The sequence below is a fragment of the Pipistrellus kuhlii genome, unplaced genomic scaffold, assembly GCF_014108245.1.
Source record: "Pipistrellus kuhlii isolate mPipKuh1 unplaced genomic scaffold, mPipKuh1.p scaffold_m20_p_2, whole genome shotgun sequence".
NCBI lineage: Eukaryota > Metazoa > Chordata > Mammalia > Chiroptera > Vespertilionidae > Pipistrellus > Pipistrellus kuhlii.
The window spans coordinates 123569062-123713240 of NW_023425515.1; the positions used below are offsets into that span (position 1 = coordinate 123569062).

Sequence of the window (144179 nt, forward strand, 5' to 3'; positions counted from 1 at the left end):
TTTTTTTTCTTTCTTTCTTTTTTTAAAAATATATTTTATGCCGAAACCGGTTTGGCTTAGTGGTAGAGCGTCGGTCTGCGGACTGAAAGGTCCCGGGTTCGATTCCGGTCAAGGGCATGTACGTTGGCTGTGGGCACATCCCCAGTAGGGGTTGTGCAGGAGGCGGCTGGTCGATGTTCCTCTCTCATCGACGTTTCTGGCTCTCTATCTCTCTCCCTTCCTCTCTGTAAAAAAATCAATAAAATATATTTTAAAATATAGAGAGCCAGAAAAATGGATGAGAGAGAATCATCAATCAGCCGCCTCTTGCACACTCCCTACTGGGGATGTGCCCGCAACCAAGGTACATGTCCTTGACCGGAATCGAACCCGGGACCTTTCAGTCTGCAGGCCGACACTCTATCCACTGAGCCAAACCGATTTCAACAATGTGCTACTTCTTAACCGCCGCTGTTCCACACAGGAACTGGCGTTCAGGTGCCGGTCCTCTCCCCACACCAGGGCTGGAGAAGCTCTTCAGGGACAAGCACCTTGCTTCACACTTCCCTGTCTTAGGAGAACTACCAGCCCAACACCCACCCCAGGTGACCGCTTTCCTAGGACGGCCGTGGCCCTGCTCCCAGCTCTACCGCTAACTCTGTGAGCCTGGAGGGAGCCAGCACACACCTCCCTGATTCTGCTTCCTCACCTGTCAGTCACCAGGGCATGCATGGCCTGCAAAGTCGGCAAACGAAGGTGGGAAATCACACCGAAAATCAAAACCACCCGAGTGCCTGGCAGAGAGGACACAGTGAACATGTGATGATCTCACGTTTTCAGTGAGTAAAACCTTACGTTTGCTGTGCACATGTGTTAAAACTTCAGAATATCCAGTCTCTACTGATATAAAGAAAAAGCCATTCTCTCTTCAGAAACATTACCTTAATATAACAGTCTTTATTCAGCCACAAACTAATTTTTAGCCATCTGATTTGAACAAATTCTTTCCTCCCACGGCATTTGATTGAGGGCACAGCATTGTAGCGAATAATTTATTATCATCATCATTATTTTCCACAACATTTAATACCCTGTTTCTTTCTCCGTGTAGAATATTTTACCCAACAGAAATTCCCAGGAGGAGCCACAGCACATTCCTAACAAAGGTAGAACACTGTCTCCGTTTTTGCTTTCCTACAGGAAAGTTGAACTAATACAAAGTCCGATCCAATCTGCTCTGAAAGCACACGGGACAGTCAGCCCCTGGCGGCCATGACTATTAACACCTCCGTGAAACGAGCGGAGAACAAAACATCAGCCTCTCACCAAACTTCTATGTACCTTTAAATTACTCTTTTAAGCCACTATTTCTTTCGAAGACATTCTTCTGCCTCGGAGGCTGTGAACTCCGGGCTGGTCCCGCAGGACTGTCCCCAGGCAAGCAGAGGCGCCTGTGAAACCGGTGGAGATCTGGGGACAGCAGCCCCTCCGAGACTCCTGGTGGACGAGTCCAGGCGGCTTTCTGATTCACAATCTTGGCTCAACTCAGAAGAGAAGAGGGAAGAGAGACATCCCTGGGGATAGGTGCAGCCTACTTCAGGGCAAGGCTGGCTTTGGGTCCATTCAAGTAGCCCTCCTAACTAGTACAGTTTTCAATACCTTAAATACAGCCTCCGAGACCTTGCTCCTCCGTGATCTTCGAGTGTGGTTGTGTTCCAAACAGTCATGCCACACGTCAAAGGAGTTGGGGCTTCCCAAGGAACAACTCTATGTGGTGTGCTCTGGTTTGATAACCCCATGACAAGAATCTGCAGGAACCTGCTGGCGTCTGGAGCAGATGTCCAGGTTGCAGCGTCCGCATGTCAGGGGCTGGAAATCACACCAGAAAAGCAAAGACCCAGCAGCCTCGACGGACTATTGCTGCAACTGTGGCCCATTCACCACTCAAACGTCCTATATAATATTAAAATGGATTAATGGATGTGGCGGATTTAGCGGTACAAAAACGCTTTATAAAAATACTCCCTGAACTTTTATTTAAAAAAACAAGATGCATGTAAACATCACCTGCAAGTCACAGAAGAACCCTGGAACCTTGCCATCTCATTTCCCAGTGTTTTGCAGTTTTCCGTGGCCGGCTTTCCTTGGAGATATCAGTCTGTTTTCTTCCTGTTAACAGAGTTCCACGGCTGCCTCTGAGTATGAGCCTGTGGTCTGACTGGCAGGAACAATATTATCAGGAGACTTACGATGTGTAAATAGAAGTACATGGACCTAGGAATAAACACACACAAAAGTTATATTTCAAACAAGGACACAAATGGGAGACGTCACACGAACGGGACTGCATCATCTGCAGGGTGAAGAGGAGGCCCTGCTCTCTGAGGGAAGGGGGGAGGCGTGTTTTAACTCAGGCTCATTGTGGTCCACCCCACGATACTGCCTTTGGTGGGGAGAGGGATGGGGATGGACTGAAACTACAAAAGCAGGCAGAGCAGAGCAAGCAGCCCATCCGTGAACAGGCCTGCAACAAAATCTACCCCACCTAGGATGTGATGGCACACCCGTCTGCCCAGTGTCTCCCCACCTGTAATAGCCCCTCAGTTATCAGGTCAAGTGTTGAGGTATCTCAGTACTTAGGTTCAAGTGACCCTTATTATACTTAGTGATGGCCCCAAAGCACAAGAGTAGTGATTCTGGCAATGCAGCTATGCGCAAGGAAAGATGTAAAAATTTACGTGTGCAAAGGGGGAGAAACAGAATATACAGGGTTCGGTGCTCTCCGCAGTTTCAGGCATCCGCTTTGGGTCTTGGAACATAACCCTGTAGATAAAGCACTGTACGTACAAGCATTCACTTGGCTGTAATTTACAAGTTAAAGAAAAAAATTAGACTAAGGGATTTAAAGCTGAGATTTGAAGTCACTATAGAATGAAAACTGACTAGACAGGAAAATGAAACACTTCTGAAATGTAACGTTAAGCAGTGAATGACATACTCAGACAAGGATATGCATACAACTGCGCCTCACTGCTGGAATTAGCCCCGAGGGAGGAAAAGACCTGGGCTGCAACCAGCCCCACCTCCGCGGAAAGACCACGCAGGTTTAATTTCTTTTACAAAGTTTAGTGATTCTCTTAAGAGATCCTGAAAACGCTTTTTGGAGAGACAATCTATAATAGCTGTTGGCAATATGTGGCTGCTTCAATTCAAATTAATTAAAATGAGGTAAAATTGACATTTCATTTTCTCCATCACGCTAGCCAGGTTTTCAAACGCTCAGTGGCCCCATGTGCTGGTGGTCAATGTATTGGACAGTATTTCTGTCACTGTAGAAACGTCTACTAAACAGAGCTGCTGTGGGTAAGGATTTTAAGTTATACATACAGGCATACCTTGGAGACACTGTGGGGTCAGTTTGGACCACAGTGAATTATTTCAATAAGGTAGTCACACAATATTTTTATTCCCCACTGCATTTAAAAGTTATATTTACAACTGTAGTCTATTAAGTATGTACCTTAATTTAAATACACTTTATTGATTTAAAAAAAAATGCTAACCATCCTCTGAGCCTTCAGCACGTCATAGTTTTTTTGCTGGTGGAGGGTCTTTGCTTCAATTTATACAATAGGCAATGTCTGAGCAGCACAATAAAATGAGGCTTGCTTGTGTAAGTGGCTTTGAGAACAAGATAAAACATTAGGTTGAAGCGTCTGAAATTGACAATATTAACAGAAATGTCAACTTTACCCTAAAGAAAGGAGTTTTTGTTTTAATCGTCCAGATTGGCTTCAGAAAGAAGTGGGAATCTACTTAGGGGTCATCTGGATTGATGACTATTTGACTCTTACCCTAGAGCCCTGCCTGGGTGTAGGAATTAGCAGACTTTCATTGCTTACGTGCATGCCATCCCAAATAAGTCACCACTTAGTGTGATCCCCACACAGTAATTTTCTTCCAAAATAACGTGTCCTAAAGAAATGTTCAGTAACTGCACTATTGATCTTGCTGTTAAAGGAACTCAGGTCTAGCACTTACTTGCTGTGTGAGTTTGTTAAGTTACTCACCCTCTCTGAGCCTCCACTTCCTGTAATGACAAATAGGGATACTGACAACTACCTTTCTCTTCTCAGCCCAACAGCCTCTGCCTGGGATTGATTCTGTGTTCTGCACACCCTCAGGTTTCTCAAGTCTTCGGTGCACAGAGCTTCCTCGTATCACCAGGGGCTTGTCTCTGCTGCTGCCTACATTTAGAGCAACACAGTGTTCTACCTCACCCACCACCCTCACCTACGCTGTGCCTGCTTCATTCCTACAATGCAGCTTTCAGGACTTAGCTGAAATGCCACTTCCTCCTAAAAGCCACCCTTGAGGCCCAGTCTGAGTCAGATTCCTGTAACTGTTCTCTTAGATCTTTGTACCATTCACTCATTGTGATATTAGTTTATATTTATAAGTTTGTCAATTACCACCTGACTCTTCTAACAAGCTATGCCCTCCATGAGAGCAGAAATGTGTTCTACAATTTGCTCACTATTTTAGCCCCACCTTCTAGAACAGTGTCCAGCACACTGTAGGTATTAAATAGCATTGAATACAGGCATCTATCTATAATAATAAAAGCATAATATGCTAATTAGACTGAACAGCTGAATGACCTTCCGATATCATTCTGGACATTTTTCCGGATGAAACCATGGCAGCAGGGGCCAAGCAAAGGCAGTTAGGGGCAATCGGGCAGGAAGGTGAGCAGTTAGGGACAATCAGGCAGACAGGCAGGTGAATAATTAGGGGTGATCAGGCAGGCAGGCAGAATGGTTAGGGGTGATCAGGCAGGCGAGCGGTTAGGAGCCAGCAGTCCTGGATTGCAAGAGGGATGTCTGACTGCCGGTTTAGATCCCAGATTGCGAGAGTGTGCAGGCCAGGCTAAGAGAACCTACCCCTAGCCCTCCCCTCTTAACCCCCCCCCCCCCCCGCACGAATTTCATGCACTAAACCTCTAGTTTATAACATAATACATAGATTCCTGGAAAATATCACATTCAGCAGATTCTGTGCTTAAAACACCTGTGCTTATGGAGGGGCACCATATGAAAACAGACATCTCAAAACTTATGAGACTTTGCAACCAGAACAATTAGCACCTAAGCCAACAAGTTGGACAGCCCAGGCAGATGCTCAGTGGAGCTGCAGGCTGCTCAGGGGATGATAAAACACAGGAGGGAAATGGAGCTGTGAGCCGTGGGCTGCCCCAGGTGGAACACGGGGGAGGGAAAGCCAGCTGAGAGCCAGGATGGTGGGGGTGCCTCCTGGAGAGGGAGCCCAGGGAAGGGGTGCTCAATTTCAGATGTCTTAAATAAAGCTGAGTGCCCCCTACTTCTGTAGTGGCTGAAATAAGGGCTCTCTCCTACCCCAGAAATTATCATTCTTTTTCTACTATACTGGAAAAATGTGAATATTAGTAAAACTGAACTGAACTTCCAGGTTATACTGACATAACTCCCATGACCTAATGAGTACTTAGAAACAGTTTTATTGATGAGTGTTGTATAGTTTCCCCTATCTGAAAAAAATCATCCTGTGGCACCCATACTGGGTAGTATCTTTGATCATTTCTGATCAGTGAATCAACTACAGAAAATACCCAACTTACAAATAAGGCATGTTTGCACTGCTTATTTCTAAGTCACTTTTCTGACCATAGCTGTGCTCCAAAGCTACTCTACAAAAGCCTGTGCAAACCATTACATAAATGCAAGCTACCATTTATTGAAAACAAACTGTGTGCCAGGCACCCACGAGTCCTTCCCACATCTGCCTAGTTCAGACCTAACAAAGGTGCTCTGAGGTGGATTCTATTCTTAGCCTCATTTTACAGTTGAGAAAATAAACAGTGAAAGAGGTTAGTAACTGGCCAGAGGTCACACAACCATGTTTTGGGAAGTAGTGGAGAAACACAACTAATTCAACATAAGAATGAAACAAGGAGAGCAAGCAAGAAGAAGTTTGAACAAAGGGCCTGACACCTTTGCCTGAAGGCCTCTTGTCTCTGGTGTGACCCTTCCCCTCCACCCTAAATTCCACCCACTCCCCTCCACAGGTACCATGGGCGACATCAATCCCATGCGCATCCACAGAATTGTCACCTCCCAGACACAGCCTTCTGCAGACCGCTCAGATCAGCCGCCCCAGCCTGGGCAGCACTCCAGCACCTGCCCACTTGTCCTTCTCCTGCGCTCAGAATGGCCCATGGTCCCCAACACAGCCTAGCCCCGGGGGGAAAAGAGGCTAAAGCAGCAGCTTCACCCTCTGAGGAACTCAGATCTGCCCCTTCAAAATCCACTGCCATAAGTGGCCCTCAGTTACGTCACGAATGGCTGAAGAACCTCCCGTCAGCTTTGCTAACGTACTGTTGTTTGTGAGTTGGGATTTTAAAGACGACCATGTCCACTTGATTCTTTCTCTTTTAGAAATCGAAGCCGTATTTAGAAATTGTTGGTACGGGTTGATTCAATTTACCGAGTCCTGTGTCAAACACAGAGAACACACACATTTGCTGGACAGCAGCTGAGAACGCGGGGACTTACTTGTATAAATTGATGGTGGGTTCAACTGCCAGCATGACAAAGGGTGCCACTGTGTAGGAGACGGCCAGCTGAGTGGCAGCCCAGGTGGCCACGTCGTAAGCAACCTTGAGGGCTTTTGAAGAAAGGAAGTAATGTCTACAGTTGTTCCTCACCTGCCGGGCAAAGGGAAGGGTAAAACACACAACTTTTACTCGGTGCAAGCAGGTACACCTTAGGAATGTGAGGTCTCGAAAACACCAACCATCTGAGTCCTATTTTCAACTAAAAATACTATCGTGGCATTTAAAAGTATTTAAAGAACTAAGGAAAAACAATTTTTTCTTCTTTAACATCTCCCAGAGAAGATCACTATTTAAAAAGTTGGCACATATCCTTACAAGACTTTCTACTCCTATATACCCACTTCGTATTTTCAATAGCATCAATATAATATTTTGCCCTAACTGGTTTGGCTCAATGGATAGAGCATCGGCCTGAGGACTGAAGAGTCCCAGGCTCAATCCCAGTCAAGGGCACATGCCTGGATTTCAGTCTCGATCTCCAGGGTGGGGCATGCAGGAGGCAGCCAATCAATGATTCTCACTGATGTTTCTATCTCTCTATCCCTCTCTCCCCCTCTCTGAAATCAATAAAAATATATATTTTTTAAAATAACCTTTTGTCTGCTTTTCTTATAAAGATTTTTAAATTGATTGTTATAGAGGAAGGAAGAGGGAGAATCATCAGTAGGTTTCCTCCTGCACACTCCCGACCAAGGATCAAGCCTGCAACCAGGGCACGTGCCCTGACCAGGAGTCAAACTGCTCGTCTTTTGGTGACTGAGTCGATGTTCAACCAATGGAGCCACACTGGCCAGTGGTTAATAGGTCATGAGGTGGTTGTTGTTGTTTTTCTTTCACATCAGTAAGTATTAATCCCCATTACAATTATAAGTTAATGATAGAAAGTTAGCTTGGGTACCCCCTCCCTGCTATAGTGAACAATTCTGTGATGCTACCCTCGAATACAAATCTCTGCAGTGTTCCTAATTATTTCCTTTGAATAACAGTAATAAATATTAACATTAATAATAAGAGCAGCTCCCATTTACTGAGTGCTTACTGCATGGCAAGCTTGTGCTATTGCTTACCTGTGATTCTCCCGACAAGCCTATTATGTGAGCATCATCATACTCCTTTGACAGACAGACACAGAAATTCTTTGAAATGGAAAATGCTGGTTCAAAAGATATACTCATGTGGAGGTCTTTTGACATGTGATTAGATTTGCTCCAGAAAGATACCTAATCTCCAGATCCGAGAAGCAAAAGGGAGCTGAAACCAAGGCTGATTTATCGGTAGGTCAGCCCCAAAGCAGGGCGGCAGGTGAGTGGACTCCTCTCCTCTTTCTGGGTTCCTCTGGAAAGAAGCCAGAGGTCCATCCATGGTGGGGCAGCATGGGAAAGCATGTAGGAGATTATGTTCCCGAGTCTAAGATACTTCATGCCTCTTTGATTATATTCTCAGTTTGGGGTAAAAAACAAAAAAGGGAATACTCTATGAGCCCTCTCTGCTCCAACCCACCTTACCAATTTGTAAAAGAATGTTTCCAGGCTACCCCACCTCTTCCCAAAACAGCGAGTTTTACATAAATCAATGCTTTTATGCCAGTTGAAATCAATTAAACCAAATACACTTAAAGAAATAATACTCTCAATAAATTAACAAACAAAACTCTAGCCTTTGATTCTTAGTTTGTCCTGCCCTCTGCTTTTCAATGCTCTTTTATAATCCAAGTAGGTATATATATTGGCGAAAAGAAAATGCCTTCCCTGGTGTCTATGCACAAATATGTACGATATATATTTAATTTTTAAAGTGTGCTAATCAGCATGACTGGTAATCAGTTATCCATACTGTTTACAAATATATCCCAATGAACTTTCACCGAACTAAGAATCCCATGGGAAGGGGGAACCTCTTGTTTTTGCTCACTAAGTAGCTTAGCACCTAGAACACTAAAATATTCATAGAACAGATACATTAAAGAATAAGTGAATAGCTTATACAGCTCAACAAATGTCATTTAAAGCTGTCGGCACATGAATAAGAAAGGCCACAATCATTATCATAGGCTGAAATAAAATGAAATATAAAACTTGGCATCTGATAATTATAGCATATTGAATTGTAGTTACTTATATTCATATTCATCTTATTTTTTTTAGGGAAGGCATATTTTTATTCCTTTATTATCCTGCTCTACTGCCAGCAAAAAGTAGGAACAGTCTAGGACAAACTTCCCAAAAAACCTAAAGAACCAAATTTATAAAATCCAAAGGATTTTACACAAACTAATTCAATTGGATCAGCCCTGAGAGTTTGGAGCAATCTCCAACAGCACACAGTTCCTGCAGCTGTGATTTTACTGGCTGCTCACAGACTGAATTATTTCTGGGCTTAGGATAGTGAAATGGAAATGAAGTATAAGTAAAATGAAGTCTTATAAAGACTACATTAATTAACAATCATTGTCACCTGTGATTAGTAGAATGTATAGGTTCACAGTCTTTAATGATTAAAGATGTTTTCATCTCTTAAGTTACTCAATGGTGCTCCTAAAATTCCTTTTCTTTTGCAAACACACTCTGTAAATAATGTGAAAATAAAATGATAAACCATTTGATGACAACAAGCTCCTAGATATGGAAGTATTTCTCTAATGGGAAGACTTCTGTTTGATTTTTTTTCCCAAAAGTTCACTTCTACCCTCTCATCCCATCAACTCCTAAAAGGACTAAGTGACAACAAACATAGGCATTACATTACTAAGGAAAAGACCCCACAACCAAAGCAAGCTTACCGTCCTGGCTGCTACGGTGACGAGGATTCCAGTTAAGAAGGTGAAATAGTACCCAGGGTAGACACCATGCCACAGGGCAGACAGGATGAAGGTGAACACTGTGGGATACCATGGCACACGCTCATAGCACACTCTGTGGAAAGAGGCAGGCACAACCAGCCACAGGTCAAACAAACCAGAAACCTCCAGATACACTGGCATCCTTTCGAATCAGACCCACAGAAATCATTTGCTCCATTCCTGATGACCTGCCTGCCTAACCCTATTCAAGGACTCACAATGCAGTTCAAGCAGCCTGAACTCGAGTTTTCTTGGACACTATCTGTAGGCAGTTCACATGAACTTTTAACCTCCACAGAAGTAAATGATCTGACCCAATTACTCTATCCTATATAATAAAAGGTTAATATGCAAATAGACCAAACGGCAGAACAACTAATCAAAACGTAATATGCTAATGATATGCTAAGGTTGCTCAACTGCTTGCTATGACATGCACTGACCACCAGGAGGCAGATGCTCCCACCAGTAGGTTAGCTGTTGGAATCCAGCTGATTGGTTCTGAGTGAGATGGGCCAGACATGCCCTGGAGCCCTCCTGCAGTTCCTCCCTGGCCTGATCATGCACTGGTGGAGTCCCTCAACCTGGCCTGTGCCCTCTTGCAATCTGAGACCCCAACGAGAGCTGGTTTCAGCCCAACCCCGCAGGTCACTCCCCTTGGGAGAGCGCCCAATGCAGGGCTCATGGCTGGCAAGTGCTGTTGGAGCAGCCTGAGCCTCTCCCAATTGAGACTGATTGGGCGTGAGCCTGTGGCAGGCACAGTGGGGCTGGGATGTGCGGAAGCTGCAGGTAGGAGCTGCAGGCAGCACTGGACTGCTGGTTTTGACCTGATCCCTGCAGGCCACCCAGAGGGACCCCACCCATGCACGATTTCATTACCTGGGCCTCTAGTATCTAATAAAAGCCCAAGTGGTCAGGCTCTGGCCAGCCCCTGCCACCAATGGTCTAATCCACCAGGAATAATTATGGATAAATAAGTGCCATTGGCACTAAAAACCTTTGAATCAGGATAAGGTTCTTTAGAAGCAGATAGTCTCATTTAGTGTAAATTAATTTACCTTTTCAGCCTATCCCCTGTGCCATAACCAGCTCTGAAACCCTTTTCACCTCATTTGGGAATGACTCCTGCCCAAAATCAAAGTGTTGGTTATAGGACCTTTCAGTTCTCACTGTGCCCATTGGATTTCAATCCATGAAGTTGCCTTAAAAAAGTGATATTGTGTGGATTAAGGCACTGTCAGAAAAACACCCTAGAGAACTTTGGTGTCTTTGTTAATTATTAACACCAAGTGGCAGGGGACTTTCTCCCAAGCTCAGTCTGAGAACTGCCAATGCACTGAAAGGCGGCCACTACAAAGTTTACTAAATGAGAGGACCCAAATGGAACATAAAATAGAAACTCAAACAGCTAACACCAACCCTGCACCGTATGGGTTGTCAAAAGTAAATTATTTAAACCCACACTAAGGATTATGGCTCTCTCTTTATGGAAAGACAATGCATTTGGGGAGAAAAACAGGACTGGGACCCCATTTGTATAATGTTGGGGGGTTTTTTTGTTTGTTTTTGTGTGTGTTTTTTTAATGAGAAATTAAATTTGCATAGGTACTTGTTTCTTACCCTCTTTATCTTTTTTATAAGTCAAATCATTTTATATATTTTTTCATTTTTTATGTGCATGCATATATGTTCAGTCATCTTAAAACAAACTCCTAATGGAGACTAAAACTCTTGGTACATTGCGATTACTCAATATTCAAAAATTATTTGCAAAATTAATATCAATATTAAGGATAAATTTTCAAAATTTGCATGTTCAGATAAATTTTCAGACAAGACTGTAGGAGCTTACTTTGCGGGAATTATTATACATTGTCTCTTCTTTTACTCAGTTTTCATCTAAGAAAAATGCTACTTACCAACAGCAGAATCTACAGCTTAGCATTTTTATAATCTCCCTGCATTTATATGATAGGAATATTCACTCGCTAGAGTTTCAAGGATAGTATATTATTCCAGGATACCATATTATCAGTTCCATAATAAGTAATGTTTTTAATTCTGGAATGTGTAGGGAAACAGAAATATCAATAAAAATACAAAGTTTAAAAGCACAGATATCTGGGGTAGCATAAAGCTTTCAATGCTAGGGATAAATGCCAGGATTTCAGGGTTGGATGCTGACAATGTCCGTCTTTGACATCTGATCAACAGGCTCTCCTCTAGGTTAGAGGTGGCGCAGCACAGAGGTGAGAGCCTGGCTCTGCGGATGGTCTGCTTGGGCTCTTATCTTTAATCATTCACTGGGTGAGTTTGGACAAGTTACAGAACCCTTTTTTGCCTCAGTTTGCTCATCTGCAAAATGGGGGTAGTAACTACCAATATCTCATAGGAGTAAATGAGTGCCTGGTACATAGGAATGGCAGGATTAAATGTTTGATATTTTAAAATAAACATGCTCTATTATTTGATCTTCTCAAATCACTATATTTCTACTTTTTTTTACTTAAAGGACATAGATGTTCATGCAAAACAAAAGTGTCAGATGACATTACTACTATTGCTGTTCATCTAACAACTCCCATCTAAACATATCCAGTGCCGTGAGGAATGAGGTCACTTCTGTTTTTCTTACCGCTTTAGCCAAGTAGCTGTCTGAATATTCCAGTTTCCTAGGTACATTTTGAAACTTGTAGCAGTCTAAAAAGAAGAAAGTAACACCTATCATTAGCTTTAAAAATACCCCCAAGTAATGGAAAGTCCTCCACAGAATTTCCCTGGCAGCAGACCACATGTGCTGTTTCACTAGTGACTCCTCGGTCAAGAGTGCATCAGCTGCTCCACTGCAGGCAGGAGCATCCTGATGTTTATGAGACTGACGAACACTTGGCTCGCAAAGTCTCAATTTTTCTCAATTTATTTTCAAATTATAGGAAAACTTGAAGGACTGTTTTGTGGCTTTTCCATCCTCTCTGGCTTAAAAAAAAAAAAAAGTCTTTTTAAGTCATCTGAATTTTAAAACTAAATACCTTAAAAGGGGATGTGCCATAGGAAAAGTTTAATCGTGTGAATTGAGAGCCTTTATGGAGACAGCTGCAATGTTACTGTCATCTTTTCACTGTGATGCCATCTATAAATAAGGTCAGTCCTGTGAAATTATTCTACAAACAGCTGCACAGGTTCAAATGCTTCCCGTTGTAATTAGAATAGTGAGAGATTTTACACATGAAGGAGTCACAATACAGAAAAGAAAGAAATATCACCAAACTGGCAATGACACAAAGAAATCAACCTCTGAGGAAGACACGTTCCAAAATAAGCCATGAACAAGGTTTCCTCGTTTAAAAAAAAAAAAAAAAAAAGGCTGGTTGGTGGTGGAAAGCATGAAACGAACATTCATGAACCAGATGCCTAGTGAAGGTAGAAAGTACAAGTGCCACTTTTTTCCTGTTTCAACCCTAAGGCAATTTTAGATAGGTCACACACTGGCCTAATGTAATATGTTTAGATAGAAAGAAGGAGAGAAGATCATCGGTAGATGTAAATAGACAGATTTTGTATTGTGAGTTCCTAAGGATTTCTATGTATCCACATCTTCTATGGCTAATAAAGTGTCATACACACAGCTTGTAGGAACCTTAACTAAATCAGACTGCCTTGGCTTTCTTTAGCTCCTTCCTCTATAGCAACTCAATGGAAAATGCAAAGTTCCTCCTTTTGGTTTTTCTTTATAACAAACACATAACTTAATAAGTTGGCCCTTCACCCTGAACATATGCCCAATAAAATGACTGTCTGTGTATGCACAGCGGAGGAGACTGGGGGGCAGCCGGAGGTCAGAGGGAACCCGCATGAAGGACATTCACCCACAGCAGCCAGCAGTGGTCCAAGAGTTTTGAGGGAGAGAAGAATTTTGGTAGAAATAGGGAGGCAAGCCAGAACACCTTTGGACTCCCTCTGACATCATCTGTATAGCAGCAAGAAGCATGGGGATTACCTACGTTGTTTTTCTGAAAATGAGAAAGGTTGTTCTGGAGGCTGGAGCTTGTCCATTTAAGATGAAGAGAAGACTCGGGCATCAAGAAGGTGGAAGGCATCCTCCCCACCAAGACTTCTTGTGGCCTAGTGCCCACCTAACGTGGGTGGCAGGTGGAAAGTCTCCACGGCCCTGGCTTCTTGCTCTGCCTGCATATCCCCTTCCAGCCACGAACCCGAGGCACCTGGCAGGAGAACCAACACTGCCTGCTGAGAACCATGCCCTACTCCATCCCGCTGCCAGGGGAAGAGGGTCTGCGACATGGTCTTCCTATCGGCTCTCATTGCTGACAAGGCCAAGGAAGCAAAGTGACATGGTCCCAAAGAGACTACCTGCGGTGATGAAGACATAGGAGAGCAAAGCCAGCAAAGAGAAGCTGGAAGCTCTGTGCATGGCAATTCTTCTAAAACGCAATTGGATTATCACTGCTTCCAAAGGAACCACACAGAGCGCTTGCAAAATTGAAATCTAAATGCAGAAGCTCCCAGTCTGTGTTCTTCTTTTTTATTGTTGTTGTTGCTGTTAATCCTCACCTGAGAATACTTTTCCATTAATTTTTTAGAGAGGGAAAGACAGAGAGAAACATCGATGTGAGAGAAACACATTGATTGGTTGCCTCCTACAGGATCCCTGACTAGGGTCCGGAGGAGCCTGCAACTAAGGTACGTGCCCTTGACCGGAAGGGAACCAGGACCCTTTGGTCCACAGACCAGTGCTAGGGCCAGTCTGTATTCTTGACTAAAGGAACTAAAATGTGAACAAAAGAAAATGGGTTCTGTACCTTCATGCTGAAGGCACAGGGAATGGAAACAACAAAAGAGATTTTCCAAGCTCTTTTTTAGATTTTTCTTGTGTCATTATTCCTTGAACCATTAAAACTATCAAGAAAGTATCTTTTAAAAAGGAAATAAGACAAAGAGGAAAAATATTCCAAGATGCACCAAGTCCCGGAGACTGCTGGCATTCCCTATGGCAGACATCGATGAAGAAGATCCCTGGACACTGCACTCAACGTAAACCTCTGCTTTATATGCGATCACAGCTGGGTTCAAAAGCACCACACACTCACCTCAATTTTCCAGATGTTTAGGTTAGAAAGCAGATCCCAACAGAAATTTCCATTCTGATCCACTCCGCTGAACCCAAAGCCAGCTGCGTTATTCACGGCATCAGCTATGGTTTTCAAAACAACACGTTAGGATACGGAACAAAAGTCACATTGTCGCTTTAAAAGGTGCCAATGTCTGTCTCGCTTTAAGGCTGAGAGAGATAGGTGGTGGTTTCCTCGGAAAGGACACCGAAAAGATTTAAAGGGCCTGGTGCCATGGTGAAGCAGAGAAACGTGTGTGGCTTTTTGGTGATCTCAATTTTTATTCATTTTTATTCATTCACTGGCATTTAGTGAGCACCTGATAGGTAAGAAGAAGGGCACTTGATGCTCATAGAATACAACACGGGAATGAGAGGAAGGAAGAACCAAAACGAAGCAAGACATGGGAGGGTTTAGTAACCCGTTGGATATAGGAGGAGAAAGGGAAAAAGGGGAAAATACACTTAAGCTCAGAAGCAGAGACGGGAAGAAGAAACGAGGGTTCGTGGAGGTCCAAGAGCTGTCATCAAAGACGGCAGGACATCATCTGGTAAGACAGCACTGAGTCGGGAGACCCAGCCTTGGAAAGGAAAGCGCAGTTCATTCTGAACATATGAAGGGCGACAGGGCGGAAGGGTGTCAGTTGGGGCTGCTGAGATGCAGTTAGAAACGTTCAGATTACAAGAAGAAGAAGAGAGCTAGAGATGTGGAATGGGGACCAGCTGCCACGGAGGCCACACGTGGACACAATACCGAAGCCGTCTGCCCTAACGTCCGCCTGAAAACTCCTGCCAACACTGTCAGGTGACTTCACAGAACCCCGAGAAAGGGCCCCTGCAGGGAGTGTGCACTTCTCATCCATCCCTTTAATGAAATGCTTTTTGTAAACAAAGACCTGATGAAACCAACTACTTTACTACAGTGACCAGAGGGCCATCCTCTCACTTCGGTGGTCTTACTTCAAGTTCACTGGTTCTTTTTTAAAAGAAAATCCTGTAATGAAACTGATGGAAGCACGGCACGGCAGGTGCAGCATGAGATCGGGAGGAGACCGGAGAGGGCCTTCCTCTCCTGCAGCTCTGTGCCTCTGGGTCTAGAACTCAGGCCCGACTCCAGAGGGACTTCTGACGGCTGCTCTACAGGAGAACACCTGTTCTGGTTGTCTCCTTCAGAGTTAATGATTTAACGTCACTTATCTGTTAAATCATCCCTGTAAAACGGTCTGGTTTCTTTTAGAAGAGAGGAGAAAAGTGCTGAGACCTGATACGTCAGTTTCCCAGGGGATGGGAGCTCAGTGGAAACGCAAAGCAAGAGTGGGCCAGTTAGGCAACTAACAGTTTTAACTGTGTGGGCACAAATGTGTGAAGGATAGAGATAAACTAATCTGGGGAAAGAGCCCCTGAGGTCTGTGTTGACAACTGAAAACGGGTCGGACTGGCCATGCTGGGACTGCTGAATGCCTTGTCCCACCTCCAGCCTCAGCTCTGGCTGAGCAGGCCTGATCTAAAAAAAATCAGGATAATAACTATCCTGTGTTTGTGTGTTCATGCACGAGCACACTTGCTATCTTTTAGGATTCTGTAAATCACTCTATTTCTCATGGAATACAGCTCCCAGTGGCATGAACACAGTGGTGAGGGTGGGCTCTGGGGTCCATCTTGGGCTCCTCTCTCCTCTCGCCATGCATCAGAGAGAATGCATGGCGAGTTCTTGAACTTGTAGAAATCTATTCTTTTGAATATAAAGTGGCTATAATAATGTTACCTATTTTAAAGGGATATTGAAATATTGGCTTTCTATTGTACATGGCTCTAGTATGTCATTACAGACAAATTAATTCAGACACCCATATTTTACAGTTTGTTTTCTTTAGAACACAGCCTGGGCTAAAGTTGAGTCTCACTAATTAGTGGGGGAGGGGAGAGGGGGGGACAGAACTGTACACTAAATCAAAAGAAAATAGCTGTATTGTTTCAATATAAACAGTAACTAGAACTAGGCTAATGCAGTGTAGCTCAGCTGAGATTCATCAAGAGGCCAGCTTTACGGATTAAATTTATAATCATGTATAATTAGTACATCAATTATATGTAAATGGTGTTTTAAGCAGCTGGGTAAAACAATTACTCAGTTAAGCAGTTTAAATATTCCCTGTCATACTATTCACTGCTACTTTATTTATAAATAACACACAGGTTAATTGCAGACCAGCCCACACAACCTAAACTGTAACGAACTTCAGATTGAGGCCATACCCATTAGTGAAGTGTTGTATGGAAGCTACCAAAAAAGATAAGGGGGGGGGGGGGAGTGGAGAAAAGAAAAAGAGCCAAGAAAAAGAGAAAAGAAAAAGCTACCCACAAAGCTGTTCTATACCCCTAATAGCTTGGAAACTCCCCAAAATGCAGAACAGTGCCAGTCTCCCCCGTTCCCTGGGTCCCCCTCCCCACCTAGACCCGTGGGCACAACCCACCTCATGTTAGACTTTCCCTATGAGGTCATGGAATGGCCTTTCTTCCCTCCTTAAAGCAGGAGCCGATTTAGTCCAGAAGCCAGCCCGTTAACTGAGATACAGAATGTGGGAGTGGAAGAGGAGACAGGGGAGGAGGATAAGTGAGGAAGTAGAAGGTAGTAAAGGGAGTGAGCAGTTCTCTCTCAATCTTACACACACACATACACACACACACACACACACACACACACACACGCTGAGGTTAGAACAAAGTGAAAATACAATGTCACACAGAAAAATAGCCTGGTGTTCCAAGTAAGATTCCAGCCATAGAAGGGATAATGCCTACCTCCTAAGGAAATGACTTTTAGATAATAAAGCAACTGCAGAAAAAGGAATGAGATACAAGGAGACTTTTGAAGGCTTCCTGATGATCACATTTGTCCTCTCCTCTCTGCCCACCCCTTGGGCAGCCCCTGATGTGAACTGCCTTGTTGGTGCCCACATCTGTGGTGCCACGGAGCATGACAATCTTGAGGATGGAAAACATGTCTTATTTTTTAATTCCTCGTAACACAGAACATCGTACTCAACAAAACTCCATGAACTAAACTGAATATGACAGGAAACAAACTTTTAAGAAACTCTAAGTGAGATTTCTCTGGCCAAATGTTACATACACACTATTTGGACCAAACTTCTCCCTGAGCAACGCCCCTTAGGAACAATGTGGACCAGGAGCTGGGAGGTAACTCTGGATAGAGTAACTGATGGATAGAGTTTCTGGTTGGGGTGATGGGAACAGCTCTCGAGGTGGAGGTCGAGACGGTTGCACAACCACCTCAATGAACTCAGTGTCACTAACCTGCACCAACAGATGGTAAAAAATGGTAAATTTCTATTGTGTATACTTTTACCACAATGAAAATAATAAATTTAAAAAAAAAATTAGTAGCTACGCCTTGGGGCTAAGATCTTGGAACATAAAATGAGAAAAGAGGAACTCAGTAATGCCACACCCTCACTCATGAAATATGGGCTACGCACTGGGATCTGAGTTTAGTAACCTATTCGGCTTTGTAAACAGTCACTGCTCTGGGGCATCAAACCCGTCCCTTCAGCTACGAGGTTGAACTCCCATTCCTGAAAGGGTCCCGATGTAAAATACACCCAGCGGCTGTGCCTTATCCAAGTCCTTTACCATTCCTGTAAGTAAATGGAAGGGGGTACTGCTCACTCAGCTAAGCTGCAAACGTTTCCAGTCCAAAATTGTTTGAAAAGAAAATCGAGAAACTTAGTACTGACTAATGTACATCATAGGGAAAGAAAAAAGTGTGTTAAAACCAAATTAAGTTGAACTTTCTACCTTAAAAAAATCAGTTGAAGTCAGCTTCTCTCCAAGGCATAAAGCTTAACCAACTATTTCTTTAAAAGTGTAACTTAGATTGGCATGGGTGTGGGTAAAATGAATGTGTATCCAACATTGTATACTGCCCAGGAAAATTACAAGAAAGCCAGGTCATTCTGGAATTCTCCCCTGACCGCCCACCGCACTAACTGGCCATTTGATTGGTGGAAGAAGCAGCCTTGTAGGCGGGCCATCTGTTAAGAACATTGGGTTTAAACCAGGACTGCTTTTTCCTTATCATGCACAATTGGGTTTATGATGGCGGCAAACAGGAGAGCTTCCCTGGGGAGCAGAAAGTATCGCTGACTCCACTGCTTCCCATTGCGCAGTGGGCTTGTTTTGGTTAGGTGGTCCGAAATGTTGTTCTGGTGAAGCCATCCAACGAGTGTCATTTCCCCTCCTTCATTCGGGGCCACTCCATCAAATGTACCTAACGTCATTATGCTGAGTGAAATAAGCCAGTCAGTGAAAAATAAACACCACATGATCTCACTCATTTTCGGATAAAGAGCATTATAAACTGATGAACAAAAAGATAGATACAGAGGCAGTAAAGCATCAAACAGACTGTCAAATTACAGCGGGAAGGTTAGGGAGGGGTGGGGGAGATAAGAGTTCAACCAAAGGACTTGTATGCATGCATATAAGCAAAACCAATGGTCGCAAGAAGCTGAGGTATGTATGGGAGTGGCGGGGTGGGGGAGGGCAATGGGAGGATGTGTACACATGGAATACCTTAATAAAAAAATGGGAAGCGGAAACTTACCTAACGTCCAGGCCACGTAGTACTTGGGCTTCGAGGCTTGCATGACAACATATAAGTAGCCCAGCCGCGTCAGAAAGTTTGCCTTATGGACAAACCAGTCATCAGCCAGGCAGGCGACCGGGAAGGTCTTCGTGAGCGTCAGGAACAGCAGGAGAGACACCCCGGTCACACACAGCTTGTGGATCACCGCTCCCTGGAATGAGGGGGGAAAGTCAGGGGGACCGCTCAGGAGATTCTGTTGGAGGAGGACAGTTTGGCGAGGGCCCGGGGAGAGCAAAGCTGTTTGGACAGCTGCTCTGGCCACGTTCCCTGACGGAGCGGCGACAGGCGTCCTTCCTCGAGGCACAAATGGCACAGAGGCACGGTGCTCTATTTAGATGCAAAGCATACTTCACACTGGAGGGCTGACTGCGTCTAACATGGAACAAAACTTTTACCAGCAAATTCTACCAACGAAGGGTAGATGGTTTCATTACCCCAAACATGAGAGAAACAGAGAGTACTGGGTGGCAGGATTCCATCCGAAAGAAATGGCCACTTGCCTCCCCCTTCTGTAGCCAGCAGCCAAGGAAATGGGTTTGAATGGCCAGCAAGGCGGCGAGAGCTTAGTTCAGAAGATTCCGTGCGTGTGATGAATGCCGGTGCCAGGACACGGCAAGTAATGGAAAGCTTTAGAAACCCTCCAGGAAGGATGAATGTAGCCTGCTCTGGAGTTAAGATATACTGACATTTTATTTTATTTTGCTAATCCTCACCAGAGGTTATATTCCCCCTGTGATTTTTACAGAGTAAAAGAGAGGAAGGAAGGGTGAGACAGAGAGAGAGAAACATCGATGTGAGAGTGACACAAGGACTGTTTCCTCCCGCACACCACCCCAACCAGGGCCAGGGTCCAAAGCTGCAACGTGGGGTACGTGCCCTTGACCTAGAATCAAACCTGAGACCCTTCAGTGTGTGGGCCAACACTCTAACCACTGGGCCACACCGGTCAGGGAATGTACTGACATTTACTTTTATTTTTTTCATACTAACATTTTAAATTCCTCTGGATGGAGTGATTTTGCCCAGTTTCCTTGGCATTCCAGAGAATGTCACTTAACATCAACACAATTATAATTCCCAAGTTTATAAAAAGCAGACACCTTAACTGTAATAAAGGGATAGTAACAGCACCTCCCTCAGAGGGTGGGCTGGGTTTTAAGTGAATGAACATCAGGTACCGAGAGCAGGGCCTGGCTCCCCCTTACACACTCACCACACTTAGTCACTGATGGGGCCCCTGTCCCCCGACTTAGCTCATGGGTGCCAGCCCCTCTCATCGATATGTCCTTAGCCAAAACACAGCCTCCCCACTTCACTTTCTCTGTGCACAAAAATGCAAGAGTTTCCTACAGAGTGATGCTCATTAAGACTCAATAATTATAATGTTTTCTAAGCAGAAGCATGTGAAACACAGAAGCACTACTGTGACAGACATGTGGAAACACCTGTGGTTACTCTGATGTCTTGTCGCCATGGTGACTTTACTCCTATTTTGTTTCAGTAACAAGTCGGAGCTGAGACATTTGATGAACTAAAAGGTGCTGAGGAGCCTTGTCAAAACCATCTGAAAATTCATGCTTAATTAATAAGTCACTTAAATTTTCAAATACTTAATTTTGCCTAGACTTTAGCATTTATGAAATATTTGAATCATCCTGGTTTTCTCCCTTCTCCAATTTTCCCCATTTCCTTAATTAATGACAAATTTCCCTTAAATACAGGACAGTTTATCTGAATAAGTTTACTATATTTGTAAAGTTCACTAAGTTACCCTATGTGGACTACTTTGAGATGAATAAAATTCCTACTGGAATTAAAAAGTTATTTCAAGAAACCATCTTAAACTCTCTCAAAGGCACCAAAACCAAGCTCTGGGCAGTGTAAAACTGGTTTCCCTGGAAACAAGTGGGTTCTCCAATAAAAAGCACATTTATTCCGGTCCCCACTTCCTCCCCCGCCCCCACCCCCAGCTTTTATGAATATTATCCTTTGGCTGTGTATTAATTTATATTCGTAAAGACAAAACACCCATAAATTTGAATGTGTTAGCTCGTACAGCGCTGAGAGCACTGTAGGCACTAAATATTGGCCGGTTGACTAATGGATGGATTGCTTTAATATTCCCAGCCCATGACCAGCTCTGTGAAATATGCATCTGTTTCTCCAATTCAGAGGACGGCAAATAAATGCCAATATCGGTATTTTAAATAAATGGGGGGAAAAGTTATTGGCCAAACTTTCTGTTAAACTGGTTGGCTTTTGAATTAGAACAATGATTAGTAAGAGTCAGCCCTGGCAGCAGAACTCTGTACGTGGGGCCTCTGGGTGAACACTTGGCACTAAACACTCACCATGGGAGAAGGTTCTGGCAAGCTGTGGAAACCCTTTTCTTTCCAGTTCACCTCCAGCAGCTTCATGTGTATATGTCTCCCCTCGATGAAGGCTATATAGTCCTTGAAGTTGTTACACGGTCCAGCTATGACACTCATGAAGTTGAGAAGGTAGCTTAAGTATTCCAAAAAAGAGGGTTTTACTCTGTGAAAATAAAGTGTTTTTTTTTTAAAAAAAAGGTTGAGAAGTATTCAATCTTTCATTTTTCTTCCATATTTTCAAATAAGCAAATCGTAAACACGAGTGTTATCTTTACAGTTTATTAAACACATCAGGATCTTTCCTTGCTCTGTTTCTCTAAAATCTGCTTAAGCGAGAAATCTTGTTGAAAGGAAAAGTTAATGAGGTGAGTGGCTGAGAGAGGAGGCAGCACTTTATGGCGCCCTCTGCTGGTGGATCGCTACCATAAGCACAGAGGGTGGAGTCTAGAGCCAAGGCAACTCTGAAGTGGCAAAATGCTTTCTCAACCTTAGCAGTCTACAGGAGAAGGTGAAGGTAATAACATAAGGCGGCGGGGGGAGGCAGGGGATCCAAACCTGTTAGCTGACTGAGATGCTTTCAAATAGGAAAACTCCCTCCCAATTACTAAAATAATCACAAAGCAAAGGATGGGTGGAACCACTTTCTACTTGAAGAAGCCACGCAAAAACACCGCTGTAACGGTCTCCTGTCTGCTTTGGCATCCACACATGAGGTCACAGACAAGGGTAGCAGCAGGGGAAATAGTCTGCAGGAGCCATTCTGTGTGTCCTTTAATGGCATGTGGAGGGGCATGCTCTTCCAGCAAGACAGAATTGTGGGGAAAGGCTTCCTAAAATGCCATTGGTGACCAGTGAGTTATGCCTTAGCACTTACACACCCATAATGCTCAGCAAAGAAGACTCTTCCAATGACCTTCCATTGGTTCCAAGTCTCAAATTCTTAATGAAGAAATGAGGCACTCAATCTCCTTACCACCTGGGCCCCTCTCACTCCTCCCCGCTATCTCCTCCTCCTACTCTCTAGTAGGAGCTCTCGGCCAGGGCTGTACCATCCCCAATATGCTACCCCACATGTCATTTCTGTTTTCATGTGCTGCTCTCCTACTTTGCATAGCCTCCTCCCTCTCGAACACCCACCCTCTTTCTACTGCATGTCAACACTGGCCAAAGTCCACCTTCATCGGCCTTCCTCCTTCCTCCTCTCCCCAGCCAGTGTTCTCTCTCCAACTTTACCTCCTATGTTTTTTCATGCTAACATTTCATCATACTAATTTGCATTGATACCTGTTTCTTGAGGACCTGAGACACGTGCCCCATAAAAATAATTCTGGAACAGACATAACCACCCCAATGAAGGAGAATCCTGCAAAACTAACAAAGTCACAGATCTATTTACTCTCTGGCCCGGTGGTCCCACTTCTGGGAATCCATCCTACAGCTCTACCCAAACCCATCTGAAGTGACCTATGTGCAAGCATCATTTACTATTTGCAAAAGTTAAAGACTGGTAGATGCCCAAGGGTCCACCAATAGCAGATTCATTAAATAAACACTATTACATACACATAATGAAGCTCATATGCAAATATTTTTTAAAATGAAGATCTCACCGTGGCTCAGTTGGTTGGAGCATTATCCCATACACCAGAGAGGTTGTGGATTTGATTCCCAGTCAGAGCACATAAGGGAAGCAACTTATTGATGTCTCTCTCTCTCTCATTCTCTCTCACTTTCTCTCTTTCTTCCTCCCTCCCTCTCACCTTCCCTTTCCCTTTCTCTATAAAATCAATTTTAAAAAAAGAATATATCCTCAGGCGAGGATTTAAAAAAATGAAGACCTCTAGATACTGATATACAAAGCACTCAAGAATATACTATCGCCGAAACCGGTTTGGCTCAGTGGTAGAGCATCGGTCTGCGGACTGAAAGGTCCAGGGTTCGATTCTGGTCCAGGGCATGTACCTTGGTTGAGGGCACATCCCTGGTAGGGGGTGTGCAAGAGGCAACTGGTTGATGTTTCTCTCTCGTCGATGTTTCTAGCTCTCTATCTCTCTCCCTTCCTCTCTGTAAAAAATCAATAAAATATATTTTTTTAAAGAATATACTATTAAACTTAACTTACTTTACAGCAAGTCGGTGTTGCTCAGCAGACAGGTCTTCAGCTCTTCGACCTAGTCCTATGAGAAAGAAAACATTTAGAAATGTTTTCAGTGATGTAGATAACTAATCTTAAGAGAAGCTTATAAAACTCATCTGAAAAAGGTGATTATTGTTTCATAAATCAAAGCTTTCCTTTTAAAAAATAAATGCCCTGGATCGAAGCACTACCCCACAAGTCCACGTGTAAGGAAAGTCTCTACAGGTTCTTATGAAGAGGGGAGGATTCGGGGCTATTCCAAGTCGATTCACACAGTAAGACATGGATCACAGAACACCCTCCACTCTACACTCTACACTCCTTACTATGCTGGTGTATATGCTTTTGTTGCTACATGAGAAACATAAGTCTAACTTCGCAGCCTATATCAGTGCAAATTCTTCTCCAAAATGCTGGGTGAAGACACCTGAGAGAATGGGTGTGGAATGTGATGAGTAAAGAAATAGGGACTTTTCTCTTCCAAAACACAGGAAACATAATCCTGAATGCTAGGAAAACACACAAGAATTCTTGGGAGGTTTTACTTCTTTTAAAATCCATCCATGCCAGAAAAACTCCCAACCAAATCACATTTGTGCTTCCCGTAAAATGTACGTTAACTGAGAGTCAAAGAAACTGGAGGGTCATCTCTTAAGTATCAGAAATTTCAGAGGGAAGCAGGGAGAAGGTGGGAAGAATTTAACCAAAGAACTTATCTATATATATAAAAGCCTAAGCGACCATTACAACCAAATGACCAGAACACTATGACATGCACCGGCCACCAGGAGGCAGATGCTTAACCCAGGAGCTGCCCCCAGTGGTCAGTGCACTCCCACAGTGGGAGCGCCACTCAGCCAGAAAACAGGCCCACGGCTGGGGCTCGTCTCTGGCCTCCTGCCGCTCTGGCACTGCTATATGGTGCGGGGGAGGCAGGGCAGGGATGTCAGATTGCTGGGACCCGGATTGTGAGGGGGTACAGGCCAGGCTGAGGGGATCCCACCTGTGCACCTGGCCTCTAGTAAGCATATGTGCATAAACCATGGACATAGACAGCAGTGCAGTGAAGGCATCGGAGAGGGAACTGGGCAAGGGGGTCAATTGGGGGCGGGGAGGGAGATGGGGGATATCTGTAATACTTTCAATAATAAAAATAAATTTTAAAACTGTATATTCAGCAAAGACTGATATGTTCACCATTCATAAAGGCAACTCAAAAACAAGCCTAAGAGAAGGCAGTGGTTCCAGAATTTACTTCTTCCTCTACACACAAGAGAAAAAGACAAAGGCAAACAAACATTTTTCTGTATGTAAGGGATATCCCAGAAAATAAACTGAGAATGCTTACAAAAGTAAATTCAGGCAAAAATCCTGTATAAAAAACAAAAGTAGACTAAACAAAAACAAAAAAAAAACACATAAAAAGCAGTGTTTGTTTAAAAAATATCACACTCACTTTTTTCTACAATCTCATCAAACAGTACAAATCTGGCAATCCCGGACACTAAAGTGATTTTAGTTATTGATTTATGTTGCGGATGTTAGTCTATAAACACTACCAAGTAGATTTTCAGGTACAAAAACACTAACCAACTCACCCTGGTTTGCTCAGGACTTTGTCAATTTGGGCACTAAAAATCTTGTATCTTAGGAAACCTCTCAGTTCTGGGCAAATCAGAACAATTATCACCCTAGAAAAATTCTATCCTTGGTATAAAATTACCAGTTCTCTACAGAATGACTAAGTCACTAAATATGAATGAAAAATACACAGAATCTAAATGAAACTGGTTTCCAAGCTTGGAAACAAGAAGACTAGCAGAGGCTGGACAGCTCAACCTGTCAACACTTAAAGACGCTTCAGCCATCAGAAAGCATTTGCCAGACAGAACAAATCCTCGGATCATCCTTTTACTAATTGCACCTGCACCGAGTAAGCCCATCCTCTGGCCAGTGAGAGTGCCCGTCCACTTCCCTGGGACCCAGTTTTAACAACGGAAATGAAAAATTCCTGGCCATTTTTAGAGAGAGTCTGAGTGAAGAAAAATGCTCATTTTGTATACAAAGAGAAGAGCTTCCTCTCCCAGATTTTTGTAGGGTGAGGCTAATCTCACTAGATAATTGTCCAAGCAAAACAAACAAACAAACAAACAAAAAACTAGCATTAAAAACTGGTTAACCAGCCCATGCTGTTTAATCTCGTTACCTCAGAGATTTGGAAATGAAGGGCAGAGAGCACCATAAGTTAGCTTAAGTTTAAAACATTGTGAAAGTAAACAGAAAACCCACTGTTCTCAATGCAAATATTTCAGCAAATTTAGGCTACAGATCCAGGAGGGAAATGATAAATAATAGCTGGGAAAGTTAAAAGCTATAATTTAAGAGGCCTACAAATTTTGGACAAGGTATAGCAAGATCTTCTAGCACTTGTCTAAACTTGGGACGGTATACAGAATACAAAAACGGTCAGGTGGACTCAGAACAAGGAGGAAGGATGTTTTTCTCACCATCATGAACTTGGAATGCCAAGGTTGTGATCTTCTGAGTGACAATCATCAGAGGCCTAAAAGGAAAAAGGGAAATAATCAAGATTAGTAAAAGTGCCACTGCAACTTTTATTCTCTTTCTCTACATCAGGGGTGGGGGACATCTGGCCCGAGGGCTGTATAAGGCCCGCAAAATCAATTGATCTGGCCTTGCCAAGCATTAGGGGTGAGTTAATTAAATGTTTGACCAAATATAGCGGGCTAATTTTTAAGTGGATAATTTTGTTATAAATTTCCAAATGGCTCTTGGCAGAAATAAGGTTCCCCACCCCTGATCTAGAAAGTGAAAAGGCATTTCACAGAATGCATGAAAATGTGTGTAAATCATGTATCTGTAAGCAAGAATTCATAAATTCTGACAACTCAATAATGAAAAGACACCCAATTTAAAAAATGGCCAAAGAATCTGAATAGACATTTCTCTAAAAATATATATATGTTTATATATATACACACACACAAATGGTGATAAGCACATGAAAGAACGTTCAACAGTGACTAGTTATAAGAGAAATGCAAATCAAACCACAATGAGATACCAGTTCTCAAGCAGTAAAAGGACTGGCATCAAAAAGACAGGTAACAGGTGTTAGCCAGGAGGTGGAGAACTGCAACCCTTGTACATTGCTGGTGGGAATATTAAAAGGTGCAGCTGCTTTACAAACAACCTGGCAGTATCTCAAAAAGTTAAACATAGAGTTACCATACAACTAAGCAATCGCACTCCTAGGTATAGTCTCGTGAGAAATAAAAATATCTCTACACAAAAAAACTGTACACACATGTTCAGAGCAACATTATTCATATAGCCCCAAAGGGAATTATCCAAATGTCCATCAACTGGTGAATGGATAAATAAAATGATATAAATACTATTCAGTAATAACAAGAATAAAGTACTGATACATGCTACAATATGGATGGACCTTAAAAAAAACATGCTAAGTAAAAGAAACCAGACACAAAAAAGCCACATTTTGTATGGTTTCATTCATATAAAACGTCTAGAACAGGCACATCTACAGAGAAAGGAAGCAGACTGCTTGTTGCCAAGACTTGGGGAACTGGGAGGAAATGAGGAGTGACAACTAATGCCTACAGGTTTCTTTTGAGAATGCTGAAAATGTAAAATTAATTGTGGTGAATAGTTGTACTCTATAACTTATTCAGAAAATATGCAAAGACAAACCACTGAATTGTATACTTTAAGTTGGTGAATTGTATGGTATATGGATTGCGTATCTCAACAAAACTACAATATTTCAAATGCACTTGTTTTTCCAATTGTCTGCCCTAGCTTAGTACTTTGAGTAGCTCAACTCTTACCCAAAAACAAGATAAAATCCCACTGCTCGAACAACCATTGTTCTTTAAAAACCTTCTTAATTTATCCTGGTTTTCTGATCTCCTTCTATGGCTTCTTACTGAATTGGTAACTCTAGCCCCTAGGGACTGATGCCTCATTCACAGGCAATGCTGAGGCTGTGACCAATGTCCTGTGGCAGTGTCCCCGAAGGGCCCGGAGATGCCACCCAGCCTCAGTGCCCGGAGCTCAGGCCAGGCTCAGGTGTGTGGAGAACGGAATCGGACACAAGTGTGATGTGTATCAACTGCACTTAGCCACCAATGTGAGTCCATTTTCCCCTTTAATGCTTCTCATTCTGATGCCCACTTTCCATCTCTGGCATAATAAGCATGGTATATTTTAAACTATCAATGTAAACTGACAAAATAAAACATTTTCAAGAAAGTACCAACAAATACACTTTGAAATCTTAATACTTATACCCAGCATTAAATCTTACTAGAGGCCCAGTGCACAAAATTCATGCAGGGTGCAGGTAGGAGGGGGGGAGATGTGTCCCTCAGCCTAGCCTACACCCTCTCCAATCTGGGACCCCACTGGGATCAGGCCTAAATGGGCAATCAGACATCCCTCTCACAATCCAGGACTACTGGCTGCCAACAACTTGCCTGCCTGCCTGCCTTCCTGATTGCCCCTACCTGCTTCTCCCTGCCAGCCTGGTCACCCTTAACCACTCCCCTGCCAGCCTGATTGATGCCTATCTGCTCCCCTGCTGGCCTGATTGCCCCCAACTGCCCTCCCCTGCTGGCCCAGTCACCCCTAACTGCCTTCCCTTGGCAGCCTGGTTGCCCCTTATTGCCCTCTCCTACTGGCCTGGTCCCTTCCAATTGCCTTCCCCTGCTGGCCAACTTGTGGCGACCATCTTGTATGTTGGAGTAATGGTCAATTTGCATATTACCTCTTTATTATATAGGATTTGCAAAAGCCCAGTGGCCAATGGCCATTGTTTGAAACAAGATTCTGAATGCTGCGTATAAGGCTAAGAGATGAGTGAGTCTGATTGGGGAATAAAAGGGCACCTGTGCTCTGCTGGGACAGGCAAGAAGGTGTGGCACACAAGGGAGCCGCTGAGGTGGCCATGCTGAGGCAGCAAGACGTGCTCAGACCTAACACTGAGGCGACTACTCTTTTATACTGAAAAAAATAGCTGCCTTTCCAGAACACTGAGAGTTGGGTCCCAGAAATAAAGGCTCCCCAGACACTTCCTAGAAGATAAAATTGATCTTACAGACCAGACCAGACCTGTGCAGCTCTACTTGATATTCATTGAGGCCTCTGACCTACCGTGTATAACAGATGCCACGAGCTATTTTTCTTGAGAGGGACTCACGTTAAGCATCACATGGAAGGTAGTTCTAATGTGACCTTCAAAGCAGTACAGTTTTCTTTGCAAAGCCTTTTTTCTCCTGCAAGATTAAAAATCCCACTCTTCCTTGCACAAATCCCCGTACAAAATTTTTATTATTTTTTAAATATATTTTTATTTATTTCAGAGAGAAAGAAAGAGGGAGAGAGAGAGATAGAAATATCCATGAGAGAGAAACATGGATCAACTGCCTCCTGCATACCCCCTCCTCACGATTGAGTCAGCAATTCGGCATCTGCCCAGACCTGGAATCGAACCATGGCCTCTTGGTTCACAAGTCGACACTCAACCACTGAGGCACCACAGCCGGGCCCAGTACAAAATTTTTAAATTTGAGGCACATTCTCTGGTGCCTATGCAATTTGCAAACCAAGTAAGTTCCTACATTTTATTTCATTCATAAAAATACATGTATTTTTAGGCCCTTAAAATATAGATATCAACAAAGATATAAAATGTCTCAAGAAATTAACCTACCTTTCTGTCTCTGTAGAAATACAGCATTTGTTTCCCTCCATCTGGGGTTCAATTTAATATATTCCATGATTAGACCCATGTCCAGCGAGGCATTTGCTAGTCTAATGTCCACCTTCAGGGTGGTCCTGAGAACATATCGCTGACTGGCTCCAGCTGTGCCCTCTGGTTCTGCCACCTTGTCTGTGCGAAGCCCATGCCTCCAGCACAGACAGGCTCCTCCCCACAAGGCGTGGTTTCCTCTGCCCTGGGAATTTTAGCTCAAGGATTTCCCACTGAACTTGACAAAACTGTCTTAGAACAGCACTGCAGCTCAAGACCTCTCTTTTTTCCGATCCCCTCTCTTTTCAGGTCAGTCATGCTTTCGATCTAATGGCTCTCCCAGCCTCATGCAGTGGCCTCTCCATCCCCCTCCTAGGCATTTCACCCCATAACTCTCTCATACTTCTGATCCTATCTTGACATCTGCTCCTCAGAGAACCTAGACCAATACAATTCGTAATAATGAATAGATCAACGTCAATAAATAACAACTATTCAATATGAAACCAGCACCACTAGGTTTATGTAAAAACCACACTGCTGTCCTTGTTTAGAAAAAATAATGTCCCTTTTCTGGGAAAAGAAGAAGCTCTGGATCAAATATTGTTACACATCATCCAGATGATACTTTCCACAATATATTCTTCTGGTCAGACATCTGAAGAAGTTTCTAGCAACTTAAATAAAAAAACATCTCACACATGTGGTCAATGATAAATAACAGACTGATGACCTATGAAAAAGCAGATCTGAAATCAATAAATATATATATCAATACCATCCATGATGCATTCCAATAAAAATACAACACAATCTAAGACATGCTTGTTGGCTTGTGGCTGGAACTTTCTTTTTTTTCTTTTATTTTCTTTTTCAAAAATGCAAAACCCAGCATCCACAAGCACCTACTACGAACGCAGGAAGGACATAAAAAGGCCCCTTGATGCAGCCAAAGAACAGGACAATGAGGCCTTAGAACTTGAGCTGCACTGGGATTTTCCACCCCCTGCAGAGTATGCCCTGTCCTTGGCTTTGTAAACACCAGTCAGCCGGTGGAAATGAATCCATGGAAACCATCTGACCACTATGAAATCAAGGTTTGAGTCCAGGATGGTTGAGGTAGAACCACTTCTTTTTTGTCTCATGAATTCTTTTCATGATTAAAAAAGAAAAGCCAAAGAAAACCATTTTTTTCTTCCTAAACTGAAGACTGTTAGTCGAATTTAGATAAGGAAATATAGGGGGAAATTAAAGGAAGACAGGCAGTTGGAGGTGTGTTTAGAGCAAAAAGAAAGACAGAACAATGCTATGTACTTCCCCCTCCTCTCCTACCCCACAAAATCAATGCCTCCTGATACAGATGTTAGGCAAGTTATCAGAAGTGGTATCCATTCATCCATTTCCATGTCCCATACCAACTACCAACAGAAAAATAACCTAGTCTTTAAGACATTAAACAAGCCAAAACCGGTTTGGCTCAGTGGTAGAGCGTTGGTCTGCGGACTGAAGAGTCCCAGGTTCAATTCCGGTCAAGGGCATGTACATTGGTTGTGGGCACATCCCCAGTGGGGGGGGGGGGGGGGGCAGGAGGCAGCTGGTTGATGTTTCCCTCTCATCGACATTTCTAGCTCTCTATCTCTCTCCCTTCCTCTCTGTAAAAAATCAATAATATATATATATATTTTAAAAACACATTAAATAAAATCCATTTTTGAGCAATAAAACCTACATGTTTTACCTTAACCTTTGGACCTAAAGTGCTTAAGTTCTCTGTGCTGGTAGAGGTAGGGTGGAACAATGAGATAATGTAGTCATCAAAAGCGCCAACCTGTCACACAGCTGGCTGGCCAGCATCAAGCTGGATCTGACATTCAAGGATCTTCCCCAACAGGTCATTTTAGATCCAAAATTAAGAATAGAATTGCCATATTACCCAGCAATCCCTTTTCTGGTTCTCTACTTGAAACTTTTATTCACAAAGATACATATACCCCTATGTTCATTGCAGCATTATTCACAGTGGCCACGACATGAAAACAACCGAAGTGTCCTTCAAGAGAACTGGACAAAGATGTGGTACATACACACAATGGAATACTACTCAGCCACGAGAAGAGGCGAAATACTGCCATTTGTAGCAACATTGATGGACTTTGAAAATATTATCCTTGCCCTTGCCAGTATGGCTCAATGGATAGAGCATCGGCCTGTGAAATGGGGTGGGGGGGGGGGGGGTGTTCCAGATTCAATTCCAGCCAAGGATACATGTTTAGGTTGGGGGCTCAATCCCCACTAGGGGGCGTGCAGGAGGCAGCCAATCAACGATTCTTTCTCATCATTGATGTTTCTGTCTCTCCCTCTCCCTTCCTCTCTAAAATCAATAAAGAAACATATTAAAGAAAGAAAGAAAGAAAGAAAGAAAGAAAGAAAGAAAGAAAGAAGGAAAGAAGGAAGGAAGGAAGGAAGGAAGGAAGGAAGGAAGGAAGGAAGGAAGGAAGGAAAGAAGGAAGGAAGGAAGGAAAGAAGGAAGGAAAGAAGGAAGGAAAGAAGGAAAGAAAGAAGGAAGGAAGGAAGGAAGGAAGGAAGGAAGGAAGGAAGGAAGGAAGGAAAGAAAGAAAGAAAGAAAGAAAGAAAGAAAGAAAGAAAGAAGAAAATATTATCCTAAGTGAGTCAGAAAAAAAGCTAAGAACCACCTGATTTCACTAATGTGTGGAATATAAAATGGAAACTCATGGACACAGCAGAGTCCTTGCTGCTGCCCTCAGAAGCACCTTGGTCTGCACCCTTTGTGAGCAACAAAGAAGAATCAGTTCCACCACCAACTCCGAAGGAACCCAGGACCAGCTTTATCACGAGCAATTGTTGAGCTTCCCTCAGAAGAACAGCAAATGCTCTAATTACTTTATGTTTGTGTTACTTCCTTGTTTATAATACAAAGCCATGTGTGGTATTTATATACTTAAGAAAGCGAGGAGTCAGGCAAGCAAGAAGTCTGGCACGAGTACAGCAACCTTCTAATCCAAGGCAACGGGACAACCAATGTGCACGGCAAACAGAGGGGCCAAGGTCAATGCACACTGAGCACCCACAGCCTGGAGCCAGTAGCTGAGTGTCCCAACCCCTCAGCCTGGGCCCAGCCTTGTCCCCCTGCTGCCCCTGCCCTGGCTGAACCCCCTGGCCCCTGGATTTCTTACTAAAGGACATTACAGCTTTAGTGGGATGTTCCCAGATGCCTTTCAACTATGCCAACGTGAAGGGACTCCAGGAGTCACAGCAAAGAGAGTGCCAAGCTCCACTGGCTTCCTAGTGCTGCACCTGAAGGGAGGGAACCTTGGGACTCGGTTCAGAATTCCGGAAATCTGTGTGGAACCAGACAGGGCCAAGCAGAGCAGAATGGGCGTGTACCCCTTCCACGCCTCTTTTCCAAGATTTCATCCCTGTACTTCGGCGTTCCACAACAGCAAAATCAGAGTTCCCCACTGTAAGAGGGACTCACCAAATAAACGCTGCATGACCTGGGAACTCATGTCTTCAGAATTAAATTCCAGGTGACGTGCTAATTATTAAAAAGCTGGCACAGCCTGACCGAGAAGCAGGAAATAATCAAACACAGAACGCTGTCTGCAAATAATCCTTTTTCCATCACGGGGAACCCAATTATTTGCACTTACTGGGCTGGTCAGATAGAATGACCAGGATGTTGTTACAGAAGAAAACCTTTGCAGTGGAACAAAAGGGCAAATGGTCTCCACCATCAGGCGTGCAGGCAAGTGACACCACGCTTTTGGGTTACAAGAAACCAAACAGGGTAACAGGAAGCACAAATGGCTGTTGTTCTACTCCAGTAGGCTACGTTCATCCAAATATGCATGCAAATATATTTAAATAACACTTGGGGTGTCTATTATAATCATTTAAAAGAATGAAAAAAAATACCGAAATCCCCTCAGAACCACTGTCTTAGCATTTTGATTACTTCCTTTTACTCTCTTTTTTTTCTACACGTGTCTGCATTCAAAAAACTGGCATCTTAATACATGTATCTGTTTTGTGGTTTTTACCTTCCATTATCGTGTAAGCACTTTCCAGCATATTAAACATCCTTTGGAGACATCATTTTCAATGGGTGCATTTTAGTTCCATCATTTAATCATTCGCTTCTTTTGAGCCATTTAGGAGACTTCTAATTTCTCAATATTATTCAAAAACAGTTGAACATGCTCAGGAATACATTTGATTTCCTTGAGGTAATTCAATTCCCAGGAATTTATCTTACTGCAGGATATGAACTTTTAAAAAATTCTTGCTTGAATTTTATGGCTAAATTGCCTTTTCAGAAGAGTGGAACCACTTTATACTCCCACTAGTACTATATAAGAGTTCTCTTTTCTTAATGTTTTCAAAAACACATGGGCAACTCACGTTGCCAACATGGTAGGAGAGCAATTGTCTGCCTGGATCTAGCCTGCCCTACAGAGAAAAAAAAAGGTGCTTGTTGCCTCTTTCCTCAGAAGAAAGCCTTTCTATGAGCAACAAAGAATCAGTTCATAACCACCAGCTAAAAAGGAATCAAGTGCCAGCCTTATCACAAGCAATTGTTGTGCATCCCCCAGAAGATCAGTAAAAGCTCTAGTATCTTCAATAGCCCGCACTCACAGAGGAAGCATGGGGGGCATTTGCCACGACACATACTGACATGAACTGGATCAGCAGCACTCACAGGTGTCCCTTGTGTGTCCTCCTCACCGTTACCCCCAGTCTAGCCCACGGGAACCTGCTTACGTTTAGAAAGATGAAATCCCAAGCACCGGAATCATCTAAAGTGCAGCCAGTTTACGTGTTCCTCAGAATTAAAAACCTGTGTTGTTTGACACAAACACTAATGGAATCCCAGCCCCATCCGATTCCTACCTGCGCTTTCATTCTAAAGGTGCAATGAAATGTGCGGAGCACTTAGGTGTGTATATAACTGCCCCGTCAGACCGCGTTAAAAAGCCAGGTTTGAGTAAAAAGCCAGGTTCAGCTTCAGAACACTACTTTACTCCTCAACAGAATCCTAAGGTTTTTAAACCGAAATGACAGTGTTAAATTGCACTGTGAAGGAGCACCTGTGGTTTCCTGAATGGCTGCCTGCATGCACATAATGAGAACAGACGGGTGAAGAATTCTCTCTGAGAGTCTGTGATTTAAAACATCTTGCTATTGCAGGTTGCTATGTACCTCTCCCTTTTTGTTAACTGAGATTATCCAAGAAGATGGGTTTATGTCGTGAGGCACTGTGCATTTATGGTGGTGGTGGGGAGGGGGAGGATGCTGCTTAAAAATGCCTTATAATTAAAGGGGGGGGGGACATCTATAATACTTTCAATAAGAAAGATAACGTTAAAATGTTTTCTTAATTCAAAAGACATACCATCAAGAACTGGATAGTATGGCCACTCGGTAATTAGACAACTAAATTGCATGCAATTCAGAGGTAGAAGATGGTTTTGTTTTGTTTTTTGTTTTTACCCTTTTCCTAACAACAGTCCCTTCTAGTTCAAACATTCTCTAGTTGTGTGGGTAATGTCAGAGATTTCTTAATGCAAGGAGATCTGAAAATGCCAGCGGGCAAACACTCCTTGAGGACATGTATCCCAGCTTTGCTGCTGGGAGTGAAGGCGACAGGAACTGGTTTTCGTCTCTCCTGCTGTCCAACCTCAAGTCCACAGCATGTCATAAACACACCACTGTTTTCCACAAATGCCCTTTATTTTTCCTTTGGTTACTTTCCACTGATTATACTAAAGTGAAGTAACCATCCTTCAAGAGTTTATGGGGTTTCTTTTGTGTGTGTTTTTAAACATATTTTATTGACTTTTTTTTACAGAGAGGAAGGGAGAGGGATAGAGAGCTAGGAACATCCATGACAGAGAAATATCGATCAATCACCTCCTGCACACCCCCTACTGGGGATGTGCCCGCAAACAAGGTACATGCCCTTGACTGGAATCAAACCTGGGATCCTTCAGTCCACAGGCCGATGTTCTATCCAATGAGCCAAACCGGCAAGGGCAAGAGTTTATGGTTTTATGAATAAAACCAGTGGAGGAGGCAGTGTGACAAGAACAGGGAGAGATGTGGACCATGGAGGCACTTTTAGCTGCAGGATCAGGAGGAGGGGATGTGCTAGCTCACGGAAAGATATGCAATCACAAAACAGTGTGTATCCGTTTCCTAGAGAAGCCGTAACAGATGACCACAAACTGGGTGGCTTAGAACCAGAAACACTGTCTGGAGTCTGGAGGCTGAAAGCCCAATCACAAGGTGTTGGCAGCACTGGTTCCTTTGGAGGCTGTGAGGGAGCACCTGTTCTGGCTTCCTCCTTGCTCTCAAGTGGCTGAGAGCAGGCCCTGCAGTTCCGGCTTGTAGCTGCCTCACTCTTTTCTCTGCCTCCATCTCCACATGCCCTTCTTCCCTCCGTTTGTCTGTATGTCTGCATCTCTTGTGGACTTCTTACAGAGACACCAGTCAAATGAATTCAGGGTCCACCTTAACCCAGTGGGTCCTCATCTTAGCTGGTTACATCTGCAAAGATCCTATTTCCAAATAGGGACCTATTCTGAGGTTCTGGGCAGACATGAATTTGGGGGAACACTAATCAACTCAGTACACAATGACATGTTCACATTTAAACTTCCTATACAAACTTGAAATTGATAACGGTACATTCACTCGACAGTCTTGCTCACTCCTGTCTCCTGTAACTGTGCCTGGCACATACAGGGCTCTTCATCAGTATCTGCTGAATGATGCACTGATGGGCCTTTCAATGCAGGACCACAGTGCTTTCTTGGAGCTTGGATCTGCTCAATGATGGTGTCTCTCTCTCTCTCTCTCTCTCTCTCTCTCTCTCTCTCTCTCTCTCTCTCTCTCTCTCACACACACACACACACACACACACACACACACACACACACCCATCTACTATCTCCAGACTCATTTTCTCTAACATGTACTGAGAGGGTAAAAGAAAGTAAAGATGCCTTCACAGCAATCCAGTGCAGGACCCCTACTTTTTGTACATCCTTTTAGCATGTTCACCCACACTTAATTCAGTAGCTATTTCTTTTAATACTCTCAACTTGCTTTGGTGATTTTCCAAAGGACTCACCTTAGATTTAGAGAAACCATGTTCCTCCTTCCATATATTGTATAACCAGCTTACTCATAAGTACAAGCTGGAATAAACAAGTTCTGGAATAAGCACAGATGACACTAGATAAGCATACAAATCAAATGATGAAAGCAGAAGAGCCTGTGACTGCAGCTACAAACACTCCAGGCGCCAGGGACTCCGTGGGTCTGACTTACAGGCAATGGGCAGCGCCAGCCATTAAAGCCCAGTGCAAGGTCCAAGGTGCCGGAAGTGCCTGCTGGAGGAAGGGGACAGGGAGTGCAAGGGGACAGCAATCAGGGAATGCTTTGTAAAACGGTGATCTTTGAAGTGGGTTTTGGGAAAAGAAGTAAAAGGCTTCCTTATAGACAAAGATGATAAATATAGCTCTAAATGGTGGAATGAGCAAGAAGAGGTAGAGAGATGGGGACTGACCCATGTGCTTGCAGACCACGTACTTTTCGGCACTGCTACCACCTGCAGTGCACAACGGTGGGGAGTAGGAAATGACAAGAGATGAGGCAGGTCCACTCATCATGTGCTTGGTATTCTAGAACCTCATTGGTTATATAGAAAACACAGAACAGAGAAGGGGCAAGGTGGAAGGAAAGATGGCCAGTTGGGGGAACTGTAGACACGTGGTGGCCCAGTGTGGTGGCTGCAGGCTTGCAGAGCTGTGGATAGAGCCTACTGACAGGCAGACTGCTGACCTGATAGGACCTGGTGACACAGGGATGTGGATGGTAAGGGTCAGGGAGGTGGCTATCTGGGACCTCCCCAGGCACCTGTCTCTCAGCTCTGTGCTCCTGCAGGGCTGCTTCCTTTGCGGGAATACCCTTCCTCCTGCCTGGGTGTCTCCAGGCCCTGGCACTGTGCCTTGCATACTGGGAATCCAAAAACAGTGCAGAAAGGAATGAATAAATATACACTTTGTACCTCAAAAAGGAAAAATGGCCCTAACTGGTTTGGCTCAGTTGGCAGAGCGTGGCCTGCAGACTGAAGGGTCCCAGGTTTGATTCAGGTCAGGGGCATGTACCTTGGTTGCGGGCACGTACCCAGTGGGGAGTGTGTGCAGGAGGCAGCTGATGGATGTTCCTCTCTCATGGATGTTTCTAGCTCTCTATCCCTCTCCCTTTCTCTCTGTTAAAATAAATAAAGAAATAAATAATATTTTTTTATTAAAATGAAAAATGATGCAGCTGAGAAATAAGTAATAATCTACTTTGGGCTAAAGTCAACACTTTTTAGTCAATATCCCAACCAAATGGCTACAGGCTATTTGATTGAGGATTCTGGAAATACTGAAAAAGGATTGACAAATACTACAGTTTTTAACTCATTAATTTACTGAACACCTACCATGTTTCCCCGAAAATAAGACATCCTCCAAAAATAAGATCTAGCGCATGGAAAGATAAGACATCCTCTGAAAATAAGACTTAGCGCAACTTTGGGAGAAAAAAATTAATTTAAGACACTGTCTTATTTTGGGGGAAACAGGGTATTAAGAGCCAGGAACTCTTCTAAGTATTGGAGGGGTGGAGATATGGTTCTGGGGTGAGACCAAAAAACTGACGCTTGTTTACCAAACATTAGGGAGAGGTCTGAGCACCTTTTAAAAATTACTTTTAATGCTATAACTTCCCAGCTATATTGTTATCTTTCTTGTTCCCATATTTTGATGGCAATGCATATCATTAAAAAACAAAAAGAAATTTGTGAACTTGTTTCAGAACAATTGAAAAACTGCTCCATAATCTAGGGGGGAAGGAATGCAGCAAGGAAATAATAGCTCAAGAGAAATCAGTAAAACCCAGAGGCCTGAGACGCCAGCCTGAGACCACACCGCAGCACTGGAAACGTTGATGCAGCGTCTTTGTGTCCGTCCCAGGGCAACTCCCTCTGCCTTCCCGAGCCTCTTCATGATGTGGTGGGTTAGAGGCACATTTGCAAAATTCACAGGAATGAGCTGGGAGTTGTAACCCCCTTATTTCATTGCCTCCTCTCCAATCTCTCATCAAATGAAACGCAGTTCAACCTGCGGGGAGAACTCGGCTTCTCCCAGGGGAATAGAACCAAACTCCTAAGGAAATTCTGTGGATAGATAGCATACAAAGTGCAGCGAGGAATCACTCGGCTTTCGCTCCCGTTCCTCCAGAGCTATGAAAAGTGGTTACTGAACGAACTTCAAAGGGCATACAATTTTCACCGATCCATCCCGTAATATTCCCAGGTGACCTATCAGGAGAAGGGTGGCCCACCAGGTAAAGGCCTGGTGCCAGACATGGATTTTTTACCTGCTGCAAGTCTGATGGATCCGGTGGGGAGTGGCGGGGCAGCCAGGAAGTACCCAAGAAGGTACGGTAGCAGTTATTTATCAACTAGTATGGAAGGATTTTTGTATTAATAACTAGGAGAGATAAACAGCAACCCTGAGTTAAGGGCCTTAGATTAGAGGTCAGCAAACTTTTACTGTAAAGAGCAAGGGAGCAAATATTTCCGGCTCTGTGGGATCTTGTGGTTTCTGTCACAACCATTCACCTCTACCTTCACCATGCAAAAGCAGCCGGAGACAGCATTCTGATGAGTAAGTGCCTGATTGTGTTCCAACATCACTACAAAGGCAGGTGGTGAGCCAGACACTGCCCATGGGCCATTGCACCCGCCCCTGCCTTCCAATGCAGCAGAGCTCACAGTCCTACAGAGCAATGGAGTCTTCCCTCTCAAACTCCTTAGCACTGTCTTGCCCATTGACTCACCCATGATTCCAATGTGCATACTGATCTTTCCAGACCCCAAGAGGCTGGGTCAAGGCGAGCAGTCAGACTTCCCCACCCAAGTTAATATACTCACCCAGAAAAATCCGTAGTGAGGATTCCATAGTGGAAGATGTATATTCTGCTGATGTGGCATATTGTTAGGTATCCCATCGCTACAAAAAAGGAGTATCTGAAACCCAAACCCCACAGGACCAGATTAGTATACATGGCAATAATGCACTCAATCAATTTTCTCTTCTTCCTCTCCCTCACCCTCAACCTTCCCCCACCCCTTTGCAATGTCACAAAGTTCTGTCTGGTCTAGCTACACTCTAGTCCTCCTCTCCCCGCACCCCCTGCTCCGAGCCCTTCATCTTTTCTCACCTGGTCAACTGCAGTCCTCAGCTTTGGCAGCATAATGGGGAATCATTGCAGCCACAGATGTCTGGGCGCCACGCCCAGATATTCAGTTTTAATCAGCACAGTGTGCACATAGCAGGTGTAATTCCAATACGCAGCCAGAGCTGGGAACCTCTCACCTGGAAGGTCTTGACCACAGATTCTCCCCTTCACAAACCATCACATTTACAAGATGGTCTTTGTAAATAAAAACAATCACCATTGCCCACCACTCTCTCCCTGAAATGCTTTGTTCTCTTGGTTTCAAATCTCCTTGTTTTCTTCCCACGACTTTGGCTAATTCTTCCAAGGCACTTGCTCAGCATATCTTCTTCCGTCTACTCCTAAGTTACCATTCCCAATGCTCTGCCCAGAACCCTCTCTGAGACTCCAGGTCCCATCTGCTCCATATCACCAGCCTACAGAACAAACCAGCAATGCACACACATACACACACCTGCCACTTAAAAGGTTCATCGGCCTGTAATAATAAAGATATGTGATAATCTGATTAACTACTGTGGCCCCTGCTAGAGTGAAAGCTCCATGAAGGCAAGGATGACCATATGTGTTTCGTTCACTATAGTCACCATGCACTGGGTGAACAACCAAATAAACATTACTGGTCTTAGAAGTCTCCAAAGGATCTCACTCCCCAGTCACATCCACACTCCTGCACACGGCAGGCAAGGTGCTTCCCACACAAAGCTCTGCCTGGCCTCTGTGGACTCACCGCTGGCCACACTCCACACCCGCCTTATGTTCTAACTACACTGGACATCCTGCATTTTTAGGCCCGATATCTTTCTGAGAGCTCCCTCCTCTGCCCACATTTCCTTTCTCCGTGCTAGAGTTTATCTTGGAGCTCAGCTATGTACTAACATCTATAGTTATAATATTAAAACTTTAAGCATCTGTTTCCCCAACTTGACCTGACATAGGAAGGGTTCCCTTACTGTTAGTCAAACATCGTAAAGTGTTTCAGGAGCCCATCAGAAGCACTCAATCAGAAGGGATAACTTCCAAATGTGTCATAACATGTGGAAGATACCGATTCTGATATTAAATTATAATACACAAATTCACATTAAAATAACTCATGAAGACTAGATCCACCTAAGGGGCAGTAAATGGCAGAGACAAAAGATGTTCATTTGGTAGCAAGAGAGAACCAGACAAGGCCTGTGAAAGAGGTTCACACACTCAAATACACTTCGTAACTTCAACTTCTTTTTACCATTGTTTGCAATCAAAGACCTTACTACACAACAAAGATCTTCCCCTACCCTGGCTTCACCCTTAACCTTTCCAAACCAGAAGATGGTGAAAAAAGCAAATGACTAAGAAAAAAACAGCTCCCTCAAAAGCTGAGGCAGAAGCTGAATGGAGTTTGGCAGTTTTGCCTCCCACACATGTGCCCTTTCTCCAGCCAGTTAGTGGGGCTCAAGGAAGAAGCGCAGAGCAGATTTAAGACAAGATTCTTCCAGAACCTTTTCAAATGCAGCCAGGCCTGCTGCTTCCTCTTTCTCCTCAACGGGAGTTGGACCCATACTTCCTCCTTCCCCCTCACCCTGAGAAAAAAGCAAGTTCAATTCAATTGTTATATTAAGACCCACCCACCAAGGATGGTGCCAAATGCTGTGTCCCAATACAACAGGGCAATGCATTCATGCTCTGGACAAACCTGAAAAATCTAAGGAACCCAGAAGTGGCCTAGGGAGCGTGTGTTCTGGAGACAGACCAATGTGGGTTCATAACCAGAGTTGGCAAAACTAGCCCATGGTGTGAGATGGGGACGTGGCTATTCCAGGAAGAAGGGCTGCGGTAGAACCTGGGAATACATGAAGGTAATATTTCTCTTTCTGACCTGGGAGATGGGTACGTGAATACATTCACTGTGTGAAAATTCAACAAACTGTATACCTCTCTAAGCTTTCATCTCCTCATCTCGGGAACAAAACAAAACAAAAATTGATATCCTATTGAGTTGTCCTAGAAAGAATATAGTTGCAATAGCGATAAATATTAAATACTAGAGACCCGGTGCACAATTCATGCATGGGTGGGGTCCCTTGACCTGGCCCCACCCTTGGCCTGGTCTGTGATTGGGGACTTCTTGCCCAATCCAGCGAGGACGGCAGGAGGATGGCTGTAGGAGCACACTGACCACCAGGGGGCAGCTCCTGCATTGAGCGTCTGCCCCCTGGTGGTCAGTGTGTGTCATAACTACTGGCCAATAGTCCAGTTGTAATGGTTGCTTAGGCTTTTATATAGAAAATAACATATCAAATGATACACTTAACAAGCATTCATATATTTAAAATGATGAAACATAATATATTTAAAAGAGCTTGGCCTGGCACTTGGCACAAAGCAAATACTTTGAAATTGGTAACTGCATCACTGAATTTGCACCAAGGCCCCTGTCCTAGGAGATAGTAACTATATTCTGTTCCAGCTGGTTTACATGAGGTAAATTAACTCCTGTAGTTTCTGCCCAACATAGCGACTTGTGAAGGAAACAGCTGGTACCCCAAGGCCTCTCTGTAAACCCTGAATGACAATGGTCAGTCCAGAAATGGGTTCGTTCCCATTGCAGCAAATGCTAACCTTCCCTCCCTTCCAGCCATATGACAGGACCCCCAAAACCGACTCAGTGATGAGAAGAGAACAATTCACAGAGAATCCTGAAATCCTGGTGCTGAAGAGAACTTAAGTTCAAACCACCACAGATGCCACCTCTGATGGAAGGGAAATCTGGTGCACAGAGAAGTGCATCACTTGTCTGACCTCACACGGCTAGAAAGAGCCAGGTTTCCTGCTCTTTTGGGTCTCCTCTGTTTTCCTGCTTGGATAGGAAACGACTTCATCCACTGGGGACTGCACCACTCCCTGCTTCTGCAGCACTGGCGACCGCACAAGCAAAGAAAGGGGAAAACTTGTCCTGGCATCCTTTCTTTCTGGTCTTGTGACACGGCCTTCTGCTACCACAACATGATTGCCTGTCTGTAAACTGTCAGGCTCGGCCAAGGCCGGAGTGTTCCATCCTTGGCCAGAGACTAACACAGAGATAGAGGCCTGGCCCAGAGTGAGTGTGCATGCAAGCTCTCCACCCTCTGAAAAACAGACCACACCCCAGCGGCATCCTACAAGCACAGGCAGAGCTAACAAATCACAATTTGTAAGGAAATGCGCAAAGAGATGCAACAGCAATTTCATTAATCATTCCACTGTTTCAAAAATCAAGTTTAGTAAAAATCAGCCATTTTTCACCCTTACTTTAAAAAAAAAAAGTAAAGAAAGAAAAAGCATTTTGTCATGATATAAAGCATTCCAAAACCCATTCTTTCCAAATTAGAAATATGGGCTTCCTGGTTCCCTTCAGGTCCAATACTGGGGTGTCAGAAAGACAATGGGAAACAGAGACAGTGGAGAACAGCTACCCAAGCTTCTTAATTGATGGTTTAAGCATGGAGCCTTCAAGGTAGAATGAAATTACTTCAAAATATCATAGTAAAAATACTTCTTCCTTAACAGTTTCCATGTACATCCTTTAAGTATACAAAGTTCTGACATACATGCACACCCAGAAAACCACAGCCAAATTCAAGATAAAGGACCATCACATCCCAAATTCTTCTGCTTCTTTGGATCTCCACCACATTCCCCTGAACCACCCGGCCCCTGGGAATATCTGATCTGATTAGTTTGCCTTTTCGAGAATAGAATTTGTGTGGCTTACTTCACTTGGACATATTTGAGATTCATCCATGTCAGTGAGTGGATCCATCATTCACTCCTTTTTGTTGCTGAGCAGTATTCCATGGCAGGGAACATTTGGATTATTTCCAGTTTGGGGCTATCACAAATAGAGCTGCCTAATTCTGACATACTGTCTTTCACCAAAAACCCAATGTGAACCCCACCTTTTCTGTAAAGCATTTTATGAAGACTCCCAACATTTAAGGCTTCCCACCCCTCCCTGTGATGTCCCAGAGAACAAGTGTGTAACACACATGGGGAAGGTACCCCTTCCCATGGAAATAAATACATTTCAAAGATCATGAGTAACCCCACCTTGCACTGTTTATTCCCAGAGTCTTACCTGTGAATATTGGATACACTTGCAGTGACCAAGATTCCATAGCACATTAACACCAGCACAAACAGATGTGCAGAGTACCTTTAAGACATTGGGGGGGGGGGCAAAAACACTGAATATATTTCATATTAACGTACCTATTGGCTACCAATACTGCTACTCCACCTCCACCCCACCATAAAGCAACTCATCAGTTAATTCATGTTTATGTAAGAAAAATAAATCAAGTATTTTTGTTCTGTGAAATTAAAAACTTTATCTTGAAATGATATTAGGATGTCTTGACACAATCTGCCAGTGTAGCACTAGTGATGTTAGGAATCACGAATGGGATGCTTGTACTTTTTTTTTTTTTTTTTTTTTTTTTTAGAGACAGGAAGGGAGAAGGAGAGAGAAACACTAATGTGAGAGTGAAACATCGATCAGCTGTCTCCCACTGGAGATCGAACGCACAGCCTGGGTATGTGCCCAGATCGGGGAATCGAACAAGCAGCATTTGAGTGCATGGGATGAAAGCCAACCAAGCCACATCAGCCAGGCTTATACTTTTTTCACATACACAAGTCAAGTCTGAAAGAGAGTTCTTTCTTTCTTCAGACTTTCCCCCCCCCCAAAAAAATGTTAAGTACTAGAACCAAAACTGAGCTGGCTTTTACCTGTCTTGTTGGTTGATTCAAAATACTCATCAATCTTTCTCAAATTTTTGTTGAAAGAGGAAGAGCAACATTCTAGAGCCCGGAACAAATTCACAAATCTCCTTCAGTTGTACTTCTAGAAATGTTGCTTCCTAAAGCTTCTTCCACAAGAAGTGCCACTCCCAAGGATTTATCTAGAAAGTCTGATCTACATGCTTTCTTTGTTTAAGAATGACTGCCAGCCCTGGCAAGTGGGCTCAGTTGGTTGAGCAAAGAGGTTGCCAGTTCAATTCCCAGTCAGGGCACATGCCCAGGTTTTGGATTTGGGGTGTGCAGGAGGCATCCCATCATGTTTCTCTCTCACATCAATGTTTCTCTCTCTTTCCCTTTCCTTTCCTATCTCTCTAAAATCAATAAAAACATATTTTTAAATAGAATGACTCCCATTCCTTAAGACCAGCACTAAAACAATTGTTGTGGGTGGTGGGTGGTGGGAAGAGACCCAGCAAATGGACCTCACAATCAGCTGCAGCCTTTACACGAACAAATCTCCTCTTGTGGGTGAAAAACACCACTATCTCCAGCAGTAATCAAGAAAAACACCACTGTCCACAACATTTAGGAATGGTTCTTTGTCTGGAAAATTAAACCTTATAAAAACCCATTTACATGACCCAGGGGAGATCAGTAGAAGTGTAACTTTAGAAAAATTCACCAAATGGACTTTCAATGGGTAGGCAAATTTATTGATTATAGTAAATGTAAACTTCTCAAATTTCCCTATTAAGCAAAATTCATATGTAATATATACTAGTATACACACACACACACACACACACACACACACACACATAGATATAGTTGTAGATATTTCCTTAGAGTCTGGGAAATGCCAAGAAAATTGCCACAAAACATCCGAATGATAAACATTAGAATTCAGGAGGCTCATACTCACCAGCCAAAACAAAAGATAACAAAGTAGATGCCAAAAATGGTGGCAAATGTGTGCCGGGCCACGGGACTGGTTTTACTGGGACTTAAGTAGATGCGAAACCAGAAAGCAGCAAACAAAGCAACGAGCTGGCATGCCACAAAATTCACCTGAAAGAAAAAAAAAAAAAAGAAAAGAAAAAAGAATCAAAATTTTACTGCTCTGACTGTGTGAGAATGTTCTCGACATTTTTCCGATTTCCATGTTGGGTGCATCTCAGACTTGTACTTCTCCCGCAGCAGGGTGTCCGTTTGGAGGAGGAGCCACAAACTGAAGAGAACTGGGCCCTCCTCACTGGTATAAGAAGCAAGCAACCCAATAAAGGCAAGTGAACCTCACAAAGGCATACCTCTTTTTATTGCGCTTCATTTTACTGTGCTTCACAGGTGTTGTATGTTTCACAAACTGAAGGCAAGGCCCTCCACCATCATCCAGCAAAAAGACTATGGCTCGCTTTATTGCCCTCCTTGCTTTATTATGGTGATCTGGAATCGACCTGAAATACCTCCAACGCATACCGGTAGTTTCTCCCAGTTCTTTAAAACTAGCCAAGGCTGCTTTCCCACCCACAATAGGAGACTTGTTCACGTAAAGACAGCAGCTGATTGTGAGGTTGGTTTGCTGGGTCTCTTCCCACCACCCACAAACGCTATCTACATACCCAAAAGGCTAAGCAGCCAGCTGACTGGCTGACCGGCTGGTAGCTATGATGCACACTGACCACCAGGGGGCAGATGCTCAATGCAGGAGGGGAAACCACAGCATGGAAACATGGAACAGACTGATGAATATCAGAGGGAAGGGGAAGGGGGGAGAGCGGGAAGAAATTAACCAAAAATCTTATATTCAGCCCTAACCGGTTTGGCTCAGTAGACAGTGTTGGCCTTCGGACTGAAGGGTCCCAGGTTCAATTCCGGTCAAGGGCATGTATCTTGATTGCAGGCACATCCCCAGTAGGGGGTGTGCTGGAGGCAGTTGATCAATGTTTCTCTCTCATCAATGTTTCCAAATCTTTATCCCTTGCCCTTCCTCTCTGTAAAAAAAAATCAATAAAATATATATAATTTTTTAAATCTTATATTCATACTAGAGATCTGGTGCATGGATTCGTGCACTGGTGGGGTCCCTCGGCTTGACCTGTGAGGATCAGGCCAAAACCAGCTCTCTGGCATCCCCCTAGGAGTCCCAGATTGCAAGAGGATGCAGGCCAAGCCAAGAGGCCTCTAGTCCTAAAATAAAGAATAAGTTCTTTTAGAGATGCAAATGAATCAGAGGTTTCCCTCATCTGATTCCTAAGAAATCAAATGCTTCTTCAAAATAATCAACACCCATTTTATGACTCTTGTTTTTCTCATTTTTAAATTAACACTAAGTAAGCGAGAACATTGCTCAAATTCAAATTAAAGATCCATAAAGAAATAGCCCAGCATTAAATTTTCAGTGTCAATGCTGTCCAATTATGCAACATTGGCATCAAATTTCCTTAGAAAAACCCCAGTGATCTAGCTCTCAAAAATATTTCCATAAAAAAAAAATGCAGTAATTCCCTGACACCTGTAGAAAAGATCAGCTGATTTAACACAAAATCAAAATGCATTAAGTGGTTTATCAGTTAATGAAAAGTGGAAAAACAATTTAATCTTTTCAGAGTATTCAGAAGGAAAATTTCAGTATCAATTTACTTTTAGATGGTACCTAATTGAAATAGATCAAGGATATAAATATCTGAATATACCTTCAACTTTAGCTTCAGGAGTTTTTCATGCTACCAAAAGCTCTAGCTGTAAAATTCATGATGGCTGGGCTCAGAGGTAGCAGACATCACCTCCACCGGAGGTCATTTTGACCTCCCAATAAAAAAAACAAGAGTACTGCCCAGCCAACATGGCTCAGTGCTTTAGCATCAACCTATGAACCCGGAGGTCACAGTTAATTTCCGGCCGGGGCATATGCCAAGGTTGCAGGCTTAATCCCCAGTAAGGGGGGTGCACGAGGCAGCTGATCAATATTTCCCTCTCATCATTGATATTTCTCTCTCCCTCTTCCTTCCTCTCTGAAATCAATAAAAATATTTTTAAAATAAAAAAAATAATACTTTGGACCCATTTCTAATACTTTCAGATAATTTTTTTGCTTTTAAAAATTGGCTATATTGCAAGCATGTCAAACTCATGACCCACAGGCCATATGCAGCCTACAACAAATATTTTTGCATCCCAGGCAATATAACGGTATGTAAGAAACATTTTAACAAGAATTTTGTAACTTAATTTTTACAATATCCTGTTATACATAATTATTAATGAACTATAATGTTCGCTAATGACTGATTACTATAATTGTGTTGCATTAATTTCCTTTATGCAAAAGCTCACCATTTCTCTCCACTAATACTAGCAGCGAATGTTTTAGTAGCTGATTGCCATGTCATTAGTCTTGGACTGACTTGTTTGGTGTGTGCAACAGGAAATACTTCATTTTTGGAGAACAAGAAAAATGGGTTCATTTGTTTTATGCTTAATTTGTGCAGTTAGTGTATATCTCTATCGAAATAAACCTATGTTTCTATGAAAATTGAAGCTTTTGGTTTTTTGCAGCCCACATAAACTTACTTTGTTTATTTGGCCCGTGTTAGCCTTTGAGTTTGACATGCTTGCTGCACTGAGTTTCCCCTCTGTTTTGGAGATCATTCTTCATCAGTCTGTCCAAAAACCTATTTCCCTACTGCTCACCCTTACTTAATACCACAAAAGGCACAGAGGAGTTGAGCTGCGTGGTCCTACCCTGCATAATTTTGGTCATATTTTTTTATATAGCCTAAATGCACAACCAACAACACACACACAGAGAGATACAGACAGAGATAACCACCTTTGCAAGTTTCAAAATATAAAGGACTTGTCAACTGGAAAGTCAAAGTTATGATCACCTGTAGGTCATCAATCACACATCCCTTCATTCTCTCAGAGCCAGATCTAGCAGAATGTAGTTCTAAGGAGACAACTACAGGAAAAGTTGCTCCATTCCTGTTGGTTGGCCAGTAATTACTGAGCATCCTTGAACCTGAGTATAGAGCAGTGGTTTTTAAGAGTATATTCCCCCAATCACCAACAGGAACAGCCACCTGGAAACTTGTCTGTTAGAAAAGCAAATTTTCAGGTCCTACCAAAGACCATCTAAATTAGACATTCACTCACTAACCCCCTGCCAGCCTGGTCACTCCACGCAGCCTGCTGTTCAGTTGTTTGGTCATCCCTCACTAACCCCCCTGAATAGGTCCAGCAATCATAATTGTGATGTATACTCAACTTCAAGAACCATTGGCATAGAGGAGAAAGAAGGCATGTCCCTTCCTTCAGGAGCTTATAATCTAACTGGGGAAAGAACACAAATAACTACAAGTAATTGTACATTAACATTAGTATTGTGTGAACTTTTTATATTACTAGAGGTCCAGTGCACGAAATTTGTGCATAGAGGGAGGGTCCCCTCAGCCCAGCCTGCTCCCTCTCCAATTGGGAATCCTCGGGGGATCGGGCCTAAACCGGCAGTTAGACATCCCTCTCACAATCCTGGATTGCTGGCTCCTAACCACTCACCTGCCTGCCAGCCTAATTACCCCTGTCTCTGCCTGCCAGCCTGATCACTCCTAACTGCCCCCCATGCCAGCCTGATCACCCTGAACTGCCTCTGTCTGCTGGTCTCATCACCCTTAACTGCCCTCCCACCAGCCTGGTCGCCCCCCAATCCCCCCCCCCCCTGCTGACCTGATCACCCCACACAGCCTGCTGTTAAGCCATTTGGTCATCCCTCACTAACCCCCCTGCCAGCCTGGTGACCCCACGCAGCCTGTTCGGTGGTCCATCCAGTTGTTTTGGTCGTGATGGCCCCTGGCTTTGTATATATCTGGATATGTCCCTTAGATCATAAGTAAAAGACAAGATGTTAAGGAGGAATAAGACTCAGAGGGACAATAAGAAAACCTGTTGAAATAGATAAAAATTGAGGGGGTGGGGGACTAAAGACACTTAAAAATACTGCTGCCTGGTTCCTATCCCCAATGCTTCTGATTCAATAAGCCTGGCATCAGGACTTTTCAAAGCATTCCGGTAATTCTAATAAGCAGGCCAGATGCAGACCTCCTCGTTTGGAAGACAGAGCCACCCACGAGCAACTGGGCTTCCCCAGGATGGAGAAAAACACAAAGGTCAGGGGGATTAGACTGTGAAAGCGTTGGGGCTGGGATGAGATGGAACAAATTCAGGAGTAATCGAAGTCTGAAGGCCACCCCTTAGCTAGCGCAGACTGCCTCAGCCTCCTGGCAATCCCCTGCACTGGGTCTGTCATCTGTCAACCTAATCCCAAGGAAGAGAGAGCCTTACCATGGAAACTACCCTTGACCCTGTAACCCTAGGGACTGCAAGGACAGGAAGAATCCCTGGGTCCCTGAAGCAATCTGCCATTTTCCAGTCACCATAATATAATGTGCAGCCAATTGAATGCCTGGTTCTGACACTGAGATGTCAGCTGGGCAGCCTTAGGTGATTAAGGTGATTAGTTGGTTAATCCTACAAATATTTACTGGTTGACTCCATATGCCAGATACTGGGGACAGTGAGCAAGACACTATCATTACCTTCAACTCAAGAAGGGGCAAGTAAAAAGCTCTAAGTATCAATTCTTTTTTTTTTTTTCTTCCCCAAACTATCTTTGGGAGAACTGGTCTCTAATGTCTCCTCTGGCTCCAGGGGTCTCTGATTCTATATCTAACCCCAATCCTTTCCCTTAACTGTTCTTGGTAAATAAACCCAAGACTTCATTATGGATTAAAAGCTTTCCTCTTGCACACAGACACAACTCACTCCCCTACCCTCTGCCTGGAGTGAATCACAAATGGCTAGCTGAACGTTCAAAGGCAAACACAGCACAGCACCACTTAGTTCTAGCTGGAGGGTCCTAGAAGAATTGCTTTTCAGTTAGCAGATGTACACCTTAAAAGGTAAAGGCCAAACCACAATTAGACATCACTTTACACCTAGTAGGATGGCCATTATTTCAAAACAAAATATGAAGGAATTAGAACCCTTGCACACTGCTAGTGGGAATGTAATATTTTTTTGAATTTTTACTGTGGAAAGCAGTAAAAAAATATATATATATAATTATATATGATCTAGCAACTCCACTTCTGGGTCTATACCCAAAAAGATCAAAAGTAGGGTCTTAAAGAAACATTTGTCTACATATGTTCATAGCAGCATTGTTCAAAACACCCAAAAGGTGGAAGCAAACCAAATAGCCATCAAAAGATGAATGGATAAACAAAATGTGATACATACACACAATGAAATATTATTCAGCCTTAAAATTGGTGAAATCCTGACACATGCTACAACATAGATAAACCTTAAAGATACTATACTAAATGAAATAAGCCAGTCACAAAAGGACAAACTATAGGATTCCACTTATATGAGGTGCCAAAAATAGTCAAATTTATAGACTGAAAGAATGGTGGTTTCCAGAGACTGGAGGATAGAAGAACTGTGATTATTATTTAACTAGAGGCCAGGTACATGTAATTCATGCAAGGGCAGTGGGGGAGGTCTCAGCCCGGCCTGCACCCTCTCCAATCCAGGACCTCTCTGGGGTTGTCTAACTGCCGGTGTAGGCCTGATCCCACAGGACATCCCTCTCACAATCTGGGACTGCTGGCTCCTAACCACTCGCCTGCCTGCCTGTCTGACTGCTCCTAACCACTCTGCCTGCCTGCCTGATCACCCTAACCACTCTGCCTGCCTGCCTGCCTGATTGCCCCTAACCGCCTCTGCCTGCTTGTCTGATCCTCTCTAGCCACCTCTACCTACCTGCCTGATGCCCCTAACTGCTCTCCCCTGCCTGATTGCCCCTAACTGTCTCTGCCTCAGCCCCCACCACTGTGGCTTTGTCTGGAAGGACATTCGGAAGATGTCTGGTCTATCTGGTCTAATTAGTATAGATGGGTATGGATTTTCAATTTTGCAAGATGAAAAGAGTTCTGGAGATGGATGGTGGTGATGGTTGCATGACAATGTGAGTGTACTGCATGCTCCTGAACTGTATGCTTCTAAAGTTAAAATGGGAATTTTCATATAATGTATATTTTACCAAAAAAATTTAAAATACAGGATGAAGCATGAAACCAATTTCTTTGTGTTTGTTAGTTCATATCAACACTAGTAGCTGATAGAAACTATGACCATCTCTGTGGCCAAGAGTGACTGGCTGCCATGACAACATTCATACAGAAACAGAATTAGATCTTTGCTACTTTCCTCTCTAAGGGCCAACAAAATTGGAGGCATTATCCTTTGGAAATGCAGCATGAAATGGGTTTGATTTGATGTATGAGATTTGCTTTCAAATAATCTTGAAGGGATGGAGAGAGTAAAATGAGTATAAATCACTATTATTGCCACTATTAGAAAAATGCCCAAAAATGTGTGCAAAAATATTCACCTCAGTATTATTTCTAGTAGCAAAGAGAAGGAATCTGAAAGTTCAACTATTAGTAAAGTCCCTGGTTAACACATGAAATAACTAAGAGTGCATGTTGCATTATAATTCTTTCTAAAAGAATCTGAGAGTATTGGCTATAAGCCATACTTTGAGTGATTCATGAAAATTTATTCCTTGGATGATAAAAAGCTTAATTCTGAAAAAAAAAAATGCTGAGGCATTATTTACAGGGCAAAATGAAGTAAAATCTACCTAAATATGGAACAAGAGAGGAATAGTAATTAATGGTAAACCCATCCTATCCTATATAATAAAGGCTAATATGCAACTGAATGTGCACTGACCACCATGGGACAGACACCTAATGCAGGAGCTGCCACATGGTGGTCAGTGTGCTCCCACAGGGGGAGCACTGCTCAGCCAGAAGCCAGGCTCATGCTGGCGAGTGCAGTGGTGGTGGCGGGAGCTGCCAGTCAGACATCCCCCAAGGGATCCCAGGCTGCGAGAGGGCACAGGCCAGGATCCTCCAAGGGGTCCCAGACTGTGAGAGGGCACAGGCCAGGCTGAGGGACCCCCTCCCAGTTCATGAATTTCATGCATCGGGCCTCTAGTTCAATATAATAGTATTAAAAATGAGTATTATAAAGTACTATATTGCAATAAAACATTTGCTATAATAAAAAATATATAATTTAATGTACATTTACAAATATGTTAAAAAACAATAGCGGCATTTGGGGGGGGGGAAACAAAGATAGTACATAAAATTGAATATGGCTATTTTATCAGGGTGATTAGAATCTAGGCAAATTTTTTGGTAATTTTTTTTATAATCTGTAATTGTAATTCTATGTGGAATTTCCCATACACTCACCACACACCACACATGCATGCACACACAATCAAGGTACTCTATGAAACTCATCAAAATCCATATTTACTCTATCCTCAAGGTTACATTAATTAGCAACTACTATAAATAAAATTTAGGGAGGAATTAGGCATACATGGAAGAAGTCAACTTATAAAAAGTTTCACCTGAAAGAAAAACATATATAATAATAAAAGAGTAATATGGTAATTAGACTGGACGTCTTTCCAGGGCTGCCGCCTCGGCCCTCAGAGCCCCTTGCCCGAATTTCATTCACAGGGCTTCTAAGCTATAATAATAAAAGCATAATGTGCTAATTATACCAGATGACCTTCCGAATGAAGCCGGGGCCATGAGGAAAGCCTGGGTCCCAGGTGTCAGAGGGAAGCTGGTGTCGGCAGCTGGGGAAGGAAGGCCTGCTCTTGCACGAATTTTGTGCATCGGGCCTCTAGTGGTTTTTATAAGCACCAAAATGTCAAGAGTAACAGCGAAAACATATACCATTTATGCTCTTAAATAAACCCTTCACATTTAAAAGGAACTTGTGCAAAGGCTATTTTTCTACTGAGCCACTCCCTCCAAAGCATCAAAGAATGCTGAACTCCCATTTGGGATCCAGTATGTGCTCCACAATTCCAGTATTGTGTGGGCCCTACAGCATAAGGAAACAGCAGAGCACAGCTGTTCTGATCAGACTGTAAACACCAGCAAGATTGACATAACTCAGATTCAGCAAGAGCTCAATTTCCACAGCTCTTGCAAGGTTTCGAAGTAACTGCAAGGAAATAAAACACATGCCTAAGGATTAAGAAGTACAAATTGGTAGTTACTAAATAGTCATGGGGATGTAAAGTACAGCATAGCAAAACAGTCTATCTAATACTGTAACAACTATGAGTGGTGCCAGGTGGGTACTTGAAATAGTGAAAGGATCACTCCGTAAATTATATAATTGTCTAACCACTGTGCTGTACACTTGAAACTAATATAAAATATTGAATTCAACTGTAATGAAAAAAAAATGTTAAAAATAAAGGCCTATTCTACTCCAAAACACAGAACAAACAAGAAAAACCCACATGCCCAAGAGTTTGACTTCTTGTGTCACCAAAGTGCAATCAAACTACACTGCAATTTTTAAATGTAAGTCTTAAATCTTTCTGCCCTAGTGTGCTACAGAAAGGCATTACTTGGGGATTTCTGTTCTATGGCCTTCATATTCTTCCAACAAAAAAATGAACTTGGCCAAGAATGAAAAAACATTGCTTTCCTCCTAATGAAGAAATACAAGCAGTCTATTTTTAACAAACAGCAAATATTAACAGTCCAAAATGATTTCCTCTACTGCAGTGATTTCCCAGTGGCTCACCACTGAGGCTCAGGCAGCTGTCCAGGCCTGGAATGCTGTCCTCAGCAGCACTGCCTTATATGCACCAAGACAAAACCCATCTGATTAAACAATTCCTGATTTAAAGGCGAGCCATGCCCCCTCCACCAACAGTACTCTTCTGCATTGCCCCCTACAAAGAAATATGGCCAGGGAAGAGTACAAAAAAACACTATTCCTTTCTGTACCACGGAACAAAAGTAGCTTTTGTTTGTGCAATACTCTTTAGTTTCTTTTCACTTTCAAAGAGATCCTTGTTATATACTTTCATTCCAAACCACGCGGAATGTCAGCAAGAAATGCTTTAAATCTGGAATAAGCCCATTTTTTCCAAGCTGGTAGACAAGTATTACTTAAGATTGATAATCAATGTGTGTAATTTATAAACAAACTTCTAGTTGATATTTCAGTTATTTACTGAGTGCTTACCGTGTGTCAGGCACAGTGAAAAAACTTACACAAGTGATTCAATTTAAGCTTTACAATTTCTTTATGAAGTAGCTCTTTATATTTGAGGAAAATAAAGACAAAACAGTTAAGTACAAAAAGCAAAAAATGAACAAACAAAAACGCATAGACAACAGACAACAGTATGGTGGTTACAAGAGGGAAAGGGGTGGAGGAGACAGTAATATATAGTGACAGAGACTTGACTTTGGGTGTTAAACACACAATGCGATATAAAGATGATGCATCATAAAATTGTACATTTGGGGGGGGGCAATGTAAGATATGTACACATATAATACTTAATTTTAAAAATGGGGGGGGGAAAGTCTATCATAAAAAAATTAATAAAATTGTCAATTTGAAATCTTATATAATTTTATTAACCAATATCACCCCAATAAATTTAATTAAAAATTTTAATACAGGTAAGTACACTGGCTGAATTCATAAAGCTAGTCAGCTGGGGTTTCAAACCTGGAGTGATTTCTAACTCATTATATTGTAATGCTTCCCCCCACCCCCCACCTCCAGCTCCCAACGTTCTCCCCAGACGTACTGTCACTCAGGGAGAATTTAATAGCTGCCTATACTCATTTGCTCAGGTTGCCATAACAAAGTGCCACTGACTGGGGAGGGGATGGGGAGGGCTTAAACCACAGAAGCTTGTGTCTCACAGTTCTGGAGGCTACAGGTCTGAATTCAAAGTGCCAGTAGAGTGGGTTTCTTTTGAGGCCTCTCTCCTCAGCCTGTAGATGGTTTTCTCCCTGTGTCTTCAGATGGCCTTCCCTCTGAGCATGTCTGTGTCCACATTTCCTCTTTCTATAAGGACACCCAGTCACGTTGGCTTAGAGCCCACCCTAAAGACCTCATTTTAGCTTCATTACCTCTACTTTCTGAGGTACCGAGGGTGAGAACTTCAACATATGAATTTGGGGGGGGGAGGAATACAAGTCAGCCCCTAAGACTGTCCAATAAAAATCTGCTACTCAACTGCATGGATTAAAACACTCTTCATTTCCTTGCTCCTACAGATGGGAAGTGAGCAACTCCCCAACCAAAGGCTGTGAGGGAAGCGGAGTCCTAGCATAAGGTGGAGCCTCCTACTTGCCCACTAGCAACGGCTCCTGAGCGGGTCTTCCCAGCCTCTGCCCCTGCCTCCCTGCTCCATCCTATGTCCAAAGCTCCTTAGCCTGCCATGGGTTTGCCCATGCTAAGAAAGTTCATTATCCCTTAGCTTCTGTTTCAAACACACAAGTTTTAAGTATAACAGTCAGCATTAATTGACCATGTACACTTATGAAACTCAACAAATATTGGTTATTTTTCTAAGTGTTTCACATCTACTATCTCATTTAGTCTTCCCAACACCCTCCCTGTCCTACTGAGGAAACTCAGAGACCAAGGGAATGACCTGAAACACTCAGCTCTAGGACAGCACCACGAGTTACACTGAGATGCTTAGTCCTGGTCTGTGGCTGCCTCTCAAGATCTCAGCCCTGTAAGGGTGGGAGGGGAGGGAGACTGAACTAAACTGCCATGCTCACAGTCCTTTCCAGCAGCTCTTCTCTGCAGCTTGCACAAACTTTCTCTCTAGGGTTTGACAATTCACACATGAGCCTCCTTCCATCAGTTCAGAGTAAGTCATCCGGTCCCTCTGGAGTGAAATACTGCCTCTTAATTCTTAAAAAAGAATCCTATATACTTGGTTAGAGCTTAAATTGTACTAGAAGATGTGCAGCTTACCTTATTCTGTAAATATCTTGTCATCTATTAGTCATCATTTAGAGTTAAAACCTTTAACAAGTGACCCCAATGATATAACAGGGTAAGTGTTTTGTCTCTAGCCATGACAAAAAAAATTTAGTATTTGAAGTATGATATCTTTTGAGGATCTGCCTTCAGAATGCCTCCCACCCCATAAGTCAGATCCTTATCATCCTTGTCCCAGTAGGCAGGGAAGACTGAGAATTCAGGACTATTTAAGGAGTCCTGAAAAACCCTGTCCATAATCATGCTGTCACCACCTCCTATGGAGATACGATTTCCCCATTAGTTAATTCTATTATTAGCCAGTCAAAATATTTAATGATAACAACAGCAGCAGCTAGCATGTGGAGTGTTCACCTATATCCTAGGCACTGCTCTAAGACCTTTTGCCTATATAAATAACTCCCTTCATAGTCACAACTATTTGAGCCTCTTTGAGGCATTCATTTTACAAATGAGTAAATGAAGTCACATTAAAGTTAGGAAAATTTCTCCCAAATCACACACCTAGTAAGTGGAAACACTGGAATTTAAACTCAGGGAGTCTGCGGTTCCAGAGTCTATCTGCTTAGCCACTACATGATGATTCATTCAACTCAACCTTCTCAGGTAATTCCAGCATCTCATTCTCTAGACAAGGAAAGTGGAGCCCAGAGATTGTCAGTCATTCAGCCTGGGCTACCAAGTGCCGGAGCTGGGACTAGAACTAAAGTGTCTTGACTCTGGTCCATTCAGCACACTTTCCGGCAATTCCCCACCAGCCTTGGATGTGGGGTGGAAGTAAAATGGGGTGCCGGGGGTCAGAGAGGCCCATCTGGAAATAAGATCTGTCTGAGCGAGGAACCCTGAGCTGCCACAGGGACGGAAGGCCACACTGCTGTGGGAAACACCACCGGGTGAGGAAGTGCAATGTTTGGGGTGACTATACCCTGACTAGGGCCTGAGGATGTCAACTTCTACACACAGATGGAGACCACCATCAGCAACAGGCATGTGTGCGTGTATGTCTGTGTGTGCGAGTGTGTGTGTAGTTTTCCATGTGACCCAAGTCCGCCCAGCCAGGCCTGTGGTCCCCTTCTCTCAGTCTGGTTCCATAGTGAACAGTGACCTCAGCTAAGAGTCCCCACCGCTTACAAGGTTATGTGGGTAATATAATCATGTCCCCCCCAGACTGCAATGGGCACTCAATGGCCTATGAAAGTACTTTGTAAGCCACAGAGCTCACAAGTACAGCAGGGCCTCGAAGAGCATCATTTTATCCAAGTCATTTTGTGACAACACAGGAACTGAACTCACTTATGCACATTAGCCTACGTAAAAATGGTTTTATTACATGCCATTTTGCTTTAAATAGCAGAACCTATTAAGAACATTAAGTGAGGAGGCACTGAATCAGGTTAGCTGCAAACTGTAGCTAACTGAATCAGGTCAGCTACCCCGCTGCCACACAGACCACTCCACGCAGCATTCCCCACGCTTAGCTACCATGTGAGACTCCTAAGACCATGAACATTGAAATCAACCAGGGAGCTACAAAAAAATTTAAATACAAAGGACTGAAGCTAAGGCTCCACTCTGATGGGGGGGGGGGGGGGAAGAAAGGGAGGGAATGACACGAGTTGAGGGGAGGCCAGGCATGGTTTTTTTCAAAGGTCCCCGAATGATTCTAATGTGCTGCCAGGCCTGAGATCACAGCTTCAAAGCATCACACTGCTAACTGGGAGGAAAAGGCAATTTGGTGAGTATATTTTAGTGTAAAGATCTTTTAATCGGGCATAAAATAGATAGGAGGATATAGACTATTTGCAATTATCTGGTCCAAGCCCTCATTTTGTAGGTAAGGAAAACAGTCCATCGAGGGAAGTCATAGGGAGACTCTGGCCAGAGTCTCTCATCTCTACAGACAGATCTCCTTCTAGCTCATCAATGAATGGATTCAGGACTTCATGCCCAAAGAGACCTGTGATGTCTGTATTCGCCTGCTTTGTGAACTCAGAACTATGAAAAAGGTTTAACACACTGCATCCCTAACTTCTCGCAAAAGGTTTAAAAGGAAATGACATATGTAAAACTTTAGACAATAAATAAATTTAAAAAAAAATAAAAATAAATGAGACACCAGTTATTCATATAAAACAGGAAAAAGTCACGCAAGTTAATCCTATATTCCCAGGACTAAATGAAACATATTAAAACAGCTTCAGGTTCATCTTCTTGGCATCTAGTAAAACTATACTTAAATGGAGTAAATTTTAAAAGCCATAGAAAGCCCTGACCAAGTAGACCTGTTGGTTAGAGCATCTTTCCAATACACCAAGCTGTGAGTTCAGTCCATGGTCAGGGTTCATATAAGAATCAACCAATAGCTGAAACCAGTTTGGCTCAGTGGTAGAGCTTCGGTCTGTGGACTGAAAGGTCCCAGGTTCGATTCCGGTCAAGGGCATGTACATTGGTTGAGGGCACATCCCCGGTGGGGAGTGTGCAAGAGGCAGCTGGTTGATGTTTCTCTCTCATCGACGTTTCTAGCTCTCTATCTCTCTCCCTTCCTCTCTGTAAAAAATCAATAAAATATTTTTTTTAAAAATCAACCAATAAATGCATAAATAAGTGGAATAGCAAACTGGTGTTTCTCTCTCTCCTTTCCTCTCTGTCTAAAATCAATAAATAAATAATTAAAAACTTAAAAGTTTTCAAAAGGCAGAGGTTTTTTATATAATTTATTTTTATTAGAAAATTAATAAATGCTATTTTTACAAAATGAACCATAGAGAGAGGTGCAGTGAAAGAAATGCACCACCCACCATTATCCTAAGGGGAAAAAACATTTTTAATACTTTTGTCCATATTTATAAAAACATACCCATATATACTGGTTTATCCTTTTGTTTAATATGATCATGGTGTAAAAGTACTCTGTAACCTGACTTTTCACTGAACAATTATCATAGACATCTCCTCGTATTTATTCATACTGAGCTAATTTGTAATTTATACTTTTAAAGCTGCATGATATTCCATTAGGTGGGAGGGAAATATTCTCCACTTGTTAGATTTCTGTAAGTGTAAATTAACTTCCACTCCATTTCCCAGGAGTACAAATATAAAAGGAGAATTCCCTACCAAATGCATACTGAGCTTCTTATAGTTGAAGACCTGCCCTAGATGTAAAAAAAAAAAATCAGCCCATCGTCTTTACCAAATGAGATTTGAATTTATGATTGTGCTTTTAAGAGGCAGCATTTATTACTCTAACATTTTTTTAAATCTCTTATTCTAGTTGGTCCAAAGGTTGTGGGTTATTGTTAAGCTGATTAAATCTCTTATTCTAAAATTCTTAGGCATATGCATTTGAAATTATAGAATTAATCAAGAAATAAAGCCCAATCAGCATGGAGCATAACCCAATTATACTACTATGTCATCTTTCTTATAAATAAAATTTAAAAAAAAAAAAGTAACTCTAGCCGAAACCGGTTTGGCTCAGTGGATAGAGCTTCGGTCTTGGTCTGTGGACTGAAAGGTCTTAGGTTCGATTCCGGTTGGGGGCATGTACCTTGGTTGTGGGCACATCTCCAATAGGGGGTGTGCAAGAGGCAGCTGATCTATGTTTCTCTCTCATCGATGTTTCTGACTCTCTCTCTCATCGATGTTTCTGACTCTCTATCCCTTTCTCTTTCTCTCTCTAAAAAATCAATAAAATATATTAAAAGAATAAAAAATTACACACACACTCACACACACACACACACACACACACACACACACACACAGGCATACACACTGTACTTGGTTGTTCCACATCACTAAGGAGGCAATAAATATAAATATCACTTGTGTTTTCCCAGTGGGTAAAATGAGAGGTTAAATAAGGTTATTTAATGAGAGGAAACACACTCCCAAGTCGCCTCTTTCCCCAACAACATCAGTTGCCTCCTACACAAAAAAAACTGACTTAACAATTTCTTTCCTGATGGACTTACGTAAAAACTTTATCACTCACAGAGAGTGCCCTCCATAGATATATACGCTTTCCCGTCACCAATACTACTACTCACTACTGCAGGTGCCACTACGAGTGAGGTCGTGAGGTCTCTGAGGACAATGGAAAGCGCAGAGCCAGAGCCATCTTTTCTTATGCAATACCCCAGGGTGTGACCAATTATCTCAGAATGTGCTACGAAATGCTCAGAAGTCTCAAAACAGAATTAATTTTAAGTTATTTTAAGAATAAAACAAACAAACAAACAAACAAAAAACACAGCATTTATAAAACAGAGGTGTCCTGGAACCAGACGGGACACGTGAATGTCACAACTCCAGGAGGCCCTGTGCATGGTACACCCGTGGACCATCAACAAAGGAATATGTGGGATTCCTCCCGGTCCCTGGCGGCTAAGCCATTTTTAGCTCTTATCATGTAATCAAGTTCTTTAAAATACATGTTTATTGTAACAAAATGGAAACTCCAATGTGGACCAAAAGTCAAAGTAACCGTTCGGCCCTGGTTAACAAGAACCTTAGCCTACTCCAGAGCAAAATGGACAACAGCTTTCAAAGGCAGGAAACAAACTGCCAACTTGAGGTTGAAAACTGTCAAGTAGTAAGCAAGCTCTTTGTTGTGTCCATTATATCTCCCCCCTATAGAGTCAGAGGGGAAAGGGAAGGGGGCAGGATTTGTTTTGTAAAAAATTAACTCCAAAAAATGCCTAAAATTAGACTCCGTTTCCTCACCTCACCTTTATGCCATAAACCATGACATATCCCCAGCATCCCCACAGCAACTGCTCTGACCACGTCACCAACCAGCTTCTTGTTTGCTGAAGCCAATGAGCCATATCCAGTCTTTGCCTGCCATGAGCTCTTGGCAACATTTGACACTGTGCATCCTTCTCCGCTCTTTCTTCTTGGCTCCCTGACGACCAACTCCCTTGTTGTCTGCCTTTCTGATCACTCCGTGCCCCTCCTTTGAGAGCTGCTCCCCTGCCACCTGCCCCTGTTAGGCTGATACCTAGGGGCCATCCCAGGCCAGCTTCTCGTCTCATGTTATATGCTGAGGGATCTCTCTGACTCCTGTGCCTCCAAATACCAGCTGATGACTTCCAAATTGTTTTCTCCAGCCCTGATGTCTCTCCTGAATTCCCAGGCATATACCCACAGGCTTACTGAAATCCTCATTTGTATGAACCACAGGCATGTAAATTTCATGACATTTATAATTGAGCTCATCATGTCCCCTATTCCTCTCTTATCTAAGTGTGGGGCCCTTCAACAGCCCAATCATTTACACCCATCTAAACAGAATCTAGCTCAATTAATTAATTCTATCTCCCAAGTCTATCTGATACCCCCATTTGCTTCCCTCTCTGCATCTACCTTAACTCGGGCCACCATTCATTTCTCCTGGACAACTTCAAGGGCCATTTAAGCTCCCCTCTGACCTTGCCCAACCTCCCTCCCCCCCTCCTCAGTCCTCTGATCTCAGTTCAGATATCATTGCTTCCTCCAGGAACCCTTCCCTTCTGCTGCACCCACAGCATCCTCAGCTTCTGCAATCACAGCACTCCCTGCACTCTGTTATAATGATCTCATTACCTGGGCAAACAGTTTCAAAAAAACAAAGGCCATGTCTATCCTTTTAATCAATGTATCTCTAGTACTTGCTATATATTTGGTTCTCAAAATTGAAATGAATGGATGACTAACACATGATTGAATGAATGAATGAATGAACGAATGAATGGTAAGTTCAGGAGCAAGGGAGGTTGGCCAGCATGTTGGGGGAATAAGAAAAGATAAAGAAAAGGCAGGGCAGAGATCAAATAACAGAGGGCACTGAAAATCATGCTTAAGTTTTATTCAGTAAAAACTAGAGTTCAGACTTTGGCTGTGCATTCAAAAAGTGTTTACTCAAAGGCTGATGTGCAAGAATGAGCTGCTCTGATTTCATCAAAAGTGTTTTTCTTTGAGTTACAAGTGTCACTTTTTTTTAGCTGTCAAAGTTATTTCATGTACAACTATTTGGATATAATTAATACAAACCAAACCTAGTGATCTGTTTCAAATCTAATTCTCACTCCCAAATTCAACAGAAAACATAATAGTTAATCCCATTAATCCTACCTCAGCAGCATCACTGTCAGCAGGAAAATGTGTTCCATTATTTAACAGAAGGAAAACAAAAGAGAAAATAAATACGCTGTGTTGTAAAATGTTATGGAAAACAGATTAATAGGGCTGGCTAAATTTCTTTTAAAAGTAAAGGAGGTACACTACCTTACTCTCTCAACTCTTGCTTTTAATACCAAACAGAACGTGCCTTTTCGCCTTTCCAAGTCTGTAGTTAGCAAATTCCCCGTGCCTAAGCTTTTTGTTGTTGTCTTTTGTTTGTTTCTAATATACTTTTATTTATTTCAGAGAGGGAGTGGTAGAGAGAGAGAGAAACATCAATGATGAGAGAGAATCTGCAATTGGCTGCTTCCTGCATGCCCCCTACTGGGGATCAAGCCCACAACCACGGGATGTGCCCTGAACAGGAATCAAACAGGTGACCTCTTGGTTTCTGTCTGGGTCAATGCTCAACCACTGAGCCACACCCAGATGGGCTGTGCCCAAGTTTCTGTTCCAGGAAAAGTAAATTCCTAGGAAAACTACAATGAAAAGTTCTGCAAAGACATAAATGTAAAATATATATATATGCATATATAACCTTGACATAGATCTACAGATCATCAATATTATGCTTAGTAAACATTTCAACATGATAGAATGCATAAAAGTGTAGTTGGGGAAAAGTCAGAAACATATGAATGTGGTTTAGCTTTCCTGGATGGACTCTATCAAGGAAAGAGAAGTTCTCTTCCATGTCACACAAAACGGGAATTGTGTGGTCTCTGAATAATACTACTGGTATTTTCTAGACCTCTTCTCCCATAAACAAATGAACTTCTGAAAGTTCATCTAAGGCTTAAATCTTTAACATTTCATAAAACAGGCTTAAGCAATTTCAATGGGTTTCTAAAAGAAACCACAATTTAATGGAAATATTTCATCAGAAATGACTGATAACTCGTTTTGGAAAATACCTGAGAAGGAGTCAAAATACATTTGGCTGTTTGTGAATAGGAAGACATAAAAGGGATTAAATTTTTTTGTTTTGACTCAGCAAGAGATAGACCAGAAATTGGACTTAAAATCTGAGTACTACATGCAATTAGGCAGTGGCAGTAAATATTTATGAATACTGGGTTTAAAGTACAGAAAAAGGATAAAGACAAAATATTGAGGAAGGGAAATAAATAAGAATGGGAAATATGAGAAGAATTTGGTGTCGTTCACTTCTTACAAGAACAAGTATAAAATGCAGGTGAGGTCTCAGAATTGGCAGCATAGCATAATAAATGATGAAAACCTGGCAAAGCCTAATTATGTTTCCAGTAGAATGTGAGGGTTCCGTGAACAGAAACCCAGTGGCTTTGATCCCTGGCACATAAGTATTTCATCTCTGCAGAATGGATGCACGGGGAAAGGTGTAAAGATGAAAGCTAAAGAAAATCCAAGAGAGAACTCGGAGTACTGAGACAGTCACAATGGGAATTGGCTGTCAATACCAACAGATGGCTCCAAAGAATGACCCCAAGTGGTTCCTTTCTCTTCTCTCTTCACATGCTATGCAATACTCAGGCTTTACTGACTAGAAAGCTGCTTTTCTTGTTCTCTGGAGTTAAAAAGTAAAGGCAAGCCCTAACCAGTTTGGCTCAGTGGATAGAGAGTCAGCTTGCAGGCTGAAGGGCCCAGATTCAATTGGTTGCAGGCACACCCCCAGTAGGGGGTATGCAGGAGGCAGCAGATCGATATTTCTCTCTCATCGATGTTTCTTACTCTCTATTCTTCTCCCTTCCCCTCTGTAAAAAAAATAAATAAAAATAAAATAAATAAAATATATTTTTTAAAAACAGTAAAGGCAAATCTAACCTGATGTTCTCACCACTCCACCCACCTTCTCTTAGTGTCCAAGGGACCAGTCCTACACAAATCCAGCATGGACCAGGCCAAGGAGCAGCGGCTCCCTCTCCATCATGTGGGCCAGGCTCCACGGGCTACCTGGCTGCCTCCTCCTGGGACCTCTAGTCTTAAAAAAAAAAAAAAAAAAATAGAATGAACAATAACTGTCAGGTATTTTGCAAAAGACAGCACACTAACCAAATCCGTGATGGCTCCCATCACAGTTCTTATGGTACGCTCCAGAGGCATCACGGTCCAAGGAAAACGTATATGAACCATTGACACAGATGTCAGTGGACCGCTCGCCCACCTTCCAGGTGATGGGGTTGCACTTGTTTTCTCTCAGAGTTAAAACTAAGCCTCATTCTATAATTGAGCTCTTTAGTATGCTGCGAGCATGTCAAACACGTGGCTGGAGCAGGCGATCACTGGGCCGCAAGTTTGATATGCTTGTGGGAAAGCAGACAGCTATGAAGGAAATAAAGGAGCAAATGTCTAAGGCCACCAATCTACAGCAGGTGTGCAGCAAGGCCACACCACTGACTCCAGGCGGCCACTCCTGGAATCACACACAGCACAAGCCGCACTGCCGGGTGCAGCTGCTTGGGCCGGGGGAAGGAGCTCCGGACCAAGTGACTTCAGAAAATCAAGTTCCAGAAGACAGTCCCATTCATGGCATCTACAATGAATGAAAATGGCACCAAGTAACCAATTAGGAGAGGAATGTTCAAAGCAAAATTTAGTTACTATGTTTTTAATTCTTTTACTTTCTGTTTTCATGTCTGACATTATGGGTGTAATCCAGAAGGAAGATAGTGACACCCATGAGAGGCAAATTAATTCACACTGAATAGATCTATAATAATAAAAGTATAACATGCTAATTAGACTAGACAGAAAAATGACATCCTTCTGGACAAAACCATGGAGACAAGGGCCAATGCAGAGGTAGTTAGGGGCGATCAGACAGGCAGGAGGTTAGGAGGCAGCAGTCCCGGATTGTGAGAGGGATATCTAACTGCCAGTTTAGGCCCAATCCTGTCCCTGAGGGATCAGGCCTAAGCTGGCAGTCAGACATGCCCTGAAGGGTCCCAGGTTTCGAGAGGGCCCAGGTCAGGCTGAATTCTGTGCACCTGGACTCTAATTGTTTAATAAGACAGTCAAGAAATAAGAGCAAAGCCACTGTCTGGTAAATTCAGAATACAGAATGAAGACTTTTGTGGGGAAGTAGCAAAAACAGAGAAGCATCAAAAACATATTCCCTCCCCTGAAAGCTGGTCCCTTTTACCTGGTGAGGGTGGGAAAGGACTAGGAGGAGGAGGGTAAAGGGGGGAGAGATGGGGGTTATCTGTAATACTATCAACAATAAAAATATATTTTTGAAAAATAATTTAAAAATAAAATCAATAAAAACATTTTTTTTAAAAAGCTGGTCCCTTTTAAGAGTCCATAAAAAATTTTTAATTAACAATAATAATAATAATAATATAGCCAGAAAAGTCCAAGGAGAGGAATTACTTGAACAAAAACACTGCTTCTACTTAAATGAAGATTTTTAGGCTTAGATTCTTAAGAAAAATTTGTATTCTTCTCTTCAAGAGAAATTCAAGGAAATAGTATTACCAGTTGAAAAAAATATTTATATATATACAATTATAAAACATATCAAGTAGCCCAGCTGATGTGGCTCAATGACCTACCTATGAACCAGGAGGTCACAGTTCGATTCCACCTCAGGGCAGGGGCAGGGATTGTGGGCTCCATCCCCAGTGGTGGGCGTGCAGGAGGCAACTGATTGATAATCTCATACTGCTGTTTCTATCTCTTTCTCCCTCACCCTTCCTCTCTGAAATCAACTGAAGAAGGAGGAGGAGGAGGAGGAGGAGGAGGAGGAGGAGGAGGAGGAGGAGGAGGAGGAGGAGGGAGTGGAGAAGGAGGAGGAAGAGGAAGAAGAAATCAAGTAGCCCAATAGCATCGTAAGGGTTGCCTGCAAAAAACTATTTAGAGCTTGACAATGAGCGTGTTTTGGTTGTGTTTGCTTGAGGATTCATACAGTGCAGTGTCATGGTTAAAAGCGCAAGATCTGGAATCTGCTTCAATCCAAATCTTGGGCCCACCCACTACTTACCTTCTTCAACTACAAAATAGACAAAAGCCCTACCCCTTAGGGTGACTTTGAAATTTTTAATGAATATTCCTAAAGTATTAACATTTAAAATGCTGCTGGCAAAGAACTTTCTCAGTATTGGTTATTTTATTGTTACTTAAAATTATTTTTATTTCAGAAATAGCTCAATTTTTTTTTAAGCTAAGGCTTTATGCAGTCTGAAAGTAAGACAGAGGAAATGATGTCATGTACTACCACTTTTTACTCCATTCAAAGATAATAAAGCGGTCTAGCCTCAAAATTGCTAATTACAAAGATGGGCAGAAATGAACACTTTACAATGCTATTTCATACATATTAGAAACTCTTAAGATTTTTTAACAATCTGACCTACCAGCAAGAATTATTTACAGTCACTGCCCGGATCAAAGCACTAATAAAGACCCTAATTGTTGGTGCTTCAACTATATAAAAAAAAATTAAATTTAATTTAAAAAAAGAGGCTTAGTCACCTTCACCAGTGAGTTGGCCTTTGATCTTGGGGAAGTCACACTTTTCTCCTGCTTCACTATCTTCAGCAGCAAACAAAAGAGCTCAGACCTGCGTTGGGGATGTTATTGTACAATAACAAATATGTCTATTAAAAAACCCACCAAAATCAGCAGACATGGACAAAAAGTGAGGCACAGCATTGTGGTTTCTCTGTGAAAACTGGCAACCGCTCCTGCGGCATTGTCCTAAAACGGTTGTTTTCGCTAAAGCTTTACCTTTATTTTCTCACTTTTGTTTTTCCCCCAAAGCGCAGCCTGTCTGCCGCCACCTCTACCACCTGACTTCCCTCCTTCCTTTTACTCTGATGCCAGTTTCTCTAATTCCCTGAAGGCTGAATGAATGGTAACTGGGCAGATTAGCTGGCATCAAATGTCACTCACAAGACTCATGTCCTACAAGTTGCCTGAAAGGTTCCCAAAGGTACCCTTAGTCCTACAGAGTCTTTCACCAGTGGTGTAAACATAAAATAAATAAATAAATAAAAATCTATGCACCCCAGAATCACTAATTCAAGATGCAATCTCCTTTCTCCTCGTGTGTGTGTGTGTGTGTGTGTGTGTGTGTGTGTGTCTTTTGTTTTTCTTAATTTCTGTTTTACATCTGAATTGGCCCATTCCCCAGTATTAGTAAGGCAGAAGTTCCCACCTGCAGCTACTAGTTCCCAGGGATACAAATTCTACGGGGAAGAGGAGGAAGCAGAGGGGCATCTGCACATAACGAAACAGGAAAGTCCTGTCATTTGTACGCCATGTGCACACAGCCCTAACTTGTTTATTCAATGAATGGACTTCTAGGCTACCGCACACAACACCATTTCCCTTCGGAGCAAAAGCTAAGCTTGCCCAATAGCATTAGAAGACTCCATCCTGCCATGAAGACTCCATCCTGCAATCCTTATGAAATAGCTAATTCCACAGAAACTTACCAGTGTCAGGAAAGCATTGCGGAATTGTGGGAAATCAATATTTAAACATCCATAGTTGTTTTAGATATGATGGCCCTTCTGGGTATACTTGGAGTCAGAGTGAAGATATCCATTCCCTAATCCTGGGCCAGATATGGACCAGCTCTGTGACAGGCTCAGTGTGGGTTGTAGTCAATGCCTTTTATGAATTAAACATCAGACAACTCATCTGATCCCTGAGGGAAATCAGGCGATCCACAATGGGGAAATCAGGAGATCCACACAGACCCATAAAATCCTTCCTAACTCAAAAATTATTCTAAATGTGTTCACCACTTTGGCAGGGATAAAGTGACTTAGCCTTGGGTAGCAGGCTGATTTTCACCTGATTCACTTCATATAGTCACTGATGACTACGAGACAGCATGGGAAATAAACACATTGTACCAACCCCAGTATAACAGGGGGAGCGAGGTGATCCCATCGCATGGCCACTCTGCATCAAAGTTCAGCTCTCCAAACATGCACTGCGCTATCTACTCAGTGTCAAGAACTTGCCAAGAATTGGATTTAAAACAAAACAAAGCAATACTTTCCCTCAAAGAACTGGGGAGAAGCAAGCGTTCAATCTCTCCCTCCCTTGGGCGACTCCTGCAATGGGCTTCTGCCAGCCTCCTGCACCACTGCCCGCTGTCCTGTACCCTAGGTGTCTGCATACAGCTTGTCTCCATTACTAGACTCAATCTTCCTTGCAGACCTCTGCATGGCATAGAAAGCAAACAATTCTTGCTTTCTTTTCAACAAACCTCTGAGATTGCTTGATATCCTCCACCTGCTTAAATCCCTCCTCATTCCATTTTCCAACCATTTCCAATGCCCTTGTCTCACTAATGGCCCTTTTCATAGTTCCCCAAGTCTCCTGCCCAACTGTCTCTCCGTCGGCTTTACCATTTTCCCTCCTTTGCTCTCTCCTGCCATCTCCTGAAGCCTCCCCCATGTGGACCTTCAGACGGGCCTCAGGGCCAGCTCACTAACCCCTTTCTTGCTTCAATAAACACAAGTGGTCCTGAACCTCCTGCTCCCCACTCTCTGACCCTTCAGAATCAGATGCTCTGACTTTTCACTGACGAAACTCAATAGCTGTCTGGCCCTGGCCAGTGTAGCTCAGTTGGTTGGGCATTGTCCCGTGCACCAAAATGGTTGCTGGTTCAATTCCTGGTCAGGGCACATGCCTAAATTGCAGGCTTGATTCCCATTGAGGGTATACAGGATGCAGCTGATCAATGTTCTGCTCTTACATATGTTTCCCCCTCTCTCACTTTCCCTTCCTCTCTGTCTAAAAATTAATAAAATAAAATAAATCTTTAAAAAAAAAAAAAAAAGAGTTGTCTGCACTTGGTAAGTCGAACAACAAAATTTCACTTTTGAACTACCCTAGACATTATTTGAATTTCTGGCCTTAAATGTGAAACTCACTCCTTTCTACCACTTAACATACACCAATTATTTGTTATTTTTCCTTTTTTATTTAAAAGCATCGTGTACCCATGGACAAGTGAATTTAATGAAAACTTTCATTTAATAAATAACATCTCTCAGGTAAATCTGCAAAATGTTTTCAATTTGTTAGTACAAGAAAGGCTTGATTAGAACTTAAATTTTAAGAATTAAAGAAAGTGAAATGACCAGAAACTAGTTTGATTTAGCCCAAACTGAGTTTAAGGAGACATATAATTAAAATAGAAAGAGTAGCAAATGATTGCCTTGAATCAATCCGGTTTAGGCAGTTGAAAAAAAAAAAAAAAACAGGCTAAAAATAGGAACCAGATGCTTTAATCACGCCTACTTTTCAGTTACCAAAGTACTGACCTGTTGAGGGCATTTACCATCTTGATGGCTGCAATGGGGAGAGATGTTTTATGCATGACTCTGGCCATAAAGAGGCCACACTGCCCACTGCTGAGGTGAATCCCCACCAAATACCACCGCAGACAAGGGCGGGAGAGCCACTCAGAAGGGGCAGGACCATCTCCGGGAGAAGGAGGCACAGCACCCTGGGCCATGTCGGTGCCTGCTGGGTGACCTCTCCTCCTCCTCTTTAAAACCTCTTTTCTTTCACCTTATTACTCGTCTGCCCTCTCTTTCTTCCTGCTCCCACTTTATTCTATTTCCTCCTGCTGGCCTTTGTTCTCCATCCTGACTTGTCTCTTAAACCCTCAAGTGGAGGGAGGGTAATCACCTAAATTTATATAATTACATAAATATTCCTAGGGAGCCTGAGTTCAGGCACCGTGCTGCCGTTACTGTATGAACAAAAGCGGCAGCCACTGTGCTACCCACCTTGTAGAGACCAGGGCGGAGCTAGCCCAGCAGACCACTACCCAGAGAGGGCTCCCTGCCCTCTGCTCCCCTTGGTTTCTTTCTCACTCCAGGGACCTGGCAGGCCGTCCTGTCCCCAAGGCTGGAATGTAACCAAAATAAACCGTAATCTAATTAATCCATGGCACTCTACCTGGAAGAGATACTGTAATGTGTTTAGAAAGGGGAGGGCCACAGGGATCTTTTAAACAGAAAGAGAAAAAAAAAGTTGAATATGTGAGCACCCATGGTGAACAGGTGCCACAACCCGCTGAGCCAGGAACAGCATCTAATGCAACTGGCCCCTCTGACTGGCCTGGCTCCATCACTGTGACCAAGACCATGATGCCCACCTGGCTGACTCCCTTTATTTTTTTTTTATTTTTTATTTTTTTTATTTAGCCTCACCTGAGGTTATTTCCCATTGGTTTTCAGAGAGTGGAAGGGAGAGGGAGAGACAGAGAGAGAAAAATGTCAATGTGGGAGAGACATCAATTGGTTACCTCCCACCCTCATCCCATCCTGGGGTTGGGAATCAAACCTGCAACCGAGGTATGTGCTCTTGACCAAAATTGAACCCACAGGTCCATGCTCTATCCACGAAGCCAAACCGGCTAGTTCCCTTTACTTCTAATTAGACTCTGAATTAGCAGGGAAAGTGTCCTCTATGGGATGCAAGTGGAATGACTACCCAACATGAGTGTTTCCAAGGTGCTTATCAGGGGGATTAGTCACAGTGAGTGAATAAAATGCCATCCTGTTGGTTGGCACCCATCCATGATCCCCATCCAGTGTAAGTCCACTGACAAAAAGCAAGAGTCCAGACTAATTAGCAAAGCGAAGAAATAGGATCCTGAACAGTGTGACCCTACCGAGTTATTGCTGTCAACAAAGCCCTGCCCCAAATCTGTGACATTGCTTCCACTATGAATAAACCATACCTTAGCAATCCAGGCATCTGCAGCTAGTAATTCACAGCATGAGGCTGGAAGGGGCAGGGACCCAGCATCAGAACCACCCATGAAGGGAGCATGTGGGGCATCATGGATGTGCTGGTGCAGATAGGGAAATTCAGCCTGGCCAGCAAAGCGAGCTGATGGTGTCAGCTGAGCAGATAGGGTGGGAGCGAGGACAGGAGGAGGAAGGGACACTGTCTGTGCTGATGCCATTGACAACAGGTGGACAGACAATAGTTGGTGACAAACAGGGTAGGCTAGCCCATACTAGAAGCTCACTGTGGCAGACAGGCAGACAAGGATGGGCAGCTGCCCTGGGAGATCAGGACGCTAGTAACTAAGCAAAAACTGCGAGTTGGGCCTTGATCCCCAGAAGGAAGACTAGCCCCAGTTCTATGGTGAGCAATCCAATGTCTGCACCCCCTCAAACTGTCCTCCACCAATCAACTAGGGAAAGCACAATCCAGTCATGTCTCTTCCTGGCTCAAAAGCCCTTCAGCTCACCCTCATCCCCTGCCGTCTTCTCACCTCCACTCCCTACCCACACCCTCCTCTCAGAAACCAGCTCCTGTTCCCACCCCAGACACACACACATGCTGGGCTAGGCAACCCCCTCTACGGCTCTGTACTACCTATACGTATCTGACATTCTAATTGCCACACGTAATTGCAATGACTTTTTCTGTACATGTGTATCTATATTCTAGCTAAACTTGGTTCTCTGTAGGCAGTTAACAAGTTTTACTCATCATTTGTAAGCCAAGCACTGAGAACAGTGCACACAATAGTAAAAATTAATTTTATTCTCTGTGAACCAAGCATTCTATATTTTTTCATTCCATCCTCTTTACAAACCTATGAGGCAGGTATTACAATATTATCTCCACTTCACAGATGAAGACTAAGAGAGAGGTAGTGACTGGCCTCGGCTTGCCAATGCTTGGTGCCAACTCTGCCTGACTCCCCGCCAGTAACCAATGCTTGCCATCAATGCATTATTGGGAGGAAGGAAATGGCAGTAAGAGGACTGACATTGCCTGAAAGTTTCAGTTATGTCTTCATCTGCAAGTATTTCACCTTTATTGTCCCCGCGGAAACAAGAGTCTGGCTTTTCAATACAATGATGGACATTTCCACACAACCATGAATCTTTTTCTTTCCAGCTTTACTGAGACATAATTAACATATAACATTGTGCAAGGGTAAGGTTACAAGGGACGATCTGATGTGCTTATATATTATGAATGCCACAATGAGATCAGTGAACACACCTATCTCCCAGAGTTATCTTTTTTTTTTTTTTTTTTTTTTTTTGGTGGGATACATTTAAGATCAACTCTCTTAGCAATACTGTATTATATACTTGAAAGTTGATAACTATAGTCACCATGCTGTACATTTGATTCCCAGAACTCATCTCCCTATTCTCCCACCCCCTACTCCTTGGTAGCCACCGTATTTTACTGTTTCTAAGAGTTCAACTTTTCTGGATTTCACATACACGCAATATCATGCAGTATTTGCCTTTCTCTTCTGTTTTATTTCACTAAGCATAATGCCCTCAAGGTTTATCCATGTGTGTCAAATAGCAGGGATAATAATATCCCATTGTATGTATTGTATATCCCACATTTTCTTGATCTATTCATCCATCCATAAACATTAGGTTGTTTCCATATCTTAGCTACTGTGGATAATTAATTCTGCAGTGAACATGGGGGAGCAGGTATCTCTTGAAGATTGTGATTTCATTTCCTTCATATATCTACCCAGAGTGGTGTTGCTGAATCATATGGTAGTTCCAATTTTAGTTTAAGAACTTGCATACCAGTTTTCATAATGGCTGTTCCAATAGGTATTCCATTCCCATTGATGTTTCTGGCATAGCCGTCCCATGTGTCCCCTCTCTTGAGGTCCAAGCACTTAAAAACCCACGTGTCCTGAATTGTGTCACCCTTCCTAAAGCCCCGGGGGAGGGAAGGAGAAACAGGACGAGAAGTGACAGTGTGACCCTGTGTGGAATGGTGTTTGAAGCAAGTTCACTGAGCGAGTGTTCCCTGTCTGGTGGCTGGGGTCTAAATGTGGAGTCAGTGAGATCGGCCTGAAGAGCCATCACTCTGGGGAGCCTTTGAAGAAGGAGCATCAGTAGGAATATTCCATCAAAGGCATACCTTGAGCAACATAAAGGGTAAAAATTGTGCCTGTGTCTGGAGCTTAAGAAAACCACATGAGAAAGAAAACATCCACATCTGAGATTAAATAAACTAACCAGAAATTCAGAAGAAAAACCAAACCTTGGTTCAGTTTCTAGTTAATTTAACAAGTCCCACAATCTGACGTGGGGAAAGCAAAGCACAGGCCATTCAGCTTTAAGCAAAACGTGCATGAAACTATTTACCAGGTTGGCTGGAAACATTTGTTTGAAACTTAAACATCTTTCGGATAAAAATAACCTCCTATGTTTATTCCTCTAAAGCACCTTTCACCACCACAACTTGCTCATTCAGATATTAATATAAAGTCCTCCGAAGGACATGAGAGAATATTCCTAAACTGCCTGGAATGTTTAAACACCAGTGACCAATAGCAACTCCACTTGCACTAACCATTTAATTCTAAGGTCTCTAGCCTTTGTACCGTGGCCACATTCTATTAATTCTGAAGATCTGAGCAAAGTAGGAAGCATGCCACATTGGGAAAAAAAAAAACATGGTCTTTGGTGCCAGAAAATCAATTCTACCACTAGCTGTGTGTCCCTAACAAGTGATCTAATCTCCATGAGCCTAGATCCGTGGTCGGCAAACTGTGGCTCATGGGCCACATGTGGCTCTTTGGCCCCTTGAGTGTGGCTCTTCCACAAAATACCACACATGGCCTGGGAGAGTCTATTTTGAAGAAGTGGCATTAAAAAAAAGTTTAAGTTTAGCCGAAACCGGTTTGGCTCAGTGGATAGAGCGTTGGCCTGCGGACTGAAGGGTCCTGGGTTCGATTTCAGTCAAGGGCATGTACCTTGGTTGTGGGCACATCGCCAGTGGCGGGGGGGTGTGTGCAAGAGGCAGCTGATCAATGATTCTCTCTCATCGATGTTTCTAACTCTCTATCCCTCTCTCTTCTTCTCTGTAAAAAAATCAATAAGATATATTTTTTTTAAAGTTTAAGTTTAAAAAATTTGGCTCTCAAAAGAAATTTCAATCATTGTACTGTTGATATTTGGCTCCGTTGACTAATGAATTTGCTGACCACTGGCCTAGACCATGTCTATCAAATGTGAAGGGAATAACATCTTTGTTAGGATAATCCTGCAAATTCTATAAGGAAATACATGTAATGCATCTAGCACAAACATCTAAATGGCTCTTCCACTTAGTGAGGAGTGTTTTCCAGGGAAAGTCTCTGCTATGGTCCCACAGGGCTCGCTTTCTTCTTCCTTCTTCCCCTGTGAAAATAGTTCCAAATTCTTATTTCACAAATTTCAAACCATTTGTGAAGCCAGGAGAGACTCAACAATCTCCATCTTCCAAAAAAAGAGAGAAATAAGAAAAAGAGAGTCATGTCACTAAAAAACCCCTGGACTAATTACTATCCTATATAATAAAAAGCTAACATGCAAATCCACAAAACAGCAGAACAACCAGTCGCTATGATGCACACTGACCACCAGAGGGCAGATGCTCAATGCAGGAGCTGCCCCCTCGTGGTCCATACACTCCCACAAGGGAGCACTGCTCAGCTAGAAGCCAGGCTCACAGCTGATGAGCACAGCAGCAGTGGCAGGAGCCTCTCCTGCCTCCATGACAGCGCTAAGGATGTCCGACTGACAGCCATCAATCAGACATCCCCCTAGGGCTCCCGAACTGCTAGAGAGCACGAATTTCACGCACTGGGCCTCTAGTGAAATAAGTAGAAAAGTAATAATTCATTGGTCAGGTCAAAAAAGAAAGAAACTTAACAGAACACTGGTTTTCTACTGAAGTTTAAAAGTACCATAGAAGCATCATATGGGGCATGAGAAAGAGGCAACCCTGTGAGTTGGAATAGCACCTAGAGAAAAAGATTCCAGGGTACTCAGACATGCCTCAGAGTCTTCCTAGGAACAAGACATGGAAGGCTAAAAATGGTAAACAACAAAGCACATGCCCACACAAACCAAGGCTGGCTCAGCCTTGAAAATAGCAAGTGGCCCGATCACCATGGGAGACTTGAAATTCCCAAGGGAGCAAAAATTCAGAACAAGTCCCCAAAGAAGTAAAAGTTCAGACAAACCTTTACTCAAAGTTTTTATAGTCTAGAAAGTCATGCTTCCTGTTAAAGACTCTGCAGCATATCCCAGGCAGCTCCTAAAAGGTAGATGGATTCTTTAGATTCCCCGACTCTTGGACTGGGACTTTTTAGGAATATTCTGACTCAGTAAGTTCAGGGGTGGGGCCCAGGAATCCCTGTGTTTAAAATTTTCCCAGGTGATTGTCATGGTAACCACTGTTAGGAAATGAGTGCCAAAAACCAAGGACACTTTCAGCCACATTAGGATGCCTTATTAGGGGTGTCGAACTCAATCAGAGAAGGGGCCAAAATCTAAAATCCAGCCTAAATCGCGGGCCGAATGGTTTACTGAACAGTCATAAACTGTCATTGTGATGGAAACGCAGCGGAGTGCAGTGATGACAGCGCGGTGCGGGCCACATTGCAAGGCCTGGCGGGACGGATTTGGCCCGCGGGCCTTGTGTTTGACACATGTGCCTTAGATCCTTAGGACATGCTGAGCCCACCCTACCCTTTTGATAGCTCATATCTATTAGCTCTTTCTGTAGAATAAAAAAGGATAAATTAATTTTCACATTTTCACCCAGGCATTCTTCAGTTGAATGAAAAAGCAAAACCAAGGCTATAGAGCAGGGGCACCCACACTTCTTCCAGCCTCAACCTTGAGGTGAATTTCCTTCATCCTCCCCAGTGATAGTAGAAGCGTTGGGGCTATTATGACCACTAAGATAGATAAATAGAGCATATTTTAATTTAAATAGGATCACAATATTCACTGCTCTGCAATTTTCTCTTTTTCCTGGATATGATGTACATCTTTCAATTGACCTCATTTTCTCCAATACTTATATATGATCCCATAGCATGAATATACCATCATTCAGTCTACCTATTCTTCTACCTCCATTAGCATTTAGGGATCTTTTTTATCTTTTTTATTTTTTTAGGGGCCAGACTCTATTTTTTTATTAATTTTTTTATTGTTTGAAGTATTACAAATAGTAGGACATATGTCTCCTTTTTTTCCCCCTTGACTTTCCCCCAACCTCCCTTACCCCCAGCATATGCCTTCACCTGTCCCACCCTTGTCTTGTATCCATTGGTTATGCTTATATGCATGCATACAAGTCCTTCGGTTGATCTCTTACAACCCACCCCCTGTCTTCCCACTGTAGTTTGACAGTCTGTTCAGTGGTTCTTTGCCTTTATACCTATTTTTCCCCATTTCTTTTCTTTAAAAAATCTTGCAACTGCAGAAGGATCTTTCTATCGTTAAAAGGCCATAACAAAGGTCACTCCTTAAGTCACTGATTTTTTGCCAATTGGTACTAAAATAAAAATCACTGTGGACTGGCTGCTAGATAAGGAAAAGAGCTCAGAGCAAGCTCTGGAGGGGTAGCAGGAAAGAAAAAGGTAGTTCCTAACCATGGGAATTGTCACCACACAGTTTCTGTTTGGAAACCACCAAGAATGGGGGACTCGTGAACACGAATGGTGACTAATTCCTTTATCTCCACAACTCTCATCAATAAGGAAGTCTATGATAGATTGAAACCTAACTCCCCAAAGTTTCCATCCCTTGAGTTAAATTCTGCTGAGGACACAGCATAATTGTGCTCTCTGAATGTCTGAACATTAGTATTATATCATCCCCAAGGCTTCTCTTCTATAAGTTAAACACCTCTGCCTCCTTCAACAATTTCTCCTGACATATACTAGGTTCAAGACGGCACACTTCGCTGCTCACCTGCCTTCTGCTATACCTCAGTTTGCCAATGTCCCTCTTAGAAGCTGACACTCAGCACTAAACAGCGGGAGAGCTATGGACGGACCAGCACAGAGTGGGCTGCTGCGGCCACCTGCCCTTCCACAATGTTACCTGCAAAATGTGTCCCCGGGGTCATCTTACCACTTTGGATAAGCCCAACAGGGCAGAGGCATAACTGCTTTACATTCTGGTTCATTCTCAGATTTACCCCAATACTCTCCAAGGCATCCTGCTTTGCGGCTGCACTTGGTGCCCTGAGGCATAACACACAAGAGTGGATAGGAGTCTAGGTTAGGAGCCCAACCAAATCCTGGCTGTACTGACCAGCCCTGGGATCTTACACAATCACTTACCCTGCCCATTTGTGTGTGTGTGTTTTTACTTTATGGGGGCTATTATTTCTTACCACATAGGGTTGTTGTGTGGCTTAGATCATTTATACGGAGTGTTTAGCACTGTCTATCGGAAGCACTCATAGTAGGAATTTTAATGTATAGCTTGATTAGCACTATGACCAGAAGTTGAAGGTAGAAATATTGCCATACGATAGAATAAATAGGAGCAGTTATGGCCCATACATCTTCAAGAAGTAAGATGTATTTTCCTTTTTGTTGGAAGAGAGATAGAAAGAAGTTATGTATTTTATATATACCCAACTGACTAAGTAAAAAACTGTTATGGAAGACAGCTGATTTTTTTTTTTTTTTTTTTTTTTTTTTTTTTTTTTTTTTAATATTCCTACAGGCAAAACCACTCTGCTGGCTATAAACACACCCAAAGGAACAAGTATCACATTGCAGGTGATAAGAAACAATGTTTACCTGATAAGAGAGCCATTTCTTTGCAAGGTACTTTGACAATTCCTGTGTGCACTAAGCTTCCTTGCATTTCAGCCTAGATCTCCACCCTCACATTTCACTCCTGTCAGAAAAGTTTTCTTTCCATCAGTGTCCCTGTTTTTACTCACTGCCTTCTTCTGCCCCATCTTTTCTGCCCTGGAGTACTCTACGCCCCTTCCTCTCCTGGTATCCTCTAAATCAAGTCTTTTCTTTCTCTTCACCAGGTACAAACTGAAAACCCACACCCACCTCACTGCCCAGGCATCCTATCCATTCACTAAGGTAATCCCAGGAATGTATTTAAATCTAAAAAGTTTCAATGGAGTAAAACTGTGTTCAGCTTAGACCAAGGGAAAGTAAACTCCTAGAAGACAGGAAATGTGTATTTCTTAAGTTCAGTGCTATAACAACAAAGCCTTTGTCCCTATTGGCTACAAAAATGTGAGGGGCTGACAATGGGGAAATAGCAGCAAACAACAACTACATGTTTTAGTAAACTACTATGGAGTTTACTAAAACCTTCCCCATGGATCACCCACCTCATTTGATATTCACAACAACCCATTAATGTAGATATTATTAGCTCATTTTATAAATTAGGAATCAGGCTCAGAAAGTTTAAATAGTTTGTCCAAGGTCTCATATCTACTAAATCCTGGCTCTAAACTTAGAACCCAACTTTTTACAGTCCTATTCCAGCATTCTTCCCACTACCTTAAGCAAGGTGAGTTCACATGACAGATCTCAGAAGGAACCCCAGATGTTAATTACACAGCCATGGTCTGAAAGCTGGTCTACTTTTATGCAGCTAGTATTCCATCATTCCTTATGAGCATGAATTCTGTGGATTAAACAATATGCACTTAGAATGTTTCTGTTAAATGGAGAACTGAGAGGCAAAAGAGCCATCTCCAAAGTCAAAATTTAACGAGGAAACATCTCCATGTGTAATGGCAAATAAATGGAAGGTCTTATTTGTTGGTGGTTCTGTTGCTTGATATTACCAGGAGAAAAATATTTATCTTATGAAACAACTATTCATTCATGAAAATTACCTGATGAGGAGCCCAAGGATGCAGTGTAAACTAAAAATCCTTTACATCTTTACTAAAAGTGACTTAGAGGCATGTAAAGATTTTAATAATCTAACTTTCAAGCAACGGGTCAATCTAAAGCACAAACACATACCCATGTAACTGCATTTTTCTTCCATTCCTCTGACTAGAAAACTCCCTAAAAACATACTGGTCTCAACTTCTATTTCTGACCATATGGTGAGCTCTGTATTCATAGATACAGCACAACTAATGAGTCTGGATTTTAAAAAAATTCTAAGTCAGCTTTTTAAATTAACTTTACTCTTTAAAATACTTTTAAATTTACAGAAAAATTGCAAAGGTAGTACAGTTTCCATATATACCACCACCAGTTTTCTCTATTAGCATCTTATATCTTACTAGAGGCCCCAGTGCACGAATTTGTGCACCAGTGAGGCCCCTCGATCTGCCCTGCACCCTCTTACAATCTGGGACCTTTTGGGGGATGTCGAATAGCTGGTTTTGGCCTGATCCCTGTAGGCCAGATCCATACAGGAGGGAGCCTAATCCTGTGCATTGAGCACCTGCCCCCTGGTGGTCAGTGCATGTCTTAGCAATTGGTTGACCAGTCATTCAGTCATTCAGTTGCTTAGGCGTGTGTGTGTGTGTGTGTGTGTGTGTGTGTGTGTGTGTGTGTATATATATAGTACATTTGTTACAGTTAATGAACACTAAAGCCCATTCTTGATTCAGATTTCCTTAGTTTTTACCTAATGCCCTTTTCTATCCCAGGATCCCATCCAGGATACCATATTACATTTAGTTGTCATGTCTCTTTAGGCCCCTCGTGGTTATGACAGTTTCTCAGACTTGTTTTTGATGACCTTGACAGTTGTGAGGTGTACTCATTAGGTATTTTGTAGAGTCTTTCAATTGAGATCTAATGTTTTCCTCAAACTTAGATGGGAATTAATGGTTTGGGGAAGGAAGAGCACAGAAGTAAAGTGTCCTTTTCACAATGTCATATTAAGGGTAATGTACTATCTATATAATTATCACTGCTGGTATTGACCTTGATCACTTGGACAAGGTAATATTTGTTAGATTCCTCCACTCTACTCCCCCTTCCCATAACCTTTTCCATACTGATCTCTTTAGAAAGAAGTTATAATACATAATGAGGAGTAATATTTCTGCTACTTGAGGAAAGAGTATCTACATGAATTACTTGGAATTCTCCTGCAGATATATTTGTCTATTTCCGCATTTATTTACTTATTCAATCATTCATTTATTTCAGTATGAACTCATTGATATTTACTTTATACTCTTGTTTATAATCTAATACTATTATAATCTATAGATTATAGGTTGATAATTTATACTTCTTTAATACTTCTTTAATCTTTTATAATCTACTACTTCTTTATTTTATTGCTCAAATTGTTCCAGCTTTGGCCACTGGAAGCTATTTCCATAGGATCCTATGTCCACTTGACACACTCTCAACAAGATGGATTTTGTTTTGTTTTTGTACTTCTTTACTCTCTGGCACTATGAGATACTGCACCCTTATTTTGAGTACTTCCTGCCCCAGTTCCAGAATCAGCCATATCTCCAAGGATCCCTGGTTTCTTTTACTGGTCAAAGGTCTTAGAAACCAAGATCTAAGTGTAGGGGTGCCCACTGCTAATGAAATGTCGCTCCTTATAGACCTTTTTCGCTGACAGATCAAGGAAATATATGTTTGTATACTAATCCTTGAATATACATCTATAAATATTCCTACATGCAACCATCTATATCTATATTAAGTTAAACATGAGTTCATACTGATGTGCTTGAATATTTCCATGCACAGCTGAAATGGTGGGAAAGTAGGAAAATTCCTTAGAAGCCAGAAATACAAGAAAGCAGAAATGAGAGAGGGTATTTGCCCTGGAGCATGTGCCCATCCAGGTCACCTAGAGCTTGGGCACCAGACCCAAAGCAGGCTGAGAAAGGGGAAGTGAAAGAAATTAGAGCCACTACATAAAACAAAGACATGTCTTGGAGGCAGGACCCTCCTAAACTTCTGAAAGGTGGTACCTCACTAGAGAAAAAGGTCCTCCCCACAGAAAAAGACAGTGGGATGTGTATTTCTGTGGGTTTTGGCTCTGGGCAGAGAGAGAACATGCACAATGACTCCCCTGAGAATGTGAGTTTGGAGGTCTGAGTTCACAGGCCCTGTGTGGGGGAAAAACAAAAAGGAAAACTAAATCCAAAGCAGAAATTGCAATGTCAGTGAGCCTGGTTGGGAGTGCCTTCAGGTGCCCTGAAACAAGGAAACACAAACTCTCAAAAGGCTTGTGCTTTCAATCCAGGTCTCTAAATATTCCCACAGATAAAGTACAACAGAACATGAGCGCCCAGTCCAAAAACCACTAAACACCCTTGAAAATAAAAGAAATCAATCATAAAGGTACATATTATTTGATTCCATTTATATGAAGTAGCCAGAACAGGCCAGTTTACAGAGAGAAAGTAGATTAGTGGTTTCCAGGGGCTGGTAGAAGAGGAGGAGGAGGGAGGTGGGATTTGGGAAGAAGTAGAAATTGCTAAGGATACCCAGTTTCTTTCAAGGAGGGACAAAAATGTTCTAAAATTACATTGTGACAATGGTTACGCCACCTTGTGAATATACTAAAAATGCTGAATTATACATTTTAGATAGGCGAATTGTAAGGTACAGGATCCTGGAATAGAAAGAGGACATCAATGAAAAAAAAAAAAAAAGAAAAAAAAAAAAAAAAAAAAAAAACAAAAAAACAAAAAAAAAAAAAAAAAAAAAAAAAAACTGGTGAAATTTAAAAAGTCTGGTATTTAATAGTTATATATCAGTGTTAATTATTCAGTTTTGACGGCAAAGTAAGATGTTAACGTTGGAGAAAAATGGGCGAGGCGTGTATAAAAACTCTTTGCACTAGCATTACAACTTTTCTATAAATCTAAATTATTCCGAAGTAAAAAAAAAGTTTTTTTTCTTAATTTTCAACAAATGTGATCCCATCTATTATGAAGCAAAGGGTGTCTTTAAAAGATGTGCAAGTTGTGGAGACCCTTGGAATTTCCACTTGAGTGAAAGAGGGCTAGTTACAAAATAACACCACAGAGGAACTCTCTGAGACCATCAAGTTCAAGGCCTTCTCCAGGAAATGACATGCATTTGTGGTGCATCCTATTTATGGTTACATAATCAGCATTTTTAAAGTCCCCATTAATGGCCACTCCATGATCTGTGGCTTTTGCCATCTTAAGTAAACTTTTTAGTCAAGTGCATTTTCTTTTGTTTAACAATCTTCTGTCTAGCTTATAACAATTTTTTCTTGTTCTTTTTTAACTTCTCCAGTTTTTCAAGAAACTGGCAACAGAGAACCAAATCTAAATACATATTACACTAATAAATGTTTGAGGGTTTCCAAGTACACAAGAAATGACTTTCAGCTCTTATTTTTTTTAAAAAAAACCTCGTAAGTGGTCAATTTCTAAGTTGTTTTACAGCCCACTATCTGCCTTTAAACCCTCTGCAAATTCAGTTAGCCAAGATGGACAGTCACAATTCATTGCTCATCATATGATGAAATAGCACCCTACCCTAAACCTTGACAAAATGACTTCTTTTCGTTTTACTACATTTTGCCCTTCTTTAAACTAAGATAACAGAACTGGCATCCAAATAAAGACATATAAAAAGATGTTCTAAATACTTCAGTATGAAGGTAAATTACACATAAGTCAACTTTGGAAGTTTGGAAACTCAGTAAAGCTAACTATAAAACTGAGGTACAAGTTAACTCAACAGCTGAGATTACAAAAATAAATGTAAGTTGGTCTTTGGTAAACTCCATCTCCAGGCCTCCTACATTCAAAAATAATTTTTTAAAAAAAAAATGTATTTCCCTCCACATTTGCATAAAATTTCTCTCTGAATCTAATTTATTTAAATATTGATTTGCTTTTCTTATGTAAAATGGCCTGCAGGTAAGTTAACACTTATTGTTTGGAGAACGGGTAATTGTAAGAGAGGAAAGTAAAACCAACTTCCCTGGCACACAACAAACAGAAGCTCTTGGTCTTTCTTCCAGAGTAAAGCACACAAATTCTTAAGGCATTCTTTTTTAAATTGACTATTTTAGAATTAGAGGGAGGGAGAGGGAGAGAGAAACATCCATATGAGAGTGAGACATTGATTAGCTGCCTCTTGCACTCCCCACCCCCCTGTGTGAATTATTTGAAACTTTACTACCTATGTTTCCTTCTAGGATTTTTATGGTTGTATGACCTACATTTAAGTATTTTATCTATTTTGAGTTTATTCTTGTGTAGGGTACAAATTGGTGGTCTAGTTTCATTTTTTTGAGTGTACCTGTCCAATTTTCCCAACACCATTTATGAAAGAGATTATCTTTACTACATTGTGTAGTCTTGCCTCCTTTGTCAAAGAGGAATAGAGACTGAAACCTGGTCATGTGCCCTGACTGGGAATCAAACAGCAACCTTTCGGAGCATGGGATGATGACCAATCAACTACACCAGCCAGGGCCTTAAGGCATTCCGACTTTACTCCAATAAAGAGGTAAAAGAAGAGAGAAGACCCATTTGTTCATTTTTTCCTTTGTTTCTCTTGCCCTAGGTCAGTGTTTCCCAAACTTTTGACATATGTGTAGCCCTTCTATAATTTTCGTAACGCTGAGTACCCCTCATACTCATGAGAATGTAGAATTAGGCGCAGCTAAGCACGATGCAGTGCATATCCCCACCAAACTCCGGTGCAACGCGTACCCCCACCAAACTCTTCCCGTGCCCCTGGGGGTACGTGTACCACACTTTGGGAAACACTGCCTAGGTGATGTATCAGTGAAAATATTGCTGTGTGAATTATTTGAAACTTTACTACCTATGTTTCCTTCTAGGATTTTTATGGTTGTATGACCTACATTTAAGTATTTTATCTATTTTGAGTTTATTCTTGTGTAAGGTACAAATTGGTGGTCTAGTTTCATTTTTTTGAGTGTACCTGTCCAATTTTCCCAACACCATTTATGAAAGAGATCATCTTTACTCCATTGTGTAGTCTTGCCTCCTTTGTCAAATATTAATTGACCATGTTGGTATGGGTCCATTTATGGGCCTCCATTGGTCGATATGCCTGTTCTTGTGCCAGGCTGCTTTAATTACAATGGCTTTGTAGTATAGTTTGATATCAGATATTGTGATTCCCTCCAACTTTGTTCCTCAAACTAAAAAGCTTCTGAGCAGAAAAAAATGTTAAAAGGGAACCTACTGTATTGGAAAGCATCTTTGCCAATGATACATCTGATAAGAGTTTAATTTCCAAAATATATAAGGAACTCATACAACTCAACACCAGGAAGATAAACAATTCAATTTGAAAAATGGGCAAAGGACCTGAATAGACTCTTCTCCAAAGAAGACATACAGATGGCCAAGAGACATATGAAAAAGTTCTCAACATCACTAATCATCAGAGAGAGGCAAATTAAAACCATAATGAGGTATCACCTCACACCTGCCAGACTGGCTACCATCGACAAATCAACAAACAAGTGCTGGCAAGGATGTGGAGAAAGGGAACCCTAGTGCATTGTTGGTGGGAATGCAGACTGGTGCAGCCACTCTTGAAAACAGTATAGAGGGTCCTCAAAACATAAAAAGTGGAGCTGCTATTTGACCCAGCAATGCCACTTCTGGGGGTCCTAAGAATCCCTTAACACCAATCATAAAGAATATGCACAGCTATATTCATAGCAACATTATTTACAATAGCTAGTATATAGAAACAGCCCAAGTACACATCAATAGATGAGTGGATAAAAAAGCTGTGGTACATTTGCACAATAGAATACTATGCAGCTGTAAAAAGGGAGCTCTTAACCCTTTCAGACTATTATGCTAAGCGAAATAAGTCAGCTGGAGAAAGACAAACATCACATGATCTCACTTATATGTGGAATCTAATGAACAAAATAGGTCCAGAGGTATGGAATGGACTGACAGATCTCAGAGGGGAAGTGGGGGCGGGGACAAGGTGAGATTAAGCAAAGAACATATATGCATATATCATAGCCCATGGACACAGACAGTGGTGTGGGGAAGGTCTGGGGTGGGGTGGGGTTGGGTGGAGGAGGAGAAAAAGGAGGAAATTGGAGATACCTGTAATATTGACAACAATTAAGAGATGGAGAGAAGGAGAGAGAGAAGATTCCAGAGCTTTCAAGGTCAATTCACTTCAGCCAACATGCACCAAAATGCATATTGCTTCGCTGGAAGAAATAAGAAAGTAAAATACACTTTTAGCTATGTTAGCTTCATCCACTGAAAATGGAAAATAAAGTCTTGGTCTGTGGGCTTTACCCTCAAAAAGGTGTTTCTTGACCTATCTAAATCAGTCCTGCAGAACTATTGTTGAAGGTCTTGGAATCACAGAATTTAAGAGGTAAATAGGTCAGAAAGAGAGTATGGTTTCTAGCCCATGGGAACACAGTACCACGAATTCTGGGGGCCTCGCTAGTGAGAGGCAGGGCCATTTTTACCCCTGAGGCACAGGGGATATGGGAACCGGTCCTGTCCTCCTGCCTGAGTCCAGAGTGTACTTAGGCAAAACTGGGAACCAACACCAACCTCTGTCCCTCCCCCTCCCCCCCATCTCAGTGTCCCCCATGCGTGCCCTGGTGAGTGGCCCTCACTGCCCTCCAGATCCTGGGAATGTGAGCGGAGGAGGCGGAGGCGGTGCCGAGGTGGGAAGACCCCTCCCCAGCGCCGCCCCCACCACCAGCAGCACCAGCAGCACCTCCAGCCTCAGCTTACAGACAAGGCTGCTCCTGCAAGCACAGAAATAGAACTCAGAAAAGGCGGAAAGGAAGTCAAGTGTCACAAGAGCTCTGTATGCGCAGATATGGATCAACCCCTAAGAGATGCTGTTAGATTTTTTCTTAAAAAAAAGAGAGAGACAAGAAGGAGTGGAAGCACTTGTGTCAGAAACAGTCAGAAAGATTCTGTGTGCACGTGAGCACCACCCGGCTCTGAGGCCCTGGCTTCCCTGGGAGGGGATCTGGGCAGCGGAGAAGAGGGGGGTGGGGGGCACTGGCCTTGCGTTATTGCCCCTTTTCTGCCTGGATTTTGATACATGAGCTACCTACTCAGAAAACTAATTTTTCAACTGTATTTATACAAATAAAAGCAAAAAAATACTTATTTTTTTAATTTTTAAGTTAAAATAGATAAATAAATATGTAATATCAATATTCAAACAAAAACAGAGCAGAACTGTAATGTGGGAAGGAGGGGGGTTTGGGGACTAAAGACATCTCGCTCACAGTTAAACCACTTCATGAAATTTCACAAAATGACTTTTGCATTTAGCAACTTCCTGTAAGCCTTAGCAACCTGTTGTGTATACCTTTGTTGACTCTGTTTTAAACTGGAGATACAGAATGATGAATGAGACAGAAGGGAGAGGTGTGAAAGGAAGGGAACAAACCAGTCTTTTTTATTTTAATTACTTGTTTGAAATGAGAAATTAGAACCACCTGAAGAGAGCCTTTTCAAATGTACCCCTGCTCTTTTTCAACTTAGACTAGAACCTGAGCTTGTATGGTTATTTTGGTAAATAAGCCTGAGAATGGAATATTTTAATAGTATGATGTTTGGGAAAACCCCAGCACTATCAGCCCAGCTATATCTTAATTTAACCCTTAAAACCACTGTGCTCAGTTGATTGGAGTGTTGTCCTGTGAACGAAAAGGTTGCGGGTTCAATCACTGGTCAGGGTACATAAGAGGCAGCAGCAGATCCATGTTTCTCTCTCTCTCCTTTCTTCTCTCTCTAGAGAAAAAAAAAATTAAATTTTAAAAAAAGCAATTAAAAACGCATATATCTTCAGGTGAGGATTAAAAAAACACACATTAGCTGAAAACGATTTGGCTCAATGGATGGAGCATCGGCCTGCGGACTGAAAGGTCCCGGGTTCGATTCCGGTCTAGGGCACGTACCTTGGTTTCGGGCACATCCCCAGTGGGGGGTGTGCAAGAGGCAGCTGGTCAATGTTTCTCTCTCGTTGATGTTTCTAACTCTCTATCCCTCTCAATTCCTCTCTGTGTAAAATCATAAAAATATATTTTTTTTAAAAACCAAACACACATTAATGCTGGGGTGAACTTTCAAAACCATTACTGCAAATCAGATCGATACTACTAATGCATAAAAGATTGACCACTGATAACTTTAAAAAGTTATAAACAGAGTTCCATGACTATAAAGACGTCAGTAGGTATTTACCAGGTACACAGGTTTAGGATAATTAAAAAACACATTACAAATGGATTAATGAGTTCACCTGTGGCCGGCAGTCATGTTTCTCCGGCCCAAAGGCACAGGGGTCTTTTAGTAAGGCATGTGTTTAACTAGAATAAACCACTTGAAGTTACTTTTCCCACTTATTATTCTCCTTCCTTGTGCGGTCCTGGCAAACCCACAAGAAATTGTCATTAGTAAGAATGCAGCAAGTTTCCCTTTGTATCTTGTTTACTGAAAGGCTTGCTTAAAATAGAAAGCTTCCGAAAAGCACGCAACCAAACACTGTTATTAAATTACACATCTTGATTTCTGCTGCTACAAAAGATGTTTCCAGATTGTATCTCCTTAGATGTAATCTTTTCATGAACTTTGCTTTCATCCGTGGAGTTCTGAGGCCATGCTGCACAATCCTAGGAGCACTTGGGTAGACGGCACCACGTGACTTGACTTTCAGCTGCTCAAGGAAACATCCACATGTTGCTCACAGGAACCTAAGATGGTTCATCCGAAAAATGATATGGCCCTAACCCGTTTGGTTCGATGGATAAGCATCGGCCTTCGGACTGAAAGGTTCCAAGTTTGGCTCCAGTCAAGAGCATGTACCTTGGCTGCAGGCACATTCCTAGTAGAGGGTGTGCAGGAGGCAGCTGAATTGGTGTCTCTCTCATTGATGTTTCTAACTCTTTACCCCTCTCCTTTCCTCTATGTAAAAAATCAATAAAATATATTTTTGTAAAAACTGATATAACTATCTGCATATGTCATTGCATGTGATACATACATCAACTCCACAGAATGAAAATGGGACTAGAGTACTTAAACAGCCCAAGATTAACATTTAACTACCAGCAATTGGGCCGTGCTTTAACTTTCAAATTGGAAACTAGGGCTATTCAATCTGAAATGTAGGTTCCAAATAATAAACAGGCCAAACCAGTTGGTAAAAAGAACTGGCTCCCAATGTTAACTTAGTCATTCATGCCAAGGGAAAAATGTAAATAAATTCCTATTTCAATCCAACAAACATTAATTCAGTTCCTGCCTTGTACCAAACATGCCAAAATGACTAAGATTCACTCTCCACAAAGAACGTTCATCTTTTCTCCAGTCTCAGTGTCTCTGTTCAAACAGCTTTCTTCCTAGAATATCCTGCCTGTCCCACCCGCCCCCACCCCAGCACCTTCTCCTTCTCCTTTAAAAGCAGAAGCTTCCAGGAAGTCTCCTTGGCACCCTCTCAGGACATTGCTGCAGAGGCCATGTCCTTGGGCAATGGCATGGGCACAGGCCCCTAGAACATCGAGTCCATATATTACCAGGTTTACATGTAAAACAGTAGGAACAAGGTTCACAGGTCTGTCTCCCAGAAGGCTTGGACCCTCATTAATCGCTGTATCCTGTTCTAGCCCAATATGTGGCACAAGGTGCCCCATAAGCTAATTCAGCCCTGTGCCGCTTACCGACAGGGCTCCATTCTGAGGAACGCATTGTTAGGTGACTCTGTCACTGTGTGAACTCCACAGGATGCACTCACACAAGCACAGATGGGATAACCTACCACACACTCAGCCTATGTGGTAGAGTCTATTGCTCTTAGGCTCTAAGCCTGGGCAGCACGTTAGGGTGCAAAACAACAGGAGATTAAATCAAGCACAAGAAGAATGATGCAATCAAGAGATGTGGTAAACATGAGATGCATGAAGCACACTGTGCAACAGCAAACTTCTTATTTACAAGTAAAAAGAGTTCACTCTAAATTAACGATAAAAACGATAGTGTAGTAAATACCTAAACCAATAACAGTCGTTTACTATCATGATCAAAAAGTATGCACTGTACCCACTCGTACGCACTATACTTGCATGTCTGGTAGTGCAGGCTTGTTTACACCAGTGTCACCACAAACCCACGAGGAATGCACTACACTTTGAAATCACAATGGCTACAAAGTCATTAGTCTATAGAAATTTTCCAGCTTCATTATAATCTTACTAGTGACCCGGTGCACAAAATTCATGCACATTAAAAGGGGATTAATTAAAGGAAATAATTTTATATTGCTATTTGCCCTTTCTCTATAATAGAAGTGTCAAAGATGAAAGAAAACTAGTAAAATGTATATGAAAGCCTTCCTCCTGTCAGAGTCTAGGGCACACCACGGGACCCAGAGTTAAGTCCCTGCCCATCCACATGCACCTCAAAATCACATGAGACCCAGACCTGGCTGCCCTGCCCCCTCATTGGGCTAGATCCAGACCTGGCCAGTCCAACTCCTGCTGGGCAGGGGACATAGCCTCAGGTCCCCTGGCCCAGCGCCAGGATGGGGGGGCATGGCCTGAGTTCCCCCGACCCAGCACTGGGGATGCACCTTGAGGTCCCCCATAAATCCCCACTGGGTGGGGGGCACAGCCTGAGGTCCCCTGTCAAGCCCCACCTGGTGGGGGCAGCAGCCTGAAGTCCCCTAGCCCAGCACCAGGACAGGAAGCACAACTTGAGGTCCCCCATCAAGCCCCACCAGGCGGGGGGCATGGCCTCAGGTCCCCTGGCCTGGTACTGGGACAGGGAAGGGGGAGGCGGGGGTGCGGCCTGAGGTCCACTGTCAAGCCCCATGGGGATAGGAGAGGGCGTAGCCTCAGGCCCCTGCTGATTACTCGTTAAGACTCCTTATGGGAACTTGGCCTCATATGTGGGTGCAGCCATCTTTGTGACGGAGTGATGGTCATTTAGCATATTCCCTCTTTATTAGATAAAATGGGACCACAGTCATTGACCGAAAAGTTGGTATATGGCACATGACTATGGATGAGATAGATAACATATGAGGAGCAGTTGGCAGCATAAGCATTCAGTACAGAAGTTCTGGCATCATTGAGCCAGATAGAGACACTAAACAAGTTGGAAGACCAGCTCTTGTTCTACAATGGGAAGGCTAAAGCTCCAGGACCCAGAGGCCTCTCCTTGAAATGCCAGGAAGTAAGTGGCCACACCTCCATTCTCTCTGCCCTCCTTGCAATTACTGTCAAATGAAGCTGCCGGACTGTGACACCAGCCAGGCTGGACCCACCCAGGGTCCCCTAGAATGGAGACTGCACCCCTCCAGTTCTGTGTGCAGAGCTGGACTAAGGGACGATCCCCAACTCCTCCAGCCCTGTCCTCTTAAGTCTGTGGAATTGGGGGTTTAAACCTCACAGTATTGCCCTGAACATACCTTACCCTTGGATGTCCCTCAACCTTGAAACAGCAATCTCTTTAGAACCACAAGGCACCTCCCACCGCACTTCCGTGTGGCCCAGGAAAGACCAAAATGCTCAGGGTTAGTCACTAGTCTTATCAGATTTCTGGGATCTTGGGGGGGAGAGGAGGGAAGGGGGAGGGAGGGAGAGGAAAGAGGGAGCACACCCCTACCGGCCTAGAACTTCCCACTCATCGCACACCCTCATGCCCAGCAAGCAAGTTCCACTTCTCAACTTGCAGCCATAAGCTGTTCCTGGCTTCCTCCTCCCCGCTCCTCTGTGATGGCTCCTCTTCCCTCCCCACTGCTGACCTTCTCTTCGCCCTCTCTCTGCTCCATCCAAAACTTCAGTCTTCCCAGCTCTCTCCTTCCACTCTTAGCCTTGCAGGAGATTTGTTTGCCTCAAAGCATTTTCTTTCTCATTTTACCACTACAATGGGGGTAGAGGGAGTGAGTGGGGTAAGGAGAAAGAAGAAAATCACTGCCTTTCCAGGTTTCTCACTGCTGCTTTGGACCATCTTTTTTCCGCCATCCCTTCTACAAGACCTTTCCTCCCCCCAGACCTCACCCAGACTCCTTAGCAGGGGTCCTCAAACTTTTTAAAGTGGGGGCCAGATCACGGTCCCTCAGAGAGCTGGAGGGCTGGACTATATGAACTACTAATTCCTACTGTAACACCTCGGCTGCGCTCACTGCCCAAAAAACCTGGCGGGCCGGATCAGACTCCTCTGCGGGCCGCATGTGGCCCGCGGGCCGTAGTTTGAAGACGCCTGCCTTACAGTAAGTGAGCTGCGGCCTGCAGAGCGGCTGGCTGAGCGCCTGGCAGCAGAGCAGGCCATACACTCTCTGGTTCTTATGACTATAGAATCCAACCACCACCATCCTGGGGAGCTGGGGTCCTACATTGTCTTTTTCTCCTCACATCCCCAAATTCAACTTAGAAGCTTCACCGTTTAAGAGAACAATCCGTCCAACCCCCAGTTCCTTGGCTAAACCAAACTGACTTGTACCCCAGGTGCCACATCCACACCCCGACTTTCATCACTGCCCAGAAAAGCTCCACTGAGAAGCTTCAACTGCAACCTCCCAGCTCTCTCACTTCCGCTGCACCTGCTCCTCAATGTCCCTCCATCTCTGGATATTTCTCTTCTCACTTTCATCACTTCCAAGTACTTGTCAGCATCTTTCAACACCCGTACTCCTTAACTTTCCAACAACCTTCTCTGGAAATCGCCAACTATCTGTTTACTTCTGCTCCTGAAAGGAGATACAGAATAAGAAAAGTCACATATTGACACAAATCCCTGCCTCTAAAAATCTAGGATTTTCAGTAGGTTGATGACCCTCCAGCCACCCATAAATTGCTCTGGTCAGTTCTTTCTCCATCCGCCCAGAAAGACCACTTTACACCTTCACTCATCCTCAAAACTGGTGGCAGTGGCTCTAAACTTCGGGGACTCACTGGGGAGCCCCTCCTCCCTGATCCCCAGATCATTAGGCCTGGAACTGATCACACACAGGGCAAGAGATTTTAATGAACGATAGTCCATGCACCCAATTTCGAAAAAATATTAGTGTACAGCAGGGTCTGCAAACTGGCCTTTGGGCCAAATCCAGCCTGCTGCCTGCTTTTGTGTGGCCTGCATACAAAAATTGTGTTTTAAAAGGGAGCTATGGGAGGGAAACGGAGAAACAATTATAATAATCTGATCAATGAAGATTTATTAAATTTGGAAAAAAACAAAAAACTATATTTAAAAAATGTGTTTTACATTTTTTAAACGGTTCAAATAAAACAAAGGAAGGAAATTCCACAATACCTGAACATTATGTAAAATTCAAATTCCAGAGTTCATCCATGGTTTCCTGAGAACACAGCCATGTGTTATTTACACCTTACCTACGGCTGCTTTCATGCCAGAGTTGGGTAGTTGTGGCGAAGACTGTATGGCCTGCAAAGCCAAAAATATGTACTGCCTGGCCTTTATAACAAGTTTGGCGACCCCTGGTCTGCAGGATAAAGTGTAAACACCTCCCCAGAGCGTGTCAGCTTCCTGGTGAGGTGACTGCTGCGCACTTCTCCAACATGCAATCCACACAACTGCGGCCCACCATGCAGTTCAGTGGGCTCACAGTTCCTTGAATGAAGCACACATTTCACCTGCCACACCTCTGCACCTGCCGTTCTTTCTCATCACTCCGCCTCATAAATTTCTCTTCTTCCTTCAAGACCCAGTGCTGCCCCTCCTCGCCTGAGAGATGCTCTTTGATGGCCACGCCTCATGGCTTTCACCTGTGTTTGATGAATGTGTATCCCTCTTCTCTGTCTACTGCAATGGCTCTCGAACTTTCCAGCACATCAGCACCCACTGGACTCACTAAATCACCTGTGGCTGAGCCCGTCCCCAGAGCAGCAGATGGGAGCACCAGGGAGAGAATGTACATTTCCAGCAAGTTCCAGGCTGCTGCTGCTGGTCCAGGTACTGCACAGGAGCAACACTGGTGGATGTATGTGTCCCTGACCCAGCAATTAGTTTTTTGAGGATGGGCCCTATTTTATTCATATTTGAATCATCACAGCCTCACACAGCTCCGGAAATCCCTGGAACACAGCTGAAACTTGTTTGTCCCTTAACTGCTGTTTGTCCCTTAACTGAATTATTTTCCTCCTGTAAACGAATCATTTCCATTATCAGACGGTGAATGGGGAAATTAAGAAGGAAGAGGAGATGTGGCTTTGCAGGAACTACTGAGACCAGAAAAGAAGAAGAAAGTGGCTCTCTGTGAGAGTGGTTTCTGTGCCGGCCATAGGCATCCTGAGCTGGGCGAACACAAAGCCCAGGGTGAAGTCAGAACCCCCGGGGCACAGCCTAGAGGCAGCATCCGTGGAGGCTGGGGGGGAGAAGTGAGATGCAGGACCCTTCCTCCCTCAAAGGCCAATCTGCCGTCCATTTCAAACACAAGGCTTGCCGTAACCGGTTTGGCTCAGTGGATAGAGCTGATCAGCCTGCGGACTGAAAGGTCCCAGGTTCAATTCCAGTCAAGGGCATGTACCTTGGTTGCAGGCACATCCCCTGGCAGCTGATTGATGTTTCTAATTCTCTATCTCTCTCCCTTCCTCTTTGTAAAAAATCATTAAAATATTTAAAAAAACAAAACAAAACACAAGGCTCTATAGAATGAAGTTTCATAATAGACATCAGCATCTTTGGCATATATATCGTTACTAATAATAAACATTTATTGAGCGCCTATTATTTCTTTGGAATACAAGAAGGGATAAAACCTCCACCTCCAAGAGACTTTAAATTAGTTTGAAATTCAGCCTATAAATGCAGCAAGGTAACTAACAATATAAGGTAACATTTACTAAATGTCAAAGGTAAACAGTAAGTTCTTCAGGCGTCCTGTGTGTCCTAGGGCTTTCCCTTCTCTGTTCCACCCGGGCTCCATCTGCAAACCGCCATCTGCAAACAGCCATGGACACACACAGGCCTGTGAGGACACGGCGCTCACATACTCAGATGGGTCCTTTGTCTCCTCTGATTTATCAATGCTTCCCAGACAGGGAAAATCTTGACTCTTTTCATCTTTGGATTTTACAACCTGGCCAGGTACCTGGCACTAATAGCGTTAAATAAATATTTAATTGATTTAATAATGACTGTGGAATGTGAGCTGAGCTTTTAAGGAAGGGCGAACCTTAGATAAGAAAGAAGTGGAGGCTGGGCTTTCCAAGAATGAACAAGGGGACCAAGTGGGTGATTCAAGATTGCAGGCTGGTAAAGAAACCTTGTGGTCCCCGCCCTCCCCTCTACCCCCTTCCTGAAATTATCAACTCCTTGCTGGTATCCCCCTCAGTCCAGAACGCCAGCTTTTCAGAGCTGGTCTTCCTTCATCCAAGCTTACTAAGTGAATAATCCTAAACCTTTGCTGTGCTTTGATCTCAATATCATTTCCTGGTCTATTTTTCCTTGCTCCGTTTTCCGCTGATTAAATTAGGAAGGAAGGAAAGAAAGAAAAAAAAAAGAAAGAAAGGAGTAAACAAACAAACAAACAAACCCAAATAATCCTAACTTAACACTGAATTGATACTCTATGGTAGGGGTGTCGAACTCAATCAGAGAAGGGGCCAAAATCTAAAATCCAGCCTAAATTGCGGGCCGAATGGTTTACTGAACAGTCATAAACTGTCATTGTGATGGAAACGCAGCGGAGTGCAGTGATGACAGCACGGTGCGGGCCACATTGCAAGGCCTGGGGGGACGGATTTGGCCCTCGGGCCTTGTGTTTGACACATGTGCTTTATGCAAACACAAAATGTGGGAGCACCAGTCAGTAAAAATAGCCTTGGCAGGGGCGTCACCCCCACCCACCAAACTGGAAATTCTCAGCTTTCACAGCTCCTAGGCTATGATCACGCACCAAACGAATTAATAATGTCCATATCATGCCCCTCTGGTAGCTGCGTCCATCTTGGAAACTTAGAAGGCTTTGGCTAAAGTCAGATCATGTCACACTCTGTAACCAAAACAAAGTGGGCAGGACATGAGCAGATGATTTAAACAAGAAGTAAAACAAAACACTCATCCTCCACTCCTTGAGTCCCCTGAAATAGGAAAGAAAAGCTCTTACCTAACTTACCTTGGGTAGGTGAAGATTTATATCTGAAAAATCCTACTAATTGCCAGAGCTCCGTATTTGCTGGACAGACAGGGACTCACTATTCAGAAATGCAACTTTCCACAAGCTCATCCTGAGGTACCCGTGGAGGCCCCTCCGCCATCACCCATTTCCCGTGCTCTATCTGAAGTGCTGTGCTGTAGTTGCTTCTAACTAAATAAAGTGATTTTACATATCACATCTTTAAGAGGATGTCAGACTAAGATAAGTCCCTGGAAACTAAAACCACAGATTTTTTTCCCCTCAGTATGGTCACAAGTGAACGCAGGCTTCCCCCGGGAGTTAACAGAACAAGTGGAAGAATCAGAAAAAGATAATAACAGAGTTTTTCACTCACATACTAAAATAGATATTTCAGTTTTTGCAAAAATAAATAAATAAATAAATAAACTACTTGATAAAGGGACACCAGAAGCCAAGAACTTCTCAGAAGTTCAGAAATGATGAGTGTAGTATGTGAAATGTTAAAGACAGTCACTGGGGAAAAAAATCAGTGTCTTTAAGGGGCATATGAAGTGTTTTAACAATTTGGGTAACGTGACATGTATGTCTTATCATTTTTAGCCTATCGCAAGCCAATGAAGAGTCACTCTCAACCAGCCAGCATGGCTTTGGGTTGAGTGTCAACCTATGAACCAGGAGGTCATGGTTCGATTCCAGTCAGGGCACATGCCCGGGTTGTGGGCTCCATCTCCCCAGTGTGGGGCGTACAGGAGGCAGCCGGTCAATGATTCTCTCTCATCATTGATGCTTCTATCTCTCTCTCCCTCTCCCTTCCTCTCTGAAATCAATACAAATATTGACATTTATCAAGGACTCTGTTCTTGGATTGCCCTCCAGATCTGGCTCTCCCTTTCTCCGCCCCATTCTGTGCCCTGGGAGGAGCCCCTGCAGACTCAGGGCAGCCACCTTTGGGTGGGGTCTGACCACTGAAGAGCATTGGCAAGAAGTGGAAGGGCTGTGGGTGGCTGAGAGGGCTGAGGGTCGGTCTCTCTCTCTCTCTCTCTCTCTCTCTCTCTCTCTCTCTCTCTGCTTCCCCCACCCCACCTGGCAGCTCTCACTGGGCAGCAGCAAGTTAATAAGGAAAATGGAAGAATCAGAAAAAAGATAATAAAAGAGGTTTTCATTCAAACTTCCTTCACTTTCCCCTTCAGCTCCCAGGTCTTGGTACCTGAACATCATTTGCCAGTTCCCTTAATCCTGCACATACCCCTCTAAGTAAGTTTCTTTGTTGCAGCACACTGAGTTGAATTTTGTTTCCTGCCAGACTGTGCTTGACACAAGGACCTTCCTGACTTTTATATCTATATAAAAATTCTATATCTCTATGAAATTTCTCAACTACAAGACGTAGGTCTTAATGCCATCTCCCATTTTACACCTGAGGATGCTGGGACTCTGAAAGGGTAGAGTGCCAGCCATGGCCACACAGGAAGTTTGCTGGCAGAGCAGGAATTGCCCCCTGGCCAGTCCGACATCTAAGATCTTAAAAAGCTCTTGAAAGGGTGAGGGAGAAACACTCTCAAGCTGCCACACAGCCTCAAATCACATTATTCACGGTTTGGGATTTTTCCCTGGGTCTAAAATAAGCTAGTTGGGGCATTGCCCTACAAGTGCTTCTTTCACCAAGAGCCATTGGGATTGCGCCTGCAGGAGGGTGGAGAGCTGTCCTAAGATGGAAGAGTTCACAGGTGCTCCCCCCTTGCCCATTGCCGCCCGCATCCTTCTTTCAGTTCACCCCAGAAATCCTTAAACATAAGGCTCTTTTATTCTTTTTTATAAGCTAAAAATAGGGTTCTTATGACAGAACCCCAGGATATTTGGTGGGGGAGAAGGTGGGTGCAGTTAAAAAGCATTTAATAACTTCATACTAGCACCTCCCATTCATAACCTGCTAGATTCCATTAATAGTGTATCTCTTTCCTGAGATAGGCCTGGCTGGATTACTCTCTCTAGCAGTGTAGAGTAGCTTAAAACAGAAAATGACTTGTATGCATGCATATTAGCATAACCAATGGACACAGATACATTAGCATAACACAATGGGGTGGGGGGGGCTTGCCCTTGGAGGTTAGGGCGGGGCGTCCATGGGGAGGGGGGGGGAAGGAGACATAAAACTTAAGAAAATAAAGGAGATGTAAAACTTTAGAAAATAAAAAATAAAATACTAAAAAAATTAAATAAATAAAATAAAGTCTGATGGGGCGTGGGGGCCAAGTACAAAATGAACTCCCCTTAAGGATTTAGCTATGGGTTATATTCATTTCGGGGCTAAGACTGCTGTTATTTCTGCCTTTGCCTGGGTCTCTGTGTCTCTCCCTCCCTCACTACACATGGAAGAGTAACTTACAAAAGCACGAGTTAGCATTTGACATCTCTCCCAAGATCTTAACTCACTGGATTTTGCAACTGATAAGAAGGCAACGGTGAGTTCAGGTTGGTTCTGAATCAGAGGGAACCTTCTGGCTCAACAGAGTATCTGAGTAAGGCTACTGGCTCTCACTTCCTCCTGGCTGCAAGGCTGTGAGTAGAAAGAGTAGCAGGTGTGCTCCTGCTTGAGGCAAAAACAGATCACAAGTGAAAGGCAGAGGAAGAAACCCGGGCCAAAGCGCAGCCAGAAACAGAACAGACAGGGGCCCTCCTCCAGCGGCCCCACCCACTCCTTGTAAATCAATACACGTTGTTGACGCAACTCTAAATCCACGGTGCATCCAGCCGCCAGCACCTAAGGCAGACCTGACAACAAGTAAGACCGTCTCAACCCTCAGGAAGATTTCTGGCCAGCAATTACTGTTCTTTATTGCCATTTTCAATGTTAATGGTAGCAGAAAACACGGGACAGTCCAGATAACTTCACCGGCGCCCCTCCTTCCACTAACCTGTTCTACTGGGGAGCCTGGAACCTCAGCCCAGGGAAACCAGGGCTGCGTCCCTCCTCCCTCTCCATGGGCAACGCACGTGGTACAAAATAACTGTGATCCTGACTCAACAAGCCTCACTTGTTAAAACGCGGGTCTCTAATTCAAAAACCAGAGGCTAGAGCCTCCACATCCATCAGGTGTGTTTTTACGTAGGGTCCTCTACAATCAAAAATAATGACTCCGATGATGGAAAAAACAAAAACAAAAAACAATGATTCAGCTATCAGAAGACTTTAGAACTTGGTACCAGGAAACAGGGCAACCCAAAACTTTATATTAAATTATTATTTAATAGTTTAAATAATATTATTATATCATATTTAATTAAAATATTAAAATACTGAAAAGAAAAAGTTATTTCGAAGCTGTCGTGCAGGGTATATGATCTTTTTTTCACACTTACAGTTAAAAACAAGCTCCAAAAACTGCCCACCTGTCCAGTTTGCAGCTGGAGAATCCGCTCTGGGGACGGGGATAGAGGGGCTAGTGTCCCCCCAAGGGCCCCACGCCGCCCGGGCTGGGAGGGCGCGCCCCGCCCGCACTCACCTGGTCCAGCGGGATGCCCAGGCGCCGGCTGAGCGGGTGCAGGCAGGTGGAGCCGGTGGTGCGGTGGGCGAGGCTGGCCGGCGGCGCGGCTGCCATCCCGCATCTTCGGGAGGCGGCTGCCCCGACCCGCACGCTGCAGCTGCTCCGCGTCCTCCCGTCCGTGCTCCCGTCGGCGGCTGTTCCGAGGGGCTGGCGACCGACTCTCTCCCGGGACCTAGCGGCGAGGCCGAGGGACCCCCACTCCCAGGGCGCAAACTTAGCGTGGGCGCCGCGGCCGGGGCGCCGGGGGAGGGCCGTGCCCAGCGCGCCGCTTCCCGCTCCCTCCTCTCGGCGCCCATTGGCCCGGCCCCGGGACAGCCCCGGAGGAGGGAGGGAGCAGGAAAAGTGGGGACACGGAGTCCGGCCCCCAGCGCCGCCCAGCCCAGCCCAGCCCGACCCGGGCCGCCGGGCGTGGAAAAGTGATGCCAGCGCGCGGGCTGGGGGCGGGCTGGTGGCGCGCGGCCCAGGGGGCTGGAGGCGCCGCTCCTCCTCCCCGGAGCTCGCCGTCCCGTCTCCCCGCCCAATAGCACGACCTCCACCCGGATCACCCCGGCGGGCGCCTTTCTGCCCCACCCTATTTACGCACCCCCATTCCTCCCAGTCCTAGTGCCAGCTAAGATTTCTTGCACTTTCCTTTGGAGCTTGCTCCCGCGCAGCCCCTACTGCAAAGGGTTAATAAGCCAGTGGCTGCAGCCCAAGGAGAACCCCTTGCTGCTAGCCATCGCTCTGGCACCCAGACTCCCCTCTTTCTTGCGTTTCATCACCAACAAACTGCACTAAACTGCAAATGGCCAGGCCAGAGTTTCTCAACCCATGTCCCCGGTCATGGAGCAAAAGCAGTCCCTACCACCGCTCCCCGTCCCCGTGGAGATTTTAAAGGAGGCCACCACCACCAGATGACAATCTCAACACACACACACACACACACACACACACACACACACACACGCTGGTAAATTAACTAGGCTACACAGGCTTATTAGATACCACACAGATCTAGAAATTGACCAAAACTGAAGCAACGATCCTCTTAATCTTGAGCAAAATAGCAGCTTAAGTGAGGTTTTTCAAAACACAGTTAAAAAAAAAAAAAGAAAGAAAGAAAGAAAAATCAACACTTAGGTATAAATTGCCACATAAGAAAAGTTTTACTGATACTGTAGTACAATTACTATTTAGAGGACTATTAGATGGTACAGTGTCAAGAGAATCAGTTACATTGTTAGATATAACTTAGTAAAACTTCTTCATTTACCACGGACAATCACCATGTGTTAGTTATTATAATCTCTATTTACAGATGAGAAAACTGGAGCTTTTGGAGCTTAAGAACTTGGTTTTATTTAGGGAGGGTCAGCATAACACAGCTGCCCGATTCCAGAGCCTGGGCCTGAGTCACGGTGGCACTTTGCCCCTCCCTGGAAAGCAAAGCATTGCTCTCTTCATGGCGAGGCCCACCCACATACCAGCCACAGGCCTGTCATTGCTGGGGACAGGCGTTATATTTACTGCTCCAAGTGAGGTGGCAGCCTGATGCTACAGGCACTCTGTCTCACCTGTTTCCTATCTGCAGTAGAATGAGGTGTGATATCAAAACCGGGTTTTTAATCTCCTCCTGGGAGATTAAACCATGCTCAGAATGTGAAGTCATCCAGATGACCCAGTGCGGATGACTGGTCTAAAATTAAAGGCCAGACAAAGAGACCTGGAAATGCTTCTGGCGCATTTCAGGAAGGCAGGGTGATGCTATGGACTGATAGAAACGCAATACCAGTCACGTGCCAGTCCAGGCCCAGACAAACAGATACTCAGACAGCAAAACTGAATTAAAACAGTCCTCAACGTTTTCAAAGGTACACCCCCTCAAGACGATAAAATTCTAATGATACAATCAGTCTAGATTCGACCAAAAATGATCACCGCAAAACTAAATTAAAACCATCAACAATGATATAACACATGTAAAAATAGAATTACCATTTTAATAATATTACATATTTGTATGATGATACTGTATAGAACATATTCATTTATATCATCCCTGGATCCTGCCAACGACTCTATGGGGTTGCAAGGGCAGGTGTTATGTTTTTTATTATTATGCCATCATCCTTTCCATTTTTATGCATAAGAATCCAATTGCTGGAAATTTTCAGCTAACTTATATACTAGTAGCTAGTAAACAGCAAAAGTAGGTTTCAAATTTGGCTATTCCGTTTTTCTTTTTATTATACAGAAATCTTTTTATTATGCTAGGAGTCCACCTTCAGGAAAGCAACAGAAATTGTTGCCTGCACAGGACATTAAACTCCATGCTTAACATTTGAGAACTGCTCTGCAGAATGGTCTGAAGTGACCCACAATGGGTATCACTCTTGTTTTGCAAGCAGTCTCTTTAAGCATTACCCACAAAACCTTAGGGAATATAGACTTTACAATGAGCACTCCGCTTTTTAATGTTCTAGCTCAACTGGTCTGTGTTTGCTTGGAACACATATGACTACCTACCTACCTAACATTTTTTAAAGCTGAGGTCACAGTTAAACATTGTTTTTATATTTGTACATGCGCAAAAAATGAAGAAATGTTACTGAACACCAACAAGATTTAGCTATTACTGCTGAGTAATCAATCGCATGTTTCCCTAAGGATTTTATATCAGTTAGTCATTCAAGCTAAATCAACACAAATCAGCTCCGCTTCCCATCCTATGTATTGTACATACACCAGGGAGATGCTGAGATGTTTAAAGACAAAAGAATCCAAGAAATCAATTTGGATAATTGAATGCAGAAAGAAATAAAGCTTTCTAACAAAACTCCTTTAACTAAAAATGCTCAGAACAATATTTAAAAATATGATTTTCTACAACTTCTGGGTGTTCAGGACCAGAGCCAAAAACCTAGAAGAGGAACAGATAATGAAAATCTAAAGAACCCAGCCTTCAGAGCAAGACAAAACTGGACCTGACAGCCAATACTGCCTTTTACTGGTTTTGTGACTAAGCAAGTCAATCAACTTCCTCAAGCCCCAATTTTCTCCTCTATAAAGTGGGAATAAGGATTATGATCTCTTGTGGCTGCTGTAAGTGTTGGAAGCTGCCCATTGCCTTCGCTAGCAGAAAGAGGTGGACAAGGAGTCCGGGAGGCTGGTCAACCTTGAGGCTCTGGCAAGGGTCAGAGCCATGCACCCACTGTCTAGTTGAAGACAAAGGGAGCTGAAGCAACTTCCACCTTTTAGTCTTATGTAAATCCTTGGTGATGGGCTATCATCGAGTTATTATTGGAATTAGTAAGGATGTATCCCAAAACCTGAATAAAAGGGATAGCAAGGCCAGAGCAAAAGGTAGTCCTCTCTTGGGCTTCCAACTCACCCCCAATTCCCAAATTAATTAATATTTTCTTGTCTAGTTTCTTTTATTTATGTGTGGCCTCCTTCAGAGCCCAAACCCTGAACCACACGGGACGTATGTGTGTGTGTGTGTGTGTGTGTGTGTGTGTGTGTGTGTGTGAGTGGGGAGGGGGGGGGGGAACACTCTCGCAACGGGCAGCCCAATGTGAGGGGATCATATTCACATATAAGGACTGAAGGAAAGATTATATGTGAAATAACTTATCACAAGTAATTGTTCAAAAAATATTAACGGCCACCCTAGCCTATTTTGCTTAGTGGTCAGAGCATCAACATATGGACTGAAGTGTCTCAGGTTTGATTCTAGTCAAGGGCACATACCTGGGTTGCAGGTTCTCCACCCAAGTTGGGGACGTGTGTGGGAGGCAACCAACTGATGTGTTTCTCTCACATGAATGTTTCTCTCTATGTCTCTCCCCACCTTTCCCTTCCACTCTCAAAAAAAAAAAAAAAATCTATATATAGAGTTAACCCTCTGGGGTGAGGGTTAACTCTATATATAAACTGCCTAAAATGTACCCTTTATGAACTAAACTAATATTTTATTTTTAACTTTGGTCTTTTTGGGAAATAGATCTTCCTAAAATGCATCCCTGCATACTTCAATAGAGTTAGTGATCATAACTGAATTTTTAATGATGGATTGGACATTATTGTAAACAGGAACCATCCTGTAATACAGTGATGCCGGTTTGTCCTTGTACTAAACTATGCCCAAAGAGGTAAGCTTTCTCAATTACTGTGTCTAATTTCTAGTTTTCAGTCTCCTCTTCTGCTCTCATCTTTCAGTTGTCACTGCCTTGTCTGCTCTTTTGGTTCTTCTATGATCTGGGGAATGCTATTGATTGCCTTACAATCACTAGGCTTTGAAAGTTGAATGCCTAAGGAATTCTTAAAGAAATGAAGTACTTCAATTTTAAGTCAAACTCTATGCTATCTTGGATATTCATAGGTGGGGTTTTTTTTCTTCTTCTTACTTCTTGTTTCTTTGGATGTGTTTCAAATAGTTACTCTTGCCAAAGAAGTATCCTATGTAATAAAGTGAGATTGAAAATAATATTTGTGAATATATGGATAGGCAAAAACCTATCTGCTTATGCTTCCAGAATTTTCTGGTTGGCTGCAGTAAAAAGAAGGAGAAGGAAGAGGAGGAGGAGAAGGAAGGGAGGAGGGAGAGGGGAAAAAAGGGGAGGAGAACAAGGTAGGGCCTACCCTGATACCCCTGGAGCTTTGGTATCCTGAGATGCTTGGCCCTACCCTCTCTACTCTCCATCCCAAATGTGGATATTATTGCTGAGGCTGCTGTCATCTTGGCCTTCAGCAGTAACCCTTCACCCCAGACCTTATATTCGTCTTGGAGGCCACATGGAATCTCCTTCACCCTTGTATTTTCACCTTACTCTTCACTCCCTTCTGCAGCCTGGCCCATGACAGTGCCAAGCATAACAATATTTCAGAATGAATGGATGGACGGTTTCCTGGCAATCAATGCAGCCAACAGAACTCATGACTGTCTCCCCCTTTCTCACTTAAGTCCTCGTGAGCTAGCTCATTGTTCAGAGCCTGGGTGGCCTTCAGTCAGCACATTAGGCTGGGCAGCCCCAAATGCTGAGTGTACAGTCTGTTATTTATAGGACCAGAGTAGGTGTTTGCCCCTGTTGCCTTGGTTCTTTTCCTAGACTCCTAATGTGCCATTTCTGCAACTTTTATTTATTTGTAATATTATTTTATCATTATTGATCAATTATCTCAGAGCACCCTGTAAAACAAGCTTAGATTTTCACAAAATAATACACTAGCAAGTACTACTTTTTTAATCTCCAAGGAAAGGGCATCAAAGGGTTTTCTTTTACTTTTTTATTGAATTTATTGGGGTGACATTGTTTAATAAAATTATATCGATTTCAGGTGTACAATTCTATAATCCATCCATCTGTATATTGTATTGTGTATTTACCACCCCAAGTCAAGTCTCCTTCCATCACCGTTTGACCACAAGGCATTTTGTTGGGTTAGTAGGGTGCATCTTTTAGAATTAGCATTCTCCAGATTCAGCTGGGCAAACAGTGTTTTTTGCTTGTGAAGGTTGATTTAACATTCAGCAAATATTTATTGAGGAGCTATTATTTATAAAGCACTCCTCCAGATGTTTGGGAGACACATCAACTCCAAACAGACAAAAATCCCACCTCTCCTGGAGCTTACACTCTAGCAGAGAAAGGCATAATAAAAAAAAAACAAATTAAAAGATGATCAGTGCACAGAAAAAGAAGGTGCAGAAGGGTAAAGGGATGCATGGAGCATGATATGTATGTTTCAGTCTTTTAAAGGGTTGTCAGGGGAGGCCTCATTGAAAAGGTCACATTTGAACAAAAAGCTGAAGAAAGACAAGGAGTTAATGGAGCAGATTTCTGGGCAAAGTATACATTCCCAGAGAGAGAAACTATCTAGAGCAAAGGCCCTGAGACAGGAGCAGGCCTGGCACAGTGGAGAAGCATGAGGCTGACCAGGAAGGTTGGAGCAGAGTGAATTGTAGAGTGCCCCCTGGGAAAGCACATGGGCATTCTTTAATTATTGTCAGCTGAACCCAGTGGCTTAGACAAAGCCACACCCTGGAAACACACCTTGCCAAAAGGGCAAGGGTGTTGTCAGCTTGACCTTCATTTCAGCCCATGGTGTGGAGAAGTGGATTTTGATATCTAACCCCAGCCTAGCTCCAGGAAAGCTCAGGGCCTACTCAAGAAGGCAAATAATCTTCCTTGTCTTGACCTTCTGGTGAAACTTCCTAGTATTTGGGGATATAAAATAAACATACTGCATCTGCAGCTCTGGGTTACTATCTCTCCATCAGAAGAGGGCAGCAGTCCACCTGGCCCCAGCTTTTCTTTCTATCTCTGTGTCTTGTCTCTTTCTTTTATTTCTCAATTCATTGGGCCAGGCTGCAGAAGAGAGTGAGGATTGAGAACCCAGTGGCTGAGGATTGGACCCACTCTCTAGCCACTCTGGATGCAGTAGAGAGAGAAAATAGTTACAGTAAATAAGGGGAAAGAATGAGGAGATGGGCCAATGAGGTGTGGGGAACCAGACTATGGGGACTTTGGAGGCCATTATAACAAGGTTGACTGCTCCTCTGGGTGCAAGGAAGAATCAATGCAGAGATTCGAGTAGAGGAGTGTCTATACTCTTTAGACAACCACTCTGCTTTTTCTCTCCTGTTAGGCTCTAGTAACCACCATTCTGCTTTCTGAATTTGACTATTTCAAATACCTCACCTAAGTGGGATCATACAGCATTTCTGTCTTTTAGTTACTGGCTAATTTCACGTAGCATAATGTCCACACGATTCATCCATGTTGTAGTGTTTGTCAGAATTTCTTTCCTTTTTAAGGCTGTACAGTATTCCATTTATGTATCTACCACATGTTATTTATTCATTTATCTATTAATGTACACTTGGGTTTGCTTCCACCTCTTTGCTATTATGAGCAGTGCTACTGTAAAAATGGGTGTGCAAATATCTCTTTGAGACCCTGCCTTCAATTCTTTTCAATACATACCAAGAAGTGAGATTGCTGGATCATATGGTAGTTCTATTTCTAATTTTTTGAGAAACCATCATACTGTTTTCTATAACAGTTTTTATAACCCAAACAACAGAGAACAAGGACTACAGCTTCTCTATGTCCTGCCCAAAACTGTGTTTGTTTGTTTGCAATAGTAGCAATCCTAATGGGTATGTGGTAATATCTCATTGTGGTTTTGATTTACATTTCTTTGATGATTAGTGATGTTAAGTGTCTTTTCACATGTTAGTTGGCCATTTGTATATCATCTTTAAAGGAATGTCTATTCAAGTGCTTTAACCATTTTTTAGTCAGGTTATTTGATTTTTTTTATTGTTGAGTTGTAGGAGTTATCTTATATTCTGGATATTGACCCTTAGCAGATATTTTCTGCCATTCCATAGATTGCCTTTTCATGTTGTTGACTGTGTCCTTTGATGCACAAAAGTTTTTGTTTTTGTTTTTTTAATGCAGCTCCACTTCTCTCTCTTCACTTTTGTTGTTTGTGCTTTTGGTCTCAGAGCCAAGAAATCATTGCCAGGTTCAATGCCATGAGATTTCCCCTATGTTTTCTTTGAAGAGTTTTCTAGTTTTAGGTTTTATGTTTAGGTCTTTAATCCCTTTTGAATTAATTTTTAGATAAGGTGTAAGATGAGAATCCAACTGCATTCTTTTGCATGTGGGTATCTGGTTTTTCCAATACCATTTGTTGAAGAGACTATCTTTTCCCCACTGAGTGATCTTTATACCCTTGTCAAAAATCATTGACAATATATATAAGGGTTGAGCCAATTCTCTCATTTTTAATGTTACACTATTACACTATCTTTTTGCTTGATAAGCTCTTTTAAAGGCTTACAATTTTCCTATATAAGACAGCTTCGTTCCTGAGAGGAATACTGCCAAATTTGACCATTTTACATTCCAACCCCCTAACTGTCACACCTGTGAATTCAGTGGGCTGTAATTTGTGTGTGTGTGTGTGTGTGTGTGTGTGTGTGTGTGTGTGTGAGCTCCCTAGTGTCTATGTCCATGGGTTATACATATATGTATACAAGGTCTTTGACTGATTGCCTCCCACCCACTCACCCTCCCCTGCCTTCCCTCTTCTGTTCCATGCTTCCATGTCTCTGGATCTACTGCGTTCATCAGTTTATTTTGTTACTTAGATTCTATATATGAGTGAGATCATGTGATACTTATCTTTTTCTGATTGACTTATTTCATTTAGCATGATACTCTCCAAGTCCCTTCATGCTGTCTCAAAGGGTAAGAGTTTCTCCTTTTATACAGCTGCATAGTATTCTGTGGTATAAATCTACCACAGCTTTTTTATCCACTCATTTACTGATGGACACCTGGGCTGTTTCCAGATCTTAGCTATTGTAAATTGTGCTGCTATGAACATAGAGGTGCATACATTCTTTCTGATTGGTGTTCCAGGATTCTTAGGATATATTCCTACTAATGGGATCACTGGATCAAATGGCAGTTCCATATTTCATTTTTTTTAGGAAACTCCATATTGTTTTTCATAATGGTTGTACCAGTCTGCAGTTCCACCAGCAGTGACCTAGTGTTCCCTTTTCTCCACATTCTTACCAGCACTTTTCATTTATTGATTTGTTAATGGTAGCCATTCTGACAGATATAAGGTGATAATTTATTGTCATTTTAATTTGTGATCAGTGAATTTGAGCATTTTTTCATATGTCTCTTGGCCATCTGTATGTTATCTTTGGAGAAGTTTCTATTTAGATCCTTTGCACATTTTTTTTTTAAATTAGAGTGTTTGTCTTCCTTTTGTTAAGTTATAGGAGTTCCTTATATTTTTTTGGATATTAACCCTTTATCTGATATGTCATTGCCAAATATGTTCTCCCATACAGTGGGATCACTTTTCATTTTGTTGGTGATTTCTTTTGCTGTGCAGGAACTTTTTATTTTTATGTAGTCTCGTTTTTAAAAATTAATAGATTTGGTTTTTGAGCAGTTTTAGGTTTACAGAACAATTGATTGGAAAGTAGATAGATTTACCACATAGCCTACACAACCACAGTTTCCTCTATTATTTATACCTTATGTACCACATTTATTAGTGTGGTACAATATTGGCTCAAATGATGAGTCAATATTGCTACACTATTGTTTTCTTTTATTGGTTTTATTTTCATTTTTGTTGCTACCTTATTAACTAAAGTTCATAATATACATTAGAATTCACTCTTTGTTTTGTACATCTTATGGGTTTTGACAAACGTATAATGATATGCATCTATCACTGTGTGCCAAACAGACATCTTGGTTGTCTAAAATATTTTAGTTTGTTTTTCTACTAAAGTACTTATCTCATCTGGGTTATGATGTGAGATAGAATTCAGGTTTTATTTTTTCACATATGGATTATCAGATGTTCCAGAATCTTTTATTAACCTGTCCCATTTTTCCGTCTAATCCAGCTGTCATATATCAAATTTTTATTTTGGCATTGGTCTGTTTCTAAGCCCACTACTTTATTCCATGGTCTGCCTGTCTATCCTGAGCCAATACCACTGTGTTACAAGACTTGGTACCCAGGAAGGCACGTTTCACCACGCAGTTTTGGGGAGCATCTTGGCTCATCGTGACCTTCTTCTTCCATACTGTATACATTTTAGAACCGGTTTCTTGATTCCATGAAAAATTCCATTGGGACTTGGTTAGAATTATATTAAATCTATTTCTTCATTTGTGGAGAAATTCTCAATTTGTACCGAACTGAAATCCTTATATTGAGGGTCTTTGCTCCATAATTACATGACTTTCCACATATTCAGATCTTCTTACACTTTTAAATAAAGTTTTATCATTTTCTATATAAATGCCACGATCATTTTATTAGATTTTTTCCAGTATTTTACATTTTCTGTTCCTTTTTTCTTACATGTTCTGTATATTGCACTTTACTTTTGAAAGTGATCTATCTTATATGTAGCAATCCTTTATATTTGTATTATTAATTTTATTTATTTGTATATAGATTCTTTTGACATCTTTAAGTAGAAAGTCATACCACCTTCTTTAAAAAGATTTCGGTTTATTTCCTCTTTTCTAATCCTTACATTTCTATTTCTTTTTCTTACCATATTGAGCTGGCTAGAACCTCTAGTATGTTCATAAGGAGTTTACTAAGACATTGTTTTCTCCTTGAAGTGCTTTATTGGGGAAACTAAACACATCAATATGATACGGTGTGACAGGACATAGGAATAATTTATATCAAGTGTCCGAAAACTAAAGCCACAATTAATTCCTCCTTAGTAGATAGAGGTAGATCCTGCCATATGTTTATCATTGTAACTTAAAAGTGTAAATTAATATTTTGCTAACTAAAGTTAATTATATAAGCATTCACCAAGTCTTAAGACAGAACATTGGGTTTGTTTGTTTTTAATATATTTTATTGATATTTTTACAGAGAGGAATGGAGAGAGAGAGAGAGAGCCAGAAACATTGATGAGAGAGAAACATCGATCAGCTGCCTCCTGCACACCCCCTAATGGAGATGTGCCCTGAACCAAGATTCATGCCCCTGACCGGAATTGAACCCAGGACCATTCAGTCAGCAGGCTGACGCTCTATCCACTGAGTCAAACTGGCCTCGGCAAAACATTGTTTTTGAAATGAGAAGATAGGTTTAAGAACATCAATAAGTTTATTCATATATTTATTGAACTATGCCCTTATTGAATGTATGCCCTATTGAACACTATTAAACATATTGAATGTATGCCCTATTGAACATATTAAAGATAATGGCTTTATCAGACATTGTCCCAGACCATACAGATATAATGATGTACAAACATAGTCCTCTCTCAGTTATTAACTAGGGGAGGGGAGAGGCTCTGTTTAAACAGTGAAACTTTTGTGTCAACTGGTTCTTACAAGTCAATAGTCAGAATGTGGGGCTCATATGTAATCCATGATAGACATTGTGGAAAGAGTATAATGGTTAAAAATTTTGCTCATATGGACACAGACACTAGAGGGGTGAGGGCATGTGCTGGGGTGGGAGTGGCCAGGGAGAGATCAATGGGGGATAAAGGAGACATTGTTTAATACTTTAAAGAATAAAGACTATTTTAAAAAATAGGAATGTAAAAAAAAAATTTTTTTGCTCATATTGAGTTAAAATCTGCCTTCCTAAAACTTAACCACTATTCCTAGTTCTGCCAAAGAAAAGAAACTGATGAAATAACATTTATTTTCTTCCAATTGACAGTAGTTAGAGTCTATGAAAACATCACTTTCTCTCTTCTAAGCCTTCACTTTTCTTGGTTAAACTTCTATTCCTTCAATAGGTGAGATATTAAGATTCCATCTCGCCGAAACCCGTTTGGCTCAATGGATAGAGTGTCGGCTTGGGGACTGAAAGGTCCCGGGTTCAATTCCGGTCAAGGGCATGTACCTTGGTTGTGGGCATAACCCCAATGGGGGGGATGCAAGAGGCAGCTGATCAATGTTTCTCTCTCATCGATGTTTCTAACTATCTCTCTCCCTTCCTCTCTGAACAAAATCAATAAAAAATATATTAAAAAAAAAAAAAAGATCCCATCTCATCCTAGCCACCCTCCTCCAGAGGTCGTATGTATTGTTTGTCTCTGTCTATCTCAAAAATCATTACACAAAACTGAAAATAACCTTCTAGTTGAGACATGATCAGTGCAGTGCACACTAGCTGATTCTAGAAGTTAAGAATATCCTTGCCATATAGAAGTAAATTTACATTACTTTTTCATTTAGTTTTTTGGTATAAAACCAAGACCTACCCTTATGTTTCTCAGGAAATAAGATTTCAACTTAACATGAGTAAGAATTTCTACTAAAAGCCTTTTCCACAGTAATAGCTATTAGGCTATGTCTCCTCAATCCTATACTTACCAACTAGCTTTTTTTAAACATTTATTTATCACATTTTTTTCAATTGCAAATAATAGAAATACCATTGAAAATATCATTAAGCAATTTTTTTAAAGGCAGAGATTTATTGGTTTGCCTAATTAATTAGTCAGATACCTGAAAAGTTCAAAAGAGTATTATTTGCACTTCGGATGCATCTAGACCCAGGGCCTCAATGGTTTTCAAAATTGGTCTTTTGCCATCTCTAAGCTTTGCGTTCCTCTGTGATGGCTCCATTCTCATGCTATGCTCCCCTAAGATGTCAGATAGCTGCCTGCTATTCCAGCTAATATCCCATCCTAGCCATTTCTCTCCTCCCAAAAGAAATCTCAAGATTCAAGCTCATTGGTTCTGGCCAGGTCCTATGCCCATCACTGAACTACTGTAATTGGCCAGGCCTGTACCACGTGTCCCTCTTGGAGCTAGGGATGGCATTCCCTTCACCCAATCGTGTTGGACTGAATGTGGGGGGAGGGAGGGGTAGTAATTTTACAGGGGGAAAAAAGGGGTTCAGTTCTCAAAAGAAGGGAAAATGGATGTCAAGTTTTCGATAAAAACAAATGTCTACTTCAGCTCTAGATTTCAGATGCATTTACCCCTGTCAACACTGAACCCATATTCTAATTTAATGTTGATGTCTTCCCTATCTACCAGCATAGTTTTGTTTAATTACTTAAATCCTTTGAGTTTACTCTGTAAAATGAAGGCAAAAAAGAGGTGAGCTAAAGCTATTTCCACTCTTAATTACCTAACTTCATGACATGTATGGTAAGTGAGTGGAGGAAAACAGGACTTCAAAATATATTATTGGTAGGACTAACAATTATTTTCTTTTGTTTTCCAGTTTTCTATCCTGAGGTTGGATCAAACTTTTACAAATATTTACTTTTTAATTCAAAAGTAAAACATGAATATATTTGCATTTTTACAAATATATCAAATGTACAAGATAAAGTTTCCTTTGGCACTCCTCAAAATCTGAGTTCTCTTTCTAGAGGAAATTACTCACCAATTTGGTATGTATCCAAACCTATCTTTACTTCAGGTTTAAATCTGTGAATACGTGTGTGTCTGTGTCTATTTTTCTATGTTTTATATAATATGTAGGAACGGTTGATTTTACATTTAAACCTTGTTATACTTTACTTCTTGTTCTGAAAATAGTATTTCTGTCTCCTAACAATATCTTTTGAAGACCCTTCCATAATGGTACACATAGTTCTGCCCCGTTTTTGCTATATGCTGCCTAGTCTGGATGTACTGAGGGGTCTTTGTTCTATTCTGATATTTTCAGCTTTGCCTGCTATCAGCACTGCTGCATTGAGTGTACCTGTGCTCTCATACCAGCCACACGCAAGCATATTTCTAAGTTCGACATGGTCGCAGAGTTACTGGATAATAGATTGTATATGTTTTTCTTCTAACAAATATTGCAAAACTGTGCTGTGGAATAGCTATAAAAATTTATACTCTCAAAAGCAGTGAGTATATCTATGTCTTCATATCACCATCAATATTTGATACAATGAGTTTGTTCCCCTGATGAGTTAAAATTTTTATTTCTTTTGTTACAGAATTTACCAGGCAACTGAAAGATATACAGGGAGTGCTCAGAGATTCAGGAAAAAGACATTTATTTTCAGATGTACTAGTACAGGGACTCATGGAAGCCTGTTTCCAGATCCTGAGCAAACCAATATGAAGGAAGCTTTCCCTTTATATCCTTTAGTTTCTTTGTCCCCCAAATATGGATCAGGCTTCTGGACCTTTCTCGGGCTTTGAGAAAAGCCTCGTATGTTGGGATAGGGGGATATGAGACTACACCCAAAGGCCTGGCCGGGTGCCAGGGCTGGTAACCCCCTCTGGGGGTTCTGTATGATTCATGGTTTATGGCCTCTGTAAAATGGGAGTATTCTTGGAAACAGGTTCTGCAAGGCAGGACAGGCATCAATAAATAATTATTGGCTAGCAAGAGTGCATTAGAAAGGCAGTTTACTGGCACAGATTCAGATTGCTAACCCTCTTCCCCCTCTTCTCCCCCCGCCCCCGCCCCAAATGTCTTATATTCCCCATCAGTTTCAACTTGCATTCCCTTGTTATTGGTGAAGTTGAGCCTCTTTTCTTTTATTTATTAGTCAATTGTATTTCATCTTGAGAAACAGGGCTACCTGTTCATGACTTTTGTCCATTTTTCCACTAGGATTTTTTTGAAATAACTGTTTTTTCTATATTCTGAGTATCAGTTTTGCTTTGCTGAAATGCACTTTCTTTGTAACTCATTCAAAATGCAGATGGCCAACTTTCTAAGTGTTCTCTACAGTGTATGCATGGATTTATTCTGTAATTATTAGGGATATTGAACATTTAGCATGTGCTTATTCTGACAGCCATCATGAATTGGAAGTCTTTTGTGATTTAAGTGTTAGAAGAAAGCACAAATAAACATAAAAATCTTCAATCTTTGTATTATATCTTAAAAATAAAGCTATTTTGCCCTAGCCTGTTTGGCTCAGTGGATAGAGTCTGCCTACAAATCCCAGGTTTGATTCCAGTCAAGGGCACATGCCCGGGTTGTGACTGATCCCCAGAAGGGGGCATGCAGGAGGTAGTCAATAGATATATAAAGCTATTTCAGCCCAGCCAGTGTGGCTCAATGGTTGGGTATCCACCCATGCACCCAAGAGGTCCTTGGTTCAATTCCCTGTCAGGGCACATGCCCAGGTTGCAGGCTTGATCTCAGTTGGGGTGGGGGGGGGGGGCATGCAGGAGGCAATTGATCAATGTTTCTCTTTCATCATCGATGATTCTATCTCTCTCTCCCTTTCCCTCTCTTTAAGAATAAAAAAAATATTTTTTAAAAAGCCAGCATCCTTTGAAAACTAATAAATAATAAAGCTATTTCACCCCTGGCCCATGTGGTTTAGTGGGTTGCAGTGTTGTCTTATACACCAAAAGGTTGTGGGTTCAGTTCCTGATCAGGGTGCATATGGTTGGCAACCAACTGATATTCCTCTCTCACAGTGATATTTCTCTCTCCCCCCTCTCTAAAATCAATCCTGACTGAATATGAAGGAAGCTTTCCCTTTATATCCTTTCTAACCCTCCCTTCTCTAAAATCAATAAATATATTCTCAGGTGAGGATTTAAATAAATAAATAAATAAATAAATAAATAAGCAATTTCAGCTAAAAATAAAATATATTCTCAAATGAAAGCAATGATAAAACTAAATTTCTATAACTATAAGGTTTATCAAGTATGCTAGCTCCCTGGGAATCCCTAAATTAAATTCTAAAAATATCCATTGAGTGCCTACTCTCAATTAATCAGCAAATACTCCTCTATATAGAAAAAGGCTCTTGGGGAGTGTTCAGAAGAGGAATTCTAATTTCAAAATAGCAAATGATCACCAAAGTAGAAGAGGGAGGTGGGGATCTAAAGACATAGCTTCAATTGCAAGCCCTATTTAACACATATTTTTAAAAACACATTTAAGAAATATGGAAGGAAACAACCAAGTACAAGTAAAACATGACATTGACCTATTAGAAATAACAGGGAATCCAAAATCCAGAATTATTTGTGGCTTGCCCTGGGAGATGGGGCAGGGTATATAAAGGAAAACAGGGGCCTCAAATTCAGAAAGAATTGGGTGTAAAGGCTGTCTTTACACTTACAATTTGTTGGCTTTGGGAATTTGTGTAACTTACACATCTGAGTCTATTTCCTGATCTTTAAAATGGGTATAATGATTTTCCCCAGGAGAATGGGATTATATAAAACTGTGAGCATCCAGCAGTCACTCAAGATTTTCCATTTTGCCTGGCTGGTGTAACTCAGTGATTGGGTGTCCATCTATGAACTGGAGTTCATGGTTCAAATCCCAGTCATGGCATATGCTTGGGTTGCGGGCTCGATCCCAAGTGTGGGGCATGCAGGAGGCAGCCAATCAATGATTCTCTCTCATCATTGATGTTTCTATCTTTCTCCTCCCTTCCTCTTTGAAATCAATAAAAATATATTTTTAAAAAGATTCCCCTTCTTTCTCCAACAGACCTGACCTTGTGCATTTTTTAAAATCAATAACTTATCTGAAACCTGTGAACCAGGCAGTCATGGTTCAATTCCTGGTCAGGACACATGCTCAGGTTTTGGGCTTGATCCCCACTAGGGGAATACAGAAAATACCTCTTCACACTGCAGCTGTGGGTTTTTCAAATCATATTATAAGTCGGAGCAGCTAGATCCTCCAAGGAGATCAAGTTGAGAGCCACTGAAGAGAGAGATCACTGAAAATAGTGCTGACATAAGAAGCATCCAAACCTGTAAAGAATTTAATGAGTTTCTTTGAGCCAAACTAATGACATATGCCAGGGAGCAAGATCTCAAATACTGTACTCCTGAGAATAACACTTCTATAGCTGCTTTTATACATGTGTTCCCTCCTTAATTTCAGAAGGAAACATAAAGAAAGATTGGAGAAAACAATGCTGGAGTTGGATTACTGGATAGTTAAGATTATGTGCTCTTTTCAGGTTAATACCCACTTTGAGGGGCATTACCTCTGGCATTTCAAAGGTGTGTCAGACTATGTGCCCAAGAACGATGGACAGGGCTGGTTAAAACCTTTCACTAAAGAAATCATATGTCTGGCACAGGCTACCCACCCTGATCTGCTGAGTTAGGGATTTATGACCCTGTGAGGTTACTTTCCATAGAAGACCTTTCCTTCACCCGTGATAAACTAATACCCTCAGGTAAAGGTCAATGTACTGAGGCAAGAGGAAGAAAATGTGGAGGAAAAGACTTGTTTCCTGGTACTGTGGCCACTGCAGGAAGCAGCTCTGGGAAATGTCAATGTGGTTGCTAACAAACATCCAACCTCCCCAAACTGCTCAGACCCAGCTTTTGGTGGTGCCAGCTACTTGGTAATGTGTGGAACATAAGAAAAGGACTGTATTTTGTTCTATGATGGTATTATTTTGATCATTCTGTATTTTCTTTTCTTTTTAAAAGAATAGTTAATTGATTTTTTAGAGAGAAAGGAAGGGAGAAGAGAGAAAAAAAATGGATGTGAGAATATAACATCCATCAGCTGCCGCCCACACGCCCCCTACTGGGGATCGAGCCTGAAACACGAGACTTGTGCCCTGACAGGTAATCTAGCCAGGAACCTCTCAGTGCACTGTTTGTAGATTTCTTTGTATTTTTCTTTCTTGAAGTTCACTGAGTTTCCTGGGTGTAGATTATTGTTTCTTTATAAATTTGGGAAGTTTTCAGTCATAATTTCTTCACATATTCTTTCTTTTCCTTTCTCTCTCCTTTTTGGTCCACTAGACCCCTCAAAACCTTCCTGACTGGCAGGTCCCTGAATCTCTAGGGTTGTTTTTTTTTTTTTTTTTTTTATCTTCTAGAGCACATGTGTGCCACCAAGGCTTCCAGTTTTCTCAGCACCTCTTATTCATCCTGCCTGATCAGCATAGGTCACTGATATCATGGAGCAATGTGTATGTCACTGTTTGAAATATTACAAAATTGCAAATAATTAAATGTCCATCAATATCCATGACTGAATAAACCACATGAATGAACATGCAGCCATTGAAAGGAAACACACGTCTATAAATGCAGGGTGGGGCTAAAGTAGATTTACAGTTTTGAGTGTGAGAAATAAAGTTTATTCTTTTATTATTTATTAATTTTTGTGTTATTTTCTATTTGTACAACTGTAAGCCTGTTTTTGCCTCACCATGTATACAAAGGTCTCTATGATAGATGATTACATGGAAAAAGCAAATTGCAGAATGCTGTGTGTAATATAAGCCAATTTATGTCAAAAGGAAAATAAATATGCTTCTATTATATATGTATGGAAAATATGTGGAAGGCCACAAGGTAAACTGTTGTGTCAAGAGGTTTCTCTATGTGTAGAATAAGAATTAGAGAAGGGAACTTTTGGGTTTTATTTCTCCAAGACTGCCCGGACATTCTATGTTACTCAATACCGCTTTGGAAGTAATAGAATGATTTTAAGGAAATGTAGAGATACCATGTTTTGAGTGCAGATGTCACAAGTCTGAAATTGGGATCCCATGAAATGAAGGGAGAAATGAACATCCTGATGTATGTACTTTTCCACATAACAACATGAATTCAAGTTGATCATTTTTGAAGACTACTGACAAGTTCGTGGAGAAATTGTACCCATTTGCTTAAGCTTTTCCCTCCTCTTGAACATTTCAGTTATCTAAAACTTTCCCCTGCTTTCCATATCCCTGCTATAATTGTGTTTGAACATGTAGGCTTAAAAAACTCTTCTGGGCTATTTCCCTAGAACTAGTGGTTTGCAAAGTGTGGCTCATGAGCTACATGCTGCTCTTTGTCTCCTTGAGTGTGGCTCTTCCACAAAAATACCACGGCTTGGGCGAGTCTATTTTGAAGAGGTGGCATTAGAAGAAGTTTAAGTTTAAAAAATTGGCTCTCAAAAGAAATTTCAATCTCTGTACTGTTGATATTTGGCTCTGTTGACTAATGAGTTTGCCAACCACTGCCTTAGACAAATTCCCACTGGGTCAAAGTATGTGATCCTCTCTGTGACTGATGCTACTCCTTGACCAGTTTTCCTCCAGAATGACTGTCATCTCAAAGTGACACTACCAAAAGCAACTGCCATATTCTCAGCTTCCTGAAACTTTATTTATTTCATCTGGATTGTATTTATTCTACTGTGTGTTCCATCAGAGGTTAGAGAATTCTGCCTACATCATTTAGGAGGGGGCAAGCCCACTTTCCACCAGGGCACTAGCCAAGGGCTCCCTGACCAGAGCTTTATCTACTATGTGAGAACAAGAGTCATGAAACTTTCTTGCATTAGTAGTGTCAGTCTCCAATAGGCAATCCGAACAGATGAAATAAAATGTAAAATTTAGCCCTAGCCAGTGTGGCTCAGTTGGTTGAGGCCACCAGTTGGATTCCCAGTCAGGGCACATGAGCAGGTGGTGGGCTCCATCCCCAGTAGGAGGTAGCTGATAGATGTTTCTCTCTCATCATCACGTTTCTTTCTCTCTCCCTCCCTTTCTCTCTCTAAAAATCAATAAAAACTTTTTAAAAGTAAGATTTAATGCTAATGTAGGAAAACTAAGTTAAGTCAAGCTTAAAATTCTTCCTTTTAACCAGATATTGCAATATTTTAATATGCTAAGTTACATTGTGGATCTCTAATAAAGAAATAAAATATTCACCTCTTCCAAAACATATTTGAATACAAATCCTTTTTTTCTTTTTCTTTTATGAACATCTTGCCTGAATAATGTTTTTGTGAAACTCACCTTAGGAAATTCTACTGAACAGTCATATAATCAGAACAACATGTGTGTGTGTTTCTCATATGACAGCTTTTTCATTTTGCTCTATGGCAGCAAAATGCAACTACCATGATTGTGAAATTTATGGTATACATCTTTTTTTTTTTTTTAATTATTGTGCTAGTTATAGTACTAGGTTCCACATCTCTCTTCTGTATTTTAAATTTAAATTTTTCACATAATTATAGATTTGCCCCCTTAAGATTTTCGGTGCTTAAGAAAGGGCATAAGACTTATTCACCAATAACTATGAGACAGACTACTAAAAAAAGGTTTAAAGATACTATAATTTCTAAAAATGTAAATGTATTTCCCAATTATGATTCACATAAGTATCACTGTAACTTATACTTTCTGCATAAAATCCTATATAATAAAAGGCTAATATGCAAATTGACCGAATGGTGGAACCACAGTCGCTATGATGCGCACTGACCACCAGGGGGCAGATGCTTAACATAGGAGCTTCCCTCTGGTGGTCAGTGCGCTTCCATAGGGGGAGTGCCACTCAGCCAAAAGCTGGGCTCATGGCTAGTGAATACAGTGGCAGTGTTGGGAGCCTCTCCCTCTTCTGCAGCAGAGCTAAGGATGTCCAACTGCCTGCTTAGGCCCACTCCCTGCAGCGCTAGGCCATCAGTTAGACATCCCCCAAGGGCTTCTAGACTGTGAAAGGGTGCAGACTGGGCTGAGAAACCCCCCTACGTGCATGAATCTTGTGCACTGGGCCTCTAGTATTCAAATAAGCACATTATAGTGTTATATTGGTACACGTAAAAATATAATTTACACAGTCTATCCATTGATCAATTATATAGGTGATGTATTTATGTTTATGTATAATACTAGATCACACACACGACACATGGCCTATATAATTATATCTTACGGGATGGAATAGCAAAATGAAATATAGTTCTACCAGGATGGTAGTGTTGTGGTTAATGAGAAATAGTTTACATTGCTTCAGTTTTTTAAGTTAAAATGAGAATTAATAAAGTAAAACGTAAAATACAGTTTCTCAGTAACACTCGCCATATTTTATGTGCTCACCAGCCACACATGCCTAGTAGTAGTGGTAGTTAAAGGAACTCCGGGACAGGTAAGAGAGACCTACATACCCTTTGTGTGCAGAATGATTTGATGACTTTTAAAGGGGATGCTGCTGATGGAGATGAGAGTGGGTGTCACACAATGACAATGTCCCCAAAGACATCTGAGGGCACAGGATGCAGATGGATGAGACATGGAGAGGAGAAGGGACATTTTTCTCCAGCCCTAAAGCTGTCACTTGGCCCTTCTGCTCCATTTCCAAATCTCTATCCATCTCCATCTCTCAAAAAGTACACAAGGCAAGGTTCAAGTCTCCAAGGCTGATTATGAAGGGAGGGGGGACAATATGAGATATTTTTAAAGAGCATAACCTGTGCATCAGACAGACCCAGGTTCAAATCCTAACTTCTACCATTTACTAAGTGGCTTTTGTCACATTATTTGAACTTCTGAGCTTATTTCCTTATAATTAAAATTGGAGAGAAATCTCCAACGATAAAGCCTGGTATGAGAATTAAATAGGATAACTCACAGGAAAAAATGCTTAGCACAGTAAGTGTCTCATCAGAAGCACTGGTGTCTCACATCAGAACACTCCTCACCTATTTTACAAATTTACCTGAAAACTAACCCTGATACCCCAAGTCTAGCATTTAATAAATTGTCCTCAGCAGAACTGTCGAATCTCAGAATGTTAACGGTGGTCTGAGAACATCATGAGAGATTTGGACTTTTTCTAAAGTATTTTCCCTTAACCACCATCCTTTTAGGTAAAGCTTCCTACAGTTAAATCTCCTGCCCTCGGATCAAAATCACACTATGAGACAGAAAGGACACGTTTTAGTAAAAGATAGTCAGGTATTCTTGTTTGGTATCAGACATATGGCCTTTCCTCACTGTACCTCTGAAAATCTAATGTGACTTTTTACAAAGTACAGTGGTGCCTCACACAACGAACTTAATTCGTTCCATGAGCAAGTTTGTTATGCGAAAAGTTCGTTATGTGAAACGTGTTTTCCCATAACAATACATGTTAAAAAAAATAATTCGTTCTGTAGCATAAAATATGCTAAGATGACATAAAAAAAGATAAATTTTTTGTTATTATTTTTATTTAGATACATCTAAAAACATAATTTTTTTAAAAAAAACACACATTTTTTTAATTTTAAGACAGACTAAGTAGAGTCTACCGAATCTTGCACATCTTCATCCATTTTCTGCTTTTTGGCCGATGGTTTCATGAAAAACCTGTCCAAAGTCGTTTGTTTTTCTCTTTTCTCCAACATCTGCCGGAAATAACGGACAAGAGTATCGGAGTAAAGATCGTTGATCCTGTTTGCTTCAGCTGAATCCAGATAGTGGGCATTGGTAAACTCCTGAACTGCTTTCCATTTGACCAGGATGTTCTTGATGTCAGCAGTTGGGATTGGTTGATTGTTTGATTGTTGCTCCTCGTTATCAGATGACGCTTCCCTTTGAGCATTGTCCTGTTTCATTTCAACAGAAATCACCTTCCTGCTTTTTTTAGAAGCCATGATATAAAAAAAATATTGAGTTTAACTTAAAAGGACGTCTGCCGTGATACGTGTGTGATTTAATTCGTAATGAAGAACGATTGCCACGATACGTGCTTAAGTTAAGCGCAGTGACTAACGACTGCCTGCAGTGCCTGCGCGGAAGGATGCAATACATCGGCAGCGATCGTGGAAGCTCGGGTGAAGCAGTCGTGGAAGCTCGGGCAAAGCGGTCGTGGAAGCTCGGGCGACTTCGTTGTGTGAAACGAAGTTCGTTGTATGAATCATGAAATGAAGTTCGTTGTGTGCAGCGTTCGCTGTGCGAGGCGTTCTTTATGCGAGGCACCACTGTATGTGAGAGTTACCCCGTTCTGCGGGTGGGACACCTTTCCTGGAAAAAGGCATTCCTCGGTTCTCTGGTAGCCAAATCCACAGAGAATGAACCAACCTAAAGCCCAGCAGTGAAGGACCTGCTCTGAGGGAAGATGACCCAGTATCCCTCCCTGCCCTTCCCCACCATGTGCCTCCCCACTGCACCATCAGCAAGCTCCAGGGGCTCTGAACAACAGACAGGGTCTTGCCCCTGCAAAGTCCCATGCAAATTCTCTAATAGTCATTTTCCCTACCTCCACTAATTGGATAGAAGTTCTAGTCACTTTGTACTGTCATTTCGGTGGTGTGTTTTCCCCTGTGATAAATTAAAATGCTGATGTGACAGTGTGTGTGCAGAATGATTTGATGATTTTTAAAGAGAATCAGTCCTCATAAAGCCTGTGCAGGTTTTATTATGCGGCATATCAAAACACACAATAAAGGAGGGAGAACAAAATTATAGGCCCTGGTCACCACCATCCAGATTATTCTCATGTCCCCATGTTTGCCTCATATTTCATAATGAAATATCACAGATGTAGTTGAAGTCCTCTCTCTACTTATTCCTGCTGTTATTGTTATTCTTTGAACTTGAACCTTGACTACTAGGTTATGAGCATGGTAGTAATAAATCTGGAAACAGCATTCAAAAGCAAAGTAAAAATTTTCTTCTCGTGCTGCTATGGGCTTTAATTTAGCTCATCTTGGGGCATAGTTTTCTTCTTGTTTTAGTGTTTTTTTATTTTTCAAAGAAATCTCAAAAGCTGAATTAGAATTCATTTTGCTATTGGATTATGACCAAACAAACAAAACAAACAGATCTAAATTTACTTTGAAGTTTCCACCTACCTTCAATCTAAGTTATTAAAGTTTAAAATGCCCAGAGACATCATAAAGATGCTGTGCATTTTCACAAGTTGAGATGTTTTACTTTATATGTTATTTCCCCACAGAGTAGCCATTTAGTGTTGCAAAAACCCCAACAAAAATCCCAGCAAAAAATAACTGAGTGTGGCTCTTGCCCAACTGAATCCTTCCCATTTGACTGACTTGTTACTCATTTCCATCCAAATCTAAATGTTTACTTATGAACCAATTTATCCAGGTTTACAGATCTCAGGGTGAGAGCCCAGGAAAGGAAATAACTATGCATTTTTAGTTATTAGCAAAATTTTAGTTAAGCATTTAATTTTCACAACTTAGAGGACTGCACTGCCCAGAAGTTTAGAAGTCTTTTTGTTATTTTCCAAGGACCCATTTGAAAAATACGCATTTCTTCATCCTCCCCTTAAGTTCATCAATTCGTTACTCAATTCTTGGATAAAGCTTTTTAAGCCCATTTTCAAAGGAAATCTCCTTAAGCAAGTGCTCTCTTTCCCCACCTACAGGTCAAAGAGTACAACTCAATCTCTCCAAGATGTTTTCTTTGCAGAATTCTTAAACCTACTGAACAGTACAACATTATCTTACTTTTCTTCCAACACAGGAATTCCTGTTACACTTTCTACTCTTTTAATTTGTTGCTAGACACTATCTTGTGCTATAGTTATTTGTGAACAAATCCTGTATATCCTTGTAGACACTGGATATTTTCAGGGGCAGGTTTATATCTTACCCAGTCTTTTTACTTCCCATAGCGTCTGCCTTGGCGCTTTGCACAGAGAAGATTGAATGAAAGAACAAGTGACCGAATGGACAAACATATCGATGTGGAAGAAGATGCTCTTGCATCCCCATTTGGCCTTGGTTACACAGAGAAAGATGGCCACACAGGAAGACGCTCCCTGGCAGTGTGCTGCAGGGGAAGGTGTGCTGCAGCTGGAAACAGTGTGGCCAGGGACGTCAGATTTTTTCTTTTTCTCATCCTCCCTCGCCACTGGCCAGTCAGGAATTGCTGGTCAAGTGACAGTTTCTCTTGGCCTTGCTTTCCCTTTCTCTAAAGTAGATACTGATGCCCATCTTACAAAGACGCATGAACAGGAAGTAGTACAGCACCAAAGAAAGGGCTTTGCCGTCATAATAAGTGTGTAAAAGCTATCCTGGCTGCTCCTGGAGAAGGCACTGCACATAGAACGCTGGACGATCCGGACTCCGGGCCTGGCTCTGCCACAAGCCCGCCACCTGTGCAGCCTCCAGCAGTGGTTCCGCCTCCGGGACTCCCTTTCTCATTAGTGAAATGGAAAAGTTGTATATCTGTCCTTTGACAGAGGTTCCTCCCAGCTCTCTGGTTTAGAAGATGCAGGGTTAATGTATCAGTTCATTATCCAAGTATGTCTGGGTGGAGGAACTTCGTATCTCTCTCTCTCTCTCTCTCTTTCTCTCTCTCTCATTTCAAAATAGCAGTTGACAAATTTATAGTAACTACTAGTTCTAATTTTGTTTTCCCTGTATGAAAATGAAAACCCAACAAAAACCAAAACCTATGCCTTTCAGAAAAAAAGAATTTATATATAACATCATCCATTGAGTATATTTTTGCTTCAACATATTTTTGCTGAATGAATGAATGGGTAATGTATTAGTGGGTGTTTGCCAAAAGTTCCAAGAATAACAATGCATAGTTGCTACTCGGTTTGATTCTTTACAGACAGTCAGCTTAGCTTTTTTTTCCCCCCTCTCAGTTGGCTTTGAGTCACCGATATGATTCATACCTTTAAAAAACAAGTTGAACTTGAAATTGCCCTGGCAGGAAATATGCTAAAGAGCACAGTACAAATGAAGGGAAGATGCCCCTACCAAAAAAAAAAAAAAAAAAAAAAAAAAAAAAAAAAGACAGTTCTTTCCATTTTCTAACTCCCAAATGAGGAAATGTCAACAAGTAGCTTTCTTCTAGTCTCTGATTACATTGGTGGGACAGTGAAATCAAATGCAAAGTACAGAGCCATTAAATCTCCAGGACCCAAAAGGCACATTTTTCAGGTCTGTCTGGCTTCCCACTCCACCCCCAGATGAGTCACTCAGCAGCAGGTAAGAAAGGAAGATGAATTGACATTATGTGGGCTAAAGGCACAGACTGGGTTTCTGAATATTCAGGTTAGGCTTTAACCACAAAGAAACTGTGATGTCAGACAGGGAGATACTGATGGCAAGAGCTAAGAGATGCCTATCAGTGAGAGGGGAAGATGATCTAGCACAACCAGCCCTGCTTGAATCCTTCAAATGGGGGGAGGGGGAGATAACAGAGGAGCAAGATGTACAGGTAGCTTTGAGAAGGGGTCTACAGAAAGTGCTCCATGTTTGAAGAAGGATCCAATAGGTAAACAGATGGTTTCAGTTCCCATTTTTCTTTTCTCTCTCTCTCTCTCTCTCTCTCTCTCTCTCTCTCTCTCTCTCTCTCTCTCTCTCTCTCTCTCTCATTGTTAATCCTCACCAAGGATATTTTCCCATTGATTTTTAGAGAGAGTGTAAGAGAGAGGGAAAGACAGAGCTATATCAATGTGAGAGAAACACATGGATTGGTTGCCTCCTGCATGAACCCTGACTAGGACCCGGGCTGAGGAGAATCCTGAAACCAAGGTATGTGCCCTTGACCTGAAATCAAACCTGGGACCCTTCAGTCCACAGGCTGGTGTGCTATCCACTGAGCCAAACTGGCTAGAGCCAGTTTCCATCTTTCAATATCCTCTCTGCAGCCCAAATTTCCAGTGATAATCTGGAAGCCACTCTGCCTTTCCTGGGCTGTTTTCTCATGGATAATGGAATATCCTGGTGTTTATCCTAGGGAAGTAAGCAAGTCACTCTGTGAGAGGAGAACACTGTTAAAAAGTAGTGGGGTGGGTTCAGCCCTTATTCAAGTGTAAGGATATTACCTAGTACCCATCCTATGATGTGGGCAAGAAGGCTCCTGCCCTGGACCCATATGTTAGAGAGCTCACTCTTGTTCTCCTCCAGCCATAAAGGAATACACCTGTCTTCTAAATCATACCCCGGGTACCCAAGACCCTGGAATTTCCTTCCCAAATGCCCCTGAGCCCTCTTCCGGGGCCTATACCGGTTTCTTCTCTGGGTCTGGCCCAAGGGCAGACAGAACAGATGGACTACTCACTCCTAGCCTGTGGGTGGCCATGAACAGCTGCTAGGTAGATAGTGGAAGGGGAATAGAGCTTGTATGTGCAAGGCTAGGGTGTCGACATGTGCCATGTGGCACAAGGCCCCACCCTCCAGGATGAAGCGTGCAGTGAGAAGAGAAGAGGGGTGGTCTGGGGGTTGCAAGAATACAACTCCACGTGGTTCAAGAATTTTAGATTTGGCCTTGAATGAACTTCCCAGCATGAAAGTACTGTCATTATTATAGAAGGAGAACATATTTTGTTTAGCAAATTGATAGCTTGGTTTATAAATTGTAGACCTATGACACGTGGGCCTCCATTTGTACTCTTGTCTGGCCCTGAAAATGTTGGAAGAGGGCTGAATAGACCATGTATTTCAATCCAAGATTAGCTATTTATTGTTTTTTATGTTGACAAGTGACCTGAATTTGGTCAGTAATGAAGCGTTCTTTCTTTGACACATACCAATTGTTCAGTCGTTAAAAAGATTATGTGCTATATTCTAGAGAAATTTTCAATCTAAAGCCAATAATTCATAACAATACCAGAAGAGAGGCTATAATTTTTAGTGTAAAGGAAAACAAAGGTGTCAGGCTGGATTATGATTTCTAGAAGTAACTCTAGTGACAGCTGCTCATTTTATTTAAATTTCCAGACACTTTTATCTAAGTGTCTTTATGTAAGGACATTGTGGGGTCTGAGCATTTATCAAATTAATGAATTTTCAGTATGTCTATTATTTTAGAGAGAGTACTATCAAAATATTTAAGCATATTTAATTCTTAAAAAATGTTTAGTAGATCCCAAAATTTGCACTGGCTAGCACTATCGTAACTAACTTGGGCTCCCATACTCACTGGCCTTGCTGCTCTACCAATTATAAAAATACAAATAGAGGGATCCAAGATGGCTGCGCCCAGGTGAACACCTAGCCGCAGCCGCACACAACAATTTCAATAAAATACAACTAAAATATAAAACGGACATTGCCCAGAACTACAGGAAGGTTGACTGACTGGAAATTCTACAGCGAGAAGCAAGGAGAAAACCAGAAGGAGGCGCGGAGGAGCTGGAAAAGCCCAAGGTATGGAGACGCTGCGCACGGAGAGGACGGAGCTGGAGAGTAGGGAGGCCGAGTGCCTGGCGGGCGTTCCCTAGCGGAAAGGAGATAAAACTCCGACTGTGCTGGGCCCCCGACTGCTCTGAACCCCAGTTCTAGGCCAGACCCCGGGGACCCAGGCTCAGCCATAGGGAGCCGGGCTGTAAGGCGGAACCCTGGGGAGAGGCGAAAGGAGGTCCCGGCGACGAGCACACTGCAAGCAGAGAAGGGATGGTCGGCTGTGCCGCGGGATTGCCCTGTTGGGAAGGAGACTGGGGCTCCAGACTGCTCTGAACGCCACCTCCAACTCCACTTCCAACTGAACTGAACCCCAATACCGGGCTCATTGGGGGAGAGCATAGACTGATTGGCAGCAGGCAAAAATCGAGGGCACCTCTCTCTCAGAGGCGCCGGCAGCAAGCACTGCAGGACCCGCATAGGCCTGAGCTGACGGAAGCCAAAGCTGCAGGCTCCACCCTGAAACCCAGTCCCATCTGTAACTGCAAAATGCGACAACAAAATAGATCACAAACGAAAGAAATGGAGGACAAAAAGCGTCTGGATATAGAGTTCAAATCTACGCTTATAAGGTTTTTCAAGAATTTCCTAGAAAAGATGGATAAGACCTATGAGGATATTAAAAGAGATCAACTAGAATTAATAAGGAGTCATCAAGAAATGATAAGGGATCAACAAGAAATAAAGAATACATTGTCAGAAATAAAAAATATTTTATAGAGTCCTAAAAACAGAAGAGAAGATCACAAGAATCAAGTCAAAGATTTGGAACATAAAGAGCCAAAAGACACTCCTCCACAGAAGCTAGAAGGCAAGAGAATCCAGAAAATTGAAGATAATGTAAGAAACCTCTGGGACAACTTCAAGCGAAGCAACATCAGAATTATAGGGGTCCCAGAAGATGTGAGAGAGCAAGATATGGAAAACATACTGAAAGAAATAGTGACAGAAAACTTCCCCCACCTGGTGAAAGAATTAGACTTACAAGTCCAGGAAGCACACAGAACCCCAAACAAAAGGAATCCAAAGAGGACCACACCAAGACACATCATAATTAAAATTCCAAGAGCAAAAGACAAAGAGAGAATATTAAAAGAAGCAAGAGCAAAGAAGGTAGTTACCTATAAAGGAGCACATATACGATTGTCAGCTGACTTCTCAACAGAAACCATGCAGGCCAGAAGGGAATGGCAAGAAATATTCAAGGTGATGAATAGTAAGAACCTACAGCCAAAGATAATCTATCCAGCAAAGCTATCACTCAGAATCGAAGGTCAGATAAAGAGCTTCACTAATAAAAAAAAAGCTAAAGGAGTTCATCAACACCAAACCAGAATTATATGAATTGCTGAAGGGGGTTCTTTCAGAAGAGAAACTAAACAAAAATAAAAATTATGAACAACAAATACGTAACTATCAACAAGTGAATCTAAAAACCAAGGAAATTAAAAAAAATCTGATGAACAATAGTAACTGTTGAATATAATAGAATCAGAGGTATGGAAGGGGAGTGAACTGACTATTCTTGGGGAAAAGGGGAGAGGGGGGCGTGGGAAGAGACTGAACATAAACTGTGCACCTATGGATGAGGACAATGGGGAGTGGGGAAAGGGCAGAGGGTGGGGTGGGAACCTGGTGGAGGAGAGCAATGGTGGGGGGGAAAAAAGGAACATTTGTAATAATATGAACAATAAAAACTTATTAAAAAAAATACAAATAGACACCAAAGTCTTATTAAATGCATCCTGCCACAGTATAGAATTCTATTTTATAATAACTCTAACACTGTTTAAGGGGCCTCATTGCCAGGGAATCTTATTATCATAGGATCTTGTTTGTGCTTCATCCTAACAGTAATCTTGGGGGAACAACATCATTGTAAAATGCCAATTTAATATAAATACAGATGTTTTGAAAGTCTTCTCCAAAAAGTGGGTAGAATATATTTTACTTTTCTTAGCTTCACCACCATATTACTTGGGTTTCTTACATTCAATGAATATTTTCAAATAGATATTAAGTCCCATCGTCTTATTTGTTTGAGCACTCTTCATGGTAAAAGAACATCTTGAAGATAATAAGTTCACTCTCACCGGATGAGACCCAACCCTCTAAGGATGGTTTCTTCCCAGCAACAAACAGCCACAGCCCCACCCAAAGTCTTCAGAAAAGGGGAGCATGTCTTCCTTCATTTCTTCCATTCCAATAGAGTGCAGGTGCCACAGGTAAATCCTTTCACAAACCCTAGCCATAGTTCAGGCTGCTCTTCCTTACTCTGGAGTGCTGTGTTGTTCCCACTCTCTCTGAGCCTCTCTTGGCTGCTAATTGCTTTGACTTTCCAGTACAACGCCAACTTTCTCTCTACATCCTAACTGCTGGGGCACAGTCTGGCTGTCACACTAGCACCACAGACACATCTTGCCATTCCTCACCCTGACCCCTGAAATCACTTGTTCCACCACCACGGGCTGTTTGCTCTGTCACTCTTAGTGCCTTGGTGAAGCTGAGAAAAGAAAGTCCATCTGAGCTATAGATTTTCTGTTGTCCAATGTAGATTCTTGGTATTGCTCTTTCCAGATCCTTGGCATTGCTCTTTCCAGATCCTTCTCATTGCTCTTTCCAGATACTTGGTATTGCTCTTTCTGGATCCTTGACACTGCTCTTCCTAGATCCTTGACATTGATCTTTCACCAGGGCAAGGTAAGTCAGGCAGTGATCTTCCTTTCTATATACAAGGGCTGGCCAATTCCACTTGTTTTCTGATAGCAGGCTGTTATATCCTCTTTGCCAGGTGTCTTTAAGCATTACATAAGTCCCTTATCACATGTCTGTGTCTCCTGTATTTACTTCCTCATAGGCTCTAGGAGGTCAGGGACTGTATTTACCTTGCAAACTATTATATCTCTAGCACCTAGTTTTGCTATACCAGGAGTGCCCTATAAATGCTCCCTAAACTGAACTGAACTTCAAAAGCTTAGTGCAAAAACTCTACAGGCATTTTTCAACACTACAGTATGTGCCACTGATGTTCTACTCCAGCCCTCACTCACCTTCCCAGCTCGACAATCCCTAATTATTACCAGTGAGAAACCCCATTATCATCTAGGTCTCCAGGTCAAGCCTCCTATGCAAGTTATTTGGATGGCCTGGTTGCATTTTAGTTTTAGTGGTTGAGATTTTAAAAAAATATATTTTATTGATTTTTTTTACAGAGAGGAAGGGAGAGGGATAGAGAGTCAGAAACATCGATGCCAGGGAAACATCGATCAGCTGCCTCCTGCACACCCCCTACTGGGGATGTGTCAGCAACTAAGGTACATGACCCTGACTAGAATTGAACCCGGGACACCTCGGTCTGCAGGCTGACACTCCATCCACTGAGCCAAACTGGCCAGAGTGATTATGTGAAGTTTTAAAACAACTACTCAAAATTAAGGATGTGACTAAGAGAGGTAAAGGACATAGCATAAACTTCCCACCATGGAAGCCATTATCTCTATTCTAAGGGCTTCCGCCTTCCAACTAGGACCCCACTGTGTCAATTCACCCATTTTAGTTGGGCACTATAGAAATGGAATGGGGGAGGGGGAAGAATACATAGAAGAGGTATGCTTACATATTCATTCTTAACTCTTATTTCAATAAAGTGATAATTAAATAAACTATAACTCCATTATCTTCGAACAGGATAATTCTAACTTTCCTTCTGGCATTTGGCATTTGCAGGTGATACTATGCAAAACAATTCTTACTTGAGCGGGGGCTGTGACTATACCCACCAAGGCAAGCCCAGCCATGTTACCACTCTGAGGAGATGTAAATATTGTTCCTTGGTTTGGGGCCACAGTTGCCATTTGTAGAACCACCGTGATTATTTATAAAGTGGTCTCTTTGACAAAAAGCCTTTGTGGATCAAGTAGCATCCTCCTAACTGCCCCAGGCATGGCCTTGGTTATAGTTTTCAGCAACCAGTAAAGAGCACTACTTACAATTTTTTCAGAGAGTGTTTTTCTTTTATCTTTCAACTTGGTGTACTATAGATGGAAAATAATTAATGACATCTTCTTACTGACAATTCACGTTAGAATAATTTAGTATAGTGATGACAGGAGAAGAGAATGGATGAGATGCTATTGCTGTAAGACAGAAAGGTATTTTATCATTCAACAAACACAAAATATCTAGCTGGGGTGATGTTAGGTAGTAAGAATGAAATGACATGAAATGTCTCAAGTAGGCTGGCAGGGGAGAAGTTAGGCATCAATCAGGCTGGCAGAGGAATGGTTAGGGGGTGATCAGGCTGGGAGGCAGTAGCGGTTAGGGTCAATTAGGAAGGTAGGCAGGCAAGCAGTTGGGAGCAAGCAGTCCTGGATTGTGAGAGGGATGTTCGACTGCCCATTTAGGCCTGATCCCAGTGCCCAGATTAGAAAGGGTGCAGGCTGGGCTGAGGGACACCCCCCTCCCATGCATGAATTTCGTGTACCAGGCCTCTAGTCTATATAATAAAAGCCAGGGAATGACCAGAATGACCAGTCACTATGACACACACTGACCACCAGGGGGAAGATACTCAACACAGGAGCTGCCTCCTGTGGTCAGTGTGCTCCCACAGCTGGAGCACAGCTCAGCCAGAAGCCAGGCTCATGGCTGGCAAGTGCAGTGGTGGTGGTAGGAGCCTCTCTTGCCTTTGCAGCAGCACTAAGTAGCAGCAGGCCGAGTGGTAAGGAGCAAGCAGGCAGACATTTAGGAGTGAGAGGTCCCAGATTGTGAGAGGGTGCAGGCTGGACTGAGGGACCCCTCTCCCCCACACAAATTTTGTGCATTGGGCCTCTAGAATATATATATTCTAAACAAATCTAACAACCTGAAAAAACAGAACTCATAGATACAGAAAACAGATTGGCGATTGCCTGGGAAGGAGGTGAAATTGCCTGGGAAGGAGGTGAAATTGGTAAAGGTGGTCAAAAGGTACAAATTTCGAGTTTTAAAATAATAAGGTATGAAGATGTAATGTAGAGCATAGTGACTATAGTTAATAATACTGTATCATATATTTAAAAGTTACTAATAGAGTATATCCTAAAGTCTCATTATAAAAAAATGATAACAAATATTTAAAACCTACCACAATTAATATAAAGAGTTTAAACTCCATCAAACAGCTCTTAAGGAAGCATTGACTCCTGGGAGTGGAGTGCTTTTCTTGTCTCATCAGAGACATATCACAAAATACCTCTGAGGTTTCAAGTGTTGTGCAAGTGTTCCTCAGAATTCTAATCCCACATACAATCTTCGTTGCAATATCCCTTAAGACATTATTTGCTGTTTACCTGAAATTCAGCTTTAAATTGGATGTCCATTATTTCATCTGGCAACCATATTTTATGGCCATATACATTTGGGAAACACTGAGTTCAACAACTATCTTTTATGTCTTCATAGAGCCACTAATAAATTCTGGTATATAATGTGTCTCCGAGAAAATTGAGTTTGTAGTTTTTCTCAAACTTATTTGAACAAAAATTCCTTTTTACAATAAACATCCTAAAAAGCTACTCTGAAGGGCAATTGTTCAATTGTCTCTGGAGGTTTAGTGTTTTATTCACTAAGCATTTCTATCATTTCCTATTCGAGTTTGATCAGGTCATTTCCCCATCTACACTAATAAAAGAAAAAAATGCTAATTGACCATACCTTCCCTACGCCCACAGCCAATCAGGAGTGGTATTCAAATTAACCCAGCAAAGATGGCGGGTAAATTTGCATATGCAGGTGGCGCAGGAGAGGCCCTATGCCTCATATAGGATCCAAGCTGCAGTTGGAGACCTAGACAGGCAACAGAGGGCAATGCCTGAAGCCACCAGTGGATCTAAGCTGAGATGGGGACCCAGCAGGCAGCATCAGGCAGCTTGGACCGGGGCAGGTAACGCCTGATGCGGCCTGCCTGGGTCCAAGCATACCCGAAATTTTGGGGCAAAGAGCCCAGGTTAAAGCCACTCTATGATCATAGGGCGAACAGGCCAGATCAAGCTGACCAGAGATCATGGGGTGAACAGAAAAAGAGATACAGAAAAAAATTTACTCAAAAAATGTATCACATTTTATAAGAACAATGAGAGTGTGGTATTTGAATACAGCCTCCTCTGCCCTATCCCAACTTAGCAAGATGGAAACTCCAAAAACATAGGGCTCACTCTTCCCCAGCTTCCAGTCAGAGAGCCACCTCCTCAGGTGAAGCAGCATTTCAGCTGCTGCCAGCTACCTGCTACTGAGGCAAAGTTCCAGGAAAATGTGGCCAATGGGTCTGAGCCCCTTTTTCCACACAAACCACCTTTGTGGCATAGAGGTTCTACCTTGAGTGTGGCACTGCTGAGAATACTGGGACCCTGATTGCTCTTCACCCAGCGTGTAAGCAATGGTTCCAGCACAAGTTAAGAAGACTTAGGGCTACTGTCCCCCCTTAACCTCTAGGAATTAGCTCTTAAACCTGAAGTGTCACTCAGAGAGAAGCATGCCATTGCTGCCATCAGCTTTCTCCAGAGCTAGGCTCACAAATTTTCCAAGAAGCAGACCATAAAATAGATGGCTCCTAATCTCTTCCCAAAGGTACTGACTTTATTTGTGACAGTGTGAAGATGTTCAAGCCTGCAGGCACTCTCAAAAGCAATGGTGGTTGTGTTGATATGCAATTGGAAGGAGAGTGGTAGATATTGATTTGTAGGCTAAATTGAAGGTTGACTGGTTTCCCTGAGAGAACTGGAGAAAGAGACGGCTGGGAGAAGCCTTCCTAGGTTTGACACAAATCTCAAAAGCTGGCCTAGGGAACTATCTTTTCAAAAGAAACTGAATTTGATTTGTTTAGTTTATGGAGCAATTTATGCAAAGAAATCTACAAATATACACATCATGGTAAAATTACTGAAAGCCAAAGAAAAGGAGAGAAAAATCCAATATGATCAGCAACTAACTTCTGAGTGGAAAAACGGAGTCCAGAAAACAATGGCATAACATATTCAAAGTGTCAAAGAAAAAAGTCTCCAATCAATAATCCTATACTCAGCAAAGCTACCTTTCAAAAATGAAGGCTAAATAAAGACACTTCCAGATAAACAAAACCTGAGAGGTGGGTATGGGTGAGGAGAAACTGAGAGTATTTATTGACAGCAGATTTGCTTTACAAGATACAATAAAGGAATTTCTTCAGGCTGAAAGGAAGTAATTTTCTATGATAATTTGAATTTACATGGAAAATAAAGAACACTGGGAAAGCTAATTATGTAATTGCAAAATACAGTGCAGGCATACCTCGTTTTCTTACACATCACTTTATTGCACTTCAAATATTGTATTTTTCACAAATTCAAGGTAAGACCCTCTACCAACAAAAAGATTATGGTTTGCTGAAGGCTCATATCATGCTTAGCAATTTAGCAATAAAGTATTTGTTAATTATGGTATGCACATTGACTTTTTTACACATAATGCTATTGCACATTTAATGCACTATAGTATAGTGTAAGCATAACTTTTATATGCACAGGGAAACAAAACATTTCTGTGACACACTTTATTGCAATATTCACTTGATTGCAGTGGTCTGGACCCAAACCAACAATATCTCTGAGATATGACTGTATAAATGCATATGTTTTTTCCTTTGCTAACTTTCTTTTTAATCCTCACCCAAGGGCATGCTTTCATTGATTTGTGAAAGAGAGAGAAGGAGAAAGTGAGAGAGAAATATCCATGTGGGAATGAAACATTAGTTGCCTTCTGCATGTGCCCCAACTGGGAATTGAATCTGCAACCTGGGCCTGTGCCCTAACTGAGAATGAAACCCACAACCTTACAGTGTATAGGTTGATGTTCTAACCACTTTCCAGGGACATAACTTCTTTTTAAAGCAAGTATAAAATAATATGTATATCATGAATTGCAGGTCTATGACATATAAATATAATATAGATGTCCAAGAAAATGTAAACACAAACTTTGAGTAATTATAAAGGCAGTGTTTACTAAAATACATTTCATTTTCAAAATGGAGCTACCAGCTATTAAAGTCTGCATACATTTTGGGGGGATATATTTACCAATAAGAGCAAAAGAGAGCTACTTATATAGGAGCAAAGCTGTACTGTGCTAAGGAAATTATTAGGTGGCAACTTCACAAGCACAAATGAAGAAAATCATAAATATTAACATGTTTCTGAGACTACCACAAATGTTAAATAAGCTTAATATAACAAAAGCTATAGATATATACTTACCCTCTTTTCTTTTTTTCAATTTACTTAAAAGATATAAAGTTATGTAAAGTAATAATTATAGCAATAAACTATCAGGTTTATAACATTTATAGACATGATATGTTTAACAATCATACCACAAAAATAAGAGGAAAAAGAATAGAGTTAAATAGGAGTAAAGTTTCTAGGTCTCACTGGAATTAAGTTCATGTAAATCTGGAGCTGATTCTGAGTTCACATCCTATCTAATAAAAGAGTAATATGCAAATTGATCATCACTCCGACACACAAGATAGCCACCCCACATGGTCAAAAATGGCTGCCTCAATGTGGACACAAGATGACCAACACAGATGGCTGGCAGGGGAGGGCAGTTGGGAGGGACCAAGCTTGCAAGGGAAGGCAATTGGGGGTGATCAGGCCTGCAGGGGAGGGCAGTTAGGGGTGACCAGGCCAGCAGAGAAAAGCAGCTGGGGGTGACTGGGCCTTCAGGGGAGGGCTATTGGGGGAGACCAGGCCAGCAGGGAAGAGCAGTTAGGGGTGACCAGGCCAGCAGAACAGAGCAGTTGTGGGGGACCAGGCCTACATGGGAGAGCAGTAGGGGAAACCAGGACTGCAGGGAGGGCAGTTGGGATGGGTCAGGCCCGCAGGGGAGGGTAGTTAGGGGCAATCAGGCAGGCAGACAGGCAAGCGGTTGGGGGCCAGTAGTCCTGGATTGTGAGAGTAATGTCCCAGATTGGAGAGGGTGCAGGCTTGGTTGAGAAACATATACACACCCATGCACGAATTTCATGCACCAGGCCTCTAGTATATTATACATAAAATAAGTTCAATAGGAATCATTAAAGAAAAACAGAAAATAATAACAAAAGACAATTAAATGGGGAAAAGCAGAGGCAATTCAGTGGAGAAAGGATAGTTTTTTCAACAAATGGTGCCAAAACAACTGGACATCCATCTTTTACAAAAATTAACCCAAAATGGATTATAGACCTCAATATAAAATGCAACTATAAACTTCTGGAAAATAACATAGAAGAACATCTAGAGAACCTCAGGTATAAGGTAGACTTTTTAGATACAACACCAAAAGCATCACCTATAAAAAAAGATGAATAAGTTGGATAGAAGAAAAAAAAAAAAGAAATAACTTAGAGATGAATAAAAATGAAGACAGAGCACATCACAACTTAAGAGATGCAGCTAAAGCAGTGCTTAGGGGGGAATTTATTGTTGTAAATGTATATATTAAAAAAGAAGTAAGATTTTTGCCAGCACCGGTTTGGCTCAGTGGTGGAGCGTCGGTCTGCGGACTGAAAGGTCCCGGGTTTGATTCCGGTCAAGGGCATGTACCTTGGTTGCGGGCACATTCCCAGTAGGGGGTGTGCAAGAGGCAGCTGGTCGATGATTCTCTCTCATCGATGTTTCTAACACTCTATCCCTCTCTCTTCCTCTCTGTGAAAAATCAATAAAATATATTAAAAAAAAAAAAGTAAGATTTTAAATCAATAATCTAACCTTCTTCTTGAAGACACTGAAATAAGAACAACAAAGTAAACCTAAAATAAGTAGAAGAAAGAAAATAATAAAGACCAGAGAAGAAATAGTTAATACAAAAACAATAGGAAAAAATAAATAAAATCAAAAGCTGATTCTTTTTAAAGATCAACAAAATTGGAAAACCTTAAACTACATTGATTTGAGGAGGGTAAGAGAAAATAATCAATTATTAGAATCAGAAATAAAAGAGTAAAATTACTACCAAGTTTACAAAAATAAAAAGAATTATAAAGGAATTATTATGACCAATTGTTAGCCAGTAAATTAGATAACTTCAATAAAATGGACAAATTTCATACAAAACCAGACAGGGACATCAGCAGGCCAGAAAGCTGCCCTAGCTGGCTTGGCTCAGTGCATAGAGCATCGGCCTGCAAGCTGAAGAGTCCCGGCTTTGATTCTGGTCAAGGGCACATGCCTGGGTTGTGGGCTCGATCCTCAGTAAGGGGCATACAGGAGGTAGCTGATCAATGATTTTCTTCTCATTGATGTTTCTATCTCTCTCTCCCTCTCCCTTCCTCTCTGAAATCAATAAAAAAAAAATTTTTTTTAAAGAGAAGAAAACTAAACACCATTGTGTCATGAACATGGATGTCAAAATCATCAACAAAATACAAGCAAACCAAATTCAGCAATCTATAAAAAGAATAATATACCATTACCAAGTAGGATTTACCCTAAAAATTAAGATTGGTTTAACATCTGAAGATCAATTCATGTAATATATTATATCAATTAAATATAAAGAACTGCAAGGTCATCTTAATAGATGCAGAAAAAATTTCTGACAAAAATCCAACCACCCTTTCATAATTAAAAAACAAACAAACCCAGAATAAATTAGGAATATAAGAGGACTTTCTCAACCTAATACAAGGCGTCTACATTAAACACATACACACACACACATACACACACACACACACACACACACACACATACACACACACAACTTACAGCCAAAATTATAATTAATGACAAAAAAAAAACCTAGGTTTTCCTCTCTTAAGATCAGAAACAAGACAAGCATGTCTGTTTATTTATTTTAATCCTTACACAAGGAGTGAGGATATTTTTTTCTCATTGATTTTTAGAGAGAGTGGGAGAGGAGAGAGAAAAACATCAATGTGACAGAGACGCATCGATTGGACTTGGAATGATAATCAAATCTGCAACCCAAGTATGGATTCTTGACTGGGAATTGAACCTGAAACCCTCCAGGACACAGGCCAACACTTCAACCACTGAGCCACACCGGCCAGGGCATTTCTGTTTTCACTATTTATATTCAACACTGTAAGTTCAACACTAGAAGTTCAACTAAGAGCAATTAGGCAAGAAAAATAAAAAGACATTCAGATTTGAAAAGAAGAAGTATGTAATGATCTTGTATATACAAAATGCTAATGATACCACCAAAAAATTATTCAACTAATAAATGAGTTCAGCAATTATTAAACTAATATGATTATGAACAAAAATCAATTATATTTCTATGCTTTCACAATGAACAATCTGAAAATGTTAAGAAAACAATTCCATTGCCCAAGCTGGTTTGGCTCAGTGGATAGAGCATTGGGGTTTGATTCCAGTCAAGGGCATGTACCTCGGTTGCAGTCTCCTCTCCCACCCAGGCCCTGGTCAGGGCTCATGCAAGAGTCAACCAATCAATGTGTATCTCTCACATCGATATTTCTCTTTGTCTTTCCCTCTCTCCTCCACTCTCTCTATAATTTAATGGAAAAATGTCCTCGTGTGAGGATGTAAAAAAAAAAGAAAGAAAGAAAGAAAAGATACAATAGCATAAAAAAAAAACCCACTTAGGAATAAGTTTAACAAAAGAAGTACAATATTGTATTATAGTTTTCAAAGTATTGTTTTACCTTGAATTTTGGACCCAGGCTAATTCAGTACAACATCTTAACTAATTGCATGTGCGAATACCTTATTTCCAGATTTGGCCACATGCTGAGGTTCCAGGTAGGCATGCATTTTAAGGGGACATTACTCAACCCACTATAAGAAGTGACTGCTAACAGGTACAAGGTGGTGGTGTTTTTTTTTTTTTTTTAATATCTTAATAATCAGGCCACTCAGTGTATAAATTCCTAATAAAGTGAATGAGAGAGAGAGAGAGAGAGAGAGAGAGAGAGAGAGAGAGAGAGAGAGAGAGAGAGAGAGGGAGAGAGAACCCAGGTGCCCAATAATGTGTCCATATTAGTTCCTTCTGGAATATGCACATGTTTGAGGAAGTGAACATAGCTTTCCCCAGTGGTAATTTCTACTCTGACCAGATATTGGGTGGACCCAGGTTCTGACCCTTAGTTCATGCCAACAACATCTTCAGGATGCCTGTCCCTTGTCATCTATCTTATCCTCTCATACATACCTGCCGTAAGTATGGTCCCCTCATTGCTAAAGGCAAGTGACATCATGGTGAAGGGAATGCTAATGGAATGGTAACTGGGCCCCAAATATTTACAAATCCATCACAACCTCTTCTAGCAAGTGTACTGTGGATATAATGAAGGAAAATGGCACTACTAGATAAACCTGCTAGACTATTCCCTTAGTCTGTGACATTTGCATATGCTCTTCCTTTGTAGTTCAGGACTGGTCAAATATTCAATAGCCATCTGACATGTAACAGCACTTAACACATAACCTTGCTTAAATATTGGACCCATTGCAAAGTCTTATGTCTGCACATCACCCATCTTTTTTTTTTTTAATATCATGTTTCTTTTCTTTTTTAAAAATATATTTTATTGACTTTTTACAGAGAGGAAAAGAGAGGGATAGAGAGTTAGAAACATCGATGAGAGAGAATCATTAATCAGCTGCCTCTTACACAGCCCCTACTGGGAATGTGCCTGCAACCAAGGTACATGCCCTTGACCGGAATTGAACCTGGGACCTTTCAGTCTGCAGGCCAATGCTCTATCCACTGAGCCAAACTGGTTTTGGCTCACCCGTCTTTTTTTAACTCCTGCACCCAGTCTGAAGCCAGCTGTTTCCACACCAGCCAGTCTCTGCATATTGAGGGTGTGGATGCCTTCTCAGGCTGAGGAGAGGGGCCTATGGCACAGTGAGGTCTGGGGTCCCGCCATGATTTCAACTTCCAATAACCACCACATCACACTCCCTTCTGGGGAGCATTCAAAACGTCTGAGAGCAGAAACCGGTTTGGCTCAGTGCATAGAGCATCGGCCTGCGGACTGAAGGGTCCTGGGTTCAAATCCGATCAAGGGCATGTACCTTGGTTGTGGGCACATCCTCAGAGGGGGTGTGCAGGAGGCAGCTGATCGATGATTCTCTCTCATAGATGTTTCTAACTCTCTCTTCTCTCTGTAAAAAATCAATAAAATATATTTAAAAAAAAAAAAGTCTGAGAGAGGAATTATCTTATGTCCTCCTGAAGCCAGCCTTGGGGGTAAGAATGTGCATTCAAAGCAACCCAAGTGTCCCTCAACAATGGATGGGGAAACAAAATTTGGTCTATACATATAACGGAACATTATTTGGCCTTTAGGAAGGAAGTCCTGTCGTATACTACTGCATGGATGAACGTTGAGGGCGCTATGCCTAGTGAAATAACCCAGATACAAAAGGATAAATTTGTATGGTTCCACTTATATGAAATACCCAGAGAAGCCATATTTATACAGACAGAAAGTAGAATGGTGGCAGGGGTTGGGGCAGGGGGGCGGGGAGTTGGTTAATGGGTAGTTTCAGTCAAGGAAAAGGAAAAGACTTCTGGACAGTGGTGGTAGCTGTGCAACATTGTGAGCGCACCTAATGCCACTAAATCATACACTTAAAATGGTTATAAAATATACCCTGGCTGGTGTCGCTCAGTGGTTAGAATGTCAATCAGACCACCAAAGGGTTGGAGGTTCAATTCCCAGTCAAGGACATGGACCTGGGTTGCAGGTTTGATCCCACCCCAGTACAGGGTGGGGTGTGGGAGGCAACCAACCAATGTGAGATACATTGATGTTTCTCTGTCTCCTCTCTGTCTCTCTCTTCCCTTCCCTCTCCCTTTCATACTCTCTAAGGATCAATGGAAAAAAAACAGAAGTGAGAATTTTAGAAAATGGTTAATTTTATGTTATTTATTAAAAATCAAAACATGAAGCCCAACCGATGTGCCTCAGTGGTTGAGCATCGACCTATGAACCAGCAGGCCATGGTTCAATTCCTGGTCAGGGCATGTGTCCAGGTTTCAGGCTTGGTCTCCAGGGTGGGGCATGCAGGAAGCAGCTGATTAATATTTGTTTCTCATCATTGATGTTTCTCTCTCTCCCCCCTTTCCCCTTCTCTCTGAAATCAATAAAAATATTTTAAAAATAAAATAAAGTAAAAAATAAAAACATGGATGGAGACTCATATGGCGCCCACCTCCTGGCTCTGTGTGAGGAGCGCTGGGCAAAGGAGCAGTGCCTCTGCCGGCACTTTTCTCTGGGGAAAGCTGCCCCTCCAGTTCTCGTCCTGAAGCCAGACAATTCTGTCCCTCCCCGTATGTCGCTGGCACATTTCAAGCTGCTGCCCCAGTGCTGGAGCTCAGAGAGAGCAAATTCAAGTTGAAGGTTTTAAGAACAAAAACTGAGATTTCCCATAGAAGAAAACGTTTTTCCTTAAGACTGCAGCATCAAGCCCTGCCCTACAGATAACAGACTTGTTAGCTGCACTATCATGGGCACTAGGTCACACTGAGGAACAGACAAGTAATTGGCTTTATTACTTTTCACAATCTGGCACCCCCTCCATTCTCCAGTGTGAAGCAGATCAAAAGACAATGTTAAATCAGTCCAATGTTTTTCTCTTATCAGTCCTTAACCTGCAAAAAACACACTCAAATTTCAGCTGCTTACTTTTCCCAAATAACTTAATTTGTAGAAACTGGAACAGGTAAATCATAAAAAAAAAATGGAATATCTCAAATGTATGCCACAGAATCCTTGAAGTGTTACACCCAGATATGGTAGGGTTACTGTGGTGGGCATCATAGTGAGAAAAGTTCGCTTGACGTAAGCATACAGGGCAGGGCTCCAGTGGAAAACAAAGACAAGTGGAACATAGACAGGGACAGACACCGCAGTTTGAGCAGCCTAACCACAGGAACCAACCACGCAGAAATAATAAAGTGTTTCTGGGCTCTAAGAGGGAGGCATAGGAAAACAAGAGAGGGCCCGCAACAATAATGTGTACTGACACATAGAAACAAAGGAAGTTCAGCGTAGAAACAGAGAAAGAACACGTAGAAACAGGGAGAGTTCAGGCTCAAACCTGGGCAAGAACAATTGAGAGAATCAATCAGGTGACGAAACGAATAGATATAAAAGCGGGCTTAGAGCAAATATATAAGCTTAGACTACAAGGCTTTACCGGGCACCCATTGTTTCCCCCTTTCCATGTGGTGAGTCTAAATCTGCTTGTAATCAATTTTCCTCACTTTTGCTTCTTAAATCTTCTGGTCTACAGAGCTCATTCTTTGGCATCACCACACAACCCCAGGAAAAACCCTCAGCTCACTGTCCGTTACCAGCAGCTAGATCTTTGGACCTGGAACTAGACTTGTCTGCTGTGGTGGGATTGGTGTTGGAGCTTCAACCTCAGCTGCTGCTGATGGGAGGCAGGTGGAAAATGGGTTCCAGCAAGTAGAGTGTTATTAGGCAACTGGTGGGAGGCCAGGCAAGCAGGGGGCCTCAGAGAAGTCCAGAGAGGTGGCAGATGGAGCACAGCTACAAGCTGCAGTATTCAGAGATGCAGGCAGGCAGGCCATGTTAGCAGCATCTGTCAGTGGGTAACAGTAGCCTACTCAGGTACTGGGTCTGGGTCAGATTTAAGATTCCTTATCTTTGTAGAGTCCACGAGAGCAAAATTGCACCCCAGGCCTAAAATGACAGAACGCCATCTATTCGATAGATCTATTGAAGTTCCATATGAAAAAGAAAGGGTGAGGCCGAAGCCAGTTTGGCTCAGTGGTGGAGCGTCGGTCTGTGGACTGAAAGGTCCTGGGTTCAATTCCGGTCAAGGGCATGTACATTGGTTGTGGGCACATCCCCAGTAGGGGGTGTGCAAGAGGCAGCTGGTCGATGTTTCTCTCTCATCGAAGTTTCTAGCTCTCTATCCTTCTCCCTTCCTCTCTGAAAAAATCAATAAAAATATATTTAAAAAAAAAGAAAAGAAAAAAGAAAAAGAAAGGGTGAGGATAACTAAGAAATGATAAGATAACTTGGATGGAGGGCCTAGAAAAGGTCTGTACAATTAGCTACATTGTTGTTTTCTTGTCAGCTTCCTTAGCTCAATGTTAGCATTCAAGAATGAAAGCCAAGCAAAAGTTGCTCAGTGGTTGAGTGTCAACCATGAACCATGAGGTCACTAGTCCTTGTTGAAGCACATGCCTGGGTTGTGGGCTCGATCCCCAGTAGGGGGCTTGAAGGAGGCAGCCGATTGATGATGTTTCTCTCATCAATGTTTTTCTCTCTCTAGCCCAGGCGTCCTCAAACTTTTTAAAGTGGGGGCCAGATCACGGTCCCTCAGAGAGCTGGAGGGCCGGACTATATGAACTACTAATTCCTACTGTAACACCTCGGCTGCGCTCACTGCCCAAAAAACCTGGCGGGCCGGATCAGACTCCTCTGCTAGCCCTCTCCTTTCCTCTCTAAAATCAATAAAAACATATTATTAAAAAGCCAAGCAAAATTTTAGAATGAAGAGCATCTCTTTTTAATAGAATGTATTCCTGAGGCCAAGTAATTCAGCTTCCAGAGAGTCCTAATGAAGTACATTCACAGCAGGATCAGAGGAAAGAGCCCTGTTGAGGGGGACAAACAAGGGAAGTGGCCTCCTTGGATTTGGTGCTGAGCACAGGCTGGTATGTGCTTAGTGAGAGGGTTGTAAAGCTGTAAAGCCACTGTAATCTGGACTGTGAGGTGACCTCTTTGTATGCATAGGCTAGTGAGACCTGCAATGTTCAACACACACGGACACACACCCACACAGCAAGTGCACGCACAATTGCATGCTTACATTTTTATTTCTGTCAATATTTATAATTGACATACACCTCTGTATAAGTTTAAGGCAGACAGCATGATGGTTGGATTTGCATATATTGTGAAATGATTACCACACTGTGTCCAGCTAATATCCATCTAAGATGTGACAAACAAAATTGAAATCTCTAATGGAGCAACTAGAGTTAATTTTCTCTTCAAAGTCAAAACCACAATTCTTACATTCTATTGTGCTTTTTTTTCTTTTTCTTTTTTTTTTTTAAGACTGTTTTTTAAATTAGATATTAGATCTTGTGTTTGGATCTGATTTCATAGTTTACCCAGTTTTATACACTAGAATAATTCTATTAATTTATTTCCTGAAAGGAACTACTTTTTAAAAGTAGAAAGTCTACAATGCTTTAGGTTCATTTAAAAATCAACTCTAAGAATTCTGTATTTTTAAAAAATTACATTACTGGCAAATTAATTGTAGATTTCAGGTATCTAAATAGTGACATTTTTAATAAGGCTAAACTGTTCCTGAGTGAAACCTGTGCGTGGTCAGGGTAGGCTGACTTCCAAAACACATCTCTGAAGGTGGAGATTATTTTTCTTTTAATTTGAGGTCACTTTGTCTGGCTGGTCCTATCCCCATAGCCCAGTCATGGTTTCACTCACAGTGACCTAACGCATAAAGTAGGGATCTGGCAGAGGGGGAGCAAAGGCGGGCAAACCTCAGGGAGCTGAAGGCTTCCCTGCGCTGGTTAAATATGCCATGCTCTCTAAGTGCTACCTGCAGTGGAACCTGCCAGAAAGTCCTGCTCTTTCCCCTGCAAATTCTCAGT

The 144179-nt window shown here is 42.2% G+C and overlaps 1 protein-coding gene across 9 annotated transcripts; it reads right to left on the minus strand.

Annotated features, from left to right (window-relative positions):
- Positions 1-919: 919 nt before the first annotated feature.
- Positions 920-99592, minus strand: MBOAT1 (membrane bound O-acyltransferase domain containing 1). Of its 9 annotated transcripts, XM_036446149.2 has the most exons (13): positions 99099-99331; positions 45574-45719; positions 43987-44064; positions 39577-39672; positions 26281-26336; positions 23759-23813; positions 21616-21799; positions 19223-19415; positions 14576-14679; positions 12106-12170; positions 9411-9543; positions 6570-6721; positions 920-2253 (listed from the first exon to the last, which is right to left on the minus strand). In XM_036446149.2, exons 1-13 carry the CDS (start codon positions 99192-99194, stop codon positions 2133-2135), a joined length of 1479 nt encoding a protein of 492 aa, XP_036302042.1. In that variant the 5' UTR covers positions 99195-99331; the 3' UTR covers positions 920-2132. The 9 variants fall into 9 exon arrangements, with proteins under 9 accessions (XP_036302042.1, XP_045440275.1, XP_036302044.1 ...); XM_045584319.1 differs by lacking the exon at positions 45574-45719 and having other exon boundaries at positions 99099-99451; XM_036446151.2 differs by lacking the exon at positions 39577-39672.
- Between the last annotated feature and the right edge of the window lie 44587 nt (positions 99593-144179).

What these genes read in the sequence shown, in the direction of transcription:
- MBOAT1 (XM_045584319.1), bottom strand. Translation starts at nt 99,436, where the DNA reads ATGGGCGCCGAGAGGAGGGAGCGGGAAGCGGCGCGCTGGGCACGGCCC. An exon ending in TGGGCATCCCGCTGGACCAG is followed by an intron (nt 44,065 to 99,098) that starts GTGAGTGCGGGC and finishes AATGTCTTAAAG; the next exon opens with GTACTCTGCACATCTGTTTG. An exon ending in CAACACCGACTTGCTGTAAA is followed by an intron (nt 21,800 to 23,758) that starts GTAAGTTAAGTT and finishes TTATTTTCACAG; the next exon opens with AGTAAAACCCTCTTTTTTGG.